This window comes from Manduca sexta, chromosome 12 (genome assembly GCF_014839805.1).
Source record: "Manduca sexta isolate Smith_Timp_Sample1 chromosome 12, JHU_Msex_v1.0, whole genome shotgun sequence".
NCBI lineage: Eukaryota > Metazoa > Arthropoda > Insecta > Lepidoptera > Sphingidae > Manduca > Manduca sexta.
In genome coordinates this window covers 1,381,014-1,515,760 of record NC_051126.1, presented here as the reverse complement: position 1 = coordinate 1,515,760, position 134,747 = coordinate 1,381,014, and the positions used below count along the sequence as shown (strand labels likewise).

The 134,747-nt window shown below is 35.4% G+C and overlaps 6 protein-coding genes across 9 annotated transcripts; 2 read left to right on the top strand and 4 right to left on the bottom strand.

Moving 5' to 3' along the window:
• Positions 1 to 26,477: 26,477 nt before the first annotated feature.
• LOC115449464 lies at positions 26,478 to 34,483 on the bottom strand. Its single transcript, XM_030177297.2, has 5 exons — positions 34,192 to 34,483; positions 33,197 to 33,288; positions 28,848 to 29,356; positions 28,608 to 28,663; positions 26,478 to 28,196 (listed from the first exon to the last, which is right to left on the bottom strand). The coding sequence occupies exons 1-5, from the start codon at positions 34,319 to 34,321 to the stop codon at positions 28,072 to 28,074; spliced, it is 912 nt and encodes a 303-aa protein (XP_030033157.1). The 5' UTR covers positions 34,322 to 34,483; the 3' UTR covers positions 26,478 to 28,071.
• A 13,119-nt stretch (positions 34,484 to 47,602) lies between these two features.
• On the bottom strand, positions 47,603 to 56,926 carry LOC115449457. The gene is made up of 4 exons (XM_030177290.2): positions 56,790 to 56,926; positions 56,467 to 56,617; positions 51,268 to 51,368; positions 47,603 to 50,608 (listed from the first exon to the last, which is right to left on the bottom strand). The coding sequence occupies exons 2-4, from the start codon at positions 56,600 to 56,602 to the stop codon at positions 49,343 to 49,345; spliced, it is 1,503 nt and encodes a 500-aa protein (XP_030033150.1). The 5' UTR covers positions 56,603 to 56,617; positions 56,790 to 56,926; the 3' UTR covers positions 47,603 to 49,342.
• A 283-nt stretch (positions 56,927 to 57,209) lies between these two features.
• LOC115449458 (autophagy protein 12-like) lies at positions 57,210 to 59,042 on the top strand. The gene is made up of 3 exons (XM_030177291.2): positions 57,210 to 57,508; positions 57,686 to 57,822; positions 58,845 to 59,042. Exons 1-3 carry the CDS (start codon positions 57,388 to 57,390, stop codon positions 58,965 to 58,967), a joined length of 381 nt encoding a protein of 126 aa, XP_030033151.1. The 5' UTR covers positions 57,210 to 57,387; the 3' UTR covers positions 58,968 to 59,042.
• An 800-nt stretch (positions 59,043 to 59,842) lies between these two features.
• Positions 59,843 to 75,704, bottom strand: LOC115452653 (cilia- and flagella-associated protein 52). The gene is made up of 16 exons (XM_037437743.1): positions 75,550 to 75,704; positions 74,979 to 75,241; positions 74,152 to 74,356; positions 73,479 to 73,614; positions 72,964 to 73,112; positions 72,127 to 72,272; positions 65,249 to 65,442; positions 64,639 to 64,787; positions 63,438 to 63,583; positions 62,832 to 62,983; positions 62,262 to 62,406; positions 61,870 to 61,962; positions 61,577 to 61,720; positions 61,067 to 61,222; positions 60,640 to 60,778; positions 59,843 to 60,338 (listed from the first exon to the last, which is right to left on the bottom strand). Exons 1-16 carry the CDS (start codon positions 75,593 to 75,595, stop codon positions 60,271 to 60,273), a joined length of 2,331 nt encoding a protein of 776 aa, XP_037293640.1. The 5' UTR covers positions 75,596 to 75,704; the 3' UTR covers positions 59,843 to 60,270.
• Positions 75,705 to 76,407: 703 nt separating this feature from the next.
• On the bottom strand, positions 76,408 to 78,610 carry LOC115449461 (baculoviral IAP repeat-containing protein 5). The gene is made up of 2 exons (XM_030177294.2): positions 78,233 to 78,610; positions 76,408 to 77,568 (listed from the first exon to the last, which is right to left on the bottom strand). Exons 1-2 carry the CDS (start codon positions 78,506 to 78,508, stop codon positions 77,440 to 77,442), a joined length of 405 nt encoding a protein of 134 aa, XP_030033154.1. The 5' UTR covers positions 78,509 to 78,610; the 3' UTR covers positions 76,408 to 77,439.
• A 1,052-nt stretch (positions 78,611 to 79,662) lies between these two features.
• Positions 79,663 to 132,400, top strand: LOC115449460 (monocarboxylate transporter 12). 4 transcript variants are annotated; one of them, XM_037437726.1, is made up of 6 exons: positions 79,663 to 79,994; positions 111,736 to 111,764; positions 119,765 to 121,408; positions 123,784 to 124,017; positions 126,583 to 126,865; positions 127,379 to 132,400. In XM_037437726.1, exons 3-6 carry the CDS (start codon positions 119,867 to 119,869, stop codon positions 127,558 to 127,560), a joined length of 2,241 nt encoding a protein of 746 aa, XP_037293623.1. In that variant the 5' UTR covers positions 79,663 to 79,994; positions 111,736 to 111,764; positions 119,765 to 119,866; the 3' UTR covers positions 127,561 to 132,400. The 4 variants fall into 4 exon arrangements, with proteins under 4 accessions (XP_037293623.1, XP_037293621.1, XP_037293624.1 ...); XM_037437727.1 differs by lacking the exon at positions 79,663 to 79,994 and adding an exon at positions 102,790 to 103,037; XM_037437724.1 differs by lacking the exon at positions 111,736 to 111,764.
• The last annotated feature ends 2,347 nt before the right edge of the window (positions 132,401 to 134,747 follow it).

Here is a 134,747-nt window from a genome sequence, read left to right as displayed (position 1 = left end):
AAAAGATAGACATATGCTGTCGTGGGATATTTTTACATAATTTTAAGGAGAACATTTCCGTCATACATGATTTCTGTGTAGCTTTAACCATTAAGGTTGCACACGCGACGGAAGCTTAAAAAATGGAATAACTTCTCCCGTTTTCCCAACATTTACCTTCACTGCTCTGCTCCTATTAATTGTAGCGTGATGAAAAGTATACTATAACCAGCACAGGAGTATGACAAATAATTGTACCAAGTTTCGTTAAAATCCGTCGAGTAGTTTTTGTTTCTATAACGGTTATACAGACAGACAGACAGACAGACAGACAGACAGACAGACAAAAATTTTACTAATTGCATTTTTGGCATCAGTATCAATCCCTAATCACCCCCTGATAGTTATTTTGGAAATATATTTCATGTACAGAATTGACCTCTCTACAGATTTATTATAAGTATAGATTGCGTGCATGTCTAAAATTCTGATTCCATTAAATTTCGCATATTATACTTTTTTGAAAATATATTCCAAAAAAAGTTGCCTGGTACCCTAGTATCTAGTCGTTGGTAGTATGCGTGAGTATACACTCACACATACTGCCGTATCCTATACAGGTCACCTGTTCTAGTTGGCCGGTTCCTGTTTCGTCAGGTAAGGCGATTCACATCAGACAACAATACTATTCGCCTAACCGTTAATCCATATCTTAAAAAAAAACATTGAATTTAAATTTAAATGGTTCTAATTATTCAAATATCGAATCCGCTGTATCTAAATGACACAAACGCTCCAATTCGATAAGTGACAGTAGGTACAAGTTGTAGTCAGAAATGATTGTGAATTATTCGAGAAACAAATTCCTTTTGCATTTTTCTTTGTGTTACAAACAGGATCTACGAACGAATTTAATCATTTATACCATAAGTTACCATCAAACTTCAATGTAATTTGAAACAATACTCAATCGGAAAAATTATTAAACTATGTTACTTTAAAGTCACGACTACAAGACTTTCTATCCCACTAAACTAAACACTATTCAATTTATGTGGATTTTTGTCTTGATTTAGTCGGGACTCTCTTCTCCACAGGCGACTGACGCCAAACAGGCGATTAGTCGTTAGATGGCGATAGGGATCGCTAATTGATTATCTGTCGATTGCAATAAACAATCTTAATTACTTTTGCTTCGATCGATCTCAAAAATTTACCAATTAGAATAACGTATTTTTAACATGCTAAAAAATAACTTATTTTAATTGGTTTATTCTCAGTATCAGATACAAGATTTACATTGGCTGTTTCTTGAAAACACGATAAGGCAATAAATAAAACAAATATATTAAACATCCATTTTGAAATTTATTCCATAAACATCCAATACAGACATTGATGAACACCAAGTAGATTGTCAAGTTAAGCATGGGACTTCAGTTCTTATAGGTAGGTAATATAGCGGGGTACATCGAAAAATATCTTTTTGCTATAATTACATTCCAAAAAGTTCGTTCTATATAATATTATAGTAAAATTTATATCCTATATTATAATTATAAAAATAATAATTGTGCAGGTTTGTGTCGCAAGTGTGAAAACCGACGATATGTATATTCTTTGAGTTAATCTTAAACGTGTTGATGTCCTAATATTATTAGACCGAGAAATTCGTTCGTAAAACAATATATTTCGCATCAATAATTTATATATATTGTCTTTTAGAATCATAGAAAACAGGAAAGGTTCTGAGTTCAGACCTCATCTTTATATAAAAAATACGAAAATACTTAGGACATTTCAAATTAGACGTCGTTGACCTGATGCCTGACACAAATCAGGACTTCAATAAAATTATAATTAAAAATTACACCAACTACAATCCTTATTACTATTCGTATACTAACATTCAGAATAATACGATCATTATTATAGTCAGAAGAATACTGCTTCGCTTGGCCATCATTAAGGTATTAGCAAGTCCCTGAGAGTCATTTCATGTTCCTAACAATCGAAATAATATGAATTTAATACCCGCTTACATTTTTTAAATTTTAGGCGACCCCTACTAGCGGTCATGTCAAACCAGTGGCAAAGGGAGATATTTTTCAAAAGGTAACCCGAATAAAAAAATTCCTTAGTTAACATATCGTGGCCAATTTAACCAAAAAAAAAAACTAAGTCAAACGAAAAAAAACCTAAAAGGGAAGCCGGTAAGAATCGGATTGCATGAACGCTTTGCCACTGGGTCAAGCTGAGAATAGTGAAGCTACGTAGCATGACACAGGCGGAACCACTTTTTAGGTCATTAGGAGTCACCTAAATTAGGGGACGGTTGGTTGTAACAGTCACCTTACATTTACCACTTACAGTTAACCACTAAGAGCCTACGCAGACGACATTTTTGACACGCTCCGACAGTGTGTGATTTAATACGCGCGCTCTTTGCGCATTCTCGTGTTGTCTGTAAAAGTAATTTTCCGACTATACCGTGTTTACTGCAGGTTTTAGGTGACTTTTAAACACGTTGTCAGCGCATTTAAAAACGTCGTGTGCGTAGGCTCTAAAGATATAAAATGTGGAGCCAAGCTTTAGAAAATGAGATTTTCAAGTATTTGCCTAATTAATAATTTTTGAAGTTTATGGTCTCTTCACAGCCACAGCGCGTACGTTTTAGACCACGGCGGGCTGTAACTTGATGTTGTCGCCTAAAAGTTTGTCGCGGGCTAAAAGGCTTATATATTCTAAAACCTGGCGATAAATCACGCGTGTTACCGATATATCTTTAGAAATTCATATCGTGTGGTTCCTTATCAAATAGCTCACAAATTTTCCAAAAATCGAATTTTAAAAAATTCTATCATATCACAAGCTTCCAGTCTTTCCCACAAAACTTCAAGTCTTTCCTTTACATTTGAAATAAGTCTTATTCTATTAGAAAACATTATGTTATGTTAGGATACGACATCGATATTAACGACATATGTTAGGGTTGCCACATTATCATAGAGTTTGTACTAAAATATAGGAAACTTTGTAAATGTGTAGCTTTTTGAAAATTAAAGCTATAGACATGAACCCGACTGCGTGGAGAAGAGGGTTATGTTATTACATAACTTATATTGCAACACCGCTTATATTTACTTTTTGAACTTTTCATAAGAGTACAAAGCCTATGAAACCTACATTGGCAGTGACAAAATATTTAAATGCTTTTGGTTGATTTGGTTGTTCTTAATCGCATTGTAAAAGTAACAGACCATTTATTAGGGCCAATTATAAAAAAATGTAAAAGACATATCAGCGGTATTGTAATATACATGAATATATATCATTATGAATAAAATATATAAACAGTTCTTTTACTTAATTAAAAATGTAAAAATATATTCGTAGAAAATAGAGTAGGACTGGCAACCCTAAAACCACTACTTCTTAACATTTAATACTTACATTTACTTATGCAGTTTGGGTGATCAAACCATGAAATATATAACATATAAAAATTATAATCAATCCAAATATACAATACAGATATTTCGAAATAAACAAAAATAAGATATCTATTCGCCCAATATTATATATAACAATAGTAAAAAAGTTCTTCAAATAAAATACAGTAAATTATTACCTAACAGTATTTTTAAAAGTAATTATATAATTATACCGAACTATTTCCAAATTCAAAAGAATAAATTCACATCAACGACATGCCAAAGACAACATTATTTTTTTCTGAAATATTGAATAAAAAAACGTCTTTAAGTAAGTTAATTTTCTACCTTTCATTTACCTATCCTTCATTCCATTTACTCTTACACGTAAACCTTAATATTTTATTTATCTTATAAAATATTAAAGCTTATCTACCACTTCCTTTTTATGCGAGAACGGTAAAATGACCCCACTACTACTGATGGTAAGTGGTGTGGGGTCCAATAGAATGTCGACTGACGAGAAATGATTACCCCTCATCAGTCAACACGATTATGCCGGCCTGATTAAAACCGAATACACACAGACTGATCCCGGAACGCGACACTTACGTGGGCCTCTTTGGCGAGTGGAACACCTTGTATGATGGGCGCTAACCGGGCGGATGTAAGTGACCTACCATCATTCTCTCTCTCTTTTCTCTTTCTCTTTCTCCATAAATAGGTCCAACAACGCTAAAACTCTGAGGTACAAAGCTCTATATTTTATGGTTTTATGCGTCTCCGTTGAAAAATTAAAGGTTAATTTTTATAATGCCCAGTCATTTCACTGATACAATGGTGTTTGCAAATTGACGCTTTAAGACCTGTTAATAATAGTTTAAAAAAACTAAAAAAACACGCTTTTATTGCTAATCGAACTAAAAAGGAGAAAATAATTTCTAAGTACAAAGAATTTATATTAAAGTAGTAGAAGGTTGAAGGATCAATCATAGTTAAGTACCTCAAAATAAAATTATAATAAACTTGAAGTTATTAACAGAATAATTTAACTCAGAGTAAAAAGCGTGAGGTGCATTTTACTTCGTTTTCATAATTCTCCTCTTATAGATAGTAGCCAATAGAATGATTATAATACATACTACATCAAGCACCCCACGCTTTTTACTCTGAGTTAAATTATTCTGTTAATAACTTCAAGTTTATTATAATTTTATTTTGAGGTTCTTAACTATGATTGATCCTTCAACCTTCTACTACTGTAATATAAATTCTTTGTACTTAGAAATTATTTTCTCCTTTTTAGTTCGATTAGCAATAAAAGCGTGTTTTTTTAGTTTTTTTTTTTACTATTATTTATTTTTCATTTTTTAATTTGATTTATCAATTAGTTTTTTGTAGACATATGGTATTGAAATGTCTTATGAGTCATTTCGTAATCTAATCATTTCATTTAAGGCTTCACTGTTGCATGGGGTTGTTCCTGTACTATGTGGGGTGCTTGATATAGTATGTATTATAATCATTCTATTCTTTGTTTTAATTCGCTAGGCAAATATGGTGCTGATTTAGTGTCTACAATCTATTTAGAGATCTGATTTTGATAGCACCGTTTAGTGCAAAATTCACAGATCTTATCACAAAACGTGTGAATTGTTATACTGGCTTTATTTAATCTCCTCGACTCTGCGTTTCGTTGCCGCATTTGCTGCAAGCGAAATAGCCTGTCTTCTTCTGACTGTGAAGCTCGATGTTCAGCATCATGTTGCCGCATATGCTGTAATCGAGCCGCTCTGTCTTCTTCTGACTGTGAGGCTCGATATTCAGCACTATGGTGCCGCATATGCTGTAATCGAGCCGCTCTGTCTTGTTCTGACTGTGAGGCTCGATATTCAGCACTATGTTGCCGCATGTGCTGTAATCGAGCCGCTCTGTCTTCTTCTGACTGTGACGCTCGATATTCAGCACTATATTTCCGCATGTACTGTAAACGAGCCGCTCTGTCTTCTTCTGATTGAGAGGCTCGATATTGTTTCATATATAGTCGCCTTTTATCTTTTCTCTCGACCATTTCGTCATTCGAAAGTCCTGAAAGTTTTTCTTTCAGTTTTTGTCTCTTTTTCGCCAATCTCCTCTTTCTTTGTGTTGTAGTTTCAGGTGTCATTTTTGTTCCCACGAGTAACGGACAATTAAACGGTCAACCCTCCCAGAGGCCCGTTGTAGAAGGGTAAGGCTTACATTAAACAGGGTTCAGCCTGGTGCCCTGAGTTTGACGCTAGCGACATGACATTTTTAAACACCCTCTTGCCATTCATCCCTCGGCACGTTTCTCACCTTATCTTGGATTGGGTGGTACAAAGTTGAATGAAAATTTAGCGCTCGACATATGATAAAATTGTGCTGTACATTTTATAGTCGTGGATATTTTTTTATTTGATAAATCACAGGTGATCTCTTGAACATCACATGAAGTCCTTGTTTAAAACAAATTTGATGATCTGCAGAACCCAACCAAAATGTTTAAGATATATATTCCAGGTTCGCTTTCGGGTGATCGATTTCGATTGATAGTAACTGATTCTCTTTTGCTCACATCATATTTCAGCATTTTACAATAAGATGGATATTTTCCCTTAAAATTGCGGGATTTTATAATATTTTTATGTTATTGCAATTATTGACTCTGAAAATGTCGATTGTTCTTCTTTTTTTATTTTCACGACCAGTTACAAAGGTCAGCACAGCTATAACCTGTACGGTACAACTTTAACCCATGCCGATTGTGTCGCTCTAAATATTTCACCATTCCATATATATACCGCCAACGCGAAAAGTTACAATAGAGAACATGTTAGATTACATAGGCTCAAGCGGCGGCGGATAGTTGGCGCATGCGCATAAGTTGTAAAAATAAACTTATTTCCCGGGGAGGGAGCCTGAAAAACGATACCCCATCCGAGGAAGGCAGCGGGCGCGCAAATTACCCACTCCCGGAACAAAGAGGTAACCACAGAATATACTGACACAATTAAGACGCGATCAGGCTTTTTTCCATATGTATAGTTAACTGAAGGTCGGGCCTTGTTATTTTGAATTAAAATTTGTTATTTTTAATTTACTTGATGAGAATTTATGATTGGATATATTTATATTATAGTTATTTCCTTCTTTATCGACTGTAGGTCCAAAGCTATGGAATCGTACTTGATACAGAAGTAATCAGGATAGATACTCTCGGCGGCGAAAGAGGTATTCGTGGAATATACTGACGTAATTAAGACGCGATTAGCTATTTTTCCACACGTCTAGTTAATTAAAGTTCCGTTCTTGTTTTTTTTAATCCATATTAGATATTGTATTTTAATCAATAAGACTTTCTAATTACAATTTTTTTGATCGTATTAAATTACTTCTTTACCGACGGTAATTTCAAAGCTTTACTGCTTACCAAATTTTGTTCCGTAAAATAAATAGATTAAAATTTATGTTCTGATTATTTTGTTGTGATTAAGAACCCTTTTGTAAGTCGAGGTTACCATATTATTTATTATATGAATATTAGATACAGTAATTTGCGAGTATTAGGCTCATCAGTACCTACGCAAGTATAAGGAATGAAGAAGGTGAGAACGCAACTATACTGAAAACGTTTCGGCCTCCGTTGTGCTGTGCCTAGTGCCCGAGCAAGTCCGACAGAGTAAGTCCGAAACCGCAAGCATGCGCAGATCGCGCGCTAGCTCTATCTCTTTTACTCTTTCACAGCGGATCTATAAAAGAATTTATTAATCCTGGCGGTCCTAATAAGGATAATGGGAAACTCTTATCAAATTATTGCATTGTCATCGGTCCTTGATACGTGTGTAAAGTTTCAAATTAAACAGATTTCTGGAAATTGGTGAAAATTGAGCTCAAAGATTCCGTTACATACATACATACATAGATACAACCCAAGCTAATAAAAGCGTGTTAAAAATACATTACGCCTATTATTCCTGAAGGGTAGGCAGTGGTGCAAAACGACAAACATTTTTCGCCATGTAAGTTTCGCTATGATGTGATAGGGGGCGAAGCCATCGCCATATTAAGAACTTAGTGATAGATATAATCTATATATTAATAATAATACAATGATATTAGCCCTGTATTATATACAGTCCCACTGTTGGGCTCGGGCCTCCTCTACTGAGAGGGATTAGGCCTCAGTCCACCACGCTGGCCTAGTGCCGATTGGTAATACGTGAATAAAATATTTAGTACCCCTTTTTAAGATTATTGCGCACTGAAGAGTGTGAGATTACCAAATTTTCTATTACACCAGTAATTAAAGTTCATAAGTTCAAGTGAAGAAAAATAAAATTGATATATAATTTGGGTTAGACATATATTAAATTCGGCGATCGAATGTCGACCACTGGAGGACTACTAGTGTGAGGTAATACTTGCAAATACCTATTTCTATTCAATCTCGAATAATTGAATTTTATCTATATATATAAAAATGAATTGCTGTTCGTTAGTCTCGCTAAAACTCGAGAACCGCTGAACGGATTTATCTTATCTTGGTCTTGAATTATTCGTGGAGGTCTAGGGAAGATTTAAAAGGTGAGAAAAATTCGAATAATTGCCGGGAAAATCCTCAAAACAGCATTTTTCTATTTCCCATACAAACGTTTTCTAAATAAAATGGAGAGTCAATTTGTAATTTATTACCGCTGCTTAAAGTTCAAATTCGCGTGCGCGTTGGAGGATCTAATATCGCGTTCTGAAACTCAACAAAAGTGAAAGTGAATCGCGAACGCGACAAAATTGCATAGTCCTAAAATACATAGTACATAAATAGTGGTCGGCTTCGAGAAACTCAATTTTAGCTAACTTCAGTTGTTAATATAATATATAACTCAAAGGTGACTGACAGTGATATATCAAGGAACAGCCCAAACCATTGGACGGATCGGGCTAAGACTTTACATGCATAAAGCTACTATGACGTAGGCATCCCCTAAGAAAGGATTTTGATAAATTCTACCCTTAAGGGGATAAAATAGGGGATGAAAGTTTGTATAAATGTTCTTAGATTTTCGACTGATTGAACTGAAATTATAGATTGGGGATAAAATTAGTTTGAACCTATAAGTACCGGGAAAATATGTAGCAAGACTTTTATCAAACAGTGGAATTTTATCCTGGAAAACACCTTCACGCGGGCGAAGCCGCGAGCAAAAGCTAGTTTATAATAAAATCTGATTTTCACCTTAGTGCCTATTTATGAGAAATATATTAGCTATTTAATTTCTTACATGATCAATAAACTAATTTCGTATAGACCTTGCTTCATCAATTTAAGGTCGTTTTTAGAAGAGGTAAGTATTTATACATGAGCTTAATTAATTTGGCACAATATTAGATACTTTATTATAATACAATATTATCAATACATACAAACATTCATCAATACTCGTCACTTTCACTTTTATATCATTCTTTATAAATAAGAAGGGACTTTAAGTAATCAAAATGTTGGTAGAAACTATAGGATAACGCAATGTCGACAAAATCACTGTAATAACTTATTACGTAACCATTTCATAAGATTCCTCGGAGCTCGTGCGCGGATTATAATTATAATAGGAGTAAAAACTTTATATTATATCTGTATGGTGTTTTGTTAAGTCGCATTGTAGAGTAAAAGTTATTCTCAGTATTGTAAGTAGTTATTTTTGCACACAATTTATCACACACGTCACAAATGTCTTTCAGTCGACCGAAGTCACGGACATCCAGTAAAATTAATCAAATGGTTTGAATTTTACGTTGTCTAAATATTTGGTACTCGGTATAATACATACAGTACAGTTCTAACTATTTCTTGAAGTGTGAGATAGGGATATTTAAGTCATAATATATTAGGTAAGTTCTTTCACTCTGACAATCGACATAAAATTATATTATATACACAAAATAGAATTTTAATAGAGGTAGCTATGATAAAATTATATTACATAATATTATTGAGTACGTAATAATATTTGGCACCTTTATATTATTTCAATTAAAACTATACTACTCTTTTACATGTATTTTGGGTCAACTCATAACATTAGATTATTATAACATAGCTATACTATTCATAAGAGTATACTACTCTTTTCAAAATGATACTTATCATAACAATATTTAGTAAAGTAAGTATTACCACAGATTTGACGATCGCGTTTTCCTTATCATATTATGTTTATTACTAAATAGTTCTTGTCTACTTTCGCCTAACTTAGTCGATCTGCATCACCTAACACAAAGCAGTTTCGCTTATGCCGGCGCCACACATAGCAAACATATTTGAACACTTGTTTGAACTCATGTATAGCACGGGTAATTGCATATCTGTGCAAAGTTTGTTTAAATGTTTGCGTATTTGCCATTCGGTATCGGTTTTTCGACCACACATCAAAGCATTCAAAGTTATCGAGTTGCTTGAAGGAGAACCGATTATATCGAAACCTAAAAGTAAAAACCATAAAAATTGAAATTTGGTCAGAGTCTGTGTTCAAATGTGTGGCAAAGTCTTTGTTCAAATATTTGTCTGTGTGTGGCGTCAGCATTAGAATGTGACAAGACACCGCTGTCATTTGTGGCGATTTTGATTGGTCGAAAGACCAACGTCACGTGTCGGCTTCTCGGCCAATGACGATCGAGCGACACGGATGTTCGTGTCGTTATGTACACAATCCAGGAGCGCACTATGTCGCGCAGTATTTGATATATATATTCTCGTGTTTTCTAGTTGAATGGTACTGTTAACGGGCTAACGATTGCGCGTTTCATTGCTTCGTGTTGACCCAGAATGACTAAGTTAGACAATGATTGGTAAGAACTAACTTTATTCTAATCGGGTAAAGATCAAACTCTAATAAAGCTATGCAAACTATGTTAGACATACTCCCTCTCGCCTACACCTTGAGGAAAGAAATTATAATGAAAAACTAACCCCTTTATTTAAAAGATAAGCTATATTAGCATTGAATAGACAACAAATTTTACGACATGTTGCACGATTTGTAGCCGTGTTTCTTGTTGATAGGCATGAGAGCAATAGGATCATATGGTACATAAAAAATATTGTCTACACAATATATATGCACCTTCACTGTCACAGACTAACTACATAGCCTAAAACATACTAATTATTATTATGTGATACTCTGCCGTATATTATCTATTTCTAGACTTAATACCTAGTTATAACTAGTCTATACTGAATGTGATCCTTTCAAAATGTACAATTGCTAAGCCTAGTTTTATATATACAGGATGTTGTAAAAATGTAGTAGGAATAAAAAATACAATTAAGCGATACTTTCGTAATAATACTTTAGACCAAATAATGTGAACGGACATAAAAAAATGTGCCGTAAAATTAGCCTATTGAATGACGAGACGAGTAAGGCAAGCCATCCACTCGTCTGAGGGTATCCGTTAAAAATACCCTTAAATAGTAGCAAGTACGTTGCTTATCGCTGGACTTGTCGCCCTGAGATATTAGATGCTAAGTCTCTTAATGCCTTGTTAATTACACTGGCTACTATGTTATTCAACTGAGGTGCAACGGTCAAACAATACGCTACCTAATATACAGTGTCATTTTGACATTGCGGTACTAAATGAAACCACACACTTATCTTCTTGAAAATAACACCTTAGAATAGATCACTGGAACTGTAGATGTTAATCAAAATATGTATGTTTGGAACCAAATAAATATCAATAAAAAGTAATTGTAATTCTTCACGCCTTATTGCCACTACTACTACTCTAAGAGAATTGGCCGCAGCGGCAACATCGCACTTCCATTCAAAAATAAAGTCACGCACACGCCATATCCGCACACAACTACAACATGATCAAAAAGATAAAAAATTAAACTGGGATTCTTGGTGAAAACATTCAATAATTATTGATCATTTTGGCAAGACGTTAGCAGAGGCTAAAAGGGGAAATTGGTTTCATTAATTAACGTAGTGTCAAAATTACCGTGTATACAGCAAGTCCGCTACCATTGTTATCTAATTTAATAATCATCAAAAATACTCTCAAAAAACATCAAAATTGATACCGTTTATACATTTTTTAATTTTAATATGAGTCGTCCATATTTTTGCAACAGCCTGTATATAAAATATTAATAATAAATTACCATATTTAAGATATATATTTATATACATAATACTATACAAAGAGATAAGTTTAGCTGAACTTACGCTTAGAAACAGTATGAAATTCTAAACGTTCGTCACAGAGAAATTAGGTGTTTATTTTCATTTGTTATATCTTCTTTATAAATACTTACTAACGGCCAATTTCAAACACGATCCCACACTTTGAATCAATGCCAACAATGCACCAATTAAAACAAGATATAAGCAACTACATGTTATTCTAACCCGTCCATTTTTGCTATTAATTCGAAGTTAGCGAGCTCCATTGAAATCGGCCTAATGCGCTAAACGCTCTAATATCTACTCTATTAGGTACATGTCACTGAGATCTGTCATATATTTTTACATATTAATAGCTATGGAACATCTACGATTACATCTATGTATGCATATACATATGTCATTTTTATTAATCCAATGGTAAGCACCTGAGTTATTATGTGCTACTGTAATACTAAATCAAAACAAGACAGAAGTAATGCTACGGGATTATTCTCATCAGTGTTTAAGACTATTTTATCGTGCTTGTACACGTTCCTTATTATAATCTGCACCGTTTTTCCCATCTTTCACGTTATATACACCTTACTAATATCTTATGCTAATATATCATTAAGAAGCTATGCGCAAAAATATCTCTTTATGAAGCTAATAAAATAATCCGTATGTTTGATGCTAAATTATCAAGTTATTTCTTCATGCCAGGGTTTCTCAAAGTTGGGGTAAAATTCGACGGTAAAGCCTACGCGACAATATTAAATGTAAAAATGAAATACAGAAATCGACTTGATACCAAGTGAGAATTAAGATTAAAATTGTACAAAATAACTCCTAAAATTTAGTTAATTTAGGACAAAAAAGCTATCCTACCCATCACATTAATATGAAAAAAAAATCTTTTGGCACTGTATTTTTTATCTTTATTTAAATGAAATCATTATTATTTCAACAGCTAATTATGTAATTTTCTTTGGGAAGAGGGAGGGGGGCAGCTAATTAGTTAGTTAAGGGGTTCGCTATCATCTGAGAACTTTTACTGGGTTTCCTGGTGCCAAAAATTTTAGAAACCCTGCTTTAGGCAATGTACACAATGAACGCAATATTGCTAAAAAGAGAGAACAGCACAACTAATTATATGAAAATGAGCCAAATAAATGGCAAAAGTTCTGCCTGTATTACATGAGAACTCACATAGCTAGCGAAATGTAGCTTTGAAATTCTGCCTACACCTGAAAAAGGCGCGATGTACATATGTTCTGGAATGATAGACTTACCGCTAGGATATGACGTTCCCATACATTTTACTACTAGCATTAACGATTGTAGAAAGGCGTCTAGGCTACGACTCTTGTACTATATTACAATGAAAACCGTTCACTGAAAAATAACCAATAATCCTATAGACTGTAATGCATAGGAAGGTATTCATTTCCCATATATAAAGTACTCAGCGCGTGTTGTGAAAGGAACGGTTTAGGTTTCGCCCCATCTACTCCCGAGAAATATTATGTCAGATAGTTATTAAGTATAATTGATGATTAGATTACAAAGTATACAAGGCTATATGCAATACGATGGAGCGATTAAAAAAATTTGTTATCAGGCAAAATATGTTGAAGTCAACAAAAAGAACTGCGAAATGTAATTTCTATCAGGTTTAAAATGATGATTATTTAGTGTCTACCATCGAATGATGATGAATGAATGAAATAAAATAAATGAATGATGAATTAAGTGAATGATCTGATAAATGCGCTGCCAGACTTAAAGGGAGATAATAAAAATGAATGAGGGGTGGTTTGGGCTTCCGGATATCTCACTCACCACACGAAACGCGACAAACTGTTACTTCACGCCGGTTTTCTGTAAGACAGTGGTGCTTCCCCGGTCGAGCCGGCCCATTCGTGCTGCAGACAAATGTCTACAGCGTGGCTCTACCACTTTGAAACGAGGGATTAGTTTATACTTATGAATTCATGTTAAATATCTAATTATTATGCGCCATGTAAAAGCTAACAACGGAAGAAGAACTAAGCCGTTTCTAAAATGATGAGGTCTATTAATTTAGGACACTTCTGTATTGCTTGCTATATGTTTTGTGTGATTGTTGTATTTTATTGGGCAGTTGGGGAGTGAACTCTATCACATACAAAAGCAAACTAGCGTTGTTGATAAAATAAAAATATCTTTTTAAAGTCAGAAGTCTAATACTTTAGCAGTGGCGAGGTGTGACATATGCCAAAAGAGAATCCGATACAAGCTACTAAATATACTAATATGCATAAATGCTATGCAAATCGTTCTAATGATAATTAGATTTTACATAAGTCACGAAAGGGAAGCTGGGGCGGTTTATATGGACCCTATGCCACTGTAGTTCAGTCAACGGTTTTCAAGAAGTCTTCAAACATTAATCGATATCCTAAAGTTAACCTAAGCTTAATATTAACGGCCTGTTTGACAATGTACAAATAACAGGCCACCACGACGCAGACAATGAATATCTGCGGACTGCGGTATTTTAGATCACTACTGATTGCAAGATTTGGACTTATTATCTTATAAATTACACATTAGAATTAAAACGCTAGTGAGTATTATATAAATTTATAATATTATACCTATTTTATTGTATTTAATAACTATTGATTTTTTTAGCACACATTTGTATATGATACGTACCTAACTAGACCTTTCGACAATTTTCGCATTAATTTACAGTAAATTTAAGACAATAGTCCCAAAACACATTTTTTTGCTGGGCGCTTCTCCTTGTTTCTATCCCTATGAATTTATAATAAAAGAAAAAATGCTATATTAAAACATAATCTATACGTAAAACAAAGACTAAATTAAAGGTCTGGTAATGTATTAAAATAATTATTATTTATTAATTTCATAGCAATATATAAAGTTACCCACAGACACACACTTACGCATACATATACGCACACACTATAATATAACATGTATGATATGTACTTTAAAATAAATATTTTTATTTCGGATATATTAAATAGAGTGAAATTAAAAAACGATGCCCGCGTTACAGGCAAAGTCGAGTGTGGGTATCACCGACAAACTTGTTGATCGCAGCTGACAAAGCAAATTATGTCCATAGCTTTCATTTGGATAAAAGACATTATTAACAAAGTGATGTTAGCCGTGGTAGATTGGAGCCTGATAATCATTTAAGTTTAAATATGGCCTAGGGGATATTATACCGACCTGTCTGGATGTGTTTATGGCCACCGGCGGCGACTCAGCCGAGAATAATGAAATGAATGAAAAAGAAATAAACTGCTCCAAACAGCAATAAAAAGAAAACAACTGTATTTTTTCTCTTTTCTGTGTATCATGTACTAATTTATACCTGAAACTGATTTTGAAAAGCAACACCATAGTTTCTTGCTCGTTCTTCTCTGGTGAGAACTGCTTTCCGAACTGGTGGTAGAGTTAATATTGACGGAATCTAAATAATGTATAAGAATTTACAGGTTTAAATAAATTATTTCATTTCATTTCAAACAAGCCCTTAAGTGTCAGCTTAAGCTTAGTTTATTAAAAAATTCGAAACATTAACTGCCTACTCGAGATCCTACTTAGGTGAGTTTCATTTATTAACACGGCTCAAGTCTCGTGATGCCTGGTATTTGCATTGGCTATAATATCCATCGGAAATCAGGAGATCCGCAGGACAATCAAAGTAACCGCCATAGCCCTTAGAGTTGCGTAACTCAAGTGGCAGTGGGCAGGGCACATAGCTCATAGAACCGATGGCCGTTGGGGCGGAAATGTTCTGGAGTGGCGACCACGAACCGGAAGACGCAGCGTAGACAGGCCCCGCACGAGATGGATTGACGACCTGGTGAGGGTCGCCGGAGTCCGATGGATGAGGGCGGCCCAGAACCGGTCCCTGTGGCGCTCAATGGGGGAGGCCTATGTCCATAAAACCATTAAACGTCTGCTTGCGCACTGCTGACTGGGGATTGATGGAGCGGTGTTACTCACCAAGCATAATCTTACTTACGACTCATACTATCTGGCACAAACACTATTCATTTGATTTTTTAAATATTAATATTCTGTTTGTTTATGTTATAAGGGGCATACGTTTCACCTGATGGTAAGTAATCACTATATAATAATTCTATCAATATATATCCATAGAATTACTAGAAATTTGGGATATCATTTTTGAAATACGATAATTGTCGAGACGCCATATTAGTTGTATACTACTCTTACACTATAATCTATCATCATCATCTTACGTCATTAATATAGTCTATACTATACTTAATATTAATAACACTCAAGTGTTTTGTGTTCACTTATATCTAGCTACAGCATTTTGGCAATCTTTATGTCGGATATTTTTTTATTTACATTATTATTACTTACATACTACTTACGAAATATTCCCTAAAAATCTATGTTTTATTACAGGATTATTAAATGATGGAAGTGTGAAGAACTAAAAGTATATAATATAAATATATTTACACTATGAGAAGACAAATGGTCGTGCAGGAATAGATAGACACAGTAGAATACCGACTATTCTTAAAAAAAAAATGGAAATCCCGCCCTCTAACCCGCCTCCGCTAATCCTGTGAGACAAGATTGGCAGCGGCACGCATTTGTTACAAGGAACTTAACAGTAAATGAAATAAGATTCTAATTTATATACCATGAATTAATACAAATTATATGAATATAAAAATGATTTGACTGAAGTGAAAAAAAAAACCGCCCCAGCAAATCCTGTGAATTAAGATTGGCAGCGGCACTTATGTGTTACAAGAAAATTAAAAGAAAATAAGATTTTATATATGAATAAACGATGAATTAAAACAAATTATAAGTATATAAAAATGATCTGACAATCAAACATTTTCGGAAGAGGTATACAGCCGATAAAGACTGAACTAATTGTATAAAAACTAAAGAAACCCACCCACTTACCCGCCGCTGCAAATCTTGTGAGTCAAGATTGTCAGCGGCACGCATTACACCGAGAACTGAAGCTCGAACAAATAAAATAATGTTAATATAATAAATATTCTTTCTTATTTACAGAAAACTTTAAAACGAAGCAGTAAAAAATATATTTTATCTGGATTGGTATTGGTGATAATATTTAAACAATATTCATTTCAATTTATTGAAAGTTAACATATATTTTTATTAATTCAAAATTGAATGAATTAATGAAATTAAATATTTATGAATAAAAAAAAACTTGTTATTTTCATTGTTTTAAAATTTCGAAATGAGGGAATATGTAATTAAAAATATAATGAGGTGTTTAAGACTATCAATAGATATAATTATTACGGTAACTTAAAACAATATTTTGCAAAGTTATGAATAATAATATACACAAGTAGATGAAATATTCTGTAGTTTTCTTCGTGATATAATACAACTCTACCTATCAATAAATATGTAATGAAAGCTAGCATGTACTTTATATACTAATAAACTAAACATAGCCATGTTTTAGAGCCTTTTTAGACCTAACTAAAGCTCTTGATACCGTTTCTATTTATATAACAAAAAAATACTAGAACCTTGGATTTATTCAAAAGCTACTTAACAGAAATAAAACAATATGTTAAGATTAGATAAGTAATTCTGCAGACATACCCTTCAGAGTTCCTCAAGGAAGTGTTCTTGGACCAATACTTTTTGTTATCTATCTATATAATCACTTAAACTGAACAATTCCGATGTTATATCTTATTTCAATGAAATTGTTTCACGTCAAGGATTACAGAGAGTCGGTAAGTGTAGTGTAGGACGTCCTCGAGTTAGGTGGAATGACGATTTCCGAAAAGTTTCTGGCAGAAACTGGATGCGACGGGGCGAAGACGGGGTAAAATGACGCATGTTGGAGGAGGCTTATGTCCGGCAGTGAACTAAAATATACACTGATAATGTCTGGAGAGAATGTTACTAAATGTCTTGTCCGATCGGTTAAATCGTAATTTTCTGATATTAAATATAACTAAATCGGGATACGTATATTTTTGACCGTCTCAGATGCTGAATTAAATCTTGATATCATGCAAATACAAATTATGTTATAAGGGTACGGCTAAGTGACCCCACTGTACTTGGTGGAAAGAGCAGTGGGGTTTAATATATGTCGACTGACCCACGACAGTCGACACAATTATGCCGGCCTGTTAGAACATACACAGGCTGATCCCGGAACGCGACACTTACGTGATCCATTATGGCAAGTTTTAACACCCTGTGTACGGTGGTCGCTATCCGGGCGGATATAAAATATATTCCTCCAATGGAAGCTGTTACTACTTATTCAAAGAATGTGGTCCGTGATAGTTGGCGTTATGTCGGATGAAAGCTCTCAAGGAACATATGAGAAATGTGTCTGGCAGAACCAGAAAATTAATCAATATTTTCAGGCAGCTAGAGATCAGATCAAAATCTTTTAAAGGCTATTTATTTTGCTCTTTGTGAATCTATTTTATCGTATTGTTATATTAATGCGGAGGTACACCTAACCTAGCTTCCATAGGTAGCATTGTCGATCTAGATTACACTTGAAATAACCCAACAGTCACTGTTAAAGGTAATGTTTAAAAAGTCATTTGAATTTCTAACATCACAATTATATACTAAGCGTTAGAGCTACATGTTAACTACAACCCTTACAACTCTCAAATTAATAATAAACTACCTGATATATAAGAAAATGCTAATTTAGAGAAAATTTCACGCCACAGTTCTAAAACATAAAACTACTTTTGCTAGGCCCATCTCCCTGTTTTTATCCCAATATATCTATAGTAAATTACAAAAAAGTCTATATCAAAGCATTATCCTAGAATAAAGCAAGGAAAATACGTAATTAAGCTCATAACCCTATAATCTTAACATTACACAGGCGCGCGCATACACACACACACACACGCACACGCACACACACACACACACACACACACACACACACACACACACACACACACACACACACACGCACACGCACACAATCATTACGTGAAATTAAAACTGATGTCGACATAAAGAGAATTATGTGCCTATAATTTGGATAAATAAACATTATTAACATATAACGGAGAACTAAGATAGAGATACATCGGAGAACAAAACGGCCTACATGTGGAGCGCAGAGACGTAAGAAATCTTACAATTTACTTATTAGCACAGCCATGTTTTAGACATAAGGGTGATTATTTATATAATCTGTACATTTATATATAAAGTGATGGTACATAATCACAAGAGGTCATACATATACACACTAAGAAAGAAAGAGGGTTGAGATTTGCAACTCCGGCAATCTCACTAACCGTACGAAACGCAACAGTAAAGCTGGAAATTTAAATGAAAGAAAAGTTTACACTTGTAATACAAAACTTTTATAATCTAGATTAATAATAATCTTAAAAACTATATTCCGTACCTGTCTCATAATTTCTTACTTGGCTTGGAAAATCTACGTAATAGTACCATATTTGTCTTTTATATTACAAATCATTTATAAGCTAAACGCTCGAACGTTGGCACTAAAGACTTATTTACACAATCTTGATTTGAAATTGGGTTTGCGTCAATGAATATATTACAAAACCATTTTATAAACGATTCCTACCAAATATTTTTAAAGCATAAGGTGTAATACCTACAAACGGATCGTTTGATGTAAACAAATCTATCGTTCATAATTACCCATAATCCTAAAGAATCATAATTTGACTTTTAAAAAAAATATGATTAGAGAAGAGAGAAGTATTAGGTCCTTATATATGAAATTGGCGTTTTTCTGAGACTATTAGAAAGTCGTTGTTTTATTAAATATAATAAATTAATCAAAGTATGCTCGATGGTTATCTATGCATTTATGCCATCTCTTAGGGAGTTCATGATCCCTTAACTAAAAAAAACCATGGGGGGCGAGAATCAATTAATTCTGTCAAGGCGGTTTGTACTGCCACATAGGGGTTGATTTTTGTCCTTGTAACAAATTATCCAAATTACGGAAAAAGTGGTAATCTATTGGAGCAAGGTCCGGGGAGCTCGGGGGATGTCGCAGACATTTCAATTGTAACTCGTCTAGTTTAGCGGCGGTCTGTTGTGCTGTGCGTGGTCTAGCATTGTTTTGAAGTGATAGTGGCCTAAAACAATTGCTCTGGTTGTTTAGCAGCTAGTTCCTCCACCATGGTTGGCACTTGTAGACAATAGAAATCTGTCGTAATCGTTTGGCCAGATTTGAGAAAGCTGTAGTGAACGACACTGGCACTACTCTACCAAACACTCATCATCACCCACATTAAGTCTACTGCTGAATATAGGCCTCCCCTAAAGATTTCCAGGCGGACCTGTCAAAAGCGGTCTGCATCCAGCGTGTTCCTGCGACCTTTATCAAGTCGTCTGTCCACCTTCTAGGTGCACTAAACACTCACAAGTAATTATTTTTGAGTAAATTTTCGTTTGGAGCAGAATTTGGCTGTTTTTACAGGATGCAGCCATTGCGACGAGCGCGATCTATTGTGCGATACGATACACGCCAAAAAAAACTGACCAGGAAAAAACAAATAAATAACTGTTTTCGAAACTCAAATATAACAGTTTTTTTTCTTTTTTAATGGCTACAAGCACTGGGTTGCTGTGCTACGCCAATGACAACAAAGTTAAAGAATGTAACCGTTAATTGCATTTATAAATTTAAATCTGGAATTTATAACCAAAGAGGAGATATTTCAGATTAAAGTGGCCAGTACGACAAAACGCCAAAATCATATGTAAGGAACTAATATTTGGGCTTCCGGATATCTCACTCACCATGCGAAAAGCGGCAAACTGTCACTTCACGCCGGTTTTCTATGAGATAGTGGTACATCCCCGGTCGAGCCGGCCCATTCGTGCTGCAGACAAACTGTCCACAGAGTGGCTCTACCACTTAAAATAAGTCGAGAATGAATTTTGAAAACATAAAAAATTATGGGAAAATGTTTAATATTTTCGGATTATTTACTAGGATAGCATAACACGCTATGTGGTATGATCATGTCGTTCTTCAATAGGTACGAGAATTATTATAATATATGTTAAACTTAATTTACTAACAAGCTTTTCAAATTAAAAAGGGACAATGTTTGGTAGTTTCAGATCTGGTACCAGGATAACATAACTCGCAGGGTGGGTATATTCCTATCAACGTATGTTGGTTCTACGAAAGCTATGACTAGCTATACTATGTCTAATCTAACTTACTATAGGTGCTAAAACATTAAAAATCCTTTTTAAAACAAGCAATTTTTATGTCGTAAATGAAAAATAAATCATTAACAGGTGATATAGAAACTGCAGTCCAAATTTATGTTTAGTTTTCTATACAATTGAATGACTGTACAAACAAGTCGTACATCTGATGGTAGTCCATATCTCTGTCTATAGGTAACTGAATCAAATACTTATTTTCCTCTAAAATCTATTAGTTCGTTCGTTTTTATTCCTATGTTATATCGTCTATTTATTTGTGGGTGTATTTTTTTTCTTCTTATTTTTTACTATAATTTTTTCTTTGTTTTGTTTGCAAATTGCTTGTGTCATAGTATTGTGTGAATAAAAGGGTTTCTATTTGTAATTGTATTATAATAAATAATAGTCAATTTTACAAAAAAAAAACTGTTTTTTAACACATAAAAACGCTTGTTAGAAAAAGGTGTTTTAGACTTTACTTACATTCTAATCTACTGTCGTTTGGCACCCTATTTATCTGTATACTACTATTCGAAGATGACGTCTTCTTTTTCTTTTATTTACATTTAAAACTAAAGTTAATCATATAATATAATGTTATTTAGAATAATACTAATAATATAGGTAACTTCTGCCCTTAAATTATATATACATTACTCAATTCCGTGTGGGCTTCCTAATCTATAAGTATGAAATTAGCTTACAGTTATACCAAAAACCATTCAAAACATTCAGAAGAATACAATTGCTTTTGGCATAGAAGTATAACCAATATTTATGGTGTCAGAGGCGGTCTTTATTATCCGGGTGCGGCAAATCGCCTGTTCTGCTCCTGATGGTAAGTGGAGAGAGATCAAGAAAGAGCGTTGACTGATAAATATGCCGGCCTGTTTTAAACCGCATATACCCAGGCCGATCCTGGAATGGGACATAGTTACGTAGGCCATTATTACGGGTTTCACACCTTTTTCTGGCCGCTATCCGCGCGGATACAGATTTTTCCTAAACCCAAAAAATAAAGGATTTAAAAAATGACTAAATCATAATACCGTCTTTTTTTACGACCGAATTTTACAATTGCTACTAAAACGGATTATAATAAAATTTTATAAGAGATAAAGTGTGGCACACAGGATGCTCATTTCTGAACACATTTAAACGTTTTTCAATCAATTGTTCGTAATTTTAGATGAGTTAATAAATCTGAAAAGAGGTGGTTAGTATTAGTCTACGATGATTAAAACTGCTACTCCGCCTCTGTACCTATTTGTAACCAATATATATTAAATAAGTCCTAAAAAAGTAGTTTAAAAAAGTGGATAGAGAAAATGTACACTAGTATTACAAGATTGCTATAATCTAGATTAATAATAATCTTAAAAACTATATTCCGTACCTGTCTCATAATTTCGAACTTGGCTTGGAAAATCTACGTAATAGTACCATACTTGTATCTTTTATATTACAAATCATTTATAAGCTAAACGCTCGAACGTTGGCACTAAAGACTTATTTACACAATCTTGTTTTGAAATTGGGATTGCGTCAAAGAATATATTACAAAACCATTTTATAAACGATTCCTACAAAATATTTTTAAAGCATAAGAAGTAATACCTACAAGCGGATTGTTTAATGTTAACAGATCTATCGCTCGTAAATACCTATAATCCTAAAGAATCATAATTCCGCCTTAAAGGAAAAAAAATATGATTAGAGAAGAGAAAAGGTATTTGGGCTTCCGGATATCTCACTCACCATACGAAACACGACAAGCTGTCACTTCACGCCGGTTTTCTGTGAGACAGTGGTGCTTCCCCGGTCGAGCCGGCCCATTCATGCTGTAGACAAATGTCTACAGCGTGGCTCTACCACTTTGAAACAATAAGAAAATGACAGAAACTTGAAGTAGAACGCGACCTATTGGTAAAATCGCTATAAGTTTAAAACCACGTTTATATTGGTTATTCAGTTACAAATAATCCGATGCCCCCTACCACTGTTTCTAGATTTTGTTTTGTCTTTAATTTTGAAATTTTTAAGCGAATTGTAAAACGATATAAGCATGTTGATGAAACTAATTAATCAAGATTGTAACATATTTATATTTAGTACTTATACTAAACATTATATAATTATACAGAGGTTTATCATTATAGAGGTGATGTAAATACCTATAATATATATACACTACTATAGCAATTTATTTAATAATCTTAACCGAACCTAATATGTCCCGTTATACGGCCAATTAGTTATTAAAACTATTTATTTACATCCATATTGAATGACCCCTACTAGTTAATATAAGTATTTAAACTACTTGAGTACATGGTAACGAATGTGCCGATTACTACTTCGGTTTCTATTACTACTTTCATAATAACTTACAATCTACATCATCCTTAATTAATAAGGCTACCATACCACTCCCGTTTAAATACAAATAACCTAACCTAACCTAACCCTACGCTTATAACCCAACTATGTTTTTTTATTTTATAGAGTATTTTCACAGAATTTGTAGCGTAAATATTCTGCTAAGACTCAATAATTTTTTATAGCTCTTAACGACACGACAAAGTTATTGTTGGTAAGTGAAGTGGTAACATTGTATCTGATGGTAATATATATCTCGCCCTTACGTCCGCCAGCTTGATGGTATATGTTGTGCCCTATTAAATTATCGACTGATGGGAGATCACTACGTCAGTCGACATAATTATGCCGGCCTGTTCGAAACCGGATATACGCAGGCTGATCCTGAAACGCGATACACTTACGTGGGCCTTATGGCGGGTTTTATATCTTATGTACGGTGGACGCCCCATCTGGGCGGATACAAATATCCTACCACCAGCAAAAGCATAGTAGATACACTATGACTAAAATCTGCATAAGTTTCAGAACTTTAAACCTTTCTTAATTCTTAGATGACTTCCAAAACTTTGCCACTAAAATACATGTGAAAAATACTCTACATTATATGTCTCTAAAAGCTATTATAATGTTGATAGTAAAACTCTGTTTAGTTTGTTGGAGTGAGCCTTTAATTTACGCACTTTCTATAATTTTTATTGAGTTTTTATTACTGATGATCTACCACCTCTACTAGTTTGATTTGAAAAAAAAATAAACAGAATTATTGTTTAAGTTTTCATTGTTTATCAAATAAATCACAACTATTGTACTGCACTGTATTGCACTGCTCTCACAATCCGATGTAATTAGATGTTTAGTCTCAATGCAAAATGATTACGCGCTTACGGTGTAAACTGATGTTTTCTTGCCTTTTTGAAATTATTTAAATGTTTTGGCGGATATGTTCTCGCGTTGAAATCTTATCAACATTGTTTAGATAACTTAAAATCAAAAATGTTATGATAATGCGTAATTATATTGAACAGTCCGATTTATGATTGATCAAGATATGTATATTTTTATCCGGATATTTATTTGGGTACGGAAAAGTAACCAAACTGCATCTGATGGTAGTAAATGGCAGTGGAGTAGGCTCCAGATAGAATATCAACTAACAAAACATGATTAACACTTGCCAGTCGACATAATTATGCCGGCCTCAACTATTCATACAACTCAATGAAGCGTGGGATTTTGTAAGTCTCTTGCCTGGTGATAAGCGTAACGACTCCACAAACAGTAACAATACTCGAAATATTGACAAAGCTCTACATGACAACTGGAGTCGTCATTCTGAGACATTAGAAGTTAAGTCTCAATGTCTAGTGAAATACCACTAGCTATGACGTTCCTCAAACTGAAACTCATGCGCAATGCCTGGTGGTAGAAATAGACAGTACGGTGGTAACTATATGGACTCCTTCATACGAAATATATAGTAAAACTTTTGTGGTATAATCTGCCGCTAAAGGTAATTTACTATATTCTGCTTAAAACCAATGTATGTAAGTGCTTTTATATTTGCAGGCAACGCCAAAAACCTTTACATCATAAAAAAACAATTATTGTAGGATATACGTTCTTTTTTCATTCTGGAACAACAAAGTGACTGCACTGCACCTGATGGTATGTGCAATGCTGTCTAGATAAAGTATCGAATAGCAACAGATGGCTATCTTACCATTCAACACAATCATGCTGGCCTACTTATATACTTCTTCACACTACGGCAGAATCCGGATAATAGAAAGGAGGAAACAAGCACCTAGGTAATTTCAAAGCTTGATGGTGCTGCAAAGAAAAGAGTTGGGTTCAGGTCGTGATGGTCTAGAAATGTATTTAGTTTTAATCGTGTTAAGTAAAATATCAAAATATTAGCCCTGTATTATATACTGTCCTACTGTTGGGCACGGGCCTCCTCTACTACTGAGAGGGAAGTGTTAAGTAGTGTTTGTTAAATTTAATTTATTTTGTTTTCATGATGCGCTATGTATGTGATACATCGTAATAGCTTTTAGAGAGTAAGTATAGCATGTTCTAAACCTGTATTATGGATACATATCTCTAATGACACTACTCATATTATCCACAGTCTGCGCTGAGCCCTTTGATTATATTTATATCCTACAAATTTATATTTTCTTATGGTAATGAGATTATATAAGTTTTTATTTACACTTAGAACAATTTGGTTTTTTAATTTATTTTTCCTTTCCTTTAAGCTATATTACTTTGTTTTTTTTTTTAATTATTTTTCTTATGAAATTCTATATTTTTTATTTTTTTTTTATTTTCGATTATATGGTAATTACTTATAGCTCAATTTGTAAAATTTATATTATTTACACTAATGATAATTTAACTAAATTTCCTTTTTTTTTGGTTTTCGATATTTACACCATATTTTTTTTTCTTATATCCAATTTTTTTTTCTATTGACCAAGTAAATATATTTACATTGTACCTTAGAACAATATTTACACTTACTTACCTGCTTCTTACTTAAATTCTGCCTAAACATTGCAGATCATTATTACATTTAATACTTCCCTACCAGTGTAGCTCTGGATGCTATACAACAGCTAATTTAATTGACTTGGCGTGTTTATGTCAGTATGTATAAACTTTAATATCTATGTGAATATTTAGGTATGCTCGTCGCAATAGACCTGAAGTTGCAGTGAAAGGTAGGAAGATCATAAAGTAGATTGGTATGATGTCGGTATGGTTGAAAAATATATTATAAAAAATCCATTCACAATTTATTGTGCCTATTAATTACCAAACGTGTTTTTGTATTTTACTAAATTATTTAATGATTTAGAAGATTTTATTGTTGAATTTCGTCACGAATAAATAAAAAAAGTTATTTTTTTGTTATCTATTGTGCATTTTAGTTACGAAGCAATTTCGACTTTTTTATTGCTTTGAATAACGAGATAAGTTTGCCGTTCGTCTGATGGTAATCGATACGACCGCCTGTAAACAGTAGAAACACCATCCAACACTTTGATTAACAGAATATTGTTTGGTATTCCACTGCGCTCGCCATCCTTAGACGTGAGATGTTAAGTCTTATTATGTCGAATAGTTACACTGGCTACATTGTCCTTCAAATTGGAACACAACAGTGACTACACACTGCTGCTTGACGGCAGAAATAAACATTGCGGTGATACCTACCCAGGCGGACTCTCACATTTGAGAGACCTACAACTTAACACGTTGATATTAAAATTCATATTTCTGGAAAGAGTTATAACTAATTCTCGGCATAATTTGGATAGGATATATTATTGTGAGCATACCTAAACATTCAAATAGCTGTACTTACAAAATATGAAAGGGAATATAGCCTAAGGATACAGTTTAGCCTTATATGATATTTTCTTACTTCTTTCAACCCACGTTCGAAGGTAACTAATGCAGCGATCATTTCTACATATCTTAATATATACTACATTATTTAGATCATAATAAAATTATTACTAACTTTATACAACTTATATATATACTAAATACTTACCTCTTCCATTTGCATTTTATTGTTCTTCTTCAGTTAATAGTGGCTCAAATAATAGCAATAAATACTTTTAAGTAGTACTTAAGACGTTACTGTACAAAATAAATGTGATAGGTGTTAGGTAAACTGCACTTTATCTGCGTTAAAATGGGGTACAAAATCATAAATCACACGGAATATTGTTCGCATTCACGTGTCCTCGCGCTGTTCTTCCTATAAAATGTCTTCGTTCCACGTGGTTCGTTTCTCATGATTGTAACTTTGACCTAAAAATCTTAACAAATACGATGTGTCGTCGTCTTTGGCATATCTTTGGCGTCAAATATCAATAAAAAATAATTGTATAAAAAACGTAGTCTTAGAAGAATTCCTTTCAAAAAGTCTTATAACCTAAAGCTTATTATCAAAACATTTATTAGTAACTACAAATAAAACCAGAGCAATATAGCTCATAGTTAAGATATATTCACACTAACGACACAAGAAATAAAAATATATTACAACACTGCGCAACTGCAATCGACCTTGCACAAAATGCTTTAGGTCTATTTTTGAATGAAATGTTTTAAAAGTATTAAAAATATCATAAAACGGAAATATATCAATTGTCAAAGAATCACCTGTGAAATTTTATAATAGCAAAGGGCATGGCCAGTTTCTGCCTTATTGCTTCGTAACAACCTTGAATTAATAATTAAATAAAAATATAATTATTAATTCCAGATCACTTGATATTTCTGTAGAACTGCAGACAGATAAAATAAAGTTTAATGAGATTTTGCATTAATACCCGTTTCTGGCATATTCGGCTCCACATAAACGTTTCGTTTCTATTTGAAATCATGGACGTAGTTTTAACTGTCAGTTGAACCATCCTAGCACTTACAGTATTTTAAAAAAATAATAATAAGTATAATAATGGGCTACGCAGTGTTGTTTCAGGAGGCGCCTAAGATTTAAAAGAAATGAGCTGAGGAATAGGCGGAGTCAATTTTGGAGAATTACAAGGCGGAAGTACTGAGGTCGGACCTTACTTATTAATTAATAATATCCCTAAGTTTAAGTTAAATAATACATATTTAAAATATTCAACATATCTCTTCTTAATCCGCATAAATTAAGAAATCTAATTGAGCAGGGTGAAGTAGGTGTTATGTTTCAATCATAGGGTTTGAAATCAATGAATACCTTATGGAATTCTTAGACGCCGCCTAAATGTAAAAGAAAAGCTTTATTGTCATGTTTACATACTTTTGGGGAATGCCACGTACATTTTGAGGTCGCAGCAATGTTTTTTTACTACCTCACAGACGATGCACTCCTCGAAGATCACGTGGCGATGGCAGGGCAGACGGACCAGGTTCAAATCTGAAATAGACATCACAGTATTATGGTACGTGAAAAGTAAATGCATATATTGTTCACCATAAATCAGTATTTAAATCTTAAATTCAGAATATCTATAGTATTCTCATCTTTAAATTAATCTCTTGTGGGGTGTAATGGCGAATTTTGATGTTCTCGTATACAAAGTTAAGCATAAAAGAAAATAACTAAACATAACATATGCATTGTATTAGAAAAACTCTTTTCTTTTTGAGTATAAGTAAAATATGTGCTTTCATTGAAACTGAAGGTTACTTCGCGATTAAAATCTATTAAATAAAAAGTTAATTTTGCCTTATGTCTTGGTATAAAAAGGTTATAGTACAAAGAATACAAAGCAGATAAAACAATGTGTAAGGAGGGACTTAATGAATAAAAGAAAAGTTCAATTACGTTCGTTGTGTTCTTTTAATCCCCAGTCACTGCACAACTGCGCAGCCTGTTGCTTCCTGAAAGTAAAAAAAAAACTATTAATCATCTAATTTTTTTACCTATACCATAAGGATAAATTAAGCATATTTGAACTATAGGAGTTTTCACCAGAGTTACCTAAATTAATACCAATATAATATTTAATTCTTTAATCATCAATTTAATTACACTAGGCAATATAAAACTGACATTAAAAATTACCTTTTCTCAACCTCCTTCGCTTTCTTTCCGGCCTTAGCCCAAATATCATTCTTCACGTAAGTATTCAACTTTGTCTCCTCCGCGCTTTTGTTGTAGAACTCCTTAGAGTACTCCGATGGTGGGTACAGATTCACACTGTTATTATTTGGCTCCTCAGCTGGATCCAGAATTGTTATCTTTGGAACTGTACTTTCCTTTTTGAACATATCGGCTGGTGGCGTGGACACGAGATGGTAATAGGGGGACCGCTGGCGTTCAAATACCACATTATTATGAATGATATCATCAGGTTTGATGAGTGTGATGTTTTGCATCTTGTACTTCTGAGAGTCGGCTTCGAGTAGCGATCGGAGGGCGACATTTCTGTCTTTCCTGTCGTTGAAGTATTTTTCGGGGTTAAAGCTCGGCTTGGCACCGTACTTTGGCACGAATTCGGGGCAGTTTGGGTTTAGCACCGACCCGTTTATGTTGGCCACATCAGGTCGCGGCTGCGGCTTCTCAATGTGAACCTGAAGTGATAAGATTCTTGTTAATCAATAACTTGATATAATACAAGAAATATTTTTAACATTTGATTAGTAAGAGTTGTTTCGATTCTAATTAGGTACCCAATTTAGTCAAAAACAGGGCGTGCAGATCTTAAATACAAGGCCAAATTTCAAGTAGACACCACAAGATTATGGTTATAAAATGTTTATTACCAGCAGCAGCTGTGTTTGGGTAATTTTGTGTTGGTATTTGACGGGTATAAACTTTACTGTGAGTTGCTATTTTGAGACTTAGTACCGTATGTATAGATGCCAATGAGACGCTGTCAAATTAAGCACTATCTTAAAATAGTCCCTATTTAATAAACCATGTTAGCATCAACTAAAAGGACATTTAAACCAATGTATCAGATTTTGACAGCTGAGTTTTGTTTATATAACAACGTCGATTCAGTTAAAAACACGCTCTTAAATTACAGCTTAAGCTTGGTTTATTAGATAATAATAATAATATCAGCTCTGTATTATATACTGCCCCACTGCTAGGCACGTGCTTCCTCCACTACTGATAGGGATTAGGTTTATTAAATAGTTAATAAAAAAAATAGTTTCGGAATATAGGTTTTATATTTTACAAATTAATTACTGGCTGTCAACTATAATTAATTATATGGCAGTTCCCTTTAAAATCTTAACTGTTATTTGTGAACAAGAGAACGCCTAGATATCGATTTTGAAGCCACTTGGCCTAACACATAGAAATTTAGAATGGCGGTAACATTTTTAATTTTACGTTTGGATCTGTCTTTTGTGTCGAAAAGTATGTTCAGATATCGGTTATGAAGCCACCTGAACTATAAACTAAAAAAGTGGCCACTTTTTGAATTTGATATCGATTTTAAATACAAGACTTTGCCTTAAAATAATTTTATAAAAAATGGCAGCTACATTATCTATTCTAATCATACATCTATCTTAGGACTAAAAGTGTGCCCAGATATTGACTTCGGGGTAAATTTGCCTAAAAACAAATGTATTCAATATGGCATGGCGGCCAGATTTTTTTCTTATTATGACATCAGATCTTTCTTCTGAGACTAAATGTATGCCTAGCTTATTGATTGAGCTACATTAATAAATATTCTGGTAAGTAAATTTTTAAGTCCTCCCTTCAGAAGGAAATACGGAACAAAAAAGTCATGTAGGATATGGGCAGTGGTAACTAGCCGTCAATTTTTATTTACTGTTAATAACTGATAATTCAATTGCTGGTGCCATTAGTGCCGGTTATAGGAATGGCCATATTTGAACAAAACATGAATAACGATATTATAAGAAAGAGGCATTATCTGTTAGTTAGTACAAATAAAAAAAAACAAATACGAAGTCGTTATGATGAAAAATATAATTTTGTGTAAAAAATATGTTAATATAGATTTAATTTTAAATAAATTCTCCATAAAAATAAAAACTTTAAATTGAATCAAACTTTGTAACAGCTTGAAGCGACATTTACTTTCAAGTTACATAATTATTGTATTCTCTATAAAATTTCAATGAAAGTATCATTCAATTGAAGGTTTATTATTTTCTTTTCAACCATTTAAATAACATCTTTTTTTTAAATCTGCTTTGTTACTATTAATTTATTTTACATTTTTAGTCATTTAAATTCTGTTCCAAGATTTGCACCAAATAATTCGACCGCAAAATCATAAACTCTATCTCTAAAAAACCCGGGATACCAAATTTCAGAGCGAATACGCCAATTTAGTTTTTGGGCACCATTTTGCATCTGCCATCTTGAATTTGTTTTACCGCTTATATTTGACCCTCATGGATCCTTAAAACAATTGTCTGAGCACCACGAAATTATTCCTAACGTTCGCCACATTATGACTTTAAAATTGGTATGGCGGCCAGCTTGATTTCCACTATTTAGATTTTTTTACCACCGCTAGAATTTGCTTAGGTTATAGGTTGATATTAGTTGAGACACAACCCTGCTAAGTCTTACCGTTTAGCTGGGCAGTAGTACACCATCTCCTCGAACGGTTGAACACAGATGTTAGTTTAGTGTCCATACTATATTCAGGAGATCCTTTAATTTGATACCCATAGTATAAATGAGCATAAAATATAACTAGTCCGCCATCTTAGGTCGACCGCCATATTGGATTTAGAACGACGTTACTTAGCCAACCATAGATTTTCATCGAAATCAACGTGTATACAAAATTTCATCTTAATCGGTGGAGGATAATTGCATTAAAATTTAGTTGAAATATTTGTACGCAAAGAAAGGATAAAAACTGGTAATAAAAATGTCAAAACATTAGAATCCGTAAACCTGTGGCAATAATATGTAGGGTTTCTATTATGTAATAGGTAATAACCAACACTATCACTGACTTTCCTTGGACTATTACTTACGGGACATCCTGTATAATTCAAAGATCTAAAATCTATGTGCTTTTGCTACTGTATGTAGAGGTAAGATACGCTATTACGTGAACAGTAGGCCTGTTCTCTTTAATCACTCATTGCAGTAGTACTAAAGACATTAATATTACTAAAACTACGTCTTAAATTGAACACTATGTCCGCACTGCAGACATAAAAAAAAAGCAATAATATTTTCTATTCGCTTATTTAACTGTAACACACTCAAACCTTTGGTCTAAAAATATAATTATACCACTTTTATGTTTCTTAAATTTCGTATAATCTTAACTATATTTCAATGTCATATATTTTTATAGATTCATTTATCATGCTAAGTAGTTTTAACATGTGGGTAAAATTTTATTAAAACCATTCAATTTTTAACTATTACTAACAAAAATCTGTCTGTTAGTTTTAACCTAACACTCAAGTTGATTTAGATACAGGCTACAATACGCGAAGAGCTCCATTGCGTCGAGTCGCCCCTCATGCGTGTGCGCATTGCAAATCGATTCTAAAAAACGGCCTAGTTTCTTAATTATTACTAACTTTTAGCAATACCAGCTTTGCAGAATGCGAGGCTCTGAATGGTAGATCTTTGCGAAGCCTATTTAACCAATTGCCGAAAAAAGTTAATGTTTTTAAGTGCCCCTTGCTAGTGCTAGGCCCTGGCTAGTTGCGCTTTCCTATCACCGCCATTGCCTTTTACCTTCCAAGAATCAATACCTATTTTATTCCCTTGAGAATCGCTTAAGAGCAGTATATGTTTAACCATTCTAGTAACTAATAGCTTTGCATTTACTTGAATGATGAATCTAATGTCCAACATGAGTTTTGCTTAATCGCAATCGCATTATTCGCAGTCGCACATTTTTCGCAATAGGAATAGATTTGCACTATTTAAAATTCTAGAAATAAATGTGATGATGTAAACGTGATAAAGGCTTGAGAGTTTCTAAAATCTAAACTTCTTTAGGCAGGGGTTTCATAAATAATTTTCACCATAACATATTTTCCATTCTCGTTGCATATCGTTATTATATTTTTATATTTCGTTTATTTAAGTTTTTTCATGATATGTTAGAGTCATTTACGTTTGTTTTTTTATATCAATTCCACATTTATTCTACACTCAGTAAATGCCTTTAGGAAGCTGTTTTAATTAACTGTCATCGTACATTTAATGTAATTTGTCTTTTTATTTTTATTCAATTTTGTGCAGTTTCAAAATAAATCAACTATCATTTTAGATACCAATGTTTATTAACATATTTTTAATTTGATGTTTAAATATTCAAATCCACTTTTATATCATTATTACTGTTGTAAAAGAATGTATCTACTTTTTTCTAAATGCACAAGAGGTTGTTATCAAATCATAAAACTCATTTTATAACAAAAATACCTTTTCCTTACCATTTCTAACATGTGCTGAATGACGCCTACGTCTGGTTTAGCTGGCTTGTCCCCACCGCCCACGTAATTCCTGAAGACTGGCTCTTCAGCGCCTGAAAATTTCAATTAATTAACAAAAAACTCACATATGTATTTATATTAAAATTATAGATATGGGAAAATGAAACAACCTTTTATTATTATATTTTATTATGTTACAATATGATAAGAGTTGACCCAAATTATGTTGCAATTGATGCGCCACGCCCTACTCGGTGGTAGGTACTTTGTCTCGTTAAGTCAACTTTACATAAAATGCACTTAATTTTAACCAAACTACGCATTTACACAGATACAACCAATTTATTTTCTCCCTTCCTAATATCAGGGCTAAGATAATCTTCCAGTACTGTTCGTTGTGTAAGTACTTGCATCGTCGTACCTGAGTGGGATGAGGGAACGCTCAGTACCCCACTTCCGGATCTTGTAAGTCTGCGTACTGTCCAATTTATTGATGTTGGTAATTTCAAGTATCCTTACCTTTAATATATTATTGATTTGGCACCCACTTCCACCTCCCGTCCCCCTCCGGATCAAAAGCTGTGTACGCATACGCCCTCGAATACCGACGTTTTACAGGTTTTACAAATTAATGGAATACGTATCAAATAGTGGAAGCTAGCAAACAACAAACAAACCCCCATACGTTGTCACAGAATGCGCAAATACATTATTGTGACGCCATGATAAAAAAATCAATGAAATAAGAACAAAGCGTTGATTTACAAAAACTAAAAAACGACGATTCTTATAATTTATATTTAGTCTAGTAATATATTTGCATACATAGTAGATACACAAACATCACTTGATCAAAATAGGATATTTAATTCATTTCGTAAAGTTATGTGCGAAATTTTATGATTTTATGTATAATTAAAAAACTATTATGCTGTGAATATTTGTCTTTGAAAATAATACAACTCTAAAATATTTTTTAAACTAAAATGACTGACCTTCATTAATGTGAAGTGCAGGAGGCCGCTCGTCGCCGACCATGACGCCGTACACTCTGACTGGGGCGCCACGCCCTTGAGGCACCGGAAGGTCTTCCCAAATTGCGTAGTTATTAACCCACTGAGACATTTTTATTCCGCCCTTTTCAATTTAAAACGAAAATATTATTAACAGACTACCTCTATGCATTAATGAAGTCAGATAGCACAGAAAAATATGAATTATTATCAGTTTTAAGATAAAATGCGCTACAATATGGAGAGATGGACCTGACGCGGAAAATATTAAGGGCGGAATGCCGAGCACTAGGATGTTCTAGGCGCAACCCGGCCGGCTGGGCTGATGGGCGGGAAGCATAGGGATGGGGTGAAGGCAACTGCATAAATCAATACGTATGCTTTATGGTGGCCAATCATTCTATTGGCTGCGGAATGACGCAGTACGACCTGGATAAAACGCAATAACCTAAATAAATTGCGTAATAAAAACAAATACATGTTTAATCGGAGTTACAGTGTCACACCTAGACTTTTTAGCTAAACAAAATTCTATACGACATAAAAAAATCATTTAAATATTGCATAATATTGATTTTAGCTGTAAATGTAAGAGCGGTGATGGCGGGGGTAGGGCGGGATGCAACGCGAGGTACCGGGAGGAGGCTCGAGCCGTGGGCGCTGCACTGGGATGAGAAGGGTGGCACCTGAGAGTGACTGGATCAATAAATAAATTTTCTGGACGCTAAATTAAGTGACCAATGAAGTTTGATGTACAGCCTGCATTATTTAAATTGAGTTATTAAGTTAATACATTTTCATATCTTAACAGCTTTTTCTGTTCACGTCGTTTGTGTTTTTAGATTGGTCAAACGATTATGTAGCCAAACTAGATAAATATACCTAGGTATTTTTTTTTAATTACCAATCCAAAATATATTTTTATTAAATATTCTATTACTTAAGTACCATCATTGTTATCATAATCTAAGCCAATGAGGTATTTTGCAAAAAACAAAGAAAACCATAGCTATCCAACCTTAAATTGCTAAATGATTATCTGACATGAGCCTTATTTAGACAAAGCAATTTTCTCGTCGCGCAAGAGATTATTGAAAGAATATAAAGAAGTTATCCCGTCGTAACATGTCCAATCTTGGCGCAATTTTCGTTATCGATGACAAGCGATTTTTGCCTCTAGTCAACAAGTTCAAATAGGTATTCATCTTACTCGGCTTATTTCTTACTATCATACTAATAAATACGAAATATTTGAAAATGTTTGTTTGTTTTTATGTTTGGATGTTTGTTCGAAGTAAACACAGAAGCAGCTGAACGGATTTGGATAAAACTTAGTACACGGGTGGATGAAGTAAGCAAAATATTTTTTTATTAACTTTTATATCGATATTTGTAAATAGAATTGACACAAACTTGTTAATTTGTAATTGTTTATTTTTTTTAAAAATCATAAAAAATCCTACGAGGCTTTATTCTTTAACGTTTTTGGGTCACACGTAATTTTTTTTCAATTGGGATTTATTACTTAAATAATTTATTTTCCGTCTTCAGCGGCTCTATATTAATCCTACTCTATGGGAGAGACTGTGCTGTAACGGCCAGGCAGAACCCTATATTCGGCGTTAACTAAAAACCATAAAACATGGAGATAGAGCTCCCGAAATTAAGATGTTTTTATTGGAATTTCGTCTTCTTTAAGAATAATTTTATGAAATTTCTGAAATAGTACCTAATAGTTTTTGAGTTACTAACTAAAAACAAATCAAAACTAGTCTTTATCTTAATTTTTAAATACATTTAGAAAAAAAAATGTGCAAATTCATTATCCATTTCTATGGATGTTATTCCGAATCGAATGAGCCAACGCGCCATCGCTCATATTTTTCGGAGGTTGAAGAATTGACAGCTTTTGGTACATGTTGTGGGCTAAACAACAAATAGTTTACCATAGACGTTTTAAAGGAAATCGTTTTGGATTTTTTGACGAATATTCAAAACAGTTTGTACGACATTTGCACGTTCAAGAAAAAATGTTGTCCTAATAGCCGCAATGGACGAAAAAGTTGCTCGGATACTACGGGATATAATCTTATGCGAGTTTTTAACTCGCCTTTCAACATATTATGATGCAATAATTTATAGCGATTATTGTTAGCAATCATTTACAATTCTTGCCGCCAAACGGACGAGAAAATTTCTCCGTTTAAATGAGGCTTAACAAAAGCTCGTAAAAACATTTGTGAATCCAGTCATCAGTCTATTAAGCAAGAAATTGAAAATACTACCTGCCTAATTAAAATATTCCAATTAAAACGATAAACATAGGTACCTAATTATAAAATATATTTTTTTATTTCATCAGAGATATAAAGGCTATACTTCCAAACACGTTCGACATTTTTTTTGACATAATACGTACCTAAACCCATTTTAAAATTTTTAAAGATGTGGAAACGGAATTGGGTTGCTACTCACTACTAGCTTTGAAGAATAAATCATGCAACAGGCCGGCCATCACATGTATCGATCTTATGCCAGTATTTGTGACGCCGGTTTGTTATAGGATAATTTAGATTTCAGGCAAGGCAAAGGAAGACTAAGGGTCATTTTAATAAATCAATTACTCCTTTAAGGATCTTGAGTAGACATTTAATGTATTGAACTATTTAATGAACAAAGGGTAAGTTATCATTAGTGATTATTCTCAGTCGAGTGGATGTTGTTTAATAAACAAAGGAAAATTTTGTGAAAATCATGGGTTCTTTCGAAGATACATGTAGTTAAGATTGCTATATCGATGCGCTAATTGCCTAGAACTCCAAACAACCTATAAACTGATATTAAGATTTATATGTAGTCTGTAGGTATAAATGTTTCTGGTGCGGTTGCAAATATATTTTCAATTACCATTTTAATTGGGTATGACATACTCTCTATCTGTACCTACCTGTGAATTCGTGTGTCGCGTCGGCCACTTCTCTGCAATATGGTTGAGGAGGCCGATGGCTGGCACATGCGTCGCACTCGCGAACGAGTGCTGCTTGTGAGGACTGTTTTGCCCATTTCGCTTACTACTTTTAAGTAGTAGGTGTATTATAAGTATTTTATTTCATGAGGCTTTTACACTCAGATGGATATTTTAATTTCATTTATTACCTATTTTGCGAGCATATGAATGAACTGGTCTAAACAATAAAAAACAATTGTTTTTTTTCTGTATTACTGCAGTATATACCTTACTGATTTTGAAAAGAGCAACGCCAGAGTTTCTTTACTTTCCGCGTAAAGAAGTTTTTCAGGGATAAAAAATCGTCTTTTCAAAATTAATTGATGTATTATAAAGAAATTTAAAATTATGTATTTGACACATAATAAATTCTTAGAGTAATAAATTAGATACAAATAAAATAAATATGTCTACATCATGTTATATTCACAAATTCGGTTGTCTATATCCAGTGTCATAATTGGAGTAAATCAGGCTTGTGCCCGATTATTTTCTTATCTCTAAATAATAAGATTTGGTGTTTATACGAAATGATATATGACTCCACGACGTGATATTGTTTTTGAGGTTTTTTTTCGCTTTACCTGCCAGCCCAATCTGGCTTTTTTTCCTTTTTTTATATGTATATTAATAATAATAATAATAACTTAACTTTATTGCAACAAAAAGAACACAGAAATAATAACATTACGAAGAACGTAAACAGTAATTGGCATATCTGAGTTTAAGCATTTTAATTATTGTCAGGGGTCCCCAAACTAGGCTATGCCTGTATCTTGGGATACCTATAATGAGAGTCAAAAACTCATGAGTAGCCGATAATGCAAATTACAGACAAATACAGTTATTCTAAAATAATAATAATAATAAACAAACTAAAATCTACAAACTCTTTTATATAACAAAGAAGAAAAAATAAAAAATACTTAAGTATCTCTATACAAACTTGGCAAACATAGGTACTTGGATAATTATACAAATTCGGAATTTAAATGAAAAGGTATATATAACATCGTGCCTTGCTATTTAAGAAAATACTAAATTTTATATGCAACTCTTTATTGTAATTATTTACTATGGCCTGTCATAAGTCAACTATGTTCGCCTGTAGGAATGAGGCGGCCTTAGGGGAAGGCGATCTGGCCATCCGCCCGGACTCGGACGACCTTTTTTTACGATTTTACCGACGAAACTGTTAAAATCGGGCACTTTTTTTATCCACCCTATGCCTCACGTCGGGGCCATCACTATTGATAGGGAACAAACAAAAATTCGTACACAAAATGAATAAATAATTTATGTATTTCGAAATATTTCATGATACAATTATTTTGTGTTTTAAGATCTTCCTTATTTTTACAAAAAAAAAAAACATTAGTATTTAATTTCTTTAAAAAAACACAACTATAAAAAATCTAGAACTTATAGAAAACAGAAGGAATTATTCAATGCTATTTTGAGTAACAGAGAATATATTGTGACAATCAAAATATGTACTTAATTGTTACATTCCATTGCCATTTACATATAAATATTTTTTTGTTTAATTTACTCACTAGGCAATCGTTTTACCACGGTAACAACGTTCAACCCCAAAAATATCTTAGATACAGAATTGTGACCAACTTAATAGCAGTATCAAATATCAATATTTAATACTTACATATTATTCACTAAAACTGACTTGTGTTACTAGATGAAAAATTAAAAAATATTTTACTCTAACGGAAGGATGGCGATGATAAATCTTAACTCAAACAGCAAACAAAAGAAATGGGTACAAATATATTTATTTCATACAATTGTATAAAGGTAAACTTAACATCTGGCATTCTTTGCCAGGATCAAAAGACAATGTATTACACCCCTGGAAGTCTTGTACACATAGGCACTTAATTGGACTTTGGAATCTTATTTCTTTCTCTTCCCCGCAGGATTGCAGTAATCAAGTTGGAATGCGTCTCTTCCCCCGAAGCAAGTTCCTCAGTGTGACTGCAATGGTTCCTCAAGGACCAACGTGAACTTTAACTACCCTTGCCACACGCAAATAGCATTAAATACCAGCCTCGTAGAGATTAAAATGCAGTGAAGGCAGTGAAATCACATCCAGTTGGACCACATTTCCATGGGTCAGATTATTTGGGTTTTAGTTAGGGGTCGCAAACCGGTATCCCGGATTTCGAAAATACCGGAATACCGGACCAAATTAAGGACTTCAAAATCCGGTATTGATTTTACAAAAACCGGGATTTTCGGTATTTTATAAAAATAAAATTCAGTACAATATGTGTGTATAATTATTAATTTCTCGAGTTTTCAATCGCAAAAACTTAAGCTGCTTGCAATTTTATTTATTCGTATAGGCGTATATTCTATAAAGAGCGAGCAAAATACATGGCTTATGGCTATATTGCTACTTTTGTTTTGTGCTAAGCATAGCGGTGTTAACTGTTAATTGTTATTTTTATTAGAACTTATTAGAAATATTTTTTGTTCTTTAAAGTCTATCCTAATTATTCATAGACGTTATTTATCTAAAGACGGAGCATTGCTGTGATAACAAGTCTGTTTCTCAGTGCTGACGGCATGGCAGCCTTCGCAATGCGTAGACGCAGGACCGTTGTGATTGGCTAATATTATGATATAACTTGAATCTATTTGGCTGTAAGATTAACAAAGCTGAACAAACAGCAAGCTGTCAGTTAAACAAAGCTGAGAAACACAACAGGGGAAATAGATGTAAAATACAACCTGTTTACGAGCCTCGAGTTGCCTACAATAATGGCCTAGTATTTCATGGCTATTTCGCGGCGTTTACCGAAAGGCCGAAATTGTCCTTATTTACCCTATCTACAGCTGCGGACACACAATCGACTTGCTCCTGAGAATAAATTTGCAAGTCATCAGCATACAAATGGTACGCACATTGAAGATTTTGTGTTAAGAGGTTTATGAAGATAAAGAACCATAATGGGGAGAGTATGCCACCTTGTGGGACGCCAAAATCTATATCACGCCAGCTAGACCAAGAATCGTCTAGGCGCACCAACTGTTGGCGTCCCTGAAGATATGACGAGAACCAATTCAGTGCTGTCGGCGAAATCATAAGATGATAGAGGTTTGCAAATAGAATGTCGTGACTGACTGTATTGAAGGCGTTGGAGAAATCAACCAAAGCCAAAACAGTGACTTTGGAATCCTCCATGCCCGCCCTAATATTGCCAGTCACTTTGAGGAGTGCAGTAATAGTGCTATGGCCAGGCCTGAAGCCAGACTGGAGGGGGCACAGTAGGTTGTTTCGGTGCACATGCTCAGACAGTTGCTTGTGAGCACAGGCCTCGAGCACTTTCGAGAGAATAGGAAGAATGGATATAAGACGGAAATGCTTAGCAAGTGACGGGTTAGGGATTTTAGGAAGAGGGATAGCAAAAGCTCTCCGCCACAAAGACGGAAAGATACCAGTGCTGAGGGAGGCGTTAATGATATGGGACATGATTGGTAGAATTTGGTGCAGGATAGGGATTATCATGCGAGGACTGATGTTGTCACAGCCAGTGGCATTGGATTTAATGGACAGGATGACTTTTCTAATTTCACCCAACGGCACAGAAGAAAAATGAAAAGTATTAATGTGAGGCCTGGATAGACCCGCTAAGAAATCCATGGTACGACGCCTAGTTTGGTGATCAATCATGGTAACAGATGTGAAATGTTGATTAATGTCATCCAAACCAATAGTCGCACCGTGGAGATGTATGTTTTGAAGTTTGCCAATACCCAGAGTTCCGAAGAATCTCCAGATACTGGCTGGCGAGGAAGAAGAAATATTACTGAGAATGTGTCGGCGTTTAGCATTACGTACCATCTAGTTACACCGTTTCCTTGCAGCCTTAAAAAGGTACCAGTTCTGCTCCGAACGATCCCTTCTGTACTGGCGAAAAGCCCGATCCCTTCATCTCATCGCCATCCTAACCCCATGTGTAATCCATGGTGCAGAAGGACGTTTTAATTTAATTTTCTTTAAAGGGGCATGGGTATCAAAGAGTGAAGTGACAGCGCGGTTAAAAATTTTATCGTCAACAGAGGTGGCTGCCAATAGGTGATCCCAGTTAAAGTTAGCAGCGTCTCCTTGCAGCTTATCCGCATTAATGCGACCAAAACTACGCAAGTGCAATATCTTAGAGGGGGACTTGGGAAGTTTTAGGGCGTAAGACATGTAGATGAGATCATGGTGAGAGAAGCCAGGAGCGGAAAATTGACCGTGGGAGAAAATAGAGGAAGGAGCAGAGGTGGGGATAGTGTCAAGCCAAGTGTCGTGACCATCCATATTATGGTGGGTGGCTTGCAGTAGTAGGACATGCAGTTTAGCAGTCAAGGACAGTAAGGAGTTTACGAGATCGGGAAGAGTGGCTGGCAAGGCGACTAGTATTTAAATTACCCATGATGATGTGATGAGCATATTCTGATCCTATAGATTCCAGAACTGTTTCCAGACTGGAGAAGTAATCCAGAGATGGGGGACAGTAAATAACACCTAGTAAGGTTTTCACTCTCTTGACCCAAACGTCAAGAAACAGAAATTTCGCATAAGCGGAATAAGAAGCAGAGGAAGATATTACAGTTTTATATTTCAGGTCGCTACGTAAATATATAGCGACTTCGCCCCCTCTCCTGTCAACTCGATCATTTCTAATTAAAATGAAACCAGGGAGGGGAAAGGGTAGAAGGAAGGTGAGGTTTGAGCCAGCTCTCAGAAATCAGAACGGCATGAACGTTGGTTTACGAAAATAATCTCTATTCATTCAGCCTTTAATTAACCACTAAGCTGTCATTAAAATTTGTCATTTAATTATTAATTTGATTAATAATTAAATGTATATTTCCTATTTTTCTAATATTTCTTCAAATACCGGAAATACCGAAAATACCGGAATACCGGAATTTATTTTAGGTCCATACCGAAAACACCGGTTTTGAAAAATGGTCCGGTATTGCGACCCCTAGTTTTAGTCTATCAGAACTCGTGGTTTTTAGATTTGAGCACCACATTGAAATAAAACAAGTTTTATAGTGATTTTACGGCTATCGTTTAATTTATATTTTCTGATTTTTGGAAGACTTTTAGCCCTAATGGCCAAAAAGCGAACTGAGGTGTTAGTAGTCTGCAAAGTCAATGTTACATTACTCGACCATAATGTATTTTTTTTTATTTGACGGTCCAATCTACTCAGAATGCGCTCTGACTCAAGTCTTGAGTCTAATTAGCTAACGGTTAGTTGTTTTATTTCAATGTGTAAAGGCGCGTCAACAAAATATTATTAGGATATCATACGGAGGTGGTTTCTAAAAACCTCCATTTTACTTAAAAACTGTAGATATTTTTTTATGTCTACTCATTACCTAATTGGGATTCGCAAGTGTGTTTTATTATTTATTTATTTATATAGAGACAAAGGCGTTTGGCGGTGTAAAGGTAGACACCGCTGTAGAGGAACAGGTGGTTACGTTCCTCTATGGAAGGGGAAGATTCCCAGTCAGACAGATGTTGCGCCTGACAGGCCGCGGCCGCCTTTTTTTAAAAATTGCAGTTGTGTGACTGCCTCGATCCTCTTGCAGTTCCGGCGATGTTGACAAGATGGCGGTATATGCACTAACTGTACCGCCACAGGCGTTAGCGTCATAGTTCCAGACAATAATAATATCTGATATTAAAAATGTCGTTTATCTTGTTTATTCATGGGGCTTCCACACCCAATTTAAGTAGATACCAGAAAAATCCTTACAAGTTGAGATTATTTATATAACAGAAACAGCTAAACGGATTTCGATGAAATTTGGTACACGGATGAACCATGTCCTAGATTTAAACACAGGCTATTGTGCCGGTTATTATTTCCCGTCGGCAATGTCAGAATATTTAAATAATGGCGTCGCAGTGTTATTTTGGCCCAGTTTGTGACATTCGTTTTAATCTTTTCAATAGATGGAATACGTCTATTGAAATCCCAAAATCGAATACTAATGAATTTATCTTCGATAGTGTAGGAGATATGATTTTTTTTTTTAAATCAATGACCTTTTGAAGGAATTCTATTTCGTTACAAAAACTAGATAAGTATATAAAAATACCATGATGGACAACGAGTAATAATGAAACACAATAAGATACCCAAAATATATTATTTATTTACACTTTACATATAGAGAAGTATACAGGCGGACTTAATGCCAAAGGCATTTTCTACCAGTCGACCTTAAGGTGGTGAAGAGATAAACAAGGTAGGCAACAACATAACAAGGCAGATATAAACAAATTTTATTAAATGTATATGTATATACAATATATAAAAGAATAATATAAAATATATAGACATTACACATACAATAAGATAAATATATAACACACTGTAAATCATGGTAGCGGCCCCGGAGTATCCAATAGCAGTTGTCCGACTCACATTTTAAATGCCAACTGCGTAGTAGACCTTCTGATTTCGATAGGGAGTGAATTCCATAAAAGTATTGATTGTATGGCGAAATAATTTTTAGGAGGAGAAATATTTAATTTAATTTCTCAAGCCCATAATATCCTGCAATTGCTAGCTACATCCTCCACTGACGACTTCTAGTCAACCACTGATGGTGTATACATGAATGCTTCAAAATCTTTGAAAATAGGAGCAGAGAAAATAAGTTAATATTTAAATTATTATATTACGCATATAAATAATATCAGCCCTGTATTTTATATTGTCGCACTGCTGGGCACGGGCCTCCTCTATTACTGAGAACGCATAGTCCACCACGCTGGCCTAGTGCGGATTGGCAGACTCCACATATCCTTAACATTCTTATTCAGAACATTTCAGGTACGCAGGTATCGTCACGACGTTTTCCTTCACCGTTAAAGCAAGCTATTATTTACAAATACACACGCATATTACGCATACTCACGCCTTTTATCCCCGAAGGCGTAGGCAGAGGCGCATCTAGTGCACCTACTATTCGCCATACGTATTCCGTCCCATGATGTAAAAGGTGGCAAGCCTATGGCCGGCAGCCTCCTGGCTAATACTGATTAGAAAAACCCAACATCACTTTGCCCGGCCCAGGGATCGAACCCGAGACCTCATCATTAATGTCGTACCAACAATTGACAACATTTCATATTTTCAACATACCCAAATGTTTATATTTTATGAAACTAGATCTAAAATTATGAGACCCATACTTCTTCTTTTTTCGAAATTCAGATATTTTCATTCATGATTTTCACTTTGAATTTTGTTTTATTCTAAAACGACGTAAGCACCAAATGACGTCAAATATACGGCTCAAAACGCAATGACCTTTGCTTTGCAGTAAAAAAGAAGTGAAGTGACAGATTTTTTGTTTCTCTCTCTCTCTTTGAAAGTAACAGTTGTGACGTATCTATTGTAATCAATGACTAAATATAAAGAGGACAGGCCTCAAAAGTTAGCTATATGAATAAGTTATATTTATGTTAGGGAAATCGACGCAGAATTGTCAATATATATGTCTATCTCTTTTACTCAAAGCTTATTTGGAACGCAACAAAAAAAGACAAAAATAATTGCTTTCTTCGCATATGGCACTATTTCGTTTACTTCAACACACTGGGACCGCCTTGCGGCAGAAACGCCATTTTATGCGGGCCAGTCAGCAAGTACATGTAGTGTCAGACGATGTAAACAAATCTTCATAAATATTGAATTTAAAGTAATATAATCATATTCTCAATTGTTCAGTGTGTTTATTAGTGTATTTGTTAAGTTTCGAAAATAACTCAGTGTTGTGTGAAAGGATGCAAATCGAATTCACGCAAGAAAGACCCCGAAATATCTTTTCATAGGTTAGTAACTGTTTTTACCGAAAATTAGCAAATATCTTTGTATATTTACTTTTTGGATGTGTTTTTATCAATTAAAATGATATGTGGATCTGGTTTATTAAGCTTTGGACCCTTTTAGGCGTGATTTATACACATTAAAATCATTATATTTGTTTACACACGAGCTTAGGGATGGGTGGGTGGATTTGTTTAGAAATTATTGATATCGATATTTTAACAGACGCCCGTTTATCAGTTACGGTTTTTGTCTTTGAAAGAATGTTAGAGCACACATCAATATTGTATTATTCAGAACGACAAACTAAGTGAAATTAGAATATTTTTTAAGATAACCAAAAATTTAAAACCAAGGCAATATGAATTGAGAATATTGAGCGACGTGATTGGAATCCTACACCAAATACATATTTCTTTACATTTTGAGAAGATATGCATAAACCACACGTTTAATTAACGCGAGTAAAGATAACTGTTTTCCAACAATATTCCCGATAAGTAAAATAGTAATGATTATTATACTTCACCTAATAGTAATATTACTTTAATATATTGCTATGAATAAAATTAGAATTGTTATATTAAAGAATAGATAAACATAAAAGAAACAACATAAAGATGAAATGTAAGATATATTTTTACAATTGGCGGTCTTATGTTTCGAGCAACCTTTGCATGCACGGAAATAGATACATAATCATATTGTTGTTATTGCAAATAATTATTATAATTGATTATCTTAACCACCAATTTTACGGTCATTGATTTTAGTTTGCTGAACCATAGTTATGTTTCTCGATCAAAGAGCATAATAATAAAATAAAATAAAACCAACCAAATAATTGCTGGCTACGCTATCTTATTCCATTTATCATGTATTAAATAAATATCTTAATCTGTAACTTAAATTTTTAGCAAGGAATAGTGCAACATACAAATATAGATCAAACACAACTGGATGTTTGTCACAACAGGTACTGCTTTGTTTAACAATTGTTACTTATAAATCAGTTTCAGTTTGTTTGTTTACATTATGGCTTGTTATATTTATATTATGGTAGTTCCTAACCCCTTTCGTATTTGATCTTTTTGGGGCTTGTTTGTCTTTCTTAATTCTTCGATGTCGATACAAAATTTTCGGTACTAGCATATCACTATTGTAAGGGGCGGAGTCGGCACCATTTTATGCATTAAATGTGCCGCATGTCACGTGACCATATCACCCATCCTCTATACTCTTTTATCATTGATTGTAATATTGACATTTGACGTTGACAAATGACGGTGTCTTAGTTTTTTAAAATAAATAGTAAGGTGGACCGAGGAACTATTTCATTCAACCGTATATGTGACGTCATCAAGCATTTTTCGGTTTTTAATTTTTTTCTTCGAAATTAAGTATTAAAAAAATATTAAAAATTCACAATCGAACTCAGAGTGGAAAAATTAAGAAACGGTATTTTTGTTTTAGGCATGTTTACATTTTATAATGTTGTCAATTACGCCGGCGAAGCCGTCATAGGCAGTAAATGAGTACATTATAATATATTATAATATTAAAATTAAACAATTTTTCGGATTTTATCGCGATTTTAATATTTTACTTTTTCTTCCGACGTTTCGAAGATTTGGCAGTCTTCATGGTCATGGGAGGGACTGAGGTGTTGTTCCTCCGCAAAGTCAGTTACAATATCTACCTACATTTTACAAATAAACAACTTTTTAATTTTTTTTAGCTGTTGGTGTTCAGATCTATGCAGAATGAGCTCACAGTAAATATAATATAATATATGTGTATATTATAATATTATGAACAGATACTGTAATATGTCATATAATACGTTTGAATTACATGTAAAAAATATAATGCACATATAATTTGTCATTGCCATGTCCAAGTGGTGTGATAAGATTATTGTTTATTTTATTTACCAACAAAATTAACAATATAACACAAAAAACAATAAAAAAATCATCAGGACTAATCGCAATTCTAATAACAGGCAACCACAACATGCGCTAGGTTAAAAAAAAGATTATGACTACTTATCTGACACTTTTTATAATATATTAATCAAGGTCATTATTGCAGAATTTCAGAATATACACGCCTACTATGCAATATACACAGTATACTATGTATAAACTGAGAATTAGTACTGTTTAGACCAAAAATGTTGATGTGACGACACTAAATCGTTTCTTTCGTTTTCAAAAACATTTTTAATCTCCTAAACTATTGAAGATAAATTCATTGAGACTCGATTTTGGGCTCTCAATAGACGTATCCTATCTATTGAAAAGATAAAACGGAATATCACAAACTGAGCCAAAATAACACACTGTGTGCCGGAGTCGTACAGATGGCGTGTGGATCGCTGCAGTAAGTCTGGCTGGGATATTATAACTTATCTTTTATCCAGGTAAAGAACACAAGACCTTAGGGTCTCTTTCCAATAATTAAATTCGTAGTTTCTGATGACATATCGCACATTGTTACTACGAAGTGTTACGGATTCGACGAGGGATCCGATCCGTTCATCGCAATATTTCAGACATGGAATTTTTAAGAACTTATAGGGTTTCGCCATCGCTTTTAAAACCATTTGCGAGGATAAAATTCCACTGCTTGCTCCAAAAAAAAAATGGGATTCGAAGTAATTTTGTAGTAGGGTTAGATCCGAAGTTCGTCGTTTCTTTGTTTCGGACCGACGTTTCGACGTTCGTTTTTGGATGTAGAACCTCTTAATTTCACGTAAAGTCTAAAACGCGGGGAAGGCTCGAGAAATGACGTTTTTAATCAAATAAAGGAATAAGTTTTTTCACCAAAATTATATGACATTAGTCCATCTTGAAAAATATGGACAATGCCTTACACTTTTGTCAGCAAATTGTAATTTGAATGTAATAACATTTATTTTTTGGTAGAGAACACAATTTCACTTAACTACTTTGCCACCGATTCAAACGGTGGTAATGTTTCGTGTACTTAAGCATTACCAGCTCTTAATTAGTCGATTTTTCGACATAATAACTTAAGTATCACAGTTCTTTAAACCTTACTCCATTTAACATTAAAAATAAACTTTTTAAAAATATAATCTTGAGCATATCAAGTCCGCTCGTAAATACAATCGAAATTCGATCACAGACTGTAATTAAATAAGTCTATAATTTTTTAAAATATAAATTACTAATACATTTATAGTACTATGACCAATGTAGATTGTATTATTTCGCATATCTTTGCGGCACTGCGATCTCCTATTTCCAGTCAATTGTGATGTCATACTTTGGTCAATGAATTAATGACGAAATCTATAGATATTACAGTACTCGACAGTAAATATTAATGGCGTCGACTACAACAAAATTGATACGCTCCGAATAGTTCCTGATGGACGCATTTTTATAGTTAAAAGCGCATAAATTCGGCGAGCCAAGTCGACGTCAGTCATTAAACTTCGAGCTGTAGTCAGTCAGTTACAAAATAGCACATATCTCACCGCGATGATGATCTCGAAGCCTAATCTAGCCAATTATTATTCGTATACTTTATCTCTTTCTATAACTCAAAGTAATATTTGCTGCCGTGTACTGTACCAACTTTAATTGCATGACATTTATTTATTACTTTGAATGACAAAACTAGCTTGCCGTTTGCCTGATGGTAAGCGATACGATCCATAAACAGTAGAAACACCATGCAATACCATGAATTATAAAGTATTGTTCGGTATTTCACTGCGCTCGCCATCCTGAGACATGAGATGATATAAGTCTTATTATGTCCAGTAGTTACACTGAAATAAGAGAACGCTATAAAGCCGTCGTCACATTGAACCAAAATAGTCACCAACAAACCATAAAACGTAAACAAAACTCTTCACAGACGATTAAAACTAATTTCAATATTAAAACTATGTTACAAACAATCCATTTTTCATTACAAATTGTCACTGATGTTTTACTACAGTTTGAAGAGTTTTGTTTACATCGTATAGTTGTTTGGTCAATACTACAGGCTCCACTGATATGTCTTACATCTAGCCTCAGTTCCTAACGCTTTGTCCTAGGTTCTTTGTTTCTATTGGTTATAGTTAACACAACACATGGTTAATATGAAAATTGAATTGTAAACTTTAACGCCACGTGGTACCGCTTAGTTTCATTTAACGATGATCAGCTTTGCTTTACGTGTTTCATAGATTCTTATTAAAAAGTCAACTCTTAAACGTCAAAATCTGTTTTCTTGTTTATTTGTTGTCACATGCTTCGTTTTGAGCTTTAAGTTTTTCCTGTTTAATTTTCTCGTCCTTTTCCTTCAGCAAGTCTTCTAAATTCGCCCAGCTGTTCTTAGCTTTTGTACTTTCGATTTTTTTCACTCGCTCCGTGTACATTTTGCTCAACTCCTGAGCATATTCCGAGGGCTTGTATTGTTCGATATGATTTTTCGAGGGTCTTGCAACGGTTTTTTCCGACACGTTCGGGGACTTTCTTGTTTCTTTCCTTTTGAAAGTAATAGAGCTCAAAAATACCGGAGGCGTAGGTGAAATAACTTGAGCTTTTTCAGGTAGCTTTACTGCTTCTGCTGGTTTGCCATCGTTTTTGTTCATCCAATGATTAACTTTGTTTATAGAATCCCTTATTTGTGGATCTGATAGGTTCGTATCTGAACAGAGTTTTTCATCGCTCACGCTGATGTCCGTTTTGTTATCAGACGCGGTAGATAACGCTTTCTTTTCTAACTTGCTATATTCGTTTATATTTTTAATTCCTGGATCGGATGATGTTCTTACACCAGCATTTAAATCATTAAGAAATAACTTTTTTATAACTTCAAAACTACTTCCACTTGGTTTGCTTGACGTGCCAACACTTTTATTTGAGGGCGTGTCATCAATTTTAGGTTTGTGTTGTAAATTATTTTGAGACTCTGATTCTTCAGCAGCTTCAGCTTTGGAATGTTCGTAATAATCTGGCGTTAACAGTTTAATAGGCTTGACTGTGTTTTCCACTGTATCTTTGATACCATCACTCCCTTGCATTGACAATAATTTTTGCAAGTTGGCAATCGCGAAGTTCCTTTCTTTTTTTACTTGGAAAGTACTCACTCCGTTCTGATTAGGCTTTTGTACTTTACTTCTTAATTCGGATGTTTTATCTTTCTGTTCCTGTGCATTTGAAGTACATGCTTCTAAATCTTTATGTAATTCGTCATTTCTATTAATATCAGTTTGTTTATTAATGCCCTGCGCCTTAAGTTTGTCGCCTTTTCCGCTCTCACTGTCACGAGATTTTCGTGAAGTAGGGCCTGATATAACAACACTGGGTTTATTTTCCTTTGAGCTTGTATTCCCTTCAGGTTTATTCGCAACAGCGCAAGCCGTGATGTCTTGAGGCTTAAATTCCTGTACGTTCGGGTTTAATTTGCTTATACTAATAATATCACAGGGCGACTTAGGGCGTGTGGTGCATACATTCGTGTCATAATCAGACGAGGAGTCATCGCATCCTTGTACCTGAAAAGTAAAACATCACTTATTTACACTTGACTATAGACTATAATTTGTGAAATTCTTTTATGAAGTCCGTCACTGCCTGAAAGGGCCACTAAATTCCCCAATCATGATTCATTTAAGGAGTGTTTTGCTATCACCAAATATAGACTGACAGGGATAAGCCCCGCTCTCTGATCGGTCGAACGCGAAAGACCACAATTTCGAACGCAGTGAACACTAAGTACTTCAAGCTCTATTCAAAGCTGAGCAAATTACGTATAACTGTAGTTCGGTGCAGTTAACATAAATGAATGAATATATTCCAGTTAGTTTTACTTGCCAGCAATTTCGGTACAATAGGAAAGAAAGTTGTTTTAGTATGTAAGAATATTTTTCAACAAGAAGACATATACAATTTAAATCAGGTCTAACAAATGTGGCTGGCCTCTTCAAGTAGGGTTCACGTAATTGTGGTTCTATGAGGCTAAAATTACAGTTTAGAAATGTAACTAACACGTTGTAGACATATTTCCCGCCACCATGTTACCGGCATTTTCTTTGCTACCAGGGTGACGCCGCGCTATTGCTAATAAAAAGTCATTTTTATTTGCACTGCGGTAAGATACTTGTATTTGCCCGGATAGCGAATGTACGTATAATGTATATGTTTAAGTACGCACCATCCTTATCATTTCCGTGATGCCTCTGAGGTCGGGAGACATCGCGGGACCCGCAGACTTCTCTCCTATTGTGTCGCGAAACATCAGCTCCATCTCGTCATCTGTAACGATCAGTATATATTTACCTAGTCTGAAACTACTGGACGGATGACTTCTACAACTTGATAAGCTACAAACACAAACTGACCTACTCTAGCAATTATAAATTTGAAAATTTATGAATTTGTTTGTGAAGAGGTGTTGTATATTTGGTTTTGGAACGGACTGCTGAGACAAATGTCTGCAGGTTCAAAACCCAAGGGCATGCATCTCTGAATTTTTAAAAAAATTATGTGTGTATTTTTTGTAAATTATCGCTTGTTTTAACAGTGAAGGAAAACATCATGAGGATACCTGCATACCTGAGAAGTTAATTATAGGAGTTTTTAGGGTATGTAAAGTCTGCTAATCCGCAAGGAACTGTGACGGACTAAGACTAAGGAATCAACGATTTTAGCCGCATTTTGCATTATGCAATCAATGAATCAATATCCACACGATAATTTTAAATGACCAAAGTAAACATAACATACTATGGAAATATGATTCATTTTCTTTTTTTATATGTATTATAAATTTAAAAATAGATTCCAAAAATATTATTAGCACGCCGTTTTGCTAGTGGCACCGCCTTAATATGGAATGTGAACTTTTTCTGGTCAAGATGGTTCTTAAAATTTCGAATGACTAATTGCAGTTCAAGTGGCGTTTATAACTTGTATAAGTATACAATACGACACGTGAAGTATCGCATCTAAGAACACTTGACACTATAGTGTAATAAAAATCCGACATTGAAATGTACACCTTAACATAAAGGAATAGAATGCAAAATTATTTGTCATCGTGAGAGGTGGATCGTCTTACGTCGCACAAATGTTGTAACTTTACACAACTTATTAAAGAAGTTTCGACGCAAAACAATAAATATTTAATTTTTTAATTGTAAATCGTGCCGGAATAACAAGAGCAAACTGAAAATAAATTATAACCTGTTATAGAGGTGTAGGTTTCTACAAAGGCCAAGCACCTATACAACTCGATTCCAACCGGCTTCCCTTTTAGATTTATTTACGTTCGTCTTAGTTTTTATTTCCTGTTAAATTAACCGCAATATGTTAGGTAAGGCTTTAGTATTTTGCTCCGAGTAACCTTTTGAAAAATTCCACCGTTCCCCACTGATCCTTAGTGTTCATTCAAGTATTATTGTATAATTAAAAAATATTTATTATTTTAATACATAATGTGAATAACATTCGATCTTACAGACTATGACTTAAATTTTTGTTTACGAAATGCAATTATCAGATCATAATGCATTATGACGTCCACGAAGTGTCAGCAGTTGCTGGTAAGGCGTTATTGTTAAATTCCAGAGTAGCTATTAGTCAGCAATATTGCTCAATTGCAATTTGATTATTTGCAATGTTTATTCGAGTTTTACATTTTCGGGTCAGATTGTAATCATTCATATTGTCATTGTGCTGCTAAGGAGAAACTAACTTAAAACATTATTATTTATAATTTTACAGAATAAAGCTATTAATTGATTTTAGCATTATATACCAACAAACACTTGAACAAAAAGGCGTAAATATATATCAATATATTTATATTCTGTGTATAAGCAATATATAAGCTTGGGAAAGGAAATGTTCAAATCAGATTTTAAGAAGAATAAGACTTATATGGACGAATAAGGTAACTAAGTAGTAATTTCGAGATAATGCAGAGCGAAAAAGTGGTAGGCAACCAACTGGTTGTCCCACGACCTAAAGAAGTTTACTGACATATTGTTGACGAGAACTGCAAGGGTCGGGGAAAATGGGGAATGCCTCCGCTAGCTTTCTGTCGAAAGGATAAGTTGTAAAGAAGACTGCTGTAAAACACAGCTAAAAATTAAAACTAAAAACAAAAAGAAAATCCTTTTAGTGAATAAAGGGTTTTTGACTTGATTTGAACTAACAGATCAATAAAAGCATCTATGTCACCAAATGTGACTAAATGCTGCATGACAACTTAAAAATTAAGCCAACATAACAGACACACTGTCACAGTATTCCCAAATAAATGACTATATTGTAAGAACTATATACATTGCCTATGTCAGGGATGGCGAACAATTGACATGCATACCAATCGAGACTCCAAGACCAATAATTTGGGCAAGCTTATAATATCCCAACCAAAAACTTTGTTGGAACATAAAAAAGGGCACTTGGTTAGATAAGGCCATCTTTGGATAGCATGTTACCAGCACATTATTATTATTTTTTAAATAATGGCATTTTAACCTATAAATGTTTGCCATCCCTGGCCTCCATGATAACTGCCAGATAACATTGACTTGAACATTGTCCCATTAAAATTAAAAAATAATGGTTACCATTGTCTCCATACTAATGTCATCAAATACCCAGAATATGCAGACAAAGCTCCTTTGTTTATTCTAATATCACATCTGTTGATAATTATGGTTATTTAAATATAGAAATGAAGTATTAACTATAAAGTGTTTAACTCCTTTATTACCCATACACAAAGTTAACAGTTTCAGTTACTAGTAGATGATACTAATTAAAATTATTAATAATAGGTGCTATTTATTTATAACAAAAATAAACTTTTGATTAATCACCTCAGATTTTCAAGATATAGGCATGCCCAGTTTGAGAGTCAACAACCGTATAAATAATATAAGTGTACCATGTACAGTCAGCAACAGAAGTCGTTGAACATAATTTGTTTCCAATATTTCCTAATCATTATCATTTACCATAAGTTTACTGATTAATTTAAATACAAAACAACTTGTCATAATTGAACTACAAAAGTAGCTGAAAGCTGTCAAACCATTAACAGTTAAACATTACTAGCGACATTTTTTTTATGATCTGTAATAAATACAAATGTGGCCGAAATTAGCAAATTCTTTGTTTTATATACAAGCTTTTTTTCCTATTCGTTAAATTGAACCCATCAAGCTTTGAGAAATCCATCTCGCGAAGCGCAGCGCACCGCGTTTTTTACTATCAAAACATTGCTGACTAAATACAACAGTCCAGAATATTCATTTAATTGTTATTTTATAACATACTAGCTTTGGCTCGCTACTCCACCCGCGTGAAAAAGTTTTTCAATGACAAAAGTCGTACTTTATATTTACCCGGGATAGAAAGTAGCGTATAGCGCTTAAGAGTAATGTAGCTTTCTATTAGTGAAATATTTTCAAAATCGGTTAAGTAGTTCCTGAGTTTTGCGCATTCAAACAAACAAATTCTTCAGGTTTATATAATAGTATACATTGAACTTAATAACCAGAATTATATTAGGGTATAGCGTGATGATATATAGCCTATAGCACTCCACGAACAAAGGGCTATCCAACGCAAAAAGAATTTTTCAGTTTGGACCGGTAGTTCCTGAGATTAGCCATTACTGCTCCGCTCCTATTGGGTATAGCGTGATGATATATAGCCTATAGCACTCCACGAACAAAGGGCTATCCAACGCAAAAAGAATTTTTCAATTTGGACTGGTAGTTCCTGAGATTAGCGCGTTCAAACAAACAAACAAACTCTTCAGCTTTATATAATAGTATAGATTTTTACGTTTTTCTTTCAACTGCGAGAACTAATCACTAACTAGACGTGAATTTAAATTCTTTACTTGTCAATATTTGTTTAGTTACCCAGATTAAAGGTGAAACAAAATGTATGAAAAATGGACCTTAAGCTATAACCTTAATGGGAATAGGTTAGTTACATTTTAAACATCCTATTTTATAGAGCACTGGCCGGTTTAAGGAACAAATGTGTAAATTCAAAATTATTCTGGCAGGAGATTCTCTTCGAAGGATTCAACTTCAACGTCAGTTTCTTTTTCATATTTTTTTCAGCCAATCCTTTACTTTTGGATACCATCCATATTGGAATGATAACCTTAATCTGTACTCTTCTTTGGTAAGTGTTTTATGGTCCGTTTCAATGTTCAGGTGTTTTGTAAATTAATATCTGTTCATCGACTTTTGTTGCTGACCGTACCATATAAGTCTGCCTAAACAAATTAAATAAGACATCTACAAGTCAAAATAGAGTAGTCATGAATTATTCTGCAAATCTTTCTTGGTCCTGCCAATGCATTGTATCTCAGTTATATCATTAAATAGGCAAATACCAGTATTATCTATACTTATAATAAAAATCTAAGCAACAAAATATATTATGTCAAATGACAGTGTAAATAAAATTCACTTGTAGGTTACAAATAATCTAAAGAATATTTTTAAATGGTTCCTTAAATTAGTACTGTTTTTTTGTTCAATAGCTTAAGTTATGATGAAACAATTAATCAATAATATATAGAAATATTATGCAACAATTTTTTTGATTTTGATTCAACACTTCTAATTTACTTAACTTATTATTCTTAGTTAATTAAGTATGAGAGAAAATTGATACTATCCAAATCTAAATGTCACATAATGCAAGGCTTCTCCTTTTTTATTTTTTTTTTGTTATAGTTGTTATACATATTTATATATTGTTCAAAAACAACCAAAATTTATAATTGTAAGGGGTTATCCCATCCCACACTAGAGATCTATAACATTACAATAAGCAAGTACTTGTAATTGTAATTACATATTTCTACAACTGTTTGTTACCAAAATAAAATAATCTGTATGATTAGACAATTCAATTGAACACCCCTGGCTAACAATATGCAATTGGGAAAATTAATTTCTAGCTTGTTTCACAACATATAGAAGGTTGAGAAAGTATATTCAAGAGTGTCTTACATGAGTAACGACTTGGGCTGAAGTTTTGTAAGTTATATTTTCAGAATTAATACTAATAGTGATATAAATGCTTAGGAATTATATTTGATATCTCGTAATAAACATTTTATAATCATAAGGGGCATCTTGGAACAGAATTAATGAAATCAGATAATTGAATTACACCTGACTACAACACAATAACAAACAATTTATAACCTGCTTTGTATAACCTTGAGGAAGAAACTCATTGTTTTCTTACATTTTCCGTCTCTGTGGTATAAAACCAAACATAAACTTGCTCTATGAGCCCAAGTTATCACTGCTTTCCAGCGACATTCAGCCAGATCATGTACCTATTAATAGTGTTTAGGGCTCACCTGGTTCGCAGAAGTATTGTGGCGGCGGCCTTTCTCCTACCACCAAGTAGCTGCTGTCTATATTGGGCACCTTGCCAGTCGCCACCGCCAGGTCTTTGAGGACATCTTCTTTCGTGTACCATTTTCCTTTGCTCATTTTTCAGGTTAGTACCTAGAAATACATAATTTATGCCAATATTTTAGCAAAATGTACATGCAAAATGCGAATTACCCACGAAATTGTAAGGGTCTGACATTCAATGGCACTTGAACCCTGGTTCGTATTAAGAATTTGGAAAACATATTAAAACAACTTTTTGGAAATAAATGATATTTCAACTCACTTTATTTATATACGAAACACAACAAAAGCTCAATACAAAGAACAAAACGTCGATAAAACCTATCCTGTACCCTTATGACAACTTAAACATGAGCAGACATGTCCATGAATCATGGCTAAATCAAAAACGATATGTTGACAAATAAGTTATAGGGTTGCAAAAAAATATCGACATTTATTTTTCAAGCACCTACGTGTCGTAAAGTTTATTGCATTTAGTTGCCGGAAATCCCTAATAAATGAACGGAAATTACATGGGAACCTCTTTCAGTTCCATCGCCCTTTTTACGGGCTACTGGCTAGTAATCTGATTCAAGGTAATTTTAGTCTTGCAGAACACTAAACGTCGATTTACACACGGTAACACTGGTTAGTTAGGCGTAAATATTTTTAGATTGGTAACATTGTTATTTTCCATATATATTATAATTCTCTTTGATTGTTATCATTTGTCAAGTCGAAATGTATCGTATTTCTAAATTCTGATATTGTATCCGAAAAAAAAATTGATACACATTCATTAATTAACAGTATATTTCAGAGGATTACAAATAGGAACTACTTTATTATTTAAAGATAGGATAATTTGTACAAATAAAATGGGTGATGAAAAACCATCCGACGACAGTCAACAAAACAGTCTGTCTAATGCTACGGAGAACCTAAAAATTGAGGAACAAAAAGAGAATGGGGATGCTGCGAAAACGGATAAAGTGAAAAGTAAGTATCATTTAATTCACACACAATGTGAGATAAGGATTTGTACCCTTTGTTGTCATAGGCTCGCCATTACATATCGTGGTACAGAAATAATCGAAAACAATTTACTTCTTGCGCCTCCATTGTATACTTTGTATTTGTACCATTAGTTATTAATACCAGAATATCCTTTTTCAGTTGACATCTTACTCAAAGCTACAGGCAATGCTCCAATAATGAAGAAAAAGAAATGGGCGGTTGATGCAGAGAAACCCATTGGATGGATCATGGAGTTTGTGAAAAAATATCTCAAACTGGAACCTGACGAGAAACTGGTAATTGATTTTTGTTACTAATTAGTGTATAGGGAAATGGTTGGATACACTTTTTCAGGCTTTTACACATCTTATCTTTATGGTGTTGGTATAAATGGACCAAGCAGTACAAAATCTGAGCACTAACAAAAATTATTTAATGTCTCGCAAAGGAATACCATGGTCTCTGGTTGGTGCTAATGTGTTAATTTGTGTTATGGATGCAATAGAAGAGTCTTGTGAGGGTGAAGAAAATTATTTTTTTCTAGAAAAACATGAATTGAATGAGCAGGAAATTATATTTTAAATGTTTCTATATTTCCATAGTCATTATAAATCACGCACAATGGTCCGACTACTTTACGGGCATAATCATAGTCATTATAAAAGCATTTTGATTCAAGCTCATATTAGGGAGACCCTGAGTTTCAAAATTTTTTATAATCATTGTATCTCAGAAATAGTGATTCTTATAATTGTATGATCTACAATTTTGTGTAACTAATTTTTATTATAAAAATAACCACTTGTTGAAAAATTCAAGAAACCCATACTTAGGAACCTCGGTGTTTATTTTTTTGCATACAGGACTAATGGGGACTTTTCTCATTTTGTTTATAATGATTTTGCCAACATTGATACCATATTACAGGCTCTTTCACGCTAAATTGACCAGACTTACTGCCGTTTTCAGTAAACAATTCCAATCTGACTTCAATCCAATTCACAGAATGAACCAATCAAAATATTTCATTTGAAGAATGTCAAGAAAAACTTTATTTATTGGTCTATTTTGAGATAGATCAAAAAAAAAATTAGGATTGTTTATTGAAATGCCTCATATTAGTAATGAAATTTATTTATAGTATGAAAACTGCCTTTAAATATCTGTCAATAAGTTACTTCTTGCGCCACTAATTGTAAAAAAAATATAATCACTATGCAAGTACATAGTTAATTATGAAGAAACAATATTCTCGAAAGGCCAACGTCCATAATAATGTTTTACATATAATACTAATATAAATAATTTAATATTACAGTTCCTGTATGTAAACCAGACATTTGCACCATCACCAGATCAGATAGTGAGGAATCTTTATGATTGCTTTGGTACTGATGGCAAACTAGTTTTACATTACTGCAAGACACAAGCGTGGGGCTGAAAATGTGAGAACAATATTATTTTATAAGGATTCTATGCAGCTTAATAAATAAAGCTATTTAATTAACGCCCAAACTATAAACTGTAGTCATTTTGGCTTATTACTGTTTTGTCATCCTTGGACTAGGTCTTTTGTATTTAAAAGTCTGTTTGTAGAAACCACAATATTATGTATGCCCACCATGGTGACCAATATTATATTTATATATAAAGTGTAATTACTGGTATTTTGAGACAACATTTTTGAAATTCAATGTTCTGGGTAGTGTTGCTGTCTTTGAAGTTATGTTCACTCAGTTGTACAAAAAAATACATAATATATTGGAGGACAAAACAGTATGAGGTTTGATTAAAATCATTTATTGTCAAAGGCCTTATTTATATTTGTGTTGCTTACACAAGCGGTATCACTTCTGGTCGAAATTGTGCATTACCCAAAAATATCTATAGTTATGTTTAAAAATGGTTTTGTAAATTTTATATGATTTGTTAGTATTTAGACATTATTTACTATAATAAGTACATATTTCAGAGACTGCAGTAGCTAATATGGTATAAAGTATAAACTATACCTCCATAGACATTTTGACTTACGGCCATTTTAAATAAACAATTTTAATCTTCAATCCAATTCATAAAATGACCAATCAAAATAACCCATTTGTAAGCATGTCAGTGGCGAAGCGTCCATACAAGCCGATTCTTACCGGGTTACCTTTTGTAAATTAATTATAATTAATAAAAGAAAAAAATTGTATAACTAGAATAATAGTAGTGTACTCAAATCATCTTATACTTATTCAATTAAATCAATACTTCAACGATAACGGTACATAGTATCAATCCGTTAAATCGTAACTTGCACTCCCTTTTGAAAATTTTCACCCTTCGCCACTGAAGCATGTCAATTTTTTGTTCTGATTGGTCCATTTTTGAGATAGAATGAAAAAAGCTATTGGAATGTTTATTAAAAATGGTGGTTATAGAGCAACTTAATTTGTTTTTTTTTTTTATTAATAAATAAAGTCAATGAATCTATTATGTAGAATTATAGTGATATAAGGAATGATAATATTCAATGCATTTGAAGTGTGATATATCTGTAAATTTTTTATATAAATGGAATAATAATTATTTATAATCAGAATGCATGTTTTCTTTAGAAATGCTTGTTAGCATAACAGAACCTTATGCTAACTATCTTCCATAAACTGTCATATATAACCCAGTATAAAATTAAAATAGTTTAATAAATACTATGAAATTACAAAACCAGTCTTGATAAAGTTCAATATTTGGCAATGTTATTTTCTATCCCCGCCGCCGCTGACATACTCCTTGCTTGTAGTCCTCGTCGGTAGATTATCTGCAACTAGTATAATCATAATTTTTATAAATATAAGAGCGGGTTGGAGGGAAGAACTACATATCAAATAGCGGAAACCTCGCCACCATACTTTGTAGAACACAACCCCTACAACTTTTTGAAAATATATTCGAAGTTAATTTATTACAATATATTGGAGGCGAGCTATGTTCAGCATGATATTCATGTTGCTAATGTCATTAACGAGGTAGGTCTTGGTCACTTGTTTATTTTCCTCCTCTAATATAGAAAAAAAAATAGAATACTAGAATTAAAAGAGCATATAAAAACAATTTTTAAATCATACCAGGAGGTCTGCAACATTTGCTGCCGCCTGTAGCGGGTGGAGTACTTTTCTTACTCTTGTCAGACCGCGCGGTCACTTCACACGGACAGCACGAGTGCACACTGCTACGGCTAGTGTCCATAGCTTGGATCTTTTCCACCTGTGAAGTTTTTTTTAATAAAATATGTACGTATACGGTATTTGTACCTTTATAGGCAGGTGCATATCATATTTTAAAAATCTTCGGCTACGTATGGAATAATATGAGCGAAACTTTCGCTATCTATATACTAGCAGTGTTGAATCCCCATGTCAGACTTGTCTCGCGAGACCTCGATTTGCCAAACTTGAATCGAGATTCAATTCGAATCACCATATCACGGAGTAGTATGGTTATTCCATATGTTATATTTTTTTTTTTTGGTGTTATATTAGAATTATAATTAACCTTATTTGGAGCAGCTGGAATTCTATTCGGTCTATCGCCAGAAGCTTTTTGTGTGGGTTTATCTGACAGTGGTAGTTTGAGCTCTTCTTGTAATGTCTTCGGTGATTCCCTGACGCTCTGCCGGCCACTAGCGGGCTGATCTTTTTGGATGTATTGCTGCAAAATGGTAATAAATTACTGGAACATAAGCAAAATGAAGATTTTTTTTATTTCAAATAATACTGTCTATGTGGAATTAAATTAACCATCTTGATTAATGGTTAATTTCAATAGGTAAACGATCCAAATAGCTATATATAAATATATGGTCGATAGCACAAACACATCCATAGTTTGACATGCATAGACATGAGCGCACCCAGCTCTCAATAAGGGAGGGTGGCCATTGTGATCTGTGACCATGTGGCAATATAGCAGCAGAAAAATAAATCTTTATACTCATATCTAATTCAGTATCAGAACTCATTTATGTCGATCTAACACATAAATCTGTCAAAATCGGTAACTGACCTCCGGCATGTTCCACACGATGATGCTCCCAGCAGCGCAGCAGCTGACGACGTGCCGCGCGTCCGGACTGAACCGGCAGCACGTCACCGCGCCCGCGTGCCCGAGACCCATGTGCGTGTATATGCCCTCCTGGTACTTCCACAGCTGGCAAGTATAAAATATATTACAGGTTTAGGCCAGTCTCAAACTAAATCTAGACTTGCAAGTGATCGTAGCAATACGTATATACGCTGGTATATTGTAGTTATGTTTTGTAAAAGTGTACACAGCATAGCCATACCAAAATACCTTACCTTCACCATTTGATCGTTGCCGCCGGTGACGAAGAGTTCACCGTTTTGCGTTATATGGAGACCGTTGATGGCTCCCATTTTACTCGCTTCCAACTGTAATAAACAACTATGTTTAAGTAGGTAAATATTATACTCATGGATGTCACAAGACTGGCTAATGACTGGGATGTTCTAGCATTGATTTTCAAATCGGTTTTTTGACACTGTGTTTTTTGCAAATCACTACTTAATTGAGATAGAGTATTGTATCATCGCATGCGATTAAAAAAAAACAAACAAATCGAAACTGGAATTGTTGCCCAGTTTATATAAATTATGTAATTTATTTGGAGGGAAGTTATTAAGAACCTCCGTACATCAAAGCACTTAAACACGAGCTGAATCGCACTGACCTCTCTGGCGAGGTTCCCGCTGCCGGTCTCCCAGTAGGCGACGCGCCGGTCGGAGCCGCCCGTGAGCAGCTGGCAGCCGCGCGGCTCGAAGCACACGCACATGAACAGCGTGTTCGCGTACATCACTTGGCGGCGGGACAGGGAACTGCAACATTTTGTTTAACTAGACAGGCTGATGACTTTATCTCGAAGGTATTCATTTAAGTTGCCCTATGAATGCAAAGCTGCTAGCTTGAATTCCCAAGTCGGAAAAATTGTGTTTCAATTTGCCGGACACTAGGTGATCAAAAGAGTTGACATCAGGTTGAATAAACTCGTACTTTACCAATGTTTGAAATAATAAACTGAATCCATAAAAGTTGCAGGAGGTCGCTGAATGCGGGCCACATCGATCGGTCGATCTGGAAATTTTTGGGGGAGACATATGATCAGCAGTAGATATCTTGCGGCTGACCATGACGATGATGTTCCATCCATAATAAAGTGGATTATGGGATAGGCAGTCAAAAAAAGCACAATACACCTAACAGAGCTAGGCACGTGTAATTATTTATTTATCTATCGGCTTACATGAGATCCCAGATAATGCAGGAGCCATCTGTCCCGGCGCTGACCGCCTCCGTGTCATTTGGAGACACTTGTATAGCGGACACCGGACTTTTATGTTCCTTTAGCACTTTCTTCAAACTCTGACATTCAGGTTTTATGTCCCAGACTCGCACCTGGAAAAAATAAACCAGTTGCACATATAAAAATCACTAAACAATTGAAGTTAATGAAATGAAATAATTTATATGAACCTGTTAAAATGTTGCACTTTATTTAAATTCCGTCAATATTAACAACATTAGTTCGGAAAGCACTTATCACCAGAGAAGATCGGGCAAGAAACTCTGGTGTTGCTATTTCTACAGTATAAGATACAGAGAAAAACAATACAATTAATGTTTTCATTGTTGTTTAGAACAGTTCATTAATTATTAATTACTCACTGTGTCCGACAAATAGTTTTAAATCACAAATTATTACCTATTTTTCATTAACAAACCTACCACTACCATTTCATAAATTGGGGAGCTTCTGTTGAGGGAATTCTTAAGACTTTTAGGTATGGTTCATGAAAAATCTTCCTGGGTAGAAGTATTTTCGTCAAAATTAAATAAGTTATCAAGTAACCTGTCCCTCGCAGCCACCGGATATGAGCGTCCTGCCGTCATGCGTCATGTCGATGGCGGAGGTGCCTTTGTTGTGCGTGTTGTAGATGCAGTAGATGAGCCGCCCCGTCAGCGGAGTGAACGCCCTGATGCACCCGTCGTTCCATGCTTGAGAAACAACAATACAATCAAGAAGTGGCGTCACTAGAGTGAGGCAGGATGGGCAAAATGCTACGAGCTTCCGGCTTTAGAGGGTTTTCAAATTCTTGTAAAATTTACTTATCATTTTGTGTATTGCGACTGACAAAATTGATTGCTTCAAAATAATATTTTTTTTTATGTAAAAAGGTCTCATTTAATTAATTTGCCACCGGTTGTTTGCCCTGTAGGTACCACCTGCAATCAATCCACCATTGAATCAGGACAAACATCTATTTAGAAGGCAAGTAAATTATTAGCAGTAGTTGTGATCAGGTCAATCTTATAGGCTTTTTAATCTATACTTATAATAAATCTGTAGAGAGGTCAATTCTGTACATGAAATATATTTCCAAAATAACTATCAGGGGTGTTTAGGGATCGATACTGATGCCAAAAATGCAGTTAGTAAAATTTTTGTCTGTCTGTCTGTATAACCGTTACAGAAACAAAAACTACTCGACGGATTTTAACGAAACTTGGAACAATTATTTTTCATACTCCTGAGCTAGTTATACTATACTTTTCATCACGCTACAATTAAAAGGAGCAGAGCAGTGAAAGGAAATGTTGGGAAAACGGGAGAAACTACTCCATTTTTTAAGCTTCCGTCGCATGTGCAACCTTAATGGTTAAAAGTTCCTTCGATTTCACCGGGATCCCATCATCAGACCCTGACCGGACAAACGGACCACCTGCATACCACCATACATTAAAAAAACATCCCGACAAATTGAGCACCTCTTCCATTTTTAAGTCCGAAATCCACGCGGGCGAAGCTGCGGGCGGAAGCTAGTCAATAATAAATCTCATATTTTGAAGTTAGATAACTAAAACTATCTGAGTGTTAAGTACCTAAAAGGAATATCAAGAGTACACAAAACCAGTGTTTGTGGAAAGGTTCGGCTTTTCTACAAACCACACCATCACACAACTATTTTGAATATTTAATTACTATTTTACAAATCATTCGTTAAGTTTCATAACTCCGTGCCAGTACGATAGCAGTAGCAGTATCAACTTACCCGAGACTATAGACTTCCCATCTCCCGAGAACAGGACAGAGGAGCAAGTGAAGTTCGGAACGACGATGCGCAGCAGCTCCTGGCATGTCTCCAGACACCACACGCGGACGTCTCCCGCGCCGGCTGTTGCGAACACTCCAGACATGCCCCTATAAGACATTTGACCTTAAAAATCTGTTTACTCTCTACCTTAATTGCGGCCCGACTGCCGTGCTGAGTACGACGATATTTCAAGTACGATCAATGAGTCAGGTAAAGTAATGATTTCTTATGTTAACGCGAATGTTAGACATTGATTTCGGATGTTATCGCGGATTTTTATTAAAATTTTCTTCCGATGTTTCAAAGACTGCAGCTTGCATGGTCATGGGGCAGACTGGAGTGGTGTTCGTTCGTAAAGTCAAAGTAATAATATCTACCTGCATGTTTGCCAAAAAACTAGTTTTATTTGGGAAGCTAAAATCTCAGGCCGTAGTCTTCATGCCCGATGTACGGTAATTACCACGCCTCTTATAATATAGCACTTATAACGACGAAATGTAGGCGTGTTACATGTATCTAAACCTGAAAAGGTACAAAGGCGTGGCGATATGTATGTGCTAGAAAATACCTGGGGAAAGCGACGTCATTAATAGCACATCGATGGCACGTGACGACCAGTACGGGAACAAACGTAGCGATGTTGATGGCGTAGATCTCACTGGTTCGAGTCCCGGCCAGGAGCACCCGCTTGTCACCCGCTAACGTAGGGGACTCCATCAGCTCTAGAGAAGTTATGCTGCCTATGAGCTTGGCGGATTTTAACTGCAAAAAAATTAAGATTTATGCAACTAGATATTTTGATGAATTGGTTGCCACTGGCAATATTAAATGGATTATGCATGTCATTAAAGTTGTGTGGAAGGGATTGGCACTAAATTAATCGGAGATGGATTTCATGTCCCCGAGCAGTAATCTAAACAAAGTAATGTAGTGATTATTGGTAAAGTTGTCCCGATTATATTATTCAAATGGCTTTTTGGGATCGCTGGATGTAGGTTTTTCTGCGAGCACCGTATTGAGGCTGACAATAATAAAAATTCGGTCTTCTTATAACGGCCTTTTATTTTATCGTTTAATTGTACAGAGCCGCGCACTCCACTGCGTGTGTTCGGTGTGTGTGAGTTCCCTTGTCGTAGACAATACTCCGTTTTAGTTTTTGTCCATAGACATACCGAGTGGCGTTCGGATACGCCACACCACCCCCCCACGGAGAAGGATAAAAGGTTAACAAAAATCGGGAAAATCCTTAAATTTAACGCGCCTACCAGATCTAGTAGTGTAGGGCAAGTTAGTTGTGGTTGCGGTCTTATCTGGTGATACAGAAGGGGGAGAGTTAGGAAAAATGGATTGTGGGAGGACAGACTTTCCAGGAACATTCGGTAGTTTCATCGGCGGCTCAGACAAGCTAGAATCGCTAGAGCTAAGGTTAGTGTGGTCAATGAAGGCCGGTTTGAGCCGATCCACGCTGACAACGACGCACTTTCCCTTGATGTCCAGTGTCATAGTCTTGCCGTCTTCGGCACGGTCTACGACCCGGAATGGACCGGTGTACGGTGGTTGTAGGGGGCGTCTAACGGTATCGTCACGGAGAAATACGTGTGTCGCCGATGCAAGTTCCTTGAAGATGAAGGTTGAGGGTTTAGAATGACTGGAAGCAGGAATTGGGCGTACAGTCGACATTTTGCGTCGCAATTGTACGACAAAATCTGCTGAGTCCTCGATGCCAACAGGTCCAGGATTTGAAATTAACATTTCTCCAGGTAGGCGGAGAGTTTCTCCATAGAGCATTTCAGCAGTTGTGCACTTAATATCTTCCTTGAAGGCGGACCGCATGCCAAGGAGGACGAAAGGGAGCGCACGAACCCAAGAATCCTGGTGGCACATAAGTGCAGCTTTAAGTTGGCGATGAACGCGTTCTATCATCCCGTTAGCACAGGGGTGGTAAGAAGTTGTTCTAATGCGCTTGGTGGCGAAGTGTATCATCAGTCGGCGGAAAAGGTCCGACTCAAACTGAGTACCTTGATCAGTGGTTATGACTAAAGGAACGCCGAAGCGGGGAATCCATTCTCTGGTGAAAGTCTCGGCCACTTCCTCTGCGGTTATGGAACGCATTGGCCACACCTCGGGCCATCTGGTACCTCTGTCAATAGCTGTTAAACAATAGCGGAAATCATTGCAAACCGGCAAGGGACCGGCGATGTCGAGGTGGACGTGTCGGAAACGACCGGATGGAAGGTCGAATTTGCCGGGCGGAGCAGAGTTGTGGCGCGACACTTTAGCACGTTGACACGCCTCACAAGTGCGAGCCCACTCCTTGCAATCCTTTTTGACAGAAGGCCAGACGAAACGTTTGGTCACGAGATGGGTTGTAGCACGAGCGCCTGGGTGACTTAAGTTATGCAGTTTGTTGAAGGCTGCTCTGCGAAAAGTAGGGGTTAAATAGGGACGAGGCTTACCGGTAGACATATCACAGGTGACCAGGATGTCAGTGCCAGGAATGACGACTTTAGTCAACTGAAGGCTAGAGTTATGGAGAAGAAGCTCAGCTAACTCCTGATCAGTCTCCTGTGATTTAGCAAGGTCTTCATAGTCTTGCTCGAGAGCGATAGCGTCGACGCGTGACATTGCGTCAGCGACGACATTGTCCTCTCCCTTAATATATTTAATGTCAGTGGTGAACTGACTAATAAAAGATAGTTGGTTCAACTGTGAGGGTGGGAGTTTTTCCCTACGCTGCACAAAAGCGTATAGGAGTGGTTTATGATCTGTGAATATGGTCACGTGCTGAACCTCGAGAACGTGGCGGAAGTGTTGTACGCTTTCGTACACCGCCAGCAGCTCGCGGTAATAAGTTGGCCACTGCGCTTGTTGTGTGGTAAGTTTCCTGCTAAAGAAAGCAAGGGGAAACCACTGCCCATCAATTTTCTGCTGAAGGCAGGATCCGACATGGGCACTTGAAGCGTCCGTAAACAATCCAAGGGGCGCGTCGTTAATCGGATGCTGTAGCAAAGTGGCATTGGATAGACTCCTTTTACAGGCCTCAAACTGCGTCAGTAGCTCAGGCGACCATGTAAATGGTTTAGCGCCTTTGCCATTGGTAGCGACCACAGCGTCGATAAGTCTGGAACTGCGCGGCGTGAGGCACGAAACGGCGGTAATAGTTTAACATGCCGAGAAAACGACGCACACCTTGTATAGTCTTCGGAGGGGGAAAACTCAAAATAGCTTGCACTCGTTCTTGTGGGGGTCTGGTGCCTTCTGGGCTGATATGGTAACCCAGAAATGCCACTTCACGAGCACCAAGGATACACTTCGAAGGGTTGATTACTACCCCGTAATTTTGGAGGCGCCCGAAAAGAATCCGAAGATGCTCCCGGTGGAGAGCCTCATCTGCAGAGTAGACGAGGATGTCATCCACGTAGGGAAAACAAAAGTCGAGGCCCCGTGTGACCTCATCGACAAACCTTTGAAAGGTTTGACCGGCGTTACGGAGACCGAAGGTCATGAAGGGAAATTCGAAGAGGCCAAACGGAGTAACGATGGCGGTCTTCGGGACGTCCTCTTCTGCCACGGGGATCTGGTGGTAGGCCTTGACCAGGTCGAGGGTGCTAAAGATATTGGCACCTGCAAGATTGTGGGCAAAGTCGTTGATGTGTCGGACCGGGTAACGGTCTGGTATTGTTCTGGCGTTCAGTGACCTGTAATCGCCACAGGGACGCCAAGTGTTGTCTTTTTTGATGGCCATGTGCAAGGGGGACGACCAGGCACTTTTAGATGGTCGTGCGATGCCTGATTGAATCATGTCATCAAATTCCTTTTTGGCTGAGATTAATTTCTGCGGAGCCAAACGCCGAGGCTGACAGGAAATGGGTGGCCCGTCCGTTGTTTTTATAAAGTGGACAGTGTTGTGTTTGACCGTCCTGGGAAGGCCTGGTGGACGGGTTATATCAGGAAACTCTGCCAGCACCTGTGCGAAAGCAGAATTGGCTGAAGCAACGGCTTTGATACTGGGTTGCTCCGATGTTGCAGAAGAGGCGGAAGCTGAAAGGCTAGTGGTTCCGTCAACCAATTTTCTATTGCGACAATCTGGCAAAAGATGGTAATAAGACAGGAAATCTGAGCCCAGAATAGCGGTGGTAACGTCGGCAACGACGAACTGCCAAATAAATTTCCGGCGGAGACCAAGGTTCAGTGTCAAGTTAATAGTGCCGTAGGTCTTAATACTGCTCCCATTAGCGGCGCTGAGCTCGTAGTCAGTGGGTTTCCTCTGACCTGCAAGCCAGCGGCGTGGGTAGCAGCATAGATCAGACCCAGTGTCAATAAGGAATTGTCGCTTAGTGACATGGTCAGTGACAAATAGACGGCGGCCGTTGGGTTGAGTGGAGTCGCAATCAGTCGCCGCCGCTACTGATTGCTCGGAGGGTTTTCCGACTCCCAGTTGCAAGGAGTAACACACTTGTTGGCCTTTGTACCATACTTCTTGTGATACCAACAACTCGAGCGGGCATTGTAAGTGGTATTGCGGGAAGATTGCCTTCTTCTAGATGAGGAGCGATCCCGAGACCTAAAGCGACCAGTGCGGGTGGAGGATAGAGCAGCAACTTGCTTTCTTAGCTCCTCAATCTGCTCCATCAAGGTGGTCAGAGAAGGCGCGGCGGCAGTGGCGCAAACATTTGCAGTAGCTGGTTGCGCCTCAACAATCTTGTCAGCTATGTCGGCGATCCTCTCCAAACCGAGATCGGCCTGGGCGGCGAGGATGCCTTGAACATGCTGAGGTAAGCGTCGTAGCCATAACTGACGAAGGATGTTGTCGTCGGTAAATGTGGGCCCTGCAAGAGATTTTCAGGTGACGGAGGAATTGTGATGGTTTCCTATCACCAAGTTCCTCCTCACTGAGAAGTTTCCTCAACCTTTGTTCTTCAGATGAAGAAAACCGTTTGACAAGTGTGTTTTTTAAGTTTTTATATTTGTCCTGAGCCGGGGATTGGCCACTATGTCCTCGATTTCCCCAGCAATTTGATGATCAATTTTGCTGAGAATGTGACTGTATTTGGTCTCATCCGTGGTAATCCCTGCAAGCAAAAACTGTGCCTCTGCTTGAGCAAACCAAACGTTTGCCCTATCAGGCCAAAATGGTGGCAGTTTTATAGCAACCCTGCATATGGACATAGCATTAGGCTGCACTTGCGAGGCGCGCAGATTAGCGTTTTCAGCCTCCAAAGCGGAGAGGCGAGCTAGCAATTCCTCAGACATGGTTAATGAAAGGGAATGAATAAGCAGGTGTTGGAAAGGAACCACAACCAACCGTCACCACACACAATAATAAAATTTAGGTTTTTAGATATTTGCACTTGTGATAAACATAAAATAGCAGATAAACATAAATGAACACAAAATGGTAAAATACTTAGAAATTAGTTGTGTGGTTTGATATAAGCAAATACAAAATATATACTTAATCTAAATGGACAATAACCATTGAGCGAATTTCTACAATGAGTATTAACGTTACGGTTAGTCCGGCTGATTGCCATCACTTATTTTATACAAAGGTATGAACAAATTTAAGTTAATGTAAACAAAGTTGGATTAAATGTAAACAATATTAACAAATGCTATATGGCACTTTAAATTTAAATAGCAGTCACACCGAATGTCACTGGATGTTATCGTTAAGATTGAACTTCACTGAGGTTAAAATGTCTGTAATGGACTTGTAATTTCCAAGTCTCCGGCAAAAACGTAGATAAGCAGTACTTGCGTGAACCGGAACGAAGCACGTTGACAGGTGACAGCTAAGTTGACAGGTGACAGCTAAGTTGACAGGTGACAGCTAAGTTGACAGGTGACAGCTAAGTTGACAGTTGACAGCTAAGTTGACAGTTGACAGGAGCAGTCATTTGCTAGTACGGCCGATGCCGATGTTGCCGATGGCGAACCACGGTGGCGCGGCATAGCACCCACGCCGATGACGTCACTCAAGTGGTTGTTGAAATACAATTTCGGCGAACTTCCTCTTGAGATTTTTTTATGCACAAACTTCCAATTGCGTTGACTCTCGACAATCCGGGTGTATGGGACCGATCTAGCCGTGGCGGCGACCGATGTATCTCGCTCAGCGTCGTAGTTGCTGGACCGGGTAAGCGGTGAGCTTGCGGGGGCCCTGATGAGGCCGATGCTGGGCGAAAGTTGTTGCCACGGCGTTTTTCAGTCGTCAATGCTCATCAATACGGCTGTTGCAGGTTGCGACTTACGTGTTCACATCACGTCGGGGTCACCAGTTTGGGATCGCTGGATGTAGGTTTTTCTGCGAGCACCGTATTGAGGCTGACAATAATAAAAATTCGGTCTTCTTATAACGGCCTTTTATTTTATCGTTTAATTGTACAGAGCCGCGCACTCCACTGCGTGTGTTCGGTGTGTGTGAGTTCCCTTGTCGTAGACAATACTCCGTTTTAGTTTTTGTCCATAGACATACCGAGTGGCGTTCGGATACGCCACAGCTTTTTCCATTCTCGGAAGAAAATGGCCAAGCACACGAGAGTATTGTAATTTCTTAATTATATGGCTTTTTTAGAGCAATCATTCCAGGAAACAGTTCATTCAGATACAATACTCAAAATTACAACTGTGTACAGTTGTAAGTTTGAGTATTCCGTCTAAAGGAAACATTGATGATCATAAATCGTCGCTGTAGGTGGAGAACTAAATAAGTAACTCAAAATTTCTAGTTTCGAGATAAACGCGATTAACTGTTTTTTTTTCGTTATTTTTAAGCCTTACTAAAAAACTATAAATAATTTTAATGTAGGTATTTTTATATTGGGTCTTATTATCTATTATATTATGCATTACTTAACAAAAAAAACTCTGACCTGAAGAAAAAAAATATAAAAAATAAAAACTTATTAATTAATTCTTCCACGACAATGTTTTGTAAGTTTGCTGAAATAAACTAAATAACTCGTATAGTTATTTAGTTTTCCCGCACTAGAAACCATATGGTAAAGTAATTATAAGGTTTAATAATTACAATTATAGAGTTTATTAAAGTGAATACCATTAGGATTTTCAATGTCTAAATTAAACAAATCAAGTTGTTTAGTTCTTCTACACACTTGATTAATTTTGTTAAACAATAGACTCGAAGAAGAATTAAACAACTCATTTTATTTAATTTCTTTACCATTGAACAGATTATAAGCAGTTTATTGATTTTATTATTTAATTATTTACTTTTTCTACAACAAAATATATATTATTTGAATATATTTATTTCTCCACTTTTAACATAAAAAAGCTATAATTTCGAAACGGGATAAGATAATGAAATGCTTGTTAGGCCAAAATATGCGCCATGTTTTGGGCAACACAAAAGTGATGGAAGTCCAAAATGGCCAAAATCCGAGTTATTTAGTTCTCCACCTACAACGACGAAATACTCACTGCTTTAAAATGGGGCTTGTTCGGATCGAGTATCTTGCCCTTGGGGAAGGGTCCGGTCCAGTTGATCTCGTCGAGAAGGTCCACGGTGCCGTCGCCGCCGCCCACGATCAGACACCCGTCGTCCATTATTAAAATCGATTCAATTCCTGTGTGAAAGTTTGGCAAATATGATTTGGATGGATTTATAGTAGTGGCGGGCTTAGCCGATGCAAGTCGCCGCGCCGGGCGTGATCGAAAGAAGAACAGGTCCCCTATTTTAAGGTGGTAGCTCAAGGTCCATTTTCATACATTTTGTTTCGGCTTTAATCTGGGTAACTAAACAAGTATTGGCAAGTAAAGAATTTAAATTCACGTCTAGTTAGTGATTAGTTCTCGCAGTTGAAGAAAAATGTAAAAATAATTAATAATCATGGATATTTCTGCCTTTAAAATTTCGTCATATTAAATTTTAAAGGCCGAAATATCCATGATTATTAATTATTTTTACGTTTTTCTTTCAACTGCGAGAACTAATCACTAACTAGACGTGAATTTAAATTCTTTACTTGCCAATACTTGTTTAGTTACCCAGATTAAAGCCGAAACAAAATGTATGAAAATGGACCTTGAGCGACCACCTTAACAATTTGTACCTACTTAGATAAAACGCTTGGGCGTTGGTTATTAGGATGGTGATCTATGTGTGATGCCCGAAGGCAATCTATATCTCAATATAAGTATTAGGACTACACTACGGTTTATCTACCTCTAGAACTTACTACTTAGCCAATGGCCATACCTGGCAATATAATACAGTTGCAATTCTATGTGCTAGAGGTATGATATTTTCAACATTACCTTGACTGTAGCACAGCGATTCCGGTTTCCTGCCTTTCTTCCATGGTCCACATTTAGCGAGGCAGCCCAGCAATGCTGGCTTGCAATGCGCGACCGACTCCATCGGATCCGGCGGGTAGTTTATTGAGAATTTTATCATGTCTCCAGTGCTGAATGATCGAAGTGCAAAGTAATTATCATGCCAAGAAGTGCCTTTACCAACAAACATTACTAACATTACCTGGATATTCCAATGTATGGTTACTGTAATATACAGTTTTGAGCACCTATCTTACAAGCAGTACCTAATTTGTACCCAGACCGGCCGCTTACGGAAGGTCGTCATTGTTCTTATCTGCTTATTCACCATATAGGTATGTTATTATAACACATTGGAATGTGTTTATTATTTGGGAGCTTTGTAGGTTCCTACGTATTATCTAGATAGAATTCAAGAGACATAAAGAAATAAGTTTTGGCTACGCAACCATACTAATGACCATTATCCAATATAGTAATCTATAACGATTACTTACGTAGTCCCAGCATATCCGTACGCGTCATCTTTACTAATGGCGATGCAGCGCACACTCCTGCGCAGCTTGCCCAACGACACGTCCACCACGTCCAAATTCTTGCTCGCCGCGCGGATGTTCCACACGCGCAGATTTGCTGTAACAATCATCGGCTACATGAAGTCCACTGCTGAAGCCGGGCCTCCGGAAAAGATTTCTAGACTCAAGAGGTAAAGAGGTCTGCAATTTGCATCCTGCGTTTTCCTGCAACCTTTATTAATTCGCCGTCGCCTTTACAATAACACTAATAAATACTTACATACTTATCTTAATACTTTTTTTACATCGTCTACTTCTTGAATCAATGCTAGTGTGAAGGCGTTCTATATAAGTAGGAATATTGTCTCAGATTTAGGTAATAGCTATCGTGTGGTGAGATATTAGTCATGGCCTCCCGTGACTGGCTAGGCGGAATACAAACATTACGAAAGGCGGGCGAAATCAAAATATGGACTTCAAACTTCGCAATTTCTTGATGGCCGTGAATATAGTACTTTTTCCTCATCAACAACCACATGAAGTCCACTGCTAAACATCGCCTCCTCTAAAGATTTCCAGACGGAGCTGTCAAAAGAGACCCTACTTTTACAAATTCAATTTGCTAAAGAGAAATTTTGATACAACTTTTACTTACAATCTCCGCCTGTGACAAATGAGTTGACCCTCAGATTGAGCGGGGTGAGTGTCATGGCGTCGCCAGTGGTGAGCTTGGCGGCGGCCGCGGTGCCTGTCGCAGCCCCGGCCGCGCAGTCCCACAGCACCACGCACCCGTCGTCGCGTCCACCCAGCGAGATCATGTAGCGCTCGTCCGATGAGAATGTCAGCGCTTCTACACGTACCTTCAGTTTCATAGATGTTATAGGAAATTATGAGGGGCAGTGACGGATTTAAGCTGAGATTTCGCGGAATGCCGCAGACGGCAAGCGTGCCGTAAAGGTAAACAATATTGCTTTGCAGTATTTATGGTATAAAACCGATTCCAACAACCACTGCAAATCTCGCGCATCAGTTGCAATCGCATGTTGGAATTGGTCTCATACAATTGAATACTGCAAAGTAATAATGCATTTTACCGTACGGCTTTTGCAGTCGTCTGCCATATCCCGCAAAATCGCATTTTTAGATGAGAACCTTTTTTTAGCTCGCGGCGGTTAAGGCCTCAACGGGTGAATGTCTAAGAGTTTTAATATTAGACGTTCAGTTTTGGTTTGGGTTTTTAAGGAAACAAACCATGAGTCGTGTGGGCAAGATGGAATTGTCTTGCTATTGTATGTACAAAATAAAATGTTTTGACCCGATATTCACTAATCATTTTTTAAAATATTTTCGCGTAATCTTTTATTCCGCACAAAATTTGTGGAGTTTTTCAAGACTAATACAGCAGGTTAATGTTTTAGTTTAAAAAGTAACAACGAACAGATTTCTTTTAATGAAGACAGGTAAAATTATTACGGTATTCACCTTATGCAACTCATGACTCCCAATCAAAGTCTTCTTGTTAAAATCCCAGAGCTTTGCTGAGGCCTTGAATCCAATGTGATTGATCTGTCCAGAGCCAACATAAGTCCCTTTTGGAGACACGGCGACTGTCGACACGCTGTTTGTGTGCCCGCTGAGGAAGTACATCTTTTTCGTCTTCCACTCCTGGATGCATACCTTGTTTCCCATAGGATACACGATATGGGCACAGTCGGGATGGACTTTCAAACCTCTAATGGCCGACCCTGTATTTGAATTTTTTAGCAAGTATTCATAGGTGCCATTCAATTGTTTTGTAGTTACGTACGTTTGTAGTACGTACAAGGTCTTAGCAAAGCTGTGACTGCTCTCGTTGCCAAATAATAAAAGTGGATGAGGATACTTGGGAGGTAATCAGCTGAATTCTGTACTTACTACGAAGCCAGTCCACACAGTATCCCAGCTTAGTATGCCATGAGTTGGTTACCAGAGATGTTAGTGGCAGTTTTGAAACGTTTTAAACTGTAAGTATATTATTAAAAGAAGCAGGTCGAAAAATTGGTTAAATACTTACCATCGAATCCAATGATAGCGTACGTTTCTAGATTCTTAACGTCCATAATTAGTGTTTATTGTATAGAATAAACGTTAAATAAAAACAATGTCCGTGTTTGTATTGGTCGCTGCCGAGCAACAGGTGACAAGACGTTGTCATGGTGACAATTTTTTAAAGTCTTGTCCAAAGATTTTCATAAATATTTACCGAAATTAAAAACTTTAACGATCTTTTTAGGTTTTATTCTTATGCGTAGGTCTTTTCACATTACTTTATCCTCAGATTTATAGCTTTCGTCTACTACGTAGATCGAAATCGAAGCGAGACGCATTTATTCGCCTTTAACTATGATAATGCCTACAGGACTGCCTCAATGGCGTAGCTGTACTGCATGCGCAGAACAGCGCTCTGAGGTCCTGGGTTCGAATCCCGGTCGGGCAAAGTGATGTGAGATTTTCTGCACAGTATCAGCCCGGAGTCTGGAATTTGTGCCTGATATGGCGATAAGCTCGCCCCCTTTCAAATCATGGGACGGAACAAACTTGGCGAAAAGTGGGTGCCCTGGTTGCGCCTCTGCATACCCTTTTGGAGATAAATGCGTGATGGTGTGTGTGTGTAACTATGATAACCCTTCTAATAGGAACACGCCGAACCGTACCATCGCCAATACTGAAAATGCAATCTGGTTGAATCAGCTTTAGTCGGACGCTAACCGTAATAGTTCTTGCGCTTTCTGAACCAATGCCCGTGTCTGTAATCCAACCAATTACAGGCACGGAATTCAGATCAAACTTTTAAAATGTTTTGCTCAAATTATGATCTTTAAAGAGATGGCTTTACGCCAAAAGGCAGCTGTTAAAAAAAAAAGAGCTAAAATATGCAAACACATACTATAATTTTATTAAGGTTATCGTAAAAATACATTCAACTGCATTTTTCTTACTCAGTACATCATTATCAATATTTATTACAATAGTTACAGTTTATTTACCATTACCAATACATTTCACATTATAAAAAAAAATGTTGAGCTCCAGAAGCTGATTACATAGTTACAAATATTTTAGTTATTTATATTACATTAATTATTGTATTTATAAACCCAAAAATTCAGTATCCCCTTATATTAAAAGATACCTTCAACTTCAATGTAGTTCCTATGCTGGTTTACTGCAATAAAACCTTGGCAAACATGCAAACCTTGAACAAAAACTTAGGAGAGCCATATAAGAGAACAAAATCCAAAATGGACAAAGAGAGGCCCCATGAAAACCTTATATAAAGCAAAGACGAATAGTAGTAGGTAACTTAGAAGGTGGTCTGAGAAACTTAACAAAATACTGACCCATTATGGCCATAACAAATGTTCTTGCTGTCATTCTTCTAGCCAGTATCAATAGACAAGTTGACCTGTTCTTAAGAACTTAATAATTAAAATTGTTTTATGAGCCTTAAAAAAATTACAATTATTTTTGGATTTAGATAGCTGAAAAACTTTATTTTGTAACAGAAAATACTTTTTACATAAATTGCATCATGATTTCTTATATTAATATGAATGTTAGACATTAAAATAAAACTATTTTGCAGATTTCATCACAATTTTTATATTTTACTTTTCTCCCTTTTTTCTTTTTACTGGGAGAAAATTATGATATAAAATCTCAATCAAATCTGAAAAATAGTATTATTTCAACAAATAAATTGCATTTTTAAATTAAAATTATGCAACCACCTTGCGCAATTCTTAACTGACATCCGTATACTTTAGTTTCATAAGCTAAATACTACAGGAAACATAAATTTATGATGTCAAATTTGATTTGCATTACAAAGCCTATTCTATATGTCGGTAGAACCAAACTGTATCATGGTGTAAACTAACTTAACTATATTCACAAATTTACATTATTTTCTTCCTAAGCATTTTCTTCGAATGGATTTTGCTCTATCATCAACCTTTTCTTTTGCCACCTCAGCAACTCTCTTTATTTCATTTATCATGTATTGTTTGATTACTGACAGGTATTCTGAAAGCTGAAACAATGAAAATATAAGCTCATTAACTATACAGAAATAAGTAGATAGAATTCAATCTAATGTCTGCCAGATTCAAAACCCAAGGACATGACTACCTGGCTTTTAAAGTATTAAGTAGAATTCTCACTTGTTTTAATGGTGAAGGAAAATAATTGTGAAACAATCTACACACCTGAGAGTTCTCTATAAGAATTGAGCGGGTATGTGAAGCCTGCCAATCTGCACTAGACCAGTGTGGTGGAGTAAGGCTTAATCCCTCTCAGTAATAGTCTCATACCTATTATTGGGACAGTATATAATAGAGCTGATGTTATTAAGTGGATAATATTTACACATATATACTTCTAGCCAGCATCCAAAACATTTCATTGCTAAATTATGATATTAATGAAGAATTATTTATTACACATTGACGATACGCAAACAATGTAAACAGCAATATACCATTGTGTATTATTTTATTAACCTGTCAGTATCCTCTTTAGTGAAGTAAATTTGTAAGAATACCTAAACATACCAAGACGATACCATCACTGGTGTTCTTGAAATTTCGAGATGATAATTAACTGATGTTAACATATAACTTTACTAAATTTATTACGGCTTTGCAGAGTAAATTAGATATAGAATACTGGGTAGTTAATAAAGAAATAAAACTAACCAATAGTTCATCCTCCTTCTTTCCTAATTGCACAAATGCGCACTGTGCAGCATGGCTTTTATGCTCCGCCCAAGGATCGTCGCTCGCTTCCCACCCATCTAACTCTTTGCCGCAAAGAAAACACTTCGCAGCATCAGCATCATCAACACCAGTCGCTACAGAGTAAAATCCCGCCTCCGCCATATTACGCACGTTGCACATGTTTTTATCATTAAATGGCCAATTCTTGAATGTTTTTACTCTTTCTTGAACCAAAAATAAATCTCGACTTTCCATTTTCACAATATTTAGTATGTTTCGAAGTTTTTAGATTATAGTGAATTGGAAACCGTTGAAAATTCAAAATATTTGGCAAGTTGCGTTTAGTTCCGCCATTCGTTGACATACGTGTAAGACAAAATAGATGTTTGTATACTTACGATGTAATAATAAAACGATAGGCAAATAACATATTATTATGTATTACTTTCAGATCAAATTATTTTATTAAAAAAAAAAATAAGGTTAATCTCAATATATATTATGTGTAGGATTTATAAAATTATTCCTATTCATAAATTAATAACCAACATAAAATAACCCATCATCGATTCAGGAGTTCCTGTATAAACAGGAAGGTGCACAAAATTAACATTAAAATAAAGATTCTATTATTCTAAAAAAACGTACTGCTATTACAACAGAATACAAAATATGGAAAAATGATTAATTATTAAAATTCCAAGTCAATAGTTATTTTAATTTCATATAAATCCATACTATCCACAGAGGACATAAAAAGAACAATAATAGCGTTGTATTGGTATATTGTATTTGATGCGTTAAGTCTTCTATTGTAAACGTGAAAATGTCTTCGTATGAAATTAATTCAGAAAGACTATTCCAGTTATTAAAGTTTTTCGTGGTAATCGTCGGACCACAGATCTGCTAAGAAACTGTCGAAATGCTATAGCATAATCTGTGGTATGAAGTTTGAAGGTTTTCTTTTAGGGATGGAAGTAAGTGAGTAATTGAAGAAGTATCGATATATATCTTAAAACATTGAAAATAAAATTCAAGATGATATAAACAAGAATAAATGTTAAATAAATGTAGCGATTATATTATTTTGTCAGCCTAATGAGTATTCAATATTGAAAATCTCCAGACTTGTTCTAAAAGCCAAGACCGATAGTATTTATGTATAATATTTCTTAGATACGTGATTTTACGATTTTTCTGCCAGAAAATACAAATCAAAGACATAATTGGAAACAGTAGTCATACGCTTTTCAACTTCTTATTTATGCATCTATCAATTTTAATTATTGGAATAAGAATAATTTTTGATACAATTTACTTTATATCGAGTATACAGAAGTTATTAATTTATCGATACAGGTTATTGTTTCATCACTATTTTGTTTTCACCATTTTCGTTCCACATTCGTTCATTCGCAGTTGTTTTAGCCTCTAGGTCTGCTAGATTCGCTGGTTTTCTTAAATTTTGTCATTTGTGTGTAACTCATAGCTGTATTAAAGTTTACGATTAATTATATTTAATACTAGTCAAGTTTATCGTTAAGTAGTAACGATAATATTATCACGTAGTTCTTCCGAAGTAATTAAATAAACGAATCAAAGTGCCTAACATTTTACTAGCTTTTGTTTTCTAATAATTATTACGTTTCGTTTGTTATCGGCTAGTGTTTTGTGATTTTGCGCGGGTCTTGCGATGGTCCGAGCTGTTTTCTAGCATCGTCCAGTCCCATAAAGAAATTTGGTAAGTGTATTTTTCATATTATTTTATTTTAAACAATTGTTATGTCAACAATATGGGTTAAAGTTTTGAATCTTAAACTCATAATTAAATTAGCACTAGTTTGTAGTCTCATTTACGCGAGTGAATGTCACCGAATTGTACCGTATGGTGATCTGAAAAATAGCAAATTTCACTAAAAAATACTATTAAGAAGTTGGTGTAGTTTTTCTTATTGTTAAAGAAAGTGTAGGTGTCATGGCAGCCTAGAAATTACCTACGCTGTTACGATTATCGAAAAACACTTTCTTCATTTCAAAGGTGAACAAGTTCTACGCGGTTGCTAGGCGGGTTGTCAAACACGACAAAAGATAGACAACCATTCTTAACATTATACACCGTGCAAGGAGTAACGCAAAGTTTAAATCAATATAAACTTTTGTAAGACGTTCTTATTTTAAACTTAATTCAAAGTTCATAAAGGCAATATATTGATAATGCGATATATCTATGCATAATAATATTTTAATATTAGATATTCTCTCATAATATCGTTTTCTGATATATTACAAATTACGAAATGTACATGTTTGAGGTTAGAAGTTAGAACGCATTCAAGATGTCAACACGCACACACGCACCGTGCGTTTTCTATTTCTAAAAGCGCGTTGTGATAAGATACGTTTGTTCATAATGAATTACTTATTTAATATTAACTATAAAAAATTCTACGAAATAATTTACAATTTTAAAATTATACGTACTAACGAATAAGTCCATGAGAAAAAAATCAAATGAAATTGAATAAACAAGGACATATAATCAATATTTGTTTCGACAAAAAAACGACGTTAACACCTGATTTTGTGTAATCAAAGATATGTCATGGCATTTGCTTGGCTGTGCCGTAAGGGATTATAGTCCATGTTCAGGGTTGGCAACAACTATTAGCTGTAAAGTTAATGTATTGCACGATGAATTTCAACAAAGATCTACATTTAAATAAAATTATTTGTCGGATTTTACTGCGGTTTTGACTAACATCTCAGTCCGCCCCGTGACCATGAAGGCTGCAAAGTTTGCAAAACGTCGGGAGAAAATGATTATATAAAATAACTGCGAAAAAAATCAGTAAAATAGTTTTATTTCAATGTCTCAAAATTGCGTAATTTTAAGAAATCATTATAAAGTTCTACACGTCCGTTCGTGGGCGACAAATGCCTATGTAGTAGGTACTTCCAATTACTACGATTTCCGTCTAGCACAATATAATGCAAAAAACAGTGAATACCTTATACAGGCGAATCGGACGTCGTGCCACGTGCTTCGAGAATTTATTTACAGACCGTAGTATGTGTAATGTAAACATACCCTGCCTCAGTATAACACTCTGAAGTCCAGAGTTCAAATCCCGGATCGGGTAAAGTAATTTTCGCGCTATCAGATCGGATTCTAGAATTTTTACCCGATATGGCGATATACTCGCCCCCTATCACATCATGGGACGAAACACACAGGCGAAAGTGAATGCCCTGGTTGCACCACTGCCTAACCCTTCGGGTATATGCATGATGTGTGTTTGAATTTTAAATATAGAACAGACAGTCACTGTTACAATGGAGAAAATACCTTATTAAGAATATTGTTGTTTGAACGGTAAAGCGATTAAGGCCAGCAAAGTTATGCGACTGTGTAGACATGTAAATTATTGTAATTGCATAAGTAGCAATTTCGATCCACTCGTGATTGGTAGGTTTCTCGCCGGTGTGATTTGCGATAATTCTTCCTCGCCGATTGCACCCGTAGGACTATTTGCTTGCTGTATTTCCAGACCTTCGTTTTAGGAACGTTCAAAAGACGAACCTATTTCTTACTGAAATGCTGGAAACTCATTGATGACTAATGATTAACGTGTTGATCACTTAGGACGCATTAGGCCCACACTCTGTACCCGCGATACAAACATGCATGGAAGTCTTCCGGTCTTTAAGGTTCCTCTATAAAATACTATATCAAGTAAGAGTTGGAGAATAGAAGTCATTTGTTTCACTACATTTCCGCATACCTCAACGTTTTTATGAGTTGGGCTAGTAAAATTGTAAGTAGAAGATGGTTTTATAGATTCGCTATAGTATATGACGTTCGTCACCTTGGCAAAATGCCAGGTCTTCAAGTCTACTAAACTTACGTCGCACACTCAACAGAGGCTAGTTTGTGTTACTATCCGGAGATAATGATTTTCACACCTATGCTTAACAAAATAAACATGTAACAAAATGGTGTGCAAACTGGGATTCCTTTTTAGAAGTTGCCTCTCAATTTATCTCCAAATTGCAAAAGACTCCTTGGGCTACAGGGCGATACCCTCATTTGCTGTAGACACCGAAAGCAACTATATTGTTGTATGGGTCGGGCGTATTGTAAATATTGACAGCAATCTATGTTCTAATCAGACTTTCGCTAGATCCTCCTATGTGCCCTGGAGGCCATGTAGACTACTGTCAAAGATAGAAGAAACGCCAGCTTAGATAAGAAACCGAAATCGGCGGTCGCTTCAGAAACATGGAATTCTTCCCTGGGTGTGTTTTGTCCTGAAATATTAGAAAATGAAGCTATTAAAGGGATATGTAATTAACCTATCGCAATTCCAAGTATATTGAGACTAGAGAAAAAAAATTGGGTAGTGTGAACTTAGAATATAGATTTAGTAGCACGTCTTATGGATACTTAAATGTGTACCAATAGTTTCAAATGATCACGTTTGTTTAACTTTACTTTACTCTCCGTTGCCAGAGTCCTCTGTAACTATAAACGTATACGTCTGTAACTGCGAGCTGAAACAGATTTTCATGTGTCTTCAGCTTAGAGCGGGTGAAAGCATCGACGTATATTCTATAGACACGAACTTCCATAATATAAACAATTTGTTCATAATCTGGAGTTACAACTAAAGTTCGCGGTAGCGCTAAAACATCAATCTTCGTCTAACCAAACTTTAAACATGCAGTGCTAAAGTGCTTTAAATAGAATATAAGTAAAATGGCAACCAATACCGGATTGCAGTACAATTCAGTTGAACTGCACTTCACACAGTGTTCGGAACTCCAGATCTAGTACGTAGTACATACATATCGCTGATGTGAAAGAGTTTTTCCGGAATAGAAATCCCGTTATATATAACCAGCGATAAAAAGTAGCCTATGTTCTTTCTGGGGTTTCAATCTATCTCCATGCTAAATTTGATCGAAGTCGGTTCGGTAGTATATCGCGTCTAGACAGCCAACTGCGGCGGGGCACTATGTTTTATAAAATAAAGTGCCATATTATAAATAATATTTAAGTTTAAGTCATAACAGAACGGTCTAATGAAGAATCATAATCCTTACTTACGTTTACTAGCTAAAGATTTTTGTTAAAGATATTTCCAGTTTTTATACTGCATGCGTCTTTGGCCCGTTGACAAATTTTTTACACAATAAGTAATATCGTCTGACCATGTCCAGACTGTCTGGTTGCGACGTTTCGCCATCAAACACGAGCAATTTGCGTCACTCCAAATCAAACGATTCGTCCATTTGGAAACTGCTGAAGATGTAAACAAGTGAAATTTGGCTCGAAACGGCTGGATAATTAGAATATGTGAGATACAGAGATATAATTTTACTAGATTTTAAATGCGCGATCGCCCACACAGTACTGCGGAATATGGGAAATCAGACAGACAGACGATGTGGCGATTAATGTATGCGACTTAACTCAAAATGTTTAGGCTGTATTTCATGCGCCTTTGCCGATCCTTAATAAAAATATATCCAGCTCTTACTGCAATGGATGACGATCCGGGCATTAGGCCATATTGCTCGTATGTACGCAGTATGCTCCAAGAACGGACTGTTTGCGTGGTATTCTTAAATTAAGGATTCATGATGGTCGAGGAAAATCTATGCTGGGATCAGATATTTAGAAGCAAAAAAAATATGTTTCATATTGACCATCTTGTACTAAGCAGTATTTTCTTAATCAAGGTTTTACATTTAAAACAGCATTCTAACATAAAAGTTTAAAATTAAATGCATTAAATGTGGATGGCAGAAAGATTTAACGACGAATCGGTAAACGTTATCTGGTAGAGTTCTGTTTGTGTTCAAGATTAATGTCGGCCATCTTTCTTTTCTCTACGAAATTTTTCACCTCAACCCACATAGTTGGCAATTAAGGCGATACCTCAAGGTCCATTTTCATACATTTTGTTTCACCTTTAATCTGGGTAACTAAACAAGTATTGGCAAGTAAAGAATTTAAATTCACGTCTAGTTAGTGATTAGTTCTCGCAGTTGAAAGAAAAACGTAAAAATAATTAATAATCATGGATATTTCGGCCTTTAAAATTTCGTCATATTAAATTTTAAAGGCCGAAATATCCATGATCACTAATCACTAACTAGACGTGAATTTAAATTCTTTACTTGCCAATACTTGTTTAGTTACCCAGATTAAAGGTGAAACAAAATGTATGAAAATGGACCTTGAGGTATCGCCTTAATTGCCAACTATGTGGGTTGAGGTGAAAAATTTCGTAGAGAAAAGAAAGATGGCCGACATTAATCTTGAACACAAACAGAACTCTACCAGATAACGTTTACCGATTCGTCGTTAAGACGTGAATTTAAATTCTTTACTTGCCAATACTTGTTTAGTTACCCAGATTAAAGGTGAAACAAAATGTATGAAAATGGACCTTGAGGTATCGCCTTAAACAGATTGATAAAGCTCTGAATCTTATTCGCCAACTTACTCTGAAGAAATAAGCCGGCCAACCGTAGATGCATTTCTACCTACTCATTCGGCCTTCAGTGACGCATCAGTGAACTCGTGCGAACATAATAATTATAACACTAATAATTTGAATTAATTACCAGTTGACTCCGATAAGTTTGACACTGACTAGGTTCCTATATATGGGAATTAAGGCCTTAGTCTTCATGCCACAAGTTATTTTGACGGCCGCGACAGGAGTTTACATCGTTATAGAAAATAAGGCCGCTGGTAGTTACTTCTTACCTTGTCCATTTCTCCCGCCAAGCAAGCTAGGTATAAGATGAACTCTTACTATTAAGCATTATAAGATAATAACCTACAGGCTTGGAATGACGAATATACTGCAGAGGCTGGTGGTAAGTCTTTCATATGTGAGTCCGCCTGGGTAGGTACCACCGCAATGTCTAATTCTGCCGCCAAGCAACAGTGTGAAGTCATTGTTACAGTTTGAAGGACATTGTAGCCCGTGTAACTACTGGACATAATGAGACTTAACATATCATGTCTCAGGATGGCGAGCGCAGTTAAATACCAAACAATACTTTGTAATTCAAGGTGTTGGATGGTATTTCTACTGTTTATGGGCGGTCGTATCGCTTACAATCAGGCGAACGGCAGGCTCGTCTCATTCAAAGCAATAATAAAAATAAAACAGGCATGCCGTGTCGCGATTCTAAGCTCCGGTAGTTAATATTACTGTTTATAAGCAATCAAAGCTGTTACCATTACTGGAATTGTTATCTCGTCTCTTTGTTCAAATAGATAAAAATCTTCTTGCAACAAATGAAAATCCCATTAATATACATCACATAAAATTAAATCGGCAACAAACGCGTCTTTAAAATCGTTTTGTATTCATATTCTATTTATCTCATTGTTATGTAAATGAACGAAGAGGTGTTCGTGTGCGATTGGCTTTGTTTGGTGCCGTTTGTTTTTTGGAGAAGCGTTTTAATTTTTACATGTAACAGTTGAGAGGTATTCAATTGCATATTTTTTTTCGTATGTAATGAATAATTAAATTGCTTATCTAACGGCGTAACAGTCGGCAGTGGTAACTGTTACTACACAGGTGGAAACATTAATAGTGCAGAGTTAATTTATGCTGATACGGTCATGTTTAACTATTTGCTAGAAGATTTCGAAGATTATAACTTTGATAATATTATACATCACTAAATTAACATTGCTTTATGTAATACCAATCTATGAAAATGTAATAATCTTGTTTACAAAAGCATTTAAAGACCAGAAACTACCCCGACTCAGTCAACTTGACAAATCAGCCTAAAGTGTAAACCAATAACGATTTATAAATAAAATTATTAGTACATGAGTGTTAATTACAGTCCCAAGGTAATATAAACTGTAGACCGCAGATTACGCAATGATAAGCGGTGTAGGCAGTAGCGGTGCACGCTTCGAGTTGCGGTCTCGGCATTCTTGCGGGTAACTTACACTCATCGCTCTACGAGTAGAGTGGACATGCTATTCCGCATGACATATGGCTGCATTGATCTCGTCTCTATTGTAGTATTTGGGTTGTAAATCGGTACTGGATCTTTTAGTGCAGGTTGGTGTGGATTGGAAGCGAAAAAAGGAAACAAAAATTTCTGCAACATGCTCGAAATACTGTCATCATCATGTGCAGTTTGGAATCGGTTGTATTTTTATTAAATGATGTCAGTCACATATATGATGCGGTAAAACAGTTTACATCACAAATATTTAAAGTTTCATGAAGAATCATGACTGCATGCCTACTGACCTATCTCAAATGCATTGTTGGTCACTAACTTCCTCATGTACAGATGTTAAAGAAAAAATCCTCGTTTTCTTTAAATCTAATTTTTCCTTGCCTAGCCATTTTCGCTGGGAGCTTGGCTGGGCCGAGCCTATCCCAGTTCAGCGATAGGCTCGGCTATCGATCTCGCCGCACTGCAGTTGATCTCACACGGCCGTCTATTGCTTACATTTTCACTTTTACCGGCGTAATTGGTTAAATATGGATTTACTGCTCGTAGTGTCTGCTGTCCTGGTACTCATAAATGAGAAAGTAGGATAATTAGATGTGTATAAGAAATGAACTTATAAAGCAATTTGTCGTTATCATTAATGTACGTCCTAAAACAAATACAGTAATTACGATCTTGTCGAAACCTGTAGGTACAGAGGCTGAGCTCAGCATTACCATTAATATTACTTTTCCCTAAACATTGCATAATACTGCTATTCCATGGGGTTTCTTATTTATATGAAGTTGGTAAAGGAAGATTTTCTTAAAAAGGAAGCAGTCACTAGCATTGTTTAGATGTACGGGGTATAATAGTTAGTATTCGTATCGAAATGGGTCGTGAATCGTTGCATTGGCCAAATATTCCACGATGAATCAGATAATAGGACAATACTTACCTATATTTTTTAATAAACACCTGTATTTTTTCTATTCGCATATTTGTATTTCGGGCGTTTACAGCAATATTTTTTTTTGTTAAGGAAAAATAAACAATCTTTTATTGTACACATTTATGTGATTTGTTGATTCAAGCGAAATGTATTCAAAGATAATGAATTTCAATAGAAGAAACGAATATGAATTTCCAACGTAACAATATTATGTATATTTTGTGTAGTAAGAAAGCAAAATAGGACCATCTTGTAGACATAACTTTTTATCACCAATAAAATACCGCGACGTAACTCAATTTTACGCTATCTAAATATTTATGTCTATGTATATTATAAGGCGAAATCAATCGCCCTTCACCGTTATATATCGTAAAAATGACGTTAAGTTTCCAACATTAGAACATGAAGTTTGTGACATCCTCTGTCAGTAGTATTTATATATAGGAGTAATTTGCCATCGACTTAAAAAAAAATGGCCTAACCGCTCCATTGCTTACTGATAATATATAGTAATCATGCAAAATATTAGATCATCAAGTATAAAAATCAATTTCCATCGTTCATCTCGTTGATATATCTAGTAAGATAGACATCTGTGAGTCTGGCGACCGTCGAGGATATCTCGCCTTTCATCGTTTATATGTTTAAACTTCATTGTAAATAAAATCAGGCCCAGTAAGCTTTACTTCGCCAAGATAAACATCTAGAATGCTTTAGAATTTTCCAAAGGTTTCGATACCAATAAAAGGTAATGGATGCCAATTGCTCCAAATGATCTGATGACACCGCGGTCAGACAATCGACATAGTGCGGCATTACATGATCTAATGACTCTAATTGGACTTATTTTTGTCGCGTCTATTGTACGTCGAGGTCCATCAAGATGTAATTAGGTTCGTTATATAAGTTGTTTGTAACTACTAGTATTGTTTATTTTTATAGGACGATGTTAGACTATCTATGATATTTAGACTATGGATGATAGGAGATTGATAAAGAGGATTTATAAAGTAAATGTGGATGGATGAGCCGGTAGGGGTTGAACGCACCGAATCTTGGAAAGTCAGATATCTTAATAAAAGACGACCGACCGATCATTTTGTTGCACCAGCCTTAAAATTTATAATCAAACAATGACAAAATATTAAATGAAAATATTATGTTTGTAAATGTAGGCGTATGCACGCTGTACACTGACTGTTTCATAGTTTTTATAATTTTTTTAGTATTATTGTTTTTTTTTTTCGTTAATTTTTAGTTATTGCTAAATACTTTTATGTGGATTTTCTCCGCACTTTTACGGTGATGTGCGTGTATTAGCTTATATAATTAATCAGACTTTGTATAGAAAAGACTTATTAAAAAATATATATATTTAATAACAATATTATAAAAGAATGGACAATTGATGACAAAAATAAAGCCCGGAGTTTCTTTCTGCCTTTCTTCTTCGGGTAGTCATCGCTTAGGTAGTTATTGAAAGGCTGGTAGGTTAGCTAGGTTAGGGCTTTTATTGTCCTCACCGGTGAGGATCGCGACGCGTTTCTCCCTTATTGCTTATTTAAAAATACATACATACATAATTTTATTTCTTCTTCCCTGCCAGCCCGAGCTGGCTTCTTTGTTTACCAAGTATATTTTTCATTTATTTTATTGTCTTTGTTTATATAAGCTAATCTAATTAAGTAATAATTGAATATTCTCATGTACCTTGACTTATCATAAGTGCAACTATGTTCGCCTACGTGATGAATAAAGCATTTTTATTTTATTTTATTTTATTTTTATCTGAACGTCTCAGTAAAGGCCTGGTTAAAAGTATCCGAAAACGGCGGGAATGAATGAAAGATTGATGAAACTGGATGAACCGAAAAGAGTGAGGCAGAATCGAGTGAAGTGGCAGTCAGCCTCTGCCTATCCCTATGAGATAGAGGCGTGATTCTATGTATTTATGTATGTATGTGAGAGTGTCGACAAAGATTTGTAATTTAATAACACCAATTCCGGAGTGCTAGCGTGTCCTTAAGGTTGTCTTAAGGTATCGTGTACCGTATTAATGTAAGAAAACTAGTAAGTGAGTCATTCGACTGCACATACTCTAATTACTAAAATATTGAATGCATGGCAGATCGTCAAGAATGAACAACAATGATAAAGTGAGGACAATCTCACTAATCGTGTGGAGCAATTCTGACCCTTGATCGCTTTCGTGATCTACTCAGAGTAAAAAGTGCAGTGCGATTCCTTGCAGTATCTTTAATTAAAAATCTAGGCCGTGTTGCTACTCCATAAGCATCCACTATCCAGCCATTCGCCTAGTCTTAGTGTTGTAAAAACAGTTCCTAATTGGAATTTGCCTACACACAACAGACATCCGACACAGAATAACAAGCTGCCAGTTATACTTCACTTAGCCAGAGTTTTCTCCTAAACTATTCATCCCAGCCTCATTAGCCATTGTGCTGGGCTAAACGTTAAGCTCTTATTTGGGTCAGACGATATTTCTACTACGTACGAACGGTGTTTGATGTACTGAGGGAATTTAGGGCAGTTTGTGACGTCACTCACGTATCAATTTACTTAATCATTTAGGTCCATCGTCAATTTGATTTGATGAGGATCGGGGGGCTCTTGAATGTGAACCTGGAGTGATTTTGCGACATGGTTTTGTGCAAATGTAAGTCTTATTTGTACGTATTTACAGATTGGTATGTAGTATGCTACATACACGTAGAACAATGTTATTATACTTACGTGAGCGCTTGGGTGGACATTTGGTAACTTATGACAAGAAAAACTACTTTTTTCATTAAAGTTGGGGAAGTAGAAAATGTTTTTTTAAAAGTAGCAGATGTTACCGTGGTATAGAATTTGCAATTAGTGTTGAATATAGCAAAAAGCTGGTCCCAATTATAATATTTTTGAAGATATCCTGTGAATAACTCTATAAAACTTGGTGACACTATACTGAAATCTTCGCATTTCAGGTGGCTGCAAAAAATTTCATTACAGAAAATTTATTGCTATGGTACCGTGTACGACTCGTTTTATTTTTTTTTCAATTATCACTTTAATATTTCATCCATTCAAGCGGTAATTACATACATAGAACTATGTATCTACTATAACTTTATATAAAACCTAAGTGTGGCTATTTTGGTTGATCTTGACGTACTACTTTGACTTTTTATTATTTGATTTAGACATGCACACCATAGTTTTAGTCTTTTGAATTACCACTCTTTTGAAATATCCTATATTTCCACAACACATAAGAGAAAGAAACCATTAAAGAACCAATCAATAGTGCAAGACGCGAACAAAAGCCTTGCCAAGTCGACACCTGGCTTCCAGCCGTCTTAATGCAATATAAATTGGTATAATAAAGACTTAAGGGTCTGTGTAAATGGATTACCGGGGGTTTGAGACTGACGGGAGCCGGGTATTTGGGTCACAGCAATTTCGGATAGTTCATTCAAATTGTGTTCAATGTTTCGTATTTTCGGCAGTGTAATTTTGTACAACTGTATAAAGATGGAGACATTATTGCAGTACTTTGCAGTAAATATTGCACCTCGAGCTACAGAAAAAGAGAACGAATATCACATTGGCTGTCGGTTGGCTTTGGCTTCGTAGATCATCTGTCACTCACACCTATGTGTTGATCGATTTCTCACTAACATGTTGATTAATATTTCCACCTCCTCCCTATCTTTTTATTTGATTAATTTCGTTGCGGGATTAAGACAAATTAGTGTACCATGAGACTCGCCGAGCTTCACTGCTCGGTGTCATAAAATGTTGGCTTGCAAGAGTTGTAGTGGGTGTGAGGGGGGAAAATCTTCTTATATGACGATTATTATTTCTATACCTCATATAATACTTCTTTATACCTAAATACAGTATTTATTATTGCGAGAAAACAGTTTATCTTAAATTGCATTATACAATTTTCAAATTGGAACACTCTTATGCTTGGAATATGCAAATTTGTAAGTTATTAGTGCGAACTTAGTACAATAAAGTGTAACGGTTTAAACAGATTACTGGGAAACCAGACAGACGGGAGCCAGATTTGGGTCATAGCTATTTCGGTCGGTTTACTGTCAAATTGTGACGAATGCTTTGGTTCAGCAGGTAAATGTGCACGGTGATGTAAGATTGTAGCTAATTAATTAATTTTACATTTTCCATGAAGTATATGACCAGTGAAAAATTTTAGAGGTGAATACTCAGACTGCATCAACAATATGTAAGTTTTAGATTCGATATACGTGATACCAAAAACTTTGACTAAAGATAATGGTATGCTCACTTTCGCGATGTGTTCCTACAAATTTATCGTGTATGAACAATAAATGTATTCTTTACTGTCTGCTTACATCTTCATACAGGCGATGGTACGTTATTTCCTAATATAGAAATATTACCTGCTGAATTCTTTATGTCTGTTCGGTTCAGCAACAGGTATTAATAGGAAATGTGCCTTCGGAAACTGAAGTTCCAAACTCAGTCGGAAGCCGTTTCGCAATCCTCTTGTGTAACGGTTCCAATAAATTATTCAGAATTCGTCGGACTTCGAAGCAGAATTTGATTGAATCTCGTTATACAAGGTCATGTAGTGATTTTAAATATAAAGGTGTTCTCATAAAATGAATGGTATTTTTAATAACATTATTTTTAAAGGCCAAAGCAGCATCAATGATTCTTATGGTATTATAGCTAATGGTTAGGGAGCGGTGGCGACACTTATAATTGTCACTACCAGAGATCATCTAAGTGTTCATTGTAAAATATATAGAACTTAGTGTAATTATTGGCCACAATCAAACTATATATTTAAAAATTAGTGCAAGTCAATGCCAAGCTATACAGATATTTCTAATTCAACAATTTCTTCTGTTTATGGATAGTCATGTATGCTTACAGTAACAGAATCGTGAGCACGCTCGTGATCGGTCAGTTTAACGTACAACGCGCCAATGTTTCGTGCGTTTGGTTCTTTAACCGATGCTCGTTGTCTATTGGCTTACATGTGCATTGCGGCTTCACTTCCTCCAACTTAAACATACGCATCCTCGTCCCCACTGGTTTCTGTCTGCTCACAACTTGTGCCTTATCGTATCATGAAGCAACCGACATGTCGCTTAATAGACTACAGACGAAATTCCTTTAAACTCTCAGGTGTACGAGTTTTCTGACAATATTAGCCTGCCTAATGATAATTTATAATTAATATTGTACTTTGTTCTTATAAATAATGTTATTACACTGTACTTTGTATTTTTAATTATTGTTAGGTACACGTGTGGGTTTGCGTAACATGATAAGCGAATAGTGACAATTATTACTAGTGCCCATTGTTGTGACAGATAAGCGGTTGGACACTTTATTGTGTTTAAAATAGAACTTTTAATTGTAACGTTATTGTTTCAGACAATAATGTCTGTCGATTAATACACTCGAATTTGGTTTTAATGACAACGAGCAAAGGCATTGTTTTATAAATAAAAATTAATCAGAATCGTATTTCATAATATATACGTTTACAACAAGATGAAAATTATTTTTGGAAATACCACCGTACATAATGCGAATTGGATTTATGGGAATTATGAGTGAAGGTTTAAATTATTGCTAGATTAATTTCAGGCCAGGAACCATTGCAATGTAAAGGAGGATTGCAAATGGAAAGATTAGGTTCAGTGGTGCGTTTACCATTTTTCTAGTATTATAAATGGCGGCGAAGACAAATTAAAGTCAGATCAAAAATATTCGTTTTCGCCCAAATACAGGAATGTAGTTCATCGTAACTGAAGGAGTCGTGTGCATTCTATTCGTAGGAATAAATATCGCGTTAATATATAAATTATAATTATTCATTTTAATGATATCTAATTAACAATAATTTGGGATTGTACTGATTATGGCTTAGTTATCTTATCGTAGAGATGCATGTCGTACCAGTATCACAGCCTAGTTCTATATTTTAAAGTGGTTGCCATAACGCCCTGCGTATTTAAAGATTGTAGTTTATAATTGAGCCTGTCTCCTCTCTTTTAATTATTTTGTAATCAGTATCTATATATATAAAAATGAATCTCTATTTCCCTTGGTCACGCCATCACGTGTGAACGGACAGACCGATTTCACTATTGTTGTGTTTGTTTTTGTTAGGAGAAGATTCTTATGAAAGAAAAAATTCAAAAAATTGCGCGGTAAATTAGAAAATTTAACGAAAATATTAATTTTATATGTATAACTCAATTGTTTGAAATAACTGTCAGCGATTGACAGAATGCGCGCTGCAAATTCATAGTTAAGACGGGACAATGTCTGTCGGGTGTTAACCCGAGTTGAATACTAGTTGTAGTATTTTATAAATACTTGTATTACGATAGTTTACAATCAACAACACCCCTCATTAAATCAGTATATAATTACGGGATTCCCCGACTGATCGAGTGTGTAGAGAATAGACATGATGACATACAACCCATGAGTATGATTTGTTACAGTAGTTACTAAACATATAAATTGAGAATACAATACAACACCTTATCTTTCTCCCTGATGGGATGGGATGAGGTGCAACTAGGGCACCTACTTTTCGCCATGTGTGCGCCATCTCGCGATGTGATAGGGGTGGGCCTATTATCATATCTGCCATAAAATCTTTACTCTGGGCTAATAATGGGCTTATAACCAATATCACTGCCTGACCCGGGATTTGCACTCGGGACCTCAGAGGTAGTAAATTACGTAATCGAGGCAGTTATTTAATGTAATGCTTATTTGGCCGTAGAGTATCCATCAGCATGGATCGACCTTCCGCATTCTAAAAATTCAGTACCGCGATAATCAATGCGTCCTTAGGTAGATAAGGTGTTTGATACGATAATAGAATGGATTCGGATATTGGTCAGAGCGTGCAAATTATGCGTACTATTGTACAGAGATATGTGTAGTTACAAAAGTATATGAACAAATTGAAAATTTCAAATCGCTTAATATTCTTGTGTCAGTATCAATAATGGTATTTTCTTCACTAAAACAAACTTCAAGGAGTTCACCTATTTTAGATACAGAAAAATGGTATTTCGATTGAAGTTAATGTGTAAAATTGTTTTGAATTTTGACTTCATTAAGCTACTTTTATGGCTGACTGGTACAGTCGACGTACCGTATAAGTTTATTTTTACAGGCACTTTCAGTTTCAGGGATGAGTAAGAGTTCTCAGAATCTAGTCTAGAGTTAAATCCTGCACATTATGTATCCATTTCCATTCTAAGGAGTTTTTTTTGGTTATATGGAGAATATGGTTTTCCAATAATAGTGTTATTAATATAATGTTGAATGTATGCGTCTTTTTTACATTATCAGTTTTACGTACGCCCAAAAAAAATTACTGACTTACTTTTTATCACATGAATATTTGACTTCCTTTAATACTAGGAATTAATCAGAATGACGACAATCTCAGGTTTTCACGTTTTGATAAAAAAGTGCACGTGATGTATTTTCTCAAAGCAGTGATTTAAACATTGACAAGCATTAGTAGGCATTTAAATAATTATAATGAATCAAACTTCTCTCTCTACTACGATTGATCATGCAATAAGTTGTAAGATTACATCATCATCATCAGCCACATAAAGTCCACTGGTGAACATAAGCCTCCCACAAAGATTTCTAGACGGACCTGTCGAAAACGGAGTCCAGCTCCAGCGATATCCAGCGTGTTCCTGCGACACATATTAACATAATATATTAAATTGTATTAGAATGAAGAATGTAGTGCCATCTACTGCTTTAAAAATTCAATTTATAATTTTTCCACTGCTGTTCATGGCAAGGTGAAGTGGTTGTGTTAGTGTTGAAAACGATAAAGTTTTAAACCTATTTTCACTTGAAGCGATCCTTCATTTCGCTGCGGACGACGATGTAACTTTTTAGAGTAAATATGGCTCGCTCTCATATTCAACTTCATCGCTGATATTAATTGCTATAGTTTTCAATAGTTTTTGAAGTAGTATTAAAGGTAAATGAAAGGAGTCATCAACTCTTATATTCGGTAGTGGCGTTGGATATTTTTAAATGAACAATTTACTTGTCTGAGGGTAAGTATACACTATACATTCTTCACCCTGGCATATAAGCTCTTTTATCATCATCGGTCTGTTGCAGTCCAGATCGAGTGCTCGATACAGGCTTCAGATCTTTAATGCCTAATAATTACACGGTCTACAGTGCCCTTTAAAATGAAATTTATGTTTGCAGAATTCACAATAAAATATTGGTACAATTATCGTTATTGGTAGCAACGTCTATCACTAAAACAACGATAGGATTTATTTAAAAATATAAATACCTATTACCTTTTTATGTTTCATGCTTATAACATATAAAGAATAGAAGTCTTTTAAAAATATACAGTTAATTTACATATTTTTTCCATTCCATGAGATTGCATAAACAATTTTCATTTTATAATAGGAATCGATAGAGAAATGGAATTGAATAGCTTGCATTGAAATCGTATCTTGAACGGTTGACTGGGTCCGCCGCGTTCGCACCTCCGCTGCGGCGGTGGAGGAAAGAAGGGGGTGTTATTACCTCCAAAGGGATGCGTCTGACCTTCGGCTTTCTGACCCATTTAGATAATGTTATACGTCACTGGATGTCCCTTTGTAATATGAATGACAAAGGTTGGAGTTTCGGATTGAAAGTACTCGCTAGTCTGACAATTTCTCTTCAATTGTTTTGTCTTTAGTAATATCTGCTTCGTAATGTCTCTAGGTGTCCGTATGACAATTGATAGTTCCTATTACTTAGTATATTTTATCATTTTAAATTATATTCTAAATAGCAATGTTTAACTATTCTCTATTCCGACCAACCGTAAGAAAAATGTAGGCAGTGTAGTTATGGAGCATTACCATCTTGTTCTTTAGGAAATGTAGTCGTGATCCGACAATACCTTTAAATAAATAAAAGACCAGATCATGATACTGTAGAGGAAATCGTGTTATGCATTGGTGGAGAGTTATCTTTTCCTTAGCAAATGCATGCAGTTGTATTTAAAAGGATTGTGATTTTAATTATGAGTTTTCTGGTCAATCCAAAGTAACTGAATATAATCTAAATGGTCAACCATAAATAAGAGTCTCATCTCACATTACAATACGGGAATAAATGCCAGTAGCTCTTGTTCCACTCATGTCAAAAGCTCCCCACCACGTCAGACACGATGACGCATACCTTCAACTGATTATAAAATATTCCTGCAAAAATATTCAGTGAGTTTTCTCCGCGGCATATTTTAATATTTCATCGTGAAGATGCCTCTTTATTCCGTCTACGAGTTTATAAGGGTTAGTCCGCACTAAAAAAAACGCGGCAAGTTTTTTTGTCGCAGCGTTTTTTTGTAAATTTTCTCCGCACCATTAAGCTGTGAATAGTTTACGGCTCGTGTGTTCTCTTATAATGTTGGATTCTTTAATGGAATTTGAAGTAATAATGTGCGCAGATTGGCGTGTGGCGGGAGATACAGATGTTGTATTATGTCCCTTGACTTAGAACGTGTTGCGCTTACCAACGAATAGGAATACACTATAGTAACAAAAAAATAATGTATTTTGTGGATATATGCTACTGTAGCTTATCTTCAATAAATATCCTAAATTGACAATAAAAGAGACCAACTAAAGGTCCGTACATCTGTGGCCATTAATTATAATGTTGTAGGAGTATTGTCTTACCTAAAATGCGCTCGTACTTTCATAAATAAAATTGGTTATATATGTAAGTCACATAAGGAAGCATTAAAGGGCAAAACCACGACTAGAGAGTACCCAAAGTTCTTAGTTCGAGTTAAATATGTCTGTCCAGTTTCTACAATCGCCGTGGCTGAAATCAGATAGGAAGACATCATCAAAATATTTTACTATTCAATTATTGAGAATTAAAACCGCTTGATTTTGTTCGCAGTGCGATCTTGACCTTAGATTCTTTACGCACCATTTAACGGTGTTTTGTGCTGGTTTTATATTGGTAACAGCTATAGATTTATAATATAACGTTGGGATAAACATTTTATAATAACTCAACTCCGACGTACTATAATAACTGGCGATAATGGGACCCTTGTGTATGGAATATAGAGTAACTATTAAAACGTTTTGCGTTTTCTTAGTTAAGTTATTTAATAAATTCAAAATACTAATAATTAGAGGGTCTTAAAAACAGTAATTAATCTAATCACCGAAAAAATAATTATTTGTAATGTCCCTAATTACCGATATTTTTCAAGGAAAAACCGCGCAAAAAAATAAGTTAATTAAAACTTTCTTACAAACGAATATTTCCAAATTACAAACTCAGGTGTTAAGTGAGATTTATAATGAGCCCTTAGTACATTATCTGGTTAGTTAATTAAGGATAAGGTCCCGGGTAGGCTCGGCGACCTTCAAGCCGACCTTGTCCCGGATCGACATCTCACCATGTGTAAGGGAGTTCAGGTTTATCGGATGATTGCTGGATTTTCAGGATTCTTGTGTGAGTTGAGTTTATTAGTAAAATGGTTTGTTCAATTTGTGTATTGATAGAAGCTCGATTATTCAACATCATCATCTCAGCCACATGAAGTCCACTGCTGAACATAGGCCACCCCCAAGGATCTCCACGTCGACCTGTTGGAAGCGGCCTGCATCCAGCGACTTCCCGCGACCTTAGCCAGGTCGTCCGTCCACCTTATTAGCCAGGTCGTCCGTCCGTCCAGCTTGATTATTAACACGTGATTAATGGTTCTTGGTAGTGTGATGGCATGTAAAATTAACTGTTACTGTAAATCTATAGAGATCAGGAACACGTATATTGGGCGCGTATACTTCGCCATCCAAATGTAAAGATTATTATAAATATAATTGCGTACTGCGGGGCGTGGCGGTTAAGACTTCAAAAAAACTTTATTTCTTTACTTAATTTCTTTCTTTTTACACTCTTACTTGCACTTTTCGAATTAAAGTTGTGATTAAGCCAAGATAAATCTCACGAGGGCTTTATGTAGTTAAGATTTTAGTCTGATACAATTAAAGTTAAAATCCTCACTGATCCTGCATTTCAAGTAGTGTGTCTGGAAATTTCTACACGGTTTATAACGGATACATGGCTTCTCATTTTCTATTTATATACACGGGCTTGGTCAGTCAATGGTATTATAGTATTAAGTATGTTTCTTCTGTGTAAGCCATGTCAGCATTCATAATTCTATTACATGAAGTCGATGCGCTATACTTCAAGATATTTAGTTTTCCTCTCCTACAAAATCTGAATTTAATTACTAGCTTTTGCCTGCGTCTCTGTCCGTGTGAAGTTTTTAGGGGTAAATATTTTCCCGGGATAAACGCCTATAACAATTAGGAGTAATGTATCTTCCTAGCAGAGAAAACATTTCAAAATTAGTTTAGCAGTTTCTGTGATGCGCTAGCATTCAAACGAACAATCAAACAATGCTTTGCTCTTTCTACCATTGCTTTCAATTTAATAAAAGCAAAGACCCGAATTGAATTAATTGTTTAGGCTATATTAATGTACTGATTACTGATACATTGCTGGTACATTTATTTTTTTTAACTTTAGTTCATAGCGGATTTAAGTACGGCTGAAACAGAGATAAAATACTAATCTCTCGGATTATAGATCGTTTGCGAGACGACGCGGGCGGTGGGCAGTAATTAGAAAATTTATTGGGGATTATTTAAATTTTGTATAATCTTCTTTGTGGATTATTGGATAATTACTATTTGGTTCGTTTAAGATAAATTAATAAAACAAAATATGTTAAATTTATGATTACCAATTTACAAAGTTCGTTAAAATGTAAAATCATTTTTTGTGGCAGAATATTTACATTGAGACGTTAAATATTATTCGTAAAATAAGTTTAACAGAGCGAAGTTTATGCGTCTAGACTGAAAACACAACTTTTTCACTTGCAAGTTAATTTGCTAAACAAATCTTTATACATTTCTCGCAAATAAAATGTGCGAGGTTCTTGCGCGGTAGTAATGAAGCGGCAAGTAATAGTTTATTGTGCATTTTATGCTGTCTACATATGTTCTTATATTCTTATTCATTACTTCGTATATGCACCATCATGTTATACATTTATATTGTTATCTATAGACTTTTTATGTTACTATAGGCTTTAACGTTTCATAAACAAGTATTTCTTAATTAATAAAAAATACAGCAAGATAAATCGACTACACAATCATTATTCTGTTGTAATACATTAATTTAATTCAATTAATCGTTAATATGTGTAATAAGATCGTAAATACCTAAAGATTTAACATAATTTATTTCATTTAGAAAATACTAAATATAAAAACCTTTTTATAACCATAAATAATAAGTCATAGTTTTTGGGTAACGTAATCGTTGTGATATGCCGTAATAATTTACACGGACAAGGCCCTCAGATCCTCGTCGTAGGTCCATACTTTGAGTACTTCCTTTGTTCATAATCTAGTTAGGCTCTTTAATGCTATGTTCTAGAGATCCATCACAAGACGTCACTCCGCAATAAATTGTGAGATATAAATCCACTGACAGCTATAGAAGCCGGTAAATGGATGTTGCTTCCATCAATCTATTTTGATAATTAGACTATGAATAAAGCTTATTTATGGATTTCACCATTCTTTATAAAATCAGCAATGATTAATCGACTCTTTGTAGTTATGGCGTTCTTGATACTTAACTTGGGTTCGAACGATTGGGTGATGTGTCGAGGTAAATAGGATCATGTTGGAATTCGCTCTTTATTTTTATACTGGATATTAGAGAATTCGAAATATACGTTGACCAAAAGAAGACGTTTCGCCCTTCGAATTCGCTAGGTAGAGATTGTTTTGGTTGAACATCACCTGATACTCCTAAAATGATTGCTATCAGATTCCCTATGCGTGCAGCTGCTATAAAATCGGACAAAATTATGTCAGACACTGTCCTACGAGCTGACATTGACTTGGAATCATTTGGACATGCTTTCATAATTGGTGCGTCGCCCCCAGCGTGCGGCGCGCGTGACACGACCTTCTATATTTTGATCTGATTCATTTTACTGTAATTGTTTATCATTATTTACATGAATACACTTTCCTTTATTACCATCCATAGTCTGAGTAGCTTGCGTTTTGGGATCATTACATTTTATAAGATTATTATTGACAAGTTTAGCTTGTTGTATTTTCGAAATATCAGAAAGAAAGCTAATAGGTTGATTAGTTATTCTTATACGTGTACGACAATGTGATCCCACTGTACCTGGTGGTAAGTGGAGTGTGGTCTAATAGAATGTCGACTGACGAGAGATGATTACCCCTCGGCAGTCGACGCAATTATGCCGGCCTGTTGATACGGATATACACAGACTGATCCCGGAATGCGATACGTTTACGTGAGCCATTATTGCGGGTTTTAACACCTTGTGTACGGTGGACTACCACTATCAAAAGTAAGTAGTTTATCAAGCCTAGTATAAAGTGTAGTAAAACAATGGATTTCAGCAAGAGTGATACCATTACCAGAAAACTGGAAGTAAAGATTACTTTGTTGCATTTTATGCGGATAGTATAATGACAGAGGGGCAAAAAATCTATCTGCCTTCCAATTATCATTCTTTTTTACTAAACTTACAAGTTACTTCAGAGTGCAACAGTTTTCTTCCGATGTAGGTATTTCTTATATTACCGGTATTATTTCGTCTTACTCTAAAAAAACAACTTACTACAGATATTTCAAGGCCATTTGCTTTAACTGCGCTTATTCCCTCATAATATTATAACTCTTACCAATAGTTGGCAGAGCAAACCAGTGCAAGGTTAAGATTTGGCTTTATCTTAATCGATATGACAGAAAATGCATTTTATGAACTTACGATTTGGATTATCATGCCTCAAAAATGTGTCCAAATCACAGACATTTCAAAATTACATCTATACGTATTACTTACAAAACAAAGTTCCCTCTTCTGTGTGTCTGTATTTTATCGACTTTCTCAAAATCTACTGAACGGATTTTTATGAAATTTGGTATGGAGATAGTTTAAGACCCCGGGAAGGTTATAGGCTAGGCTAGGCAGTAGTCTAGAAAGTATTCTATCCTAAGAAAGTGTAGTGAAGTGTAAGAAAGAAAGAGGGACTTTTATCCCGGAAAACTACGGAAGCCGCGAGCAAAAGCTAGAAGGTTTATAATACAAATAATGAAGTCAATATATAGTATATCAGGAATTTAGTTTATAATTAGCCATTGAGTTCCTGCTCGATATGACTGTTATCTCGGGTAGCGACGCTTATCTTCAAATGTATGCCGGCCGCGGACCTCAGAGGTCCGTGGAGGAAGACACGGTTCACGTACAGCAGAAATTGTATAATTTTATGAATTTAGAGGTCTGCAATTTTGAAACTGGAAAATATTTGAGTTTGGGGGATGTTGTTTTGGTACCAGTTTGCTTACTTTGCAACTTTTTGGTAGGTTTAGCAGTAGCTATTGTAGTAGCTATTTGTTTTAAAATTTTGATTGATTATTTCTAGAGGTTGAATTTATCTTTAAATAAGCCGAGGAAAGTGAACTTTGAAAGTGAACAAAAATCTGTGAAAAGTTGTTATAAATAAATTTTCATTTAACTTTATAATGTTTATATAATTATATGTATCAGTATATCAGATGTGATTTGGATACACCAAACCAATGATTACCGCAAAACACTAAAAAACTTATTTTAAAACTTCAGAGTTAAAATTCCACAGTTATTCGAGATAGTTGCGCGTGCGCATCCACGCGACGCTCAATTAGGTTACCACACATGTACTGATGACACATTTCCCTGTTACTTGTCATCACACAGATAATAGCTGATCAATGTTTGTTTAGACGTTACATTTTAATCTGGTGTTGTATTGGCCTCTGACACATCTAGAATTGCATATTGTGCGGTAATAACACATGTATCGTGTTGAATCTCAACATTTTCATCTCATTTCAACATTAATTTGTATGTATGATGAAATTTCATATTGCTGCGCATATTATAATTAACAATTATCTATACCGATTGATGGAGTATGCAAATGAGTAGTGATAAATCATTTAAAGGAAAATTGAAAGTAATGGTAAGTAAAATACGTGAAGAAAACATGAATGAATAGTAAAGTAGAGTCTATAGACGTGTAAGTATCCATGAAGCCAAGGTACCTATTATTATTCAAAAATATGTTAAATGTACCTTTATGTAAAAAGAGTCGAAGATACCACAAGCAGTGCAAAATATTTACTATAGGAGTAGAGATTGATAGCTTTTACCTCATTAAAAGAACATTAAAAAACGTAACCAGTAAACAGACAATATTTTCATAAATATGTATTGAGAAATCGTAAAACCGCGTACGAAAATCGTACGTAGTGGGCATTTGTTCGGCTCGTGGTCACCCAGTCCAGCGATAAGGAATTTAAATGTATTGACCGAGGACGTCTCAACAGATAATCTTTTATCTGGTTATTAAATAATGAGCGGGAGCGCTGCGCCCGTCGGAATCTGTAGTCGCGAGCTAGTTTGTCACGGACGTCAAGCGCGCGATCACCCGCTGCCTTACCACCGTCTTCAGCCTCTCTTGCAACCTGTGGAACTTCTTGTGCTCTTGTGATGTGTTATTCGTAGTACTGTGCGTTGTTTAGTGTTATTGGAATCATGTTTTTATCGTAAACGTTAACGCGTGTTTGACGAAGATATTTGGCAATTGTCGTGTTGACTCCGTGCCAATGGAACTGAATGAGGTGCATCTTGTTTGTTTACGTAGTTATTATATTTGGTACATTGGGGTTACAGTTTTTTTACTCATATTTAAAACGGGATAAATGTTGGGAAGTGCTATTTTTTCGGTTCTAGGTGTGTGGAATCGAAGCTAAATGTAATTCCTGATTTTTTCGACGTGAGATCTAAGTAACTAAGATCCATAAAAGATCTAGGACAGTTTAGATCTGGCGAACAAATTATAGAAATTACATATCTGGGATTCGCGGTTCTTTTTACGTTTACACGTGTTTAAGAAAATATTAATTTACCAAAACAAACTGCACGAAACAATGAAATTATCTAGAATTTTAGTAATTATTTATGTGAAAATTATTAATCAATACATTATTTTAATAGATTATGTAAAATAACTAATAGCGGCAGTTGTTACTTCCATATTTTATTAAATTATTTTGCCAGCTTCAATAATGACTGTTTACGGGTTATCACTAAAGTTTATCACATGATTACATACAACTAGCAACTTTTTCATGTCTTTGCTTTAATATCACGAGTCAAATTTAGTTTGCTTTAGAATATTTCAAGTCTCTCAAGCGAAGTTTTAGTCCACAACTTTGATATGTCTACCAACTTAACCTTTTTTAACCTTGTTCATGTTTTAAAATGTTTTTCATAATTTTACTTCATGTATACTGTACGAGCTAATTCTGTCTTGATTGCCTCTTCAAACTTGCTGATGTACATTGCTCCGTCCACCAAGTTTAGAAACTTTATCAGCGTAAATTTTTGTGTTAATACATTAATTTACCATTACTTTATATTATGTTTTTAAATTTGTAAGAAATTGTGGTGAAGTGTGCTATTCTCAGTTTTCGTTGAAGATGGCTAAAATCTATTTTTGTCATTTCTCTGTTAAAGCTTCGTTTCTTTTAATTAACAGTAGTTGCTGGTTATAGTATGCTTCTCGCTAAAGAGCATTAAGAACAGCTGAGGCTAATTCTTGTTATTAAAGATGGATTCTCATCTCTTTAATATGAATTCTTTTTTCTCAATTCACAAATTCAAATTCAAATTCAAAGTTTATTGCACTCCACAATCATTTTATACATAAGATGTTACATTTTAATACACGTGACATAATCGTGGACCCTGTCGGGCACGGCAAAGTTTCAAGAGAGAGAGAAACTATATAATGAAATACTTATAATAGCTATTTGTTATATGCATGTACATATTATTATATATTATTATTTTTTTTATTATATTTTATACAACTAGACTTTTTTATTGATTATGTAAATTTTAGTGTTTTAATATATGTGTGTGTGAGTAAGTGTGTGTGCGCGCGTGTGTGTATGTGTACTATAATATTATTATTAAATATATTATACATATTATTTTCAAACTTACACTTTTTCTTTTAAAAGATATATTTGTATTGGTAGCGTTTTATTTACTATGTTGTATTATAATATTATCGTATCGTACGTATCGTATCGTACAAATAACTCTTCAATATATATGTATACATTTATAACTGTTTACCAACAAAGTATAAATATAACAGAACGCGTTCCTAATGTGTTTTTGTAAATCCTAAACGATACGATCGTATTTATTAACTCATTAGCACAAAAACAAGAGTCTATTTTGAAACAAAGAAACACCACAGTGTTCGGAGAATTTAAAGAATGGCTAGCAAGCGTTTTTATAGAACATTGTAAGGTTGCTGTGTCGCTTGTTTGCGGGAAGTCGTTCGCTGTTTGGCGTGTACTGTACTCGGTTGTTGTTAAAATGAAAAGATCTATAGACAAGCTACATAGACCAAGTTTTACATGAAGGTGTAATGTAATGGGGAGAAGACAGTGGTTGTTCTTCTGACTCAAGCTTGGGAACTTTCTTGTTACCCAATATACTTAGTAGAATTTGTAATTATTAGAAGCCTAAAAAAAATAATGACTTTTAAGGTCGTTGACGCTTTGATGGTTATTGGTGTGCGTATCTTGAGCTAGTTTGCTATCAGTTACCAACTTGTTACTGGCTTTCTGCTATAATAAAGAATGTACATTTTTATTATGAGACCACGTGTCTAGACTGATAGAGCGTAGAAAAAATACACGGTATCAGCAATACCATTGGTTTCCCACTTTATCTTGTTACATAGAAACAAGTTGTTATGTAAACAAAGAAATTGCATTCATAATGTTGATTTAGCAATCAATGTTAATTCATTGCTAATAAAGGAAGCGTGCAACTAAGTTGAAAGTACTGTTTCTTCGTTATCTATTCTGTTGCTTAGGGTACTTTACTGTAAGATATTTATTTGCAATTTACCTCTCAAAATATAGGATGACCGATGACGTATGACTATCCTTCAAATTTGATTAGTTTCCTCAGTTTGTTATGCAATTGCTTTAGTTAATATTTATATCATAATGGCGTTAGCGCATAGCTGTTGCAGCGTTCATATAAAAGTTGTTATCCAGGTCGATATTTCCAGAGAAACCATGAATTTTTTGAGACTAAAAAACTTTCTATCTCTTTCTCCCATCCATAAAACAGCTTCAGTTACTCACGCAGATCGGTGTTACTTTGCTGCTTGAAAGAAGGGCCAACTAAAAACCACACACATGTATGTTTTCGTAAAGAACTATTCAATGCATCCTTGAAAACGTATGGGTATAGTGTACAAGTTTCGCTTTTTGTGTGTGACCTATTGATTTCATAATCGCGTTTCATAATATACAACGCGTCATCAATAATTACTTCTCGGAACGAGGCGGACGTTCGTGCACAAGGAAAATTAGAAAGGAGATCAGTCATAGATAGGTCATCCACATTATATAACGGCAAATTTTATACTTGCTGAGGAAAACAATGTAACAACAGACGTCAATTTAGTATATTCTACGGTTTTGTCAGTTTTTTTTTAAATATAACCCAAAGACGCGTCGAACAAGTCTTCATAAACAGCACCAACTCTAGACCTTCACATTATCTGAACATCGTTTATTATATAACCGGAATCAGCCTTACTTATTAATTATGGTATCGTAAAAAAGTGTTTTTAACATTAAAATTATTTAAATTTTGTTCAATTCCTACAAATGGGCGGCGAGCCATGTCGTATGACGTGGAATGCAGGCACCGATAACCACTGCTCTATCGACATATGACCTATCGATAATTTTTTTTACTACACCAACCTTAGACTGTTATCTGCAATGGTGTACTCGTATTAAGCAGATAATGTAACGCAAAACACGTTAAATGTGTGAATGAACTTCCAGTGGTTGGATTTGTGCGCCTGATAAAATTAGTTCCGGCTCCGAGGACCAAATTATTTTTATGATATAGGCTCTTTATCAGCGCATGAGTTTCTGTTGCATGTCTTATATGTGGATCATCAATTTAATGGTAACATAAGTGCGAATTACTGAATTTTGTGTTAGAATAATGGAATTCCGGCGGCCTCTATGGTGATAAGGGAATATATAGAACATAGAGAATAGCCCATAGATTGGTGACTTAAAGACCTATTTTTAAGTCTTTCCAATACCCTCTCTTCATGGATGGGAAAAAACTGACGTTTATTCCCCAAGGGCGTAGCAAGTTTTGAAATCAGGCAAGGCAAAATCTAAAATTTGTATCCAGGAGGGAACAGCGCATATTTCATGTAGGTAATCCCAATATTTTGATACGTACATACAAAAGTATGTATTTGTGCTGAATCGAGAGGGAAAGCTCTCCCCTACTCCGTCGACTACATACCTACACCTACGCTGATTCCCTTGGAAATTTAGGAATCCTTTCATGAGGTGGTTATCAATTGGCCTTCCTTGGTTGTTCGTCTACCTCAAATTAGTTTATTATGGCGCTGTTTATTGCATAGTAAAAAAAATAATAATTGGCACAAACAATGAGCTGTTAACAATTTTGCGTCAATTTTCCTCATTGTAATGTCTCAAATTCATCATCATTTACTTCACAACGCGGTGTGTACGTTTCCAAATAGAGTGTAATGTATAAGAGGCATGTATTCTTTGCTAACATAATTCTTTTGTTTTGCCAATTTGTTTTTATATGCTTGTAGATGTACTACATGTATTTAAGTTTATGGATGTAAAATATTATATCCTTTGTTCAACAAATTAATATCAATATATTTTTTTAATTGTGGTCTCATTGTTGACATATGATCATTCTGCAAATGTCAATATTATAATTACCATATATTAATCATTTGAAACAATTTGTGAATTTTAGAACGAGTGGTGCGTCTGAGTGTTACGGCCTATCGCTCATAAACATTAAGAATAACATCCAGATCTTTCCATTTCTACTCTTACAAACTTTTCCATACACAAATGACGTAACATGGTAATGTCGTACTAATAGCCAATAATCCTATTATTTATGAGAGCATATTTATCTTGCTTCAGATAAATAGCGGTGAATTGGAAGTAATAAATCTGTCCTACAAAATGTTTTTCAAATACTACGTTTTATATTAAACTAAGTAATCAATTTTGGTTTGGAATAATGCATAGTATAGTCAGGAATTCTATCACCTTGTTTCCTAAATTAAAGTAGATATAAATGTAAAGTGTTTTACAGTTCTACTGTGAATATTGTACTAACGAATTAAAAAAAATTGGAACACCTGTTACCGCATGGTGTTACTGCAACATTTGCCTGCGATGCTGCGGTTAGTTCAGTATTTTTGCCTTTATTCGCAAACATAAGTAATAACGACTCGCGGAAAGTTTCCTCTAGACCTCGGTTACATAATACCTCTGAACCCTGGCTTGCTGCCAAATCCTCTGGCAATGTGCTAAGAGGAGATACACCTTATCTCAATTGTGTATAGGTGCCATTTGGATTGGATGATCTGTCGATAATGACGGTAGATGACCAGCTATTGGGGCGTACGTTGCGATTTTAGGTTACCTATTATAAGTGTAGGCACATCGCAGATAGCATAAAAGTCGTACTAAGAATAAATTTATACGATTATTGTTTAACGGTGTGGAAGAAATATTAATAAATTTTTTTTTAGACACGTCCCTTATTATTATTTATTAATCAATTGAATTAAAACAAACATAAAAGATATTTGATCTTCCTTTTAGTTAAACGGCTTCACATTCATTTCCCATAAGGCTTCTGTTCCATAAGATTTTTCTTTGGGTTCTTGTATAGGTCTTCTTTGGAATTCGATCGAAATGTAAGGAAGCATTTAGCCAGGCCGGTATAATTCCGTTGACATTGGACAGAACCGGTACCTCGTTGGTCGACCTTATACTTGAACTGCATTGTACCTACATAGTACTTATCATCAGGTGTACTACAAACACTTTGTCGTATCAAGACAAAGTGGATAAATTTTCTAAACAGTGCTAAGAAAGCACAAGATTAAAGGGTAGAGTGCAACGGCTTCATTCTATCAGAATTGTTTTTAAATTGGTTAATGCGTCGTATATCAGATAGAATTGGCGGTGGCGGCCGGGCAGCGAGTGACAAGCACGTGACAACATCCTCTTGTAGTAACTGGATAATGAGGGTTGGAGCAACGGTGATCGCACGTGGCGCCGGCGTCTCATCACCAACCTGTCCCCTGACTGGGGAAGGGGACTTTGTATTGATTGGCCTGATACCTTTGCTTTGATGGGAATATTTATGGTTTTGAGAGCTTTGGAATAAATAAGTAAGAAGATTCGAGTAGTTCTTTGCTAAGGCAAGAAAAGACAGAGTCAGTAGCTAAATGACGCTATATTGATTTAAACGCACGCTCTTTTTATGCAAGCCCAATGCTTATTTTGTGTTTGCGATATATAAGTTAGTCATAACTTATAAATAGTGAAATTGAATTCATATCTTTTAAACCAGTGATGTTGGTAAATTGTTTGGAAAATAATTTTCGATAAAAATCTCATCCCAATAGGGAAGATTTATTATTTAAAGTTTTGTTTTGAGTCGTTGAGAACAGGTTTCTGCTACAATCTGGTAGAACGAGTAATATACTTTTTAATAATCATTGTTGTTAAATGACTTTAGTTTTCAACATTTAGCAGGAAATATCCGAATTACGAAGACGACCCTGGCACTCATTTCTTATTCATCTTTACGGGGGGAATGCTCTGACCCCTCATAATCTAAACTACTGCAATTGCAACCGCGATCGTAACGCCAATTGAAGTAGTTTCGCTTCCGTTTCCCGGTACCGTCTCGGTTTTTCCTGTACTTATCGTTAATACTTTCGAATATTCTGGAAGTTTCTTTGATCACATTGTTTTTGTTTCGGTTGATAAACAGTCTCGCTCGCCGACGCGGTCAAGGCTGTTAAGCCAATGTCCGCTGTCGATTCACATCGGCGATTGTGTATTATCAGCAAAGAGCGAAACGTATTGGTCGATTTTCTGTGCATTTCCATAGTTGGGTATGTTTTAGTTATATAGTTGTACATGGGCGTTGGAAATGCATTGAGAAAAAATAATCTTATATAAAGATTTTATTTTATGTTCCAAGATATTGTTCCAAAATGTTAAGCAAGCTGAAGTTTGTAGAATTTTCTTCCCATGTAAAGTAAGATGAATCAGTGCGAGGTGAATGTCATTTATTTAAAAAAATATATAAATTTTGTAATTTCTTTATATGTCTATTTGAACGCTGAATTACTTTAAGAACTCGGAGGCTTGGCAAAACTTTCTCCTTAATTCTCGAAATTCTATTTCCACCGATATCATTGCGTCGTTGTTGCAAAACATACGGATTATTTATAACGTATGACGCCTAACGTCTGGATGATGGCCAGCCGACGCGGTTGCGTTCCGGTGGATTGTTGATTAGGCGGTATTGCATATTTGGTATTATTTTTGGTGGTTAAAATGGTATATTTGGACTGTTGCACGTTGTTAATAGATCATAATAAAGTTAATTTATGGGACTTTAAAAAATCTGAGAATGATTAATTTTCCTTCGACGTGTTGGTGGTTCACACGGAGTGGTTCCTGATATACTTTGGGTACTGCACATTTAGTAATAAACCCGCCTGAGTTGCTGGTTCGGTAAACTCGAATTTCGGGGTTAGCCAAAGTAATATAGACCGTCATAAATTTGGCTACCGTTGAGAGTAGCAATACTTCTCTTGGACATTATATTTGAGCTACATAGTATAAAATGAAAAACGACTAGTAATTCGGAAGTTTTCCAACTGTTATAATACGTAAATTACCGAATAGAATCCGTGGTGGAGGAAGTCTCGGCTATAATGTTAAACGTACGGGCGACCTTCCCGACCAAGGTGAGGTGATCGCGCGCCTCGGCTAAACATAGAGCGATACTGCTCAACCACTCTGGTACATGACAGTTGCGATTATCGCTTCCTCTTCGCAAGTTACAAGAGTTGTAATTTAGTTCTGTCAAAATAAACTTGGAGAAGATATTTATGAAGACTAAAAATTGCAATTTTGGGCTATTCAGGTGTCTTTTTCGAATAGATGTATAATTGATGTATTTAATTGGCAATCGAAACAGAAAGCTCACAGTTCTCAAGCCTAAGACGTTACCATGAGACAAATTCATGAATAATCGTATTCATTTTCTGTATACAAACTAACACGGAGTTTTAAATGTGGTTATGATCGCCCGTGAACAAATATAGGCCAGAGGAGCTACTGACGCGTTATTGACCTTTAAAATTGAATAATTTAGAATTATTATTAAGTACATACTATAATGAACTGGTTGATCTGTTGCTATGCCGTGGTCACGTGTTTGATTCACATTTAAATTATACGTCACATATCAAACGATTTATTATTGGAGATTAACGCCCGTGTTCAGAAACAATACTATGAGGTCGCACAGTGGTCCCGATTACACAGTGTGGGCAATTTCATAGTTTATTTGTCTTTTTTTAGTCTTGGTTATCTGACAACCAACTGACGTAGTTGTATCTCAGTATTATCCAATTATAGCGCCTTGTCTACACTGTGAAGGCTGTCATTTCCTCAGCACTGAGAAACAGACTTATCAAAGCATTTCTAAGTAATGTTATTGAATACAGACCTTAGAATCCGTTGTTGCTATAAGGAATTCGTCACAAAGCACTTTTCCCTTCTTTTAATGAGAATGTCATTGGCTTTTATAGGCACCAGCAACGCATAAATGTTAATAACTAATGCAATCAATTACAAACACAAAAGATCTACCAAATAAGAAGCACATAAATCAAACAGTTGTTTTGTTGTGTTTGTAAGTGTTTGCTTTCACAAAAAATGTCATCGTGACCTTTAACCCGTCATGACTTGTCAAACAGCTACGCGTGTGACGGAAAAATAACCTTATTATGTAGTATATAAGGTTATAATCCCGTGACACACGCAAATGTCATGTAGCTGTCTTGGCTCGCCGGCGAGCCACGAGAGACCAAGAGTTAAAAGAAGCAGTGGCCTCTGCAAACCTTTATCGATACACAACTTTTTATATTTTGTTACAAATTGTAGGATAAAAATCAATGTGCGTTTTGTACGGTTCGTTGCAAATAGTAATTTGTATTGGGACTATTTCTTATCTGTTTTGTTTTATCATTACGTTCAATAGTATAGTTAGTTATCTTTATTTAATAAATATGACAATTTTATTCGGTAAATTTATTTAGTTTTAGATAATATCGAATTTGGATTTCGATTCTCACCACGTTTGTTTTCGTTATAGGCGGACCACCGACGTCTTCTGGTCTGATGGTAAGGCTAAGTTGTTCTTCTTGCCATTGTATAACCATTTTCATCCTGGTCTCAGGATTCTTTCATTTCGCTGGTCATAGACATCATCTTCAGCATGCTCTCATATCCACCTCAATCCATTTAGTTTTGGATCTTCTCGATTTACCATCAGGTTGAGTTGTAGTATTGGTCCTCATTATATTTCGACGCCATCACATAAGCCCGAAATATCGCAAAGTTATTACATGGTATCATTGCTAAGATCGTAATTCGTCATTGGAGCTTTGTCTATTTTATTGAATAACAAATTCTATAAATTATGTTCATGATAAGCAATATATTCCAAATGCTTTTTTAAACTACATTTCTGTTTATCAAGTTATATGTTTGTTTAATAATATTAATGTTGATAAAACAGCTTGAACATGATTCTAATTATAAGTTAACGTACCACGTAACTTTGGCGTGATGGCGGTTTAAAACATAATAAATAGAGCTAATAAGAAAATATCCAAATACATATACGAACATTAATTAGACTAAGTACTAGGCGTACATGAAATACAAGCTAACCTCATATACATCTGGCGTATTTTGCTAGCTATCAGACAAGCCTTACCCGCATTGCACCAGCGTGGTGGATTTTAGTGAGTCGCGTATCGAACTGTTAGAGGACATTTTTCCCAACGATGAGATATAAATAAGCCAATAAAAACAATTGCCAAATTAACCCCGTGGAAATTCTAGACTTACTTAATTGTATTTGAAAATCTACTTCATTTCTAGTATCTAATTGCACTTCAATTGACAGTGACTGGCATTAGTAAATTTAGCATTGATATGCTTTAATAAGACAGTTATCTGAAACAGATCTGGCAATCTGGCGCGTATAGTGCGATGAACTTCTAGCGGTGCCAGACTGACTGTATAATTTGCTATGTCGACGGACTCGGCAAGCTGTTAGCCGAAATTGAATTCGGCTTCTTTCTGTATACGCAGTAAATGTAGCCAATCTGGTTATTGAATGAAAATTTCAGATGTTAAATTGTTATTTGAAACAGCGATAGTTTAATAGAATAAATTGAGAAGCGAGGAGATGGAGGTTGCTCGGTTGATTACCAAGGTTTTGGTGCATACCTAAGACTTAGATATAGCATGTCTATTCGTGGTTCATTATTGGTCATTCTATTTATAAATATATAATATTTTTGTGAAATCTGCATTCTCGTGAATTTTCGGCAAAAAATTCGATTATGTGAACATTCTACTAGCATGGAGGACAATGTATATCGACGTACTTTATTATAACGGTATAAACATACTTACAATAAAACAAAAAAAAATACCAACATTCGCAGGAAAGTTTGCAACTGCCCTAGGCTGGTTTAGTTACAGGCAAAAATTTTCCCGCTTCGAATAACCGCAGAAAACGTAAACAAGAATTTAGAGTGTTCATAAAAAATGCACGTAGGGTGAGTGGATTCCGCCATTTTCATTTTGCATTGCCCCGGGTGCCTCGTACAAATTACGTTTGGCTTCGGTCCCATGTCGAATTCGGACCTGGTGCTAGTTAGCGCCGAATTGCGGTCTCGTTTATTACATTGTACTCAAATCCCAGAGGTGGGATCTGAAACTCCATTTAATTAATTATTTTCAGTCAATTTTCGTTTGCGTGTCCGTGAACGAACTTTGATCGGATAAATTGTTAGTTTAAATATTACTGTGGTATTTTTCAGAACATGCAAATGTGGAGTGGTTCACGCTACGATGGTTTTGTTTAGAAAATGCTGTAGGGAAATTATGTTTGAACATTGACCTTTGAGTAAACTAACTTAATAAAAATTGAATATTTACATAAGTTAGAATAAAAATCAAAAGTATTATTAACCCATGCTTTTATAAAATTTTAACGTTTATTGCAGGACATGCCTCTCTCCAGCGGCGCATTATTTTTTATATTTTTATGCACTTTGCCTTGCTTCTCGTAATGTGTCTTGAGTTGGTGACCGCTCTCATGTACCACCGTTTGGCCTTAAGTGATAAGTCTTAATTGATTGCGGAGTATCTCTATTTTTTAGTACTTAGGTCTGACATGATAAATAATAGTTTAAAAATTGGACATCACATAGTCAGGGACTATTAACATAGCTAGCAACTTTTATGTCTTAAATCCTAAGTATTGAGCGCAGACCCACTATCATGTTACCTTTCTTGCTTATTTTTTTTACAAAATTTATGAAGTAACCTCTAACGAATCAATCATTCGACATTAAAATATTCTTACAGGAAATGTTATTTGCGTAATCTCAGATATTTATCATCCTAAGTCATTACCACATACGCGTTGTTTTGCTCGTTCACGGTAGATTTGGCAAATGTGCTCGTTTACTGGCTTATTGTATGAAACACCGCTCTAGCGAGATGTCATAAATAAGATTGTATATGGCTGGTGGTAATTCTGGACTTCCTTTCCCGAAATGTTATGGAATGGAAACAGTATTGGTTTGTGGTTTTGTGACATTCACGTGCATATATCCATCGAAAAGTTTAAATTCTAGGAAGCCGATATGGACAGTTTTGCGTTTGTGTTCGTCCATTAAATAATAATTAAATAAATGATTTTATTTTTGCACAAACTATAACAAGTAGAAACGTATAAGTACATTATTATTATATCCATTGTTTAAGGTTATGGAAAATCCATTTTTTTTTCAATTGCTACGTACCCGTAGTATGTATGCAGCTAATCAACAACAGCTGTCCGAAACAAATTGACATTGTGAGTTTTTAAGCGCATTGATCATTTTTCATCAGCCGACTACTCCTTCTTACTAGCCCGCCAACTTGATATTAATTACAAAAATCTCGCAAACCATGCATTAAATATAAAAGGTTAATCGAGAGAACATTAATGCAGACAGGCCCATTCAGTTAACCCTGTTGGTAACCAGATCAGCGCCACTGCCGGGGTCTACCGCGCCCCCTCTGTTTATTAGCCCGAGAGGATATCAAAGTGGATGCTGGCTACGAGCTTTTGAATTGTTTATGCATTTGATACGTGATTTTAAATTTTTTATAGGTCGTGTTGAGTAGGCTTAAATTTTAAATTGTATCGATAAGGTAGTGTATCGGTTTGTTGAGTTGAAAATCGTATATTCGACATGAAGTTCATGTCTTATGTCGAAAACTATAAGACTTTCGGACTTGGAAAATTCAAACCAAATAATTATGTATTTACGATTGGTGCAGTGGGAAAAAGAGTTTAATCTTAGCTCTAAATATTCAGAGAAACCATATCAAAGGAAAACAAATACTGTGATATTTTCCTCGGTTAACTATAATAAATAATTCCTGCCTAGTTTACGACATGTAGCATAAACATTACCGACAAATCGATTGTTATTCTGATTGTTATACTTTTTCTCTTTGATCTTACAGACTTGATTACGAATAAGAAATTCTATTGAAGGTAACTGATTTTGCATATTATTACTGTGCTGGGGATTCTAGAAATGTACATTCAATTTTACTTTCTTTCTGGTATGCTAGCGTATGTAGTTATAACCGACTTTTCCAATTATGCTATGAAGCAGTTTGTATACTCTATGATGCTTAAATTTGGGACATTGTGCCAGTGAAATAGCATGAGACTAACATATAATGTTTTAGGATGTTACAATAGTAGAATTTATTAATTTTACCAACTTATACTACTTACAGCACCATTATTCCAATGCCGTAGTATTCATAATCTATTTTCAACCTAGTCTTATTAGTATTTAGTTTTATAAATGGTTTGCAAAACAAAACTGAAGCGGCGATGGCCTAGTTGGGTGTGTAACGGACTGCCGAGACGAATGTCCGCAGGTTCAAATCCCAAGGGCACACACCTCTGACTTTTCTAAAATCATGTGTGTATTCTTTGTGAATTTATCGTTCGCTTTAACGGTGAAGGAAAACATCGTGAGGAAACCTGCACATCTGAGAAGTTCTCTAAAGGAATTTCGAAGATGTGTGTAGTCTACCAACCCGCAATAGGCCAGCGTGGTGGACTAAGGCCTAATCCCTCTCAGTAGTAGAGGAGGCCCGAGCTCAGCAGTGGGCAAGTATATAATACAGGGCTGATATTATTATTATTATTATTAAAACAAAACTTGGTAATTCAGTTCTGGATGTGTGTAATTACTTTTTATATGCAATCGTGATAAATTTGTGGTAATAAATAGTTTTATATAGTATTGTTTAGTGTACTGCGCTTCTATGAAGAATTTTCAACCACTCATATATTTGTTACTAATGTCAGAGAAATGAAAAAAAGAGCCTAAAGTGTAAAACAAGAGTAATCAATGTTCTTTGTGTAAGGCTCGGGGGATAATGGGCTTGCTCTGTTATCGTTGGCTATTTCGTATTCGCATTGCGGTATTTTATCTGCGGTAACTGACGACATTTCAAGGGAATTTTGGGATTTTTTTTAGGAAATAAATACACACAAATTTGGTTTTAAAGAATATTCAAGGACGAAAAATAAAAATGTGAATAGTTGTTATTTTATTTCAATATACATTTAAAAAGGATAAGTCTATTTATACAAAATTCTACCCTAAAATGAAGTGCTAACGAGAGCCCTAGAGAGATTAAAGTCAGACCGCGGAGGTGGGCGGTGGGAAGCACGTCTGTGGGCGTATTAGCCACGGACCCTGATCCTGTGACATTTCGACTCGCCGAGCTCATTGGTAACTCGTTAATACTAATTGGATCAAGTTCGAATCTCTCAATCCGGCTCGAAGGACCACTTTCTGCAATTTATTACTTTATTTTTCGCGTCCATGGTTTTATTTAATGAACACCTATAAGTACTTATATGTATGGTATACTTGTTCTTTTTTTTCAATTGAATGTCAAGCAAATCGGTTTGGCTTTATCATAAGGAAACAAGCAAAGGACAGTTAGATAGCAGATCAGACAGAACAGATCGTCAATAATAATCACTGTCAATGAACATCTACCCTCCCAATGGAATTGTGCGGCCGATAGTGACTTTTAAAAAGCCATGTGAAGGTAGGCTTTCGGAAATTTCACTGATTAAACGATTGAACAAATTTTTTTCAGCGTGATACTAATGCTAAACCTTGAGTGAATATCGCCAATCGATAACTTTACATAACTGCCCAATTCAATACACATAAAGCTCATCCAACTCTACAAACGCTAAATCGCTTGCCAAAACAGGTCTATGCGGGTTAATTGCCTAGCAAATAAAGTGAAAACGTTGCTCACCATCCGTGTAGTCACAAAAGGCCAAACACGAGAGCCGCCGCCATTGTCCGCCGGGTCACCTAACAATGGGCCGTTTAGACACAGCCGTGTTGCTGCTGCAGTACACGGGTTTACTCGTCAGTTTTGAAGGTTGAGTTTGATTGATGGTTAAACATGGAAAGTGAAATATAGCATGTGTTTTAATTAGGTTGTCTTTTAGTAGATAAATGTGATTCTGTTGTAAGGTAGACGCATTGATTGTTGTCTGTATATGAGAGAAGGTAGAAAGATGCCGATTTTAGGATCCAATGTTAAAGCGGCTTGAGAAGTATAGTTCAGCGTTGATTTACGATCACAGGGCTGAGACCTAACGTTTATTAGTAATTCAATCACAATCAAAACTTCTTGATTGCGCTCCTTGCTTGTCCTGATATTATGTGTTAACAAGATGCAATTAGTCATTCAAATTTCTGAATGTTGCACTTTCATCAGTTGACTATCTTGTAGATATTTAATGTGATATAAAACTGACATGAGAATATTGATGCAAGGCCATTTTCACAGTTTACCAGATGACTACGGTCCCGATTAAATGTAAAGGTTAAGATGTTCTCCACACTAAAGAGTCTTGACATTTTTCCACTAACAAAGTTCTTTTAGTGACTTCTTTTATGACTAAAATGGAATAGTCAATAGTATGTGGTTGCTTTATTAGTTCATAATGAAAGTTTGAGACAGTATATACAGTTATAATGAGGGCAAACGAGTTTCGCCGCTCCTATACGTAAAAATGAACTTGTTAATGATTCCGAAAAACTTTACTTCACATCGGCACATCGCGAACTAAAAGCAGTGTCGATGTCACGTTGTCTCGCGAAGAAAACTTTAGTAATTAACGTCATTAATGTTTGGGTAACTTTGAATACGTATTGTTTCTTCGCGGCTGCCGCTATCAACTTCAACTGGGTTGTGCTGTTCGCGGAAACTCTCAGACACTTCGTTAAATGTAACCAAAACTTGGTAATTAAACTATGTTGATCTAACTTGAAATTTTGGTATACGTTTTCTTTATTAATTCTAGGTTAACCCAAGGTTACTTTAATATAAGAATAGGTTTTTTTTGCATACTCCCTATCGAAGCCGCGAGTGGAGGCTAATTAGATTAAAAATTTCAAATGATCGTGGTCAGAAGTGTGCAAACCTTCGTAGATTTACATTCTATTAATTAGATCCTGTTCCGCGAAGGTCATTTTGAGTCGCGACTTGCGGATTCTACCTTGTGTATGAAGTAACACCATGTTATGTACTTCAAATTATGTTATTCGATACCACTTTCCATAGTCATTCGATTACAAAGTAGTCCTCTTTGTAGAAAGAGACAAAGCGTCTGTGAGAAATCTCGTCTTTAAGCAGTACGATTGTTTTATTTCTCACACTTTTTCTGATTGTATAGACAGGTGGATAGGAATATACAGCCCATATTCTGAGTATGTTTTTAATTCGTAAGTGTTTGCCAGTGAATTCTCAACTCTTTTCCTGCGAAACAAATTGCACTATTGTATGACGGGACATTGTGACTACAAAAACGTTGTACTCCTTTGTCATGATTCTTAGAACCTATTATCACTTCTGTAGATATTGATGTTATTTTTAATATGATATTTAGAATTAATATTGGTGATGTTTCTTGTAAGTGAAGTCTAATTATGCAGCATGAATTGTTCGTGAATCTTCATAATTTCCTTAAACAATAAAAAGTAATTAGGCGGTTTCTGTCTTCAAATGTACGCTCTTTCAATCTTACTGGTATTTTAACAAAGCCTTCCAAGTTTTTTTTGGTTAGGAGCCAAACTTAGTAGCATTTATTTAGTAAGTATTTGGGTTTAGAATTTTGTACTTACAAGTTATCAGGGTTTGTTAGCGAAAAGCAAAGATACCATTACAATATTCATTACTTTTACGTAATATTAATGGCCAATGATACTTTAAGAGACTAAAATACAACAACAGTGGGTTTACCTCTGCCTACTCCAGAAAAGCAAAGCTTGATGGTAAATATATATGAATAGTATAACTGTTTTTTTGACTGATTTTCTTTAACCAGCATACGTTGAAGAAAATCATAGACGTGTCCTCGCAAATAGCCCATACAGCATTTTCTAACAATTGATACCAACTGCGCATTTGACTCCACAAACACGGCGCATGAAGCTGATCCGGTGTTTTGGAGCCATTGTGGGCCAATCAGCGCCAGAGCCGAGCGCCGGATGGTCACCGCTTTGTGCCATTGTGCTGGGTGTGCAATTTTGTACGTAGGTGTCGATCGCATAAAAGATTGTCCTGGCTTTTGTGCAACGATTGCTAGGTCACTTAGGATTGCGAAGATCGAGAGTTCTAGAGTAATGGTATAAACTATGCAGATGCTGAACATGGATAGTTTTAAGACGTTGCCTTTATTGTTACGATACTGTTATTCAAATTTCATATAGGTAAAATGTCACTCAGCGTTGAAATGAAATAGCAAGTTCACGTTCATTACTTCGTTTTTCTGTGCAAATGGTATTACATTCATGCCGTATACAAAATAAAAGTATTATACCATCGTGCCTCTATCACTTTGATTTAATAGTCCTTTAGCACTTTTAATCTGACCTTCTAACCTTTTAATTTACACATTTTTTTGATATAGTCTATATATAAGGGATAAATATAATAATTAAATTTTTTTAGTTCCTAAATTAACGTGTATGTTTGTATTGTTGCAGCATGAGGTCACGAGGGTGGTGCGGTGTACGCATGGAAGCCCGGCGTGGTGGTAATTCCGCGCTGCAGCCGCTGCGCGCGCAGTTCCGCCGCGCTCTGCCGGAATGGACCGCGCGCGCCTCTCGCCGCCGCCGCAGCTCGCGGACCGTCGGCCGCTCCAAGGAGGACCCCGCGAAACCCAACACGCAGCCGCGACGTCGGCACCGGACGCCTTAAGCGACCGCACGCTGCCCTCCATCCCTGAGTCGGAGCCGTTGCTCCAGACCTTACCAGTCGTTGACAATGCCGGCCGCAAGCATAATGGTCGCGCGCTTCACGTGCAGTTCGATGCGCAGTCGCCGCCCGCCGCCATCTCCGTCTCCAGCTCCAGCTCGAGCTCGTCAGACGATGAGGACTTGTCGATCGCGGAGGCGCGCCCCCCCGACGGAGGTTGGGGCTGGGTGGTCGTGTTCGCCTCCTTCATGGTCAATCTTATTGCCGACGGGATCACTTTTAGTTTCGGCGTGTTCTACCCACATTTCCTCGAGTACTTTGGCGAGGGTAAAGGCAAGACGGCCTGGATCGCCGGCATCTTCATGGCAATGCCGTTGCTCTCTGGGCCCATTGCGAGCTTTTTAACGGATAGATACGGATGCCGGAGAATGACGATATTCGGTTCGCTGCTCGCGGCTGCGGGCTTTGTTATATCAGCCTTTGTAGATAATATGGAGACGCTATTCCTGACGTTCGGTATCATGGCCGGCTTCGGACTGAGCCTGTGTTACGTGGCCGCGGTTGTGATAGTCGCGTATTATTTTGAAAAGAAACGCTCGCTGGCGACAGGCATATCTGTATGCGGGAGTGGTATAGGAACATTCATATTCGCGCCATTAACCTACGTACTGCTGGACGAGTACGGATGGCGCGGAACTACATTAATATTAGCTGGTCTATTCCTAAATATGGCTGTGTGCGGATTGTTATTCCGTGACCTTCCGTGGACGGCGACGATGAACGAAGAGAAAGCTAAAGAAAGGAAAAGGAGACGAGAGAGAAAACGCAACAAGCGGTTCGGTTCCTCAGCCGATAGTTTCTCCGACAGCAAGAGTAGCGCTGCGGGATCAACGAAGGTCGCAGACTCGGCCGACATAGAGACGGTCACTTCACCGATGGTGCCACAATTTAGTTCCTTAGTAGATTTACCAACATTCATGACCGGAGGAGAAGGTGTTTCCCTCGAAGTTTTCGAAATGATGTCGAACAGGGGTAGAGCGTACGCGATACTCGCCCAAAATTACCCCGGAGTGATGCTACCTTCAAGGAGTTTTAGTGATAGTGGTAGGTTACACGAACAGTCTCCGCCTAGAGCCATGATGTCGCCTGGAGCCGCGTCTCCAGGGGCGTTGTCGCCAACATCAGTGCCGCGAGCCCCGGTGTCAGGAGAAACCACCTCAGCTCCGTTGAACGATAAAGCAGCGTTGTCTTTGTGGTTGCGAAGGCAAGCCACAGCCACTAAGAAACCCCCAGCGTTCCTCAAAGACCTGAGGGTTCATAGACATTCGCTGACGTACAGAGGCGCGATGCTGAACATCAACAGATATAGGTTGAGAGCCTCGTCCTGTCCCAACATCTTCAGGAATTCCATGACAACCATTGCTAAAGAGAAAGTGAGTAGCTAAAGCTATTTTACAATTTTTTTACACCTTAATTGTAAAGTTTGTTTTTTTTAACTCCTTTGTGTGTACACATGCTACCATTTCAGTATAATAGACCTAAATATAATTTTTGAGCTGATGTGACCATACATGCCTACATGCAATAGATAAAATATTTTCTTTAGCTTTTCTACAATGATAATTTTTATCAGACAAAATATAATACCGTCTTACAAAAATGTATGTTTTAAATATAAAAAAAAATGTGGAGTTAATACTTCTATAGCATAAACAATAAAAAGTCACCTCACTGATATGCTCAGGCTGTTTCAAAATCGCATACAAAGTCGTTTTTATGGCAGGCACGTTTCTGCAATGTTTTCCTTTAGTACACTTGTGTTTGTTCTAGCTTTAAATTGTAGTTAAATAGCGGCCATGAATCTTTATGTTTGCATGAAAACAATTGACGTGCAACCTGCTTAATAACTTGCATTACTGATTAACCGCCATTTTCAAATGATCCCAATAGCTTTTTTTAATATTTGTAATGGACCAAGGAGAACAAAGTATTTGTGACATACTTACAAATACATTATTTTGATTGGTACATTCTCAGAATCGGATTGAAGATTGAGATTGGGGTTGATTATTCAAAGCGGCTGTAAATCGCTCTTTCTTTCATCTATTAACTAGTAAAGTTTCGTGGTGTGTACACCACGAAACTTACACTACAGTGTGTACTTACAGTACACACTGTAGTGTTGCCGGACTTAAAATGTTTCATTTTGCCTATCATTGCCTTAATATTCGCGGGGAAGACGCGTTATTCCTACCACTACTGGGGTTGAGTGGAACGGTTATGTTTTCAGTAGTTTACGGCTAAATTCAAGAGTATAACATCATCCGAGCAAGAATTGGACCGAGTCCATATTCCTATGTGCTCCCTACATCGGCATACCGACCAAACCTCGCGGTGGCTTTCACCGTAAATAAGACTATCCCAGGGTATCTCGTGACACTAAGATACCGTCCCTGCGCGATGCCGCATTGCAAATCTTCTCTATACCAAGGAGTTAAGATAAAATGTCCTCAACTCTAAAAGACGCGTTCGGCTTTTATGACAGTCTAAGACCTACCACCCGCATTGTAGCCCATCTCGGAGTCCCTTAAATTGAAGTAGTCGAACGAGCAGCCCTCTACTGTTCGCCCGCGTGATTCTCTAAATCCATTAAATCGCTTCTTGCGATAGGCAGGGGTGGTTTTTATTTCTTGAATATGTTGCAAAAAAATGCAAGGTTCAACCAGCTGCTTTCTAATTTAAGAGGATACCTTTGGAAAACCCAAAGGTGTGCACCGACGCATTGAGTATCACAGCTTTGATCTATATCTACGTTTAGGAGCACTGTTATAAATGTCATATTCGAGTTGATGTATACATTCATAACAATATGAAGTTTTGTTTTCATGAAGGAACAGTTTTGCCTAAAAAAGTTCACTGACCGTGTTTTGTGTATTGTTTGGACCCACATAATCCATAAATGAACATACATGTGCTCTAGATTTTCGTTTGCGTTCTTGGGCTATATAACCTTTATTATATTATTTACACAACTGATGGAATGAAATGCTATAAGCATGTGTTATAATTTATAAATATGGCTGAAGTAACATCACAATTTTTTTAAGGAATGTCACTTTAATAATAGTTTTTGCTCGCGGGTTTTAGGTTTACGTTTTTTCCCGGAATGAAAAGAAGTCTATAGTAGTTCTATTAGTGAAGGTATTTTCAAAATAGGTTAACAAGTTTTTGAGTTTTTCCATTACTAAGAAACATGAGGAAAAATGATTATTTTTGTTATTGGTCTATATTCAGGCACAAAGGCCAAACACCGTCCATACAAATACACGTAAAATTTCATTTAAGGCGATACCTCAAGGTCCATTTTCATACATTTTGTTTCACCTTTAATCTGGGTAACTAAACAAGTATTGGCAAGTAAAGAATTTAAATTCACGTCTAGTTAGTGATTAGTTCTCGCAGTTGAAAGAAAAACGTAAAAATAATTAATAATCATGGATATTTCGGCCTTTAAAATTTAATATGACGAAATTTTACTAATCACTAACTAGACGTGAATTTAAATTCTTTACTTGCCAATACTTGTTTAGTTACCCAGATTAAAGGTGAAACAAAATGTATGAAAATGGACCTTGAGGTATCGCCTTAACCTAATCTTTTTGGCGTCAAATAAAGTAAAACCAATTATTTTATTTTTATGAAGAAAAAAATAGTAAGAACACGAAAGTGTTCTATTCAGCTACTTATGTGGGAGACTTTACATAGTCTAAATTGCAAAATATACTAACTCTTCAACCCCCCATTCCAGGTGCAATGGTACGCCGGCCTCTGGGACTTCTGGGACCTCGCTGTCGACGTTCTGGACTTTTCCCATCTTCTGAACCCTGCGTTCCTGGTCTTCACCATATCCAACTTCCTCCTGTACATGTGGTACGACGTGCCGTACGTGTACATCGCTGACAATGGACTGTCCATGGGCTTCAACGAGTCACAGTCTTCGATGCTGATATCCATCATAGGGATCCTGAACATGTTTGGAGAGGTGAGTGCAATTTTATACATACAATAGACGCGAATTGCCCCAGTGGTATAGTTGTTACGGTACGACTGGGGTGGTGTAGAGTTCGACTCCCCGGTCGGGAGAACTGATATTCGGTGTTTCTATTCAGTATTAGCCTGGGTATAGAATTGTGCCCACTATGGCGATAGGCTCGCCCCTATAAGATTATGGGACGGAAAACACACGGCAGAGGGTATGTGCACATGCTGCACATCTGGCTGGGGATAGAAGGCGCGAGTCTCTGTGTCTGTGTGTTCAACACACTCATTCTGTGGGTAGGCAGAGACTATTACGGGCTATATATAGTCTGCACTGTTATAGTGCTGACACACCCATTTGCCTTTTTCAGTCATAGGTACATATATTTATGTATTTTTATTTAGTATTTTTCGTTAATGGTTTGATTATAATGTTTACTTATTGTATTGTGATGTTCAATATTGTTTTTGATGTGACAGCGACTAATGTAGATTCATGGACGGATTTATTGTGTCGCCGATAATATCTGCAATTGTATGTCATATACGAAAAAGTAATAAATTAAACACGGAATACTTCAAACAACAATTCATTCACAAATAATAATCCATCCTAATTCGTAATCTGAAAACCTTTGGCTTAAGCATATCTCATTCGTTATCTGTAAACTAAATATGAATAATGCCATATTATCGTCTGTTCGTTTTACAACACATCACTTGAAGCGATTAGATTATTAAGAATAATCGATGTTTTATCGACGTTATCGATATAACATGAGAGCCGATTAAAATATATCGATGCCATTTATATTATATTATATTTATACTTCTATACTATTATATAAACCTGAAGATTTTTTTGTTTCTTTCTTTGTTTGAACGCGCTCTCAATCTCAGGAACTATCGGTTCGAACTGAAAAATTCTTTTAGTGTTGGATAGCCCATTTATCGAGGAAGGCTATAGGCTATATATCATCACACCATGACTATTAGCAGTAAGCATTTAATTTGCAATTAAGCAGTAATAGAAAATGTTGCAAAATTTGGGAAAAATATTCCTCTTGAGGGCTTCAGTTGCGTGCGCTGAGTTGACAGTGAAAGTTTTGAACCAAATATGTATCAATAGAAAACTTTATCACACGGGTGGAGCCGCGAGCAATAGCTAGTTTTAAATATTAATTGATTATTTGTATTTCTAGGTTTCATTACTCATACAAAAATGTTTTTTCAAATATAGATTTTAAACGATCAAAATCAACTGCAATTCAATTTTAATAGGAAGCATAACTGAGTTTGTATTCGCGAGATGATTTTTATCAGTGGCGTTGTTATCAAGAATTACGATTGTTTAACTTGACCCACATAAATCGTGTACTCGACTGATAACACTGATAAGAGGTTATACAATGAATAATGTATTTAAATTGTTATATACGAGTTTTAATTTGAGTTAGAATTATTGCAGCTCCGTTTATTTATTTATAAATTCACTTACATTAACAGTTAAACATGTAGGCTACTTAAGTAATTAACAACATAATATATCTATTAATTTCAGATTATAGACCTTAACGAATAACAGTAAAGAATTGGTTTAAAATTGAATTATGATATATTTTTTTTTTTTATTTGAGCTGTGCCGGGTCTTGGCCCAGGTTCCTTTCTAACGTTGTTCGTTTTGAAATTAAGTATGAAGATATTGAAGAAAAATCTAGAGACTTCCTCAGGTGTAAATTAATGATAAAATTATAAGTAGAAGTAGTTTTGTTAGCACCGCAAGGTGTGTGTATTGTGCAGGTGCAAATTGTATGTCTAATATCGAAATATAATTAACTATTTAATAATTAATTAGTATATTGACTATTTTATATATATATAATGGCAGAATATTAACAACTTACATAACACCACAATGAGATTGCAAGTGAATTTCTAAATCATGCAGTCTTTCAATAAAATAACACTGAATTATTTAAGTATTTATTTTATTATTATACTAAGAAATCATTGCACTAGAACAGTCCTATCTCGCAGGTTTTTTAAATACTACGTTAAGAACTATGTTCCACAACGTGGATTATACAAAGAAAGATATCATTTTCCCATCATTCTGTACATTATATCACACACTGAGTTAATGGCAGAAAGATGATCACATTATCACTTAAAGGGTGAGATAATTGCCATTATAAAGTATTGTGGTATCTGTCTGTTATGTAATTTGTTTACATTAGGAGTGCAAGCGGTAATGCACGTGTTTCGGATGTTTATTTTGAGACCGTCTCGTAACATTGTTATTTATAACGAATGCTATTAGCAGAGGGAATAGTTAAAATATTTGTTTAAAATAGAATTTATCGTTTTCTATCACTAATAATATTATTATATTTAAGTAACATGATAATGAAAAAGTAAAACACCGAAAAGTGTATATAATATTTTAAATTATAATTATCTACAATTCTCAGGTTAATGAATGAAATTGGTATTGTGTAGTTTTTTATTAATAATAATTATTTAACAACGTCTGTCGGGTCAGCTAGTAATGACACAATTGCAATTGCAGATAATCCTGGGCTGGGTGGGCGACTGGAAGTGCGTGAGCCCGACCATGGTGTACGCGCTGTGCATGGTGCTGTGCGGCTGCGTGACGACGCTGATGCCGCTGCTGCGCTCGTACGCGGGGCTGGCGGCGGCGGGCGGCGCGTTCGGCGCCTTCATCGCCGCCAACTACTCGCTCACCAGCATCATCCTCGTCGAGCTCATCAGCCTCGAGAACTTCACCAACGCGTACGGCCTGCTGCTGCTCATACAGGGCGTGGCCAACCTGATCGGACCGCCGCTTGCCGGTGAGGGTTTTGTTATTGCTCTTCGGGTTGTTTGTAATTATAATTAATTATTTTATATATTTGTTTAAAATATCTTTAATCGGAGCATTATTAAAGTTGATGGAGAATTGTTCTATTGAATTTGGTTAAAATCTTTTTAAATATATTTTTTTTTATTTCTTAATTTTCTATTCTTTTTATCTGGGTTATAAGAATATACAAACTTGTTCTTTCTCATGCCTTTATATTCGACCAATGTAGTTTCGGTGTAGCATTTTGTTCATCATGATGCATATATAACTCCTCTAGCGGAAACGTGATACTAACTATTAATATGGGTTGATTGAATGAAAAAATATATACTTAACTAACGTAAAACAGGCCGACATAATTGTATCGACTGGAAACGGGTAATCATCTCGTTATTAGATACTCTATCTAGACTCCGTTGCTTACCATCAAGTGTAGTAGGATCACTTGCCGCGCCCCTATAACAAAACAATAACTAAACACAAACATTTCCCATCATTCCAGGCTGGGTGTACGACATGACGGACTCGTACGACTTGTCGTTCTACCTCGCGGGAGTGTTCATCGGCCTCTCGGGCGTCATCCTGTTCATACTGCCGATCCGCGCATGCGTCGACAAGCGGAAGAAAAAACCAGAACAGAACGCGAATGGACAAGTCAAACAGAATGGTAAATTACCCGTCTAGATTCTAGACCACACTCTCTGGATATGACGAATATTGGTTTAGATTTATTGGTCGAAAATTTCATGAGTCGATTGCAAATTAGGCTTTTTTGTATTGTAGATCTGATGAGATTTTTAAATATTCACTATTGAAAAAAATTGCCCGTGAACTCAATGAGTTTATAATTTTAATACGGATTTATATTTGAATAATACTGATGGAAAGTATGCGTACATTTTGTATGGTTAACGAACATTGGATTCATTCATTTACTGGTCTGAAGTTGGGTATGAATGCTGTGTGGAATAACTTCATACCAGTAAGGAGATAGGGGATTTACTATATACCAATAAATGTTATTAGCCAGTGTTTAATATGAAATTTTTGGAACTGAGGTCAAATAATAATTGAATCAAATACTGGTTAACAGGTTTTGTGGTAAATCCCTTTTGTGTCGTACAGACGGATATAGTCTTTGTAGGGAAGTGTTTCATCGAATGTTTTCGAATAGTGAATTATGGAATTAAATTAGGATAGAGTACTTAGAGATGTAACAGATATTAAAAATATTGATTGCAAATCGAACCTTATACCTTTTCATATATTAACTATATTGCTTATACTCTTTTTATAATAATAATGCCTACTGGTGCTTGGAAGTCATGAAGCTAAGATAACATTAAGTATTTGTTACATCTCTATTAAAATGTGTGAAATAAATCCCATTCGATTTAGTATTGCATTGAATTCTAAAGTAATGTATTTGTAGTGATTCGAGTCTATAGGGTTAAAGGAAGTTATTGTGTTGAACTTGAAAGGTTTTTATCGTGTTGGCCATGTACCATGCAACAATACTGCAACATGACGCTCAACATAAGGCTGTTGTCAGTAGCGATGGAAATGTGACACGTTGTGACGTACGTGTCAATTGTATTGTTAAATGTCAAATGTTGTCAGTTCTCAACGCCGTGTTTAATGTTGAGCAATTTTGTATGCTTTGTGAGTACATGGCTAAGTTTTAACAGGCTGACATAGCAATTGCAACCGATAATCGTTGGTTCATTTTATACTAAGGCAATTATGTACAGCCTAACTAATAATTTATAATTTCATTCAAAATTCAACCTTTAACAATCAAATTGGCAAATCTTTAACATTTAATGAAAAAAACACGATAAATTACTAAAAGTCTCGTTCAAAAGTGGTTTTGAAATAATTGTAAGATGTTATATGTAGTGTACGAAAGCGTTAACTGGTATTTATAAGGTTTAGTGGAGTGGACGTGAGTCAATAACAGATATATTTATTACCACACCGTGACTCTTATATCAGTGGCCATAACGGTTATTTTTGTTTACACCGGTTCGTCTCATGTGACTGCATCGATTTATCATTTACCGATGTGCCCTGATCGAATAGTATTGTAATAAGAAGGCAATATGTGATTATTTATAGCGAATAATTTAAACCATAGTTAAAGTAAATTAGTCAAACGAGTCGTGTATTGGGATTTTGCAGTTGAATTGTAATATCTGTTATATCAAGCACTTGAAATAGTTTATTCTAGATTGTTTGTATACAGCATAATTAAGACGTTCGGTACATTTTTCCGATTTTTCTTTAACTTTTGTGTCATAATTAGGATTTCTTATTGTTGCGTTGCCACATATCTACTAGCTAGTGCTCGTGGCGTCGCTTGCGTAAACCTTTCCCGCTACAAAAGTCTATAAAACACTAGCGATTCATACCGACACCTGACTGCCAACGCCATCTACTCTAATGATCGGATTAGAAAATGCCATTGTTACTCATGGAAGCAAATTATGGGGATAAAAATAACCTATGTGTTAATCTAGGACATCCAAACCATCCAAATATTTTCACAATTTTTTCCACCCTTTCCTATTATTAAACAAGGTCGTCCACCATATATGTATGTATGAACGCGATAAACTCAAAAATTACCAAACGGATTTAGATGTAATTTGACATGGAGATAGTTTGAGACCTTGGGAAGGATATAGGCTACTTTTTATCTCGAAAAACTCTCACTCGTGTAAAGCTGCAAGCAAAATCTTGTTTATAATTTTAGCAAGAAAGATAAGATTCTATCCCCCAAGCAAGTTAACAGTATAGTTATTTCATCTACTGAATACATGGCTTAAAACAAGGACTGCAATTCTTATACCTTTATAAACTAAACTTGATGCTCTACTAAGTGTGTTTACAAAACAAAGATTCGTTTCGTTAATGTTACTTTGTATTAGTCTGGAGTGTATTCGCGTGGTTTTAAAGATGAAATAGATGATTATTTTGCACTGGATCGGAGGTTATGTAACGTAAGAAAACATTTTTACTGTAGGAGAGATATAGTTGCCTTTACATATAAAATATATTCAAATATATAATGGATCAGTCGATTCGGAATAGGGGATGTTGTGGGATGTGCTGAGAATTAAAAATATATGCGTGTCCAGTCACTAACAGCTGATCAAACTCGATATTTCAAATCACCTATAAAATTTTATGACAGTATGAATAATAGTATTTTTCATAAAAAAAACATTGGGTTTACTTAATTTTTTTTTTAAAAATAAAGATGTTTCGTTTGAAATCAATGTAAAGAAGCGTGTTATTTTGAAATTATTCTGCTACTTTTGTGGTTAACTGTACATAAACGGATATTAGTATTTATAAATTATATTGGAAAAAATAATTAATGCCTTGTGATTTAGTCCTAGCAAATTTATGGCATCATGATTTTACTGTAAAAATATTTTGTGTAACAAATTTGACCGAGACCACGAATATAATACAACGCCCTTCTGATATTATAGAATACTAAATTGACGCAAAGTCTAAACGTATATAATAAAATATAATAATATAACTCTAGCTGTTATAAGAAATTCATGCGCGTGAGTTGAATTGAACATTAGGCATTATTATAACCAGATCTTTAGCGATATTTCTTTTTTTATGATTCATAGAAAAATATCTCGGTACATAACCTATTTCGAACCGCGACTGATCAAAACTCTAAAGCATATATAAAATATTGTATAATGCTATGAAAATGTACAGTTCGAGCCCATATCTATAGCAAATATGTACCTAATGTTAGAGAAATAGTGAAATCACAACCAAAGACTGCCTAACGAAATCTGGTTAATGAGGTCAGCGCTGGGAAACGGAGGGGCGATGGGAGTTTCAACTTTATGTCCTTTTACTTAGGGGTGATTGTAGTGTAGCGGAAAACCACGCACATAGATTCATGCCGCAAGGTTTTTCGGTTTTGTTGTAATATCAACCTCAAGTAAAAGATGTAAGGTTGACTTTTAATTATCAAAATCAATTTCTCTTCACCACTCTGGTTACCTTCGCTGATCTATAGTTTGATCTTCCTTCAGAGTTTTATTATAGTCGGGCTGGAGTGAATTCCCTCTTGTTTGTCGTTTATGGATAGAGGGATCCTCCAGTCTTTAGTCTATTCTGAGGGCATTGAGTAAACTCGAAGAGTTATCGATAAGTGGCAATTAAAGTGATGTAAGTATGCAGTTGTAAATATATGTCGATAATTTTAGATGCTCGTTTTTTTGTTTTAATAATATCTACATTCTACAATTCTAATGAAAAAAAAAACTAAAATTATCTTTTTTTTCATGTGTAGCATGTACCAGATAATTTATTTTCACATTCACAAAAGTTTTAACTAAAAAAATGCCCAAGACATAATAAACAATTTCGTACTTACATCACTTTATAGGGAGCACGACATATATCAATTTATATGTAATCTGCCGCTAATCCTGTGAAAATCTTCGTAAATTCTTTCGCTGCATTGCCCTTATTAAATCTAAAAAACGACTGGCTCTTTCTAACTATTCATAAGTCGATGTAAGGAAACAATAGCAATAAATAGAATAAGTGGAAAACTCGCAATTATAATATATAAATTATTGCCTTCAGAATAGACATTAAGGTTTTCGGTAGATACCTATAAAGAGTTATATTACAAGTAAGGAATTATTGAAGGCATATTATATACCAAATATTGTAGATTCGGAATTAGATGTAGGCTCAGTAGATACAGTAGTTCTGATATTTCATGGTTTAATGTGATCGGTTTGAACTGCAATTAAATATTCTTTTCTATACTCTGGCAACATTTTAAATAAAAAACACAAAGTTACTCTCATATTTAATTGATAGATGGCGCTTCATACGTCATTTTTGAAAACGGAATGATTACATTTATAATTTTATTTAAGACCACAGTTAACTTCAGTCGGTATTGATTAAAAATTTGGATTGAAAATTTTTTTGAGATTCATTGTATTTAAACACCTATAATATTTTTTGTAAACAATAAAATATATTTCGGTTTGACGTCGATACATTGTAAGATTATATCTAAAACGAGTAAAATCAGTAGCATTTGAAGGTCTAAATGTTATTAGTTCCTGAAACTAAAGGATATTGAGTTTTAATATGAGTTTTGTGATTTCTAAACTTTAATCTTTCGTAGATGTTGAAATATCAATAGAAATTGAATATATCTGCCTATAACATTCAGCTACATTATGACCGTTCTGAACGTAGTCACATTACATTATTTATTGACGAACTTCAGGCTATGTGAACTCGTGACTAACTACAAACAGTCCTGGAGTCTCGGATATTTTTAATATATAAATCTGAATAACACATGACATATTTACACTTGTGATCGAATGCAGCTTCGTAGATTAAGAGATACATTATCTTGCCTTGTTGCAATTATATTTTTCTTAACGCGTTTCGTTGGAGGTCGATAGCTGTTGAGGTGTAATATATACCAAAATATAAAAAGTATCGAAAATCATAAATTAAGAAAGGCTGAGAAGCAAAAATCACATAAAATAATTATAGCTTGGATTGTTTATTGTTGACCATATTGGCCGAGTCTATGGAATTCGTATTGCGTCTATGTCAAAAAAGAACCATAGACAATCCGTTCATGTAAATGGTTTATTGCCATTTTCAATAAACGATCTTAATCGATTTTTTCGATCTTTTTAACAGATGTACCAATCAGTACAACGATTTTTGACTTCCTTTCAAATGAGTTAGTTTGATTGGTTCGTTCTCGTAATCGGATTGAGGATTGAGATTGCGATCGTTTATTGAAAACAGTATTTCCTGCAATCGATCTCTAGCGTCGCAACACCACAGTTATAGTATAGAAAGTTATATACAGACCGCTTAGCCGTAGGTATTGTTAGTGAAAATTATTTTTCAAAGGACCATAGCTACAATGTTTAATGTAAGTGTAATGAGTATATTCCTAGTTAATAATCTTTATGGACAGTGGCAGTTATGTACCACTTACAGGTGATTCTCTGTTCGTGGAAGTTAATATGTTATTTTTTTATAATTAATTTAGAGTGTGTATATTACTTTAATATTTAATTTTGTAGTGAATCAATGTATCATTTGATATGTCTTTATATTTTTAATATTTTATGTCTTGAAACAATGTGGAGGCCAGGTGTTTGTTTTGATAAACTGTATGTACATCACATATGTATTTGAAATAAGAATAACTGTTGGAATAAAAAAAACAATATTGAATAAAATTATATTAAGGTTATAGCTTAAGGTCCATTTTTCATACATTTTGTTTCACCTTTAATCTGGGTAACTAAACAAGTATTGACAAGTAAAGAATTTAAATTCACGTCTAGTTAGTGATTAGTTCTCGCAGTTGAAAGAAAAACGTAAAAATAATTAATATGCATGGATATTTCGGCCTTTAAAATTTCGTCGTATTAAATTTCTGAACTGCGAGAACTAATCACTAACTAGACGTGAATTTTAATTCTTTACTTGTCAATACTTGTTTAGTTACCCAGATTAAAGGTGAAACAAAATGTATGAAAATGGACCTTAAGCTATAACCTTAAGGATGTTTGCCGAAATATTAAAAAAATCTCTCCATACCTTGGTCTCTGCATCAGTTTTATGTTTTATGTTTTACGGTAAAACTCTCAAGTGTACAGTTTATTCAACTATTTGTTTAAGCTTAACAGATCCTTACATGTAACACGTATATAGACGGAATATCGTTATCAATCGTGGGGAACACTGTGGCCATAGCCATATGTTCACCGCAGAACATTTCTTGCAAAATATGCCTTACATCATGTTTGTTATCAGTCTGGAAAAAATCAAATCATTTCTAATACATGTCTTTTTTTAAAACACGTGCCCATGGTAAGTGAAATGGGGTTCAATAAAATGTCGACTGACGAGAGATGATTACCTCCTCGGCAGTCGATACAATTATATCGCCCTGTTTGATCCAGATATAAACAGGCTGATCCCGGAACGCGACACACTTACGTGGGCCACTATGGTGGGTTTTAACATCTTGTGTACGGTGGTCGCTATCCAGGCGGATATAAAATATATCCTATCCACCAACAAATCAAATCGTAATTATTATAGCAATAAATGTGTTTATAGTGCAATATAAGAAACAATTTGTTGTATAAACACTATACAGGGTGTTTCAAATTTTAAAACCTCAAATATCTATAGTTTTACAAAGTTGTTATGCACTTTTATCGTCACATTGGACAAGCATTGATTCAAAATACATATATTTATCTTAATTATAGTATTTATCAATATCTAAAACGTTCGGTGGCGTAGTTGTATTGCACGTCCGGTACAATAGCGCTCTGAGGTCCTGGGTTCGAATCCCGGGTCGGGCAAAGTGATATTTGGGTTTTTCTGCTCAGTATCAGCCCGGAGTCTGGAATTTGTGCCCGATATGGCGATAGGCTCGCCCCCTATCACATCATGGGACGGAACATACTTGGCGAAAAGTGGGTGCCCTAGTTACACCTCTGCATACCCCTTCGGGGATAAAATGCGTGATGTTATGTATGTATGTAAAACGTTCGGCTGATAGCAAACATGTCGCCTTGTTTTACCCATTCGGGTCGACCCATATGTACAAATGAAAGTGAACATGTTATATATTAACTATATTGATGTAATATGTCGGTTCAGACATGTAAGTGATCGTGTAAACGGGTATAAAACGTATTATGTATATATATCGACATATGTTTAGATGTGAATCCTTTAGTAAAATTATCATTTTTTGAATTTATTTTGCCTTTTATTTTTTTCTTTCTGGCCACTCCATATGACAAATA

Bases quoted from the DNA above. Each gene is read 5' to 3' on its own strand.
- LOC115449457 (XM_030177290.2), bottom strand. From the start codon at position 56,602: ATGAGCAAAGGAAAATGGTACACGAAAGAAGATGTCCTCAAAGACCTG. The intron at 51,369-56,466 runs GTGAGCCCTAAA...TGATCGTTACAG, and splicing joins ACAATACTTCTGCGAACCAG to ATGACGAGATGGAGCTGATG. The intron at 50,609-51,267 runs GTGCGTACTTAA...TTTACTTTTCAG, and splicing joins TCACGGAAATGATAAGGATG to GTACAAGGATGCGATGACTC.
- LOC115449461 (XM_030177294.2), bottom strand. From the start codon at position 78,508: ATGGAAAGTCGAGATTTATTTTTGGTTCAAGAAAGAGTAAAAACATTC. The intron at 77,569-78,232 runs GTTAGTTTTATT...TCATTGTTTCAG, and splicing joins AGAAGGAGGATGAACTATTG to CTTTCAGAATACCTGTCAGT.
- LOC115449458 (XM_030177291.2), top strand. From the start codon at position 57,388: ATGGGTGATGAAAAACCATCCGACGACAGTCAACAAAACAGTCTGTCT. The intron at 57,509-57,685 runs GTAAGTATCATT...ATCCTTTTTCAG, and splicing joins GAAAACGGATAAAGTGAAAA to TTGACATCTTACTCAAAGCT. The intron at 57,823-58,844 runs GTAATTGATTTT...TTAATATTACAG, and splicing joins TGGAACCTGACGAGAAACTG to TTCCTGTATGTAAACCAGAC.
- LOC115452653 (XM_037437743.1), bottom strand. From the start codon at position 75,595: ATGGACGTTAAGAATCTAGAAACGTACGCTATCATTGGATTCGATG. The intron at 63,584-64,638 runs GTAAGTTGATAC...TTGTTTCTCAAG, and splicing joins TGGGAAGTCTATAGTCTCGG to CATGGAACGACGGGTGCATC. The intron at 62,984-63,437 runs GTTACTTGATAA...TATTTTTTCCAG, and splicing joins CCGGTGGCTGCGAGGGACAG to GTGCGAGTCTGGGACATAAA.
- LOC115449460 (XM_037437724.1), top strand. From the start codon at position 119,867: ATGGACCGCGCGCGCCTCTCGCCGCCGCCGCAGCTCGCGGACCGTCGG. The intron at 121,409-123,783 runs GTGAGTAGCTAA...CCCCCATTCCAG, and splicing joins CAACCATTGCTAAAGAGAAA to GTGCAATGGTACGCCGGCCT. The intron at 126,866-127,378 runs GTGAGGGTTTTG...CCATCATTCCAG, and splicing joins GATCGGACCGCCGCTTGCCG to GCTGGGTGTACGACATGACG.
- LOC115449464 (XM_030177297.2), bottom strand. From the start codon at position 34,321: ATGTCTCAGTGGGTTAATAACTACGCAATTTGGGAAGACCTTCCGGTG. The intron at 28,664-28,847 runs GTAATTTTTAAT...TTTTACTTTCAG, and splicing joins GCGAAGGAGGTTGAGAAAAG to GAAGCAACAGGCTGCGCAGT. The intron at 28,197-28,607 runs GTAATTGAACTT...TGTCTATTTCAG, and splicing joins ATTAAAAGAACACAACGAAC to ATTTGAACCTGGTCCGTCTG.